At 42.0% G+C, this 144,179-nt stretch overlaps 1 long non-coding RNA gene and 1 other non-coding gene across 3 annotated transcripts; one reads left to right on the forward strand and one right to left on the reverse strand.

Moving 5' to 3' along the window:
* Positions 1 to 2,377: 2,377 nt before the first annotated feature.
* LOC115460774 lies at positions 2,378 to 2,544 on the reverse strand. The gene has a single exon (XR_003940567.1). It is a non-coding gene; the product is annotated as a U1 spliceosomal RNA (small nuclear RNA).
* A 2,417-nt stretch (positions 2,545 to 4,961) lies between these two features.
* On the forward strand, positions 4,962 to 96,641 carry LOC115477105. 2 transcript variants are annotated; one of them, XR_003943279.1, is made up of 3 exons: positions 4,962 to 5,047; positions 5,481 to 5,650; positions 96,611 to 96,641. It is a non-coding gene; the product is annotated as an uncharacterized LOC115477105 (long non-coding RNA). The 2 variants fall into 2 exon arrangements; XR_003943278.1 differs by lacking the exon at positions 96,611 to 96,641 and adding an exon at positions 16,794 to 16,857.
* Positions 96,642 to 144,179: the final 47,538 nt, after the last annotated feature.

Below are 144,179 nucleotides of genomic sequence, written 5' to 3' on the forward strand. Positions count from 1 at the left end.
TTAAACCCTACTAAGCTAACTGCTTTTACTACATTCTCTGGCAACGAATTTCAGAGTTTTATTACATGCTAAGTGAAGAGAAATTTTCTCTGATTCATTTTAAATGTACTACTTTGTAGCTTCATTGCTTGCCCCCTAGTCCTAGTATTTTTGGAAAGAGGAAACAATCAATTCATATCTACCTTTTCCATTCCACTCATTATTTTATAGACCTCTATCATATCTCCCCTCAACTGTCTTTTCTCCAAGCTAAAGAGCCCTAGCCTCTTCAGTTTTTCCTCATAGGGAAGTTGTCCCATCCCCTTTGTCATTTTCGTCCCCCTCCTCTGTACCTTTTCTAATTCTACTATATCTTTTTTGAGATGCGGTTACCAGAATTGAACACAATATTTGAGGTGCAGTTGCACCATGGAGCGAAAAGGCATTATAACATCCTCATTTTTGTTTTCCATTCCTTTCCTAATAATACCTAACATTCTATTTGCTTTCTTAGCTTACTCTGCACACTGAGCAGAGGGTTTCAACATATCATCAACGATGAGGCCTAGATCCCTTTCCTGGTTGGTGACTCCTAATGTGGAACCTTGCATTAAGTAGCTATAATTCGGTTTCCTCTTTCCCACATGCATCACTTTGCACTTACTGATATTAAACGTCACCTGCCATTTAGATGCCCAGTTTCGTAAGATCCTCTTGTAATTTTTCACTTTGTGTCATCAGCAAATATAATTACCTCACTAGTTACTCCCATCTGTAGATCATTTATAAATATGTTAAAAAGCAGCACAGATCCCTGGGGAACCCAACTAACTACCCTTCTCCATTGAGGATACTGACCATTTAACCCCACTCTCTGTTTTCTATCTTTTAACCAGTTTTTAATCCACAATAGGACACTACCTCCTATCCCATGACTATCCAATTTCCTCTGGAGTTTTTCATGAGGTACTTTGTCAAACGCCTTTTGAAAATTCAGCTACACAATCAGACATTTTCAAAAGAGAAGGGCGCCCATCTTTTGACACAAATCACAAGATGGGCGTCCTTCTCATAGAGTCGCCCAAATCAGCATAATCGAAAGCCAATTTTGGGCGTCCTCAACTGCTTTCCATCGCGGGGACGACCAAATATCATGGGGGTGTGACGGAAGCATAGTGAAGACGGGACTGGGGCGTGCCTAACACATGGGCATCCTCGGCCGATAATGGAAAAAAGAAGGGCGTCCCTGACGAACACTTGAACAACTTTACCTGGTCCTTTTTGTCTTACGACCAAGCCACAAAAATGTGTCCTAAATGACCAGATGACCAACAGAGGGAATCGGGGATGACCTCCCCTTACTCCCCCAGTTGTCTCTAACTCCCTCCCACCCTCAAAAGGTTTTTTTTGAAATATTTTTTCCAACCCCTATGCCAGCCTCAAATATCATACCCAGCTCCATGACAGCAATATGCAGGTCCCTGGAGCAGTTTTAGTGGGTACAGTGCACTTCAGGCAGGCGGACCCAGGCCCACCCCCTCTACCTGTTACAGTTGTGGTGGTAAATGTGAGCCCTTCAAAATCCACCACAAACCCATTGTATCCACATGTGGGTGCCCCCCTTCACCCATAAGGGCTATGGTAGTGATATACAGTTGTGGGTAGTGGGTTTTGGGGGGTTTGGGGGCTCAACAGACAAGGTAAAGGAGCTATGCACCTGGGAGCAATTTCTGAAGTCCACTGCAGTGCCCCCTAGGATGCCTGGTTGGTGTCTTGGCATGTCAGGGGGACCAGTGCACTACGAATGCTGGCTCTTCCCATGACCAAAGGGCTTGGATTTGGTCATTTCTAAGATGGGTGTCCTCGGTTTCCATTATCGCCGAAAATCGGGGACAACCATCTCTAAGGTTGACCTAAATTTCGTGATTTGGGTGTCCCCGACCATATTATCGAAACGAAAGATGGCCGCCCATCTTGTTTTGATAATACGGGTTTCCCCTCCTCTTCGCCGGGACGTCCTGTGAGGACGTCCTCAGGAAAACTTGGGCGCCCCTTTCGATTATGCCCCTCTATGTCAACTGTCTCACCTTTATCAATGTTTGTTCACCCTTTCAAAGAAATGTAATAGATTGGTGAGGCAAGATTTCCCTTCACTAAATCCATCCTGGCTTTGTCTCATTAATCCATGCTTTTGGATATGCTCTGTAATTTTGTTTCTTATAATAGTCTGTATAATTTTTCCCGACACTGACATCAGGCTCACCAGTCTATATTTTCCCGGATCTCCTCTGGAACCTTTTTTTAAAAATCGGCATTACACTGGCCACCCTCCAATCTTCCAGTACCATGCTTGATTTTAAAGATAAATTACATATTATCTTTACTTTTTTTTTTCATACAGGGGAAAACATGAATGCAGTCCCCCACTACCAGAAATTATGCAGTCGAGTTTCCCGCATGTGGGAAAATTGCAAGGGTCAGCACAGCCTGAGTGCAATAGCCGTGCCTCACTCTGGGAGCGCCACCTTCTGGATCATGGACCAATCTCCCCTGCAAGGTATCTATCTTTAATTTTTTTTTTAATTCTATCAGTTCTTAGGGATGAATACCATCTATTCAATGGGATTTGCTACTCTTCAGTTTGTCAAATTGAGCCATTACATCCTCCAAGTTTATAGAGATTCCATTCAGTTTCTCCGACTCATCAGTTTTGCACCGGTATCTCTCCCAAATCTTCCTCGTTGAGGACCGAAACAAAGAATTAATTTAATCTCTCCGCTATGGCTTTATCTTCCCTGATTGCACTTTTTTTAAGCCCCTCACACTTTGTCCCCAGAACATAATCCAGCTCCTCCCTTTTTCCGTGGGGCCATGCTCAGCACCTGAACCCTGAATAGACAACCTAATACCAATAAATCCTCCTTTCATTGCTAACACACAAACCAGCCTACCCCACTCTCCTCGTCCTGTTTCTCACTCACCCACTGGTCCCCGATGTGCTGACTGCTGTCTGCACAGCTGCACAGCACTGGCAAATGTAGGAGGCCTCTTTTCATGTGCGCAGAGTGTGAGAACCCAGGATGCCCCCCACCGGTATGCGGCATGGCTCAGACACTGCCTTCTTGTTTACAGCACACTGCATACCTTGTTGGGAGGCCCTTCAACTCCACTGATGTCTCTTCATACCTGGTCCATCCACAAAGATCAAACTCACTAAAAATCCCTCCTATGCTTCAGATGCAGGTGCCAGCACTTGACCTCCCCACAATGCTGATCACCCAGAACGGCCCCTAACAAAGTACGCTTACAAGATTGCTGAAAACTAGCTACAAAAACACACCACAAAAAGCACTGTTTTATGGGATATTACGCCAATATGCCCTCTATACAGAAAAAATGCTTTGCAGTTGCCTGGTTTTCACATGTTATGAGCACCCTTTAGTAAAAGCGCTCCTGCATAAACTCGTGTTCCACAAAGGAGCTTAGGTAAGTGGTGGCCTTTCTGCATTCCTTAACATGAATAATTTTGTTTGCAGCAATTAATATATATTTTTGTGCATAATTTTTTCCATGTCTGATTTTTTTTTGTTCAGAATTATGAACACTATGATCTTTGGGGTAAAATTATCTTTATCCTGCTCTTTCCCTGATGTTTGACACCCCTCCCCTTCTTTGTTTTCTAATTGCCTTCATCTTTCTGTCTTTTTTTTTTCTTTATTCCTTTCTGTTTTCTCTATTTTTCTCTCATATTTGAATGCTTGCTTTCAGTTTTTCTTGCCTGTCTCCTTCATAGATCTAATTATTAACTTCCAGCACAGATAGCTGCCTTAGACATCTTTCCTGCTCAGGACTTCAGGAAATGGTAGTTCAGAAGGCTTACGGACCAAATGACTGTGAGAATAATCATTCCTCTCACACTGTGTAAGCAATTCAGAAATATAAACCAAACCACAGTAGTGATTGATGTTTCAAATTTCCTGCATTCTATCCGCTCAGATCCTATCTGAAACTTATTAATTAGATGTCCCATGATCTGAAGGGAATCAGATCAGTCTGAAAGATTGTACCTATCTCTATTTATAATGGAAGAATCAGTATTTATTTTATTTTTTGTTTGTAATCGCAGCGATATTATAGTGCATTCTTCAGAAAAAATGTGAAATGGTGATGGAGCTAAATTATATCGGGCAGTTTTTAGCTAAGAAAAACATCATAATTACCACCTACACCATGGTTTTGTGGTTTGGCATCTGCATCTTCTTTGTGATAAGAAAAGCAAAATGAGAATGCCAAGGCCCTATATTTAGCAATGACAGCACTACAAAAACAGGTTTAAAGGTTATAAGAAAAAAGTAGCACAATCATATTTATGTTGTAACCCTATGGGTTAAAATATTTTTTTATTAAAATGTAAATACCTGGTGGGGTTGGAGGGTGCTTGGCTGACTTCTGGGTTCTGGGATGGACAGTCCAGTGGTCCAGGTCTGGCTCTGGGATCAGGGCAGGGTAGAAACTGAGCAGGAGAGAACATTAGGCTGGCTGAAAGTATGCTGCGGGAGCTGCAGGGCTAAAAAGCTGGTCACCTGGAACTCTGGGAAATGCTGGAGAGTGCTCGGGTGCTGGGGAGGCAGCAATGAAAGCTTTCTGGATTTGCGGTTGCTGGTCCTCCCCAGTGGCAGCTGCGATTGTTGTTCTGGAACATAGCTGCTGAGAGGGGGGCAGGGATGGCAAAATTCCCCTGGCCTGGGTCTCCAAGGGGGGCCCAGCAATGGTGTCTCTCTCTCTCTCTTTCCTGCTCCTGACAGGTCGGGACACGAGTGATCATGTCCCGACAGGAGCAGGAGAGAGAAAACTCTGATACTACAGCTGGGGCCCCCTTGGAGGCTGGGGAGGACCCAGAGGAGCACCTTCAGCGCTGCTCTTTTGCCCAGCTGAGCGACTGCTTTTTCTCTCAGGCGCATGCGTGTCTGAGAGGAAAAGCAGCCACAGTGGCAGGCAATTGGCGGAACAGCAGCGCTGGAGGAACATGTTTTCTGCTGGCGGAGCCTCGGGATCCCCACCAGTGAAGGTAATAGGAATGTGGGGGGGGGGGGGGGACAGCGATCCGGGGGGGGGACATCGCAGCGACGGGGTTGTGTGATGGCTCTGCTCCGGGCCTGGTTCAGTCTCTCGGCGGCCCTGTTCTGGAGGTGTTGGGGCAGTCTTGGGAATGCTACGGGTGTGTTTCATGGATACGGGCAGCTCTGGCACATGTGCAGGGAGAGTGAGTGGTGATGGAAGAGAGGCGGGCTGTGTTGGGCCTGTCTCAGGCCTCTTCTGTGCATGCGCGTTTTCCCTGTGCATGAATGGAAGCATCAGAGATTGGGCCTGCACTGGAGCTGGCCCAATTTGTGGAGCTCTGCCGGTTCCAGCTGTGGAACAAGGGTGTGGAATGCTGTGGCAGGTCGGGAAGAGCTCTGGAAAGCCTCCCTGAAGGTTTTCTTTTTTTTTTTTGTCGTCAGCGCTGTGACCTGGATTGACTGTGCGTTCATGCGCATAAATGATGCAACTTCGGGAGAAGTGGCAAGAGCACGAAAGCGGCTGGCTGGTGCTGCTGGCTCGAGAGCAGAGCCATGCAGCGGAACCTGGGATGTTGCATGGGATGACTGAAGAGGCTGCAAGTCCTGGCAAGGTAGGAGAGAGGGAGAAAATGACTTCTCTGTTGATGTGGATTTCTGCTTGGTCCCTGTCTAAAAATGGCACTTTAAAGCAGAAGTTTACATGCAGCAAGTGCTGGGCTGTGGACTTTGGAATCCTGGGCTAGAGTTCTGAACTGTTGATTTCTGGCAGTTGGGTGGGTGATTTGCAGTGTGTTTTTTCTAGTGAAAAAGGTGCTGGTACTCAAATACCAGGCCACCCTTCAGAGGTGGGGTGATCACTGAGGGACCTACCCCACAATAGCCAGGCCCCCTGCAACCAGTCACAGAATCTATGACAAGGCAGAGTTGGTGTGTAGAGCCTGAGCTCTTTCATTAAAACTTGGGGACCTTGGGTCAGTTTTAGCAGACAATGGAAAAGGTGCCAGTACTCAGTACCCCCAAGTACTCCCTCAAAAAAAGCCCTGGTGATTTGATACAGGATGAATGTATGTTATTGTGTTGTTTTGAGTAATGTGAAAATTAAATATTTTCAGAGAAAACTACTTCTGAAAGGAAATGCGAGTATTGATGAGAGAGAAATAGTTAAATTACTGGGCCCTTCAGATTTCTGGACCAAGGTTGTTTGAGTTGAGAGGGAGCGGTGATGCAGTGAAGATGTGTGTGAGTGTGTGTAATGGATTATAAGGAAAAACTGTTCATTTATAGTGTCATGAGGTTAGTTGACTTATGAAGTTAAATTTAATTAAAATTTTAAATTACATGTTTGTGAAAATTGGATGGCAATTTGGCTGGGAGAAACCGGGAACTATAACATTAACATTAGTGGTATGGAGTGAATGTGAGTGGAAATGGTAATAGGACAATGTTGTGGGTTGGGAATAGAGTACGGATCTATGCTTATTTGTTTATTTTGAAATAATAGAGAACATAAAAAAGTCACATGGTAAGGCAGGACTCATTTAGAAGGGAGCATGCATTAAGGAAGAAAGTTTTTGTTATTGAGTTATTTAAAGAGAGGACAATAGGAAGAAGATGACCTGTTGACCAGAAGTTGAAGCATGACAGAAAAGACTCCAAGGACTCCAAGATGGCTGCAACCAAAAGGTCACGGAACTAGCTGGCTCTGCTGGCCCTCAACTGGAAATCCAGCTGAAACCACCAGGTGGCCGAGACCAGCAGACCGACAGTGACTGCAACCTAACCCGAGCCTCGACCTCACTGAGAGGACCACTTGATCTCGCGGACATCCTCCATTATGGCCGCCGAGACTGGATCAGCTCAGAAAAACTTGATTTAATCTTTATCAATGAAACATGGATCCACAATCAAAAGGGCCTCATAATCCTTGAACTATGCCCTCCAGGTTATAAAATTACTCATTGGACCAGATTGGAAAAGAGAGGCGGAGGCTTAGCCCTAATCTACAGAGAACAATTCACCATCGAAACCATCGCTGAGTCCATAACACCGCAACTAGAAATTGCCTCATTCAGAATCCATAACAAATCCCTGATCAATCATCTGAATTGCGTCCTGTTTTACAGACCACCCGGCAACTGGAACAAAAGCCAGCCTATCTTCACAGACTTTATATCAAACACTTGTGTAAATAACGCCAACACACTAATACTAGGCAACATTAACCTTCACCTAGAAGACCTAAACTCCACCAACGTACGTGAATGTAAAGACTTCCTACAGTCCTGGGATCTCACATGGCCTCACATGCAAACTACCCATAACAAGGGACACACACTAGACCTTCTATCACACAAACTGTCCGCAGACCATAACCTATTAATAACAGACATCAAATGGACAGCAACACCTTGGACCGACCATTACAAACTGAACCTATCTTTAAATTTGTGGAAGAAGGGATTAAACCATACACCAGAACATACAACCTACACTACAAGAGGGCAAATAGATCCACAACTATTCTGGCAACAGATATATGATAACGGATGGATAACACAAACTGAGTCCATATGTTACCTCAATCACTGGGAGGATAGATGCAAAAGCATTCTAAACGAAATAGCACCCTTAAAAACAAGAATATCAAGAAGACAGACCATGATACCATGGTTCAATGACAAACTAAAAAAACTCAAAACACAATCCAGGAAACTTGAACGAGCATGGAAAAAAATAAAAGATGAACGTACACTCAATGCATGGAAACAAATACATAGAAAATACAAATATGCAATAAGGCAAACCAAAAAGTCCTACTACAAAACCAAACTAGGACTGGATTACAAAGATATGAAGAAACTTTTTCAACTCGTAAATAAGTTACTATACACCACCCGTATCATCACAATCAACACAGACATCCCACCCGCAGACAAACTCATTAATTACTTTAACGAAAAAATAATAAAATTACACAGCACTCTCCCTCATCACAACACAGACATCGAAAACTTCTTCAATAATCTAGACCTAACCCCTGATGGATACCCAGCCAACAGTATTTGGACAACATTTAACATCCTCAACACCGAATCAGTTACACAAGCAACTCATAGGTTCGCCAACACTCACTGCAAACTGGATACATGTCCCAGTCATCTACTTAAATCCACACCTGAACGCTTCATAACAGAACTCACATCCCACCTAAACTTCATGCTACAACAAGGTCTCTTCCCCAAGGAATATGACAACATCCTACTCACCCTAATACCAAAAGACACCAAGAAAAGCATGAGCGATCTTACCAACTACCACCCAGTTGCGTCTATCCCACTAGTAGTAAAACTGATGGAGAGTTTGGTGACCAAACAGCTTACAGAATACTTGGACAAGTTCTCAATATTACACAACTCACAATCAGGATTCCGCTCCCACCACAGTACCAAAACTGTCCTAGTCACCCTCCTGGCCAAGTTCAAACAGGAAATAGCCACAGGTAAAAGCATACTTCTCCTCCAGTTCGACATGTTGAGTGCATTCGACATGGTAAACAATATACTACTAAGACTCCTTGGCCACTTCGGAATTGATGGAAATGTACTCAATTGTATCAAAGGTTTTCTAAGCACCAGAACATATCAAGTAAAAGCAAACTCAAACATATCACCACTGTGGAAAGCAACCTGCGGAGTACCTCAAGGATCACCACTATCACCAATACTCTTCAACATGATGATGATCCCACTGGCTAAGTCCTTATCCAATCGAGGCCTCAACCCGTTCATCTACGCAGATGATGTTACAATCTACATTCCCTTCAGACATAACTTGACAGAAATAACCAATGAAATTAATGACGGCCTGAACATCATGGACTCCTTGGGAAATTCATTCCAACGGAAACTGAACACTCCTCTCCTCTCAACATAACAAGTACAAACCCACAACAATAAACACACCAGGACACACCCTCCCTATCTCAGATAGCCTAAAAATACTCGGCGCCACACTCGACCGCAACCTTACTCTCGAGAGCCAAGTAAACTCTGTAATAAAGAAAATGTTCTATTCAATGTGGAAACTCAAACAAGTAAAACCTTTCTTTCCAAGGGAAACTTTCTGAAGCCTAATACAATCAATGGTCCTAAGTCATGCAGACTATTGCAATGGAATCTACGTGGGATGCAAAGAACAACTCACAAAAAAACTACAGACCGCGCAAAACACAGCAGCCAGGCTGATATATAATAAAACCCAATTTGAAAGTGCCAAACCCCTCCGAGAAAAGCTGCATTGGCTTCCAATCAAAGAACAGATCATCTTCAAAATCTGTACTCTGGTCCACAAAATTATATATGGCGTAGTCCCAGGATACATGATAGACCTTATAGATCTACCATTAAGAAACAGTATCGGATCATCATGATCCTACTTAAACCTACATTACTAAATTGCAAAGGACTTAAATACAAAACAACCTACACATCTGGCTTCTACAGAAGCGCACAACTATGGAATGGACTCCCTAAAGCTATGAAAACAATCCATGACCACCTAAACTTCAGGAAATCTCTAAAAACCAACCTCTTCAAAAAGGCCCACAAGTTTCAACAAGCTTTCAACAAGTTTCAGTGAGTCACCAGCTGTTTCAACACCACGGCCAGGAGGAGTGGCGTCAGATCTCGGCATGGATCTATCTCTGACTTCTGATATGTGACCTCTCCATCTCAGCCCTTTATGGTGAGCCCTGTGGAACATGCTGAGGAGGCCCAGCTGAACACGCAGAACCTGACCTCAGTTGGGGGAAAGATTTCCAGAGCAGTGGAGGTGCAGACAGATTCCCCTCCAGGTCAACGAAAGTCATCAGAGGTGGGAAGTGAACTGCTCATTCCAGAGTTGAAACCCAATTCTGTGGATCAAAAAGCTGAGTCGGTGACGGCTGCAGGTGACTCTGAACTCTCCCTGGTATGGTCTTAGGTTTTTATATTAGAATCAATTTGGACCACAATCTCAAATTTAGGGAAGGGGTTATCAGGTCAGATTTCTTCTATGAACCAATTGTTATTAAGTACTGTTTCTAACGTTAAGAATTTATAATCTCAAGCTGAACATCTTAAAACATCTATTGAAGATCGTCGGGTTCAGATAAAGAGTGTTCAACAGGTTACTGCTGCAACAATGACTGAGAATAATATTCTTCATCAAAAACTTGAGAAACTGGAGAACTTGGTTAGATGTACTAATTTCCGAGTGATTAACTTTCCAAAGGCACAATATGTTACAGTGAGAGATATGTTTAAATGCTATCTAAAAGAAGTTTTGCAGATTCCAGATGACAATTTTCCATCTTTACAACGTATCCATTATTTACCTGCTGCAAAAAAGGAGCTAATCTCTTCACAAGGAGATTTGGGTGCAGATATCTTGAACGTTTCTGATATTCTTGAGATGTCAGGTTCAGAGTCCGTGACACTTGCAGCCTTAATTATTTGTTTTTGCATTATCTTCAGATGAGGATTGGTTATTATGTATATTTTTCAAGAAGTGTGATTCTCCTTTTCTGGGATCTCAGATCAAGATGTTTCCTGATCTAACTAAAAAGACCCAGAAAAAGATAAATAATTTTCTTTTGCTCAAACAAGGAGCCCCATTTTTCCTTAAATATCCATGCAAGTGTATTGTAAAGTATAGATCTGCTAAATAAATATTTTTTGAGCCTTCTCAACTTTCGTCCTTCATTAGGAGTAAGAGGATAGTTTCCAGCTCTCTGGTCCAAGTGGAAGCATAGAATGTATTTTATTTATTGGACTCTCACCATTCAACCTCCTTAATAGCTGATATGATAATGATTTGTATTATCTTTTTTCCTATGATTATCTATTGATGTTCTTCCCAATTATTTTGTGGACTTTATTAGATTTATTATTATTTCCTCTTCATACCTGTTTACTAAGGTGCGCTGGTGTTTTTAGCACATGCACAAAATTAGCATGTACTGTGTAGGCATCCATAGAAATATTTTACTAAGGTGCGCTAAAAAATGGCTTGCAGTAGTGTAGGCATGGGTTTTGGGTGTGCGCCAATCTATTTTTCAGTGTGTCTGTAAAAAAAACCCTTTTAAAAATTTTTGCTGAAAATGGACATGCGGCAAAATCAAAATTGCCGCACGTCCATTTAGGGTCTGCAACCTTACCGCTAACCATTCACCTAGCGGTAAAGTCTCATGCGGTAACCAGGCGGTAATGACCTATGCACGCCAAAAGCCACTTGGCACGCGTCCAATATGCACATCCAAAAATAAAACGTATTTGTCGTCTGCGCGCATTGGATGCGGTAGCCATGCAGTAACTCCATTTTGGTGTGCGTTGGGCACATATAGATGCTTACGTGGCTTAGTAAAAAGGCCCCCAACATAGTTAACATGTGCTAAAAATGCTAACGCACCTCTAGCATGGCTTAGTAAGCAGGGCCCTTCATTTCTTAAAATATTTTCTTTTTTTGATTTTCAATATTTCTGTACAAGTGATTATCCTTGGATTATAATGAAAAATTGCATTACAAATAAAGTAAAAAAAAAAAGTAAGAAAATCCTGAGTTATACTATGTTAATCACAAATCTTAGCACCCTTTAGTAAAATGGCCCCTACATTTTTAATATGTTGGTGACTGATGGTGATGCGGGCAGAGGGGGAGGAGGCTGTGTTTATGTTATTACTAGCTTCAAATTTAAATGCATGGGGACATATAGAAAATGATGAGTCATTCTCTATTCAGGCATAATACAATTTGTGAGCAAGGTAATGAGACCTGTTGTCCTTAGAATATGGAAAATAAGAGTCAATATTTTAAAGTGGGACCCTTACTTTAATTGCAACCAATCTAATTCCTTAAATATTGCCTCTGTCCCTTCCCCAGTAACTATTCAAACTGCATAATTTTATTTTAGTTGTGGCTTTGTCATTGTTTTAGCAGGGAGACCCATGTATATGGAGTTGTATTAATTTAATTGAAATGTTGGATTCAGGGTCATAGTTATCAACATGGGCTACCATTATGATGTGTTATTTTACCACAAACTTGTGCTATCATATCTTATTTTATGCAGTGATACCTAGTTCCTAATAACTAGGGTGAACAGTAAAATAACACATCTTAAAAGAAGCCCACATTGATATCTCCCCCGCCCTCTTCCCCAAGAAACTAAGTTTGAATCATCTAAATTTAGGCAAGGACATAGTTGCTGTATCTTTCTAAAGCTTTCTACATGCAGTTTATAGACATACTAGCTGTTAAGCCCGTAACAACGGGCTAGTTTTTTGTTTTCCTATGGCCTCCCCCCCTCCACGAACCCTGCTCTCTCCCCTGCCCTCCCCCTAGCGTCTGTTTCCCTCAGTTCCGCCCCCTCCTTCCCTCCCTGCTCCCTCCTCCTCCGATTTCCACGCCCATGTCCATGCCCTCCTCCCTATTGGGCTGTACTGCTGGTGGAGGCGAGGCTTGGACTTCTACACTCTCAGCGTTCCGACTCTACTGCGCATTTGCAGGGGAGTCGGTCACTTGCCATTTATATGTTTGATGCTAACATAACCAGGCATATATGCACCGGTATAGAGAGCTGGTTTAAGTGTTAGCGCATAAATGCTACTTATATCCATGTAGCTTAATATTCTGTAAGTTATGCATGTAAGTTTGAACCTTGCCCATTCTCTGCCCAAGCTCCACTCATGTGTTCACCCCCTCCCCCTTTGCAAATATGTGCTAAGTTAAGTGAGTATTTATTGAAAAGTACTTAGGTAGAACTTTGGCAGTTGCATGCATATGTGCACACATACAAATATAGATGAAATTATTCTAAAAATATTTACACTCACAGTGTGCTAATGCTAAAACCTATATTCTAGAATTGTCCTCATATTTGTTGCTGCATCCTTACATGGCAATCCAATTTATAACATAAGATGTGGGCCTGCTCTTTGGTGAGTAATTCCATGCCTTTCAACTAGGCAATGATGGGAATGAAGCAGTAATTGTTTTTCCTGATCCACAGAAATTCAATTTTATTTGCATTAAATTTCAATGTATTTTTTTCTTCATCCACATTCTGATTCTCTCTTTTTTTATATATAGCTACATAACTCAGCCCCAAATGAAATATTTTTGCTGACTATATCCTCAGAGTAAATCATGTAGATTATACCACGTCCCTTAATAATTTGTTCTAGCAGTGCTAACTTTACATAGCAGGTGTAGGTAACTCCAGGTCTTTAATTCAGCAAGCCAGTCAATTTTTCTGAATATCTATAATGAATATGCATGAGATGCATTTACATATGATGGAGGTAATGCTTAGAAATGAACTGTATGCCTATTCAATGCAGATATATTGAAAATCTGACTGGCTTGTATCACTTGAGGACTAGAGTCATCTACCCCTGTTAAATTGGAAAATATCAGGGAAAATCCTGAGTTCAGAAGGACCCCTGAGTTAAAGCTCCTCTTTTTTTAGGATGAAGACCTGAGAACTATTCTCTTCTTTATGTAGAGAATAGATCCAGTTCAAATGCACACAAAAGCGAGGCTAAGATCTCGAAGTTCCAGAAAAGAAAAAGCAGCAGATCACGAAACACACACATTCATGCTGTTTATGGTGATTATACATGTTTTTGGCTTATCACATTTTTTTAGTATGACATGTATGGTCTTTAAATATAATATGTATGTTTTTAGATTTGTTTTTATTGTTTTAACTTTTATATTGTTTTTTATATGGCTGTTAATGTATTTCATAGAGTTTCCCCTGAAGTAGCCTTTGATGAAATGTGGCCAAGTTGGGCTTTTTATCAGAGGTTACCCCTGTTGTGTGCATTTATAAATTATTTTGAAGACTCCTAGGGTTCTATGGTCTTCATAGATCCAATTAATGTGGATGCTCATCTCAATTAATCTAGGGGCCCTTTTACTAAGCCGCATAGGTGCCCATCCAGCTTATTTTCGAAAGAGAAAGACGCCCATATTTCGACCCAAATCGGGAGATGGGCGTCCGTTTCCCATGGGTGCCCAAATCGGAATAATCGAAGCCCGATTTTTGGCGTCCTCAACTGCAGTCCATCACGGAGACAAACAAAGATCACGGGGCGTGTCGGGTGTGGCGAAGGCGGGACTTGGGCGTGGTTATCGGCCGAGGAGAGATGGGCGACTTTAGCTGATAATCGAAACAAGAAGGGCGTTTAGGACGAGAATTTGGTCCACTTTATTTGGACCCTTTTTTTTCAGGTCCAAGTCCCAAAAAAGTGCCCCAACTGACCAGATGACCACCAGAGGGAATCGGGGATGACCTCCCCTGACTCCCCCAGTGGTCACTAATCCCATTCCACCAAAAAAAACCCACTTTACAAACTTTTTTTCCCCAGCCTGTATGCCAGCCTCAAATGCCGTACCCACCTCCATGACAGCAGAATGTGTTCTATCCTCTGACAGCCTTTCCCTTTTTCTGATGTGGGTTTCGGGTGAGTGTGACACCTTTTCTGTTAAGGGCACTGCAGAGTCACATCAGCAATGCATTGTGGTGGGTGTAGGGTATTGGGTTCTGTGATTCCACTTGTGTTAAATGCTCACAATGTTGGTAGTTGGTAGGCTCTACTCCCATGGTGCTTTTCCCTCTGCTTACTGGGCCAGAGTGTGCCCTGTTTTGTTTCCGGTAGTCCATGAGGTAGTGGCCATTTGTGTAAGACACTTTTAGATCCCTTTCATGTGTTAGCCACGTTACAGCACTTAGTTCTTACCTTGAATGTTGCTGAAAGAGGGCATTGTACATCATTCTGCCAGCTCGGACCTACTGCTAATCTCAGTACCAGCGAGACTCGTTGCCAGTGGGGCACAACCTCTGATCTGCAGTTAACTGTGAGTAAAGGTGCTTATTCAAATAAAGGACGTTTTCAGCGAGATTAGTCTTCAGGTGTGAACTGCTGTGCCAAGGTTATACACCAGCAACAAGTCCTGTCCCTGGACCACTTTTAGTGGGTACTGCAGTGTACTTCAGGCAGGCAGACCCAGGCCCACCTCCCCCCCCACCCGTAACACTTGTGGTGGTAAATGGGAGGCCTCTAAAACCCACTGTACCCACATGTAGTTGCCCCCTTCACCCCTAAGAGCTATGGTAGTGTTGTACATTTGTCCCTCCCACGACCAAATGGCTTGGATTAGGACGTTTCTGAGCTGGACATTTTTAGTTTCCATCATCGCAAAAAAAAAAAAAAAAAACGTCCATCGCAGAAAGGACCAAATCCATGGTATTTGGTCCGTCCAAACCGTACTTTCGAAACGAAAGATGGACGCCCATTTTTTTCGATAATACAGTCTGTCCCACCTCTTCACATACCCATTTTCGGACATAGACGCCCATGGAGATGGGCATTTGCGTTCGATTATGCCCCTCCACGTACACCCAACGCGTGCTACTTTGGAACTTCCGCCTGGCCCAGGTGGTAATATCATTTTTTATGCGCATCCACTACACGTGCCAGAAAACTTCTGGCGCGCGGCACTGACGATTACTGCCCAGAAATGGACACACATAGATTTAGTCACATAAACTACGCCTAAGTGTATTCTAAATACCACGCATAGATTTACACATGGCATTCAGAATATGCTTAGGCGTGATTTCCTAACGTGCATTAATTGTAGGTGCCATATATAGAATCGTGCCCTATATGGTCTCCCTATCTACTTCTATATTCGTTTCAAATTTCTGCTTTCCAGCTGTAAGCACATTCACTGTACAGCTTCATGCTACCCTCCTCTTTTTTCCTTCATGTTTCTTCAGCTGACCTCCATTTGTTGGGCAAGCTGCTCCTAACTTAGGGCAATTAAAACTACAAATCCAATAAAATAAGGACTGGGATCAGCCTATTCAGGTGAAAATCCTTTCCCTGAAACAAAACTGCATGTCGGAATGAAGCAGTTCCAGTTTAGAATTCTTCTGTTACATCATAGCACTACTGTCAATACCACATGTGTAGGCTTATATTGCAGTCAGTAATCTGATTTCCGATATGATTGATTCAGAATGACAAGTATAGGAAAGGTATGAGGTAAAGCAATTTATGTTGGGGGATAGTTGGGGGATAAGAAATGCATCATGAAAGACTTTCATATTCAAGAGTTTCAGGGTAAATCAGGGAATTCACTTTCATCCTTTGAAAGTTTGATTTTCAGAGTACTTGCAATGAGTATTCATCGTATATTTATCAATTGCTTCTACTTTACTCCTACATATTTATGCCAGAAACATTTGTAGGGTGAAAAGTAGTTTGCTGCACAGGGACTATGAAAACTGGCCTCTGAATGACCTGAATGTGTGATGCCTTTTGATTAGTTTAGACCAGGTTTAAATCATCAGCTTGATAATTACATTTCCCGATTAGTTATCATACTGGGAAAGAGTGAATGTTCATCAAGCTCAGTTTCCTGTTTGCAGTGGTGACCAATCCGACATATTTTATGGTATTTATCCCAGGAATAAAGAGTAGATTTTCCCAAGTCCACCTTCTTAATGGGTTATGGACTTTTCAGAACTTGTCCAAACCTTTTTTAAACCTTGCTAGACTAACTATTTTTACCACATTCTTTGGCAATGAATTTCAGTGCTTAATTACACATTGAGTAAAGAGATATTTTCTCTGATATGCTTTATATGTACTTTTTAATAGCTTCACTATATGTCCCCTCTACCCATTCTACTCCACTCCACAGAGCTGCATAAGAGCAAAAGCACATAAAGCAACATGGTATCTGTACCATGGAGGTGGTGGAGGAGGCAAAGAAAGCTTGGGACAAGCACATAGGATCTCTAAAGGAGAGGAAAGGATAGTAGACAGCATGGATGGACAGACTAGATAGGTCACATGGTCTTTGCCTTCATTTTTTTGTTTCTATGTAAGTGGGAGTCCTGCAATGTCCCACCCATGCACTACCCCTGCTATTGGTCTCTTGCAAGAATGTTTAAATTTAGTTTCCAATTGGCATGTTGAATATAAATTGGTTCTATACAAACAGAAAATGCTGTCTTGTGGTTTACAGATAGTCTTCACAGTCCGAATCTCGCTCTGAACCTTTTTGGGGCTGTTATTCAGCCAGCTGAATCTTTTCAAATCCTCGGTTCTCACCTCTCTTTTTCTGCCTAAATATCAAATGTGTGCAAATCCCTTTTGTTTTGAACTTTGCCCCTGAAAATATTCCTCCATTAAATAATATTTATTATGTATATACCAAATGATTCAAGTTCTCCAGGGGGTAAACCATGGGCTCAAGTCCAGGAAGGTGCTATTAACATCAACAATCAGTCAGAAATTCTGGAGGAATCTTTATCTGAAACCACTGAGAGAGCCACATTGTTGGTCTCATTTGTTTTCAAACAAGATGTAAATGCAGTGATGAGACTCTATTTTCATAATTCACAGACCTTGTGCCATGGCCAAAAGATTTGGATTTATCCAGATGTGACTAAGATTAAGAAAGAAGGAAAGCTTTCTTGGCCATGAAGCAAAAAGTATTGGAGTGCCATTTTTGTTATCACATCTGTGTAAATGTTTTGTTAAACATGGTGAACTAAAATATATATTTTTTTATTTGTTCCTGAACAGCTGAGGTCCTTTCTGAATATGAAGTTTGCAGAGAATTAGATCTGTTTGGGATTTTGTCATTTGAGGGCGCTTCTCATGCTAATGTCTTCTCTACTGTCATGTTTTATTGATCTCCTTGTCTTTTTCTTTTTCACTCTCCTCTGGCATCTGTGGTCTAAGTAGGGTTTATTTTACCTTATATTAATATTTGCTTTCTTAATCCTTCTTATACTTCATTTTTGCTGATTAAGGAGCATTATTTATATTTTTCTTTTTTTTTTTAAATACGAAGGATATAATTTTATTGTTATCTACCGATTTTCTTAAGTAAGTGGATACTTGTGTATTATGATCTAAAATGATATAAATAATTTTTTTTAATGTGTGTAAATCTGATTGGAAAGAGCCTATCTTTCCCCACTCTTCCCTTTTTCTCCCTATATTGTTTTGTGGGGATTAAGTGCACCTCCACACTTCATGTGGCTTCCTTTTTTAGACTAAATCTGTTTTTTTACATCCTCTGTCAACAGTGTTCTATCAGACAATACTTTGTTCATGACACTTTTCACTCACTCTTTCCCAACTGATTAGTAGATTGTATTACTGCAACATAATTTATTTACGCTCATACCAATCCCTCTTGAAAAAATTGCAGTCTCTTCAAAATACTGCCATCAGACTTCTCTGCCATGCTCAACGATTTGATCATGACTTTCCTTTGCTTCAGGATCATCACTGGCTTCCAATCAAACACCATATCATATTTAAGACTCTCATGCTCACTTTCAAGTCACTCAAGATTGGCCTTCCTCTTTACCTATCTTCTCTTACAATTCTATTTTCACTAGCCCGTTTGCTCTGCTCTTTCAAGGACCATTGTCTTGTGTTACCAGATCATAAAACAGGCCCATCTGGAGTCCACCAGGTATCAGACTTTTTATTTTGCAGCTCTATTTCTTGGGAATTCATTGTTTCTTTCTATTGACGCTAAACCGTCTTTTAAAAAAATTAAAGCTGCTGTGAAAATGTGGCTTTTCCGTAAAGCATATATCTCTTCATAGGCCGATTACGATCCTGCACTGGTGTGCTCCATCTTTTACTTCTAATCTATTTTGTCTCTTTCTTGTCTTGTCTCTACCCTCTTTCTGGATGTTATAATTTTATTTTGCTACCTGGTTATACCTTGTGTTGTAAGACTGGAATTTCTTTCCTTTCCTGTCACATTTTATAGTTCCTTTCATTGTTTACATTTTAGATTGTAAACCACTTTGATCTGCTAGCTAGTAAAGGCAGTATAGCAAGTGTGAATAAACTATAAATTATAACCCACGTGTATGTCCCTTGAAATATTTGCTATGGAAGATGGGTGCTATTCTTTAAATATGTCCCTAGGAAGGATATCTCCAAGTGAAAATGCCCAGCTCCAGACCATTTACAAATTCATCTTACAAAATACACTTATGTCTAGTAGCACTACTGGATCTATCAGATGCGCATGACACCACTACTATGGCTCAATTTATCAAGCCAAGCATTGCTTAGAGTAGGCATGTATTCGTTATTGATCCAAAATTTTATTACTTTTTTTTTCCTTTTAATTTATCTTTTAAATCTTAACCCTTCTGAAGATGCAGTCTTTTGTATAGTGAAGACAGTCCTTGATACAGCAGTTTTGCAAAACATGGGTTCATGTTAGTACGAGAAGTTTCCTCCAATTTAATATGTGGAAAACTGAGAATTGTGAAAATAAAAAAGAAGAAGCTCTAAGTTCTTGAAGTTTGAAAAGGTACGTTTTTTGATAAAAGATAAACTATAAGGAAAAAGTAAAAAAAAAAAAAGTTAAACGTAATACAATTTTGGATCAATGACGAATACATGTCCACTCTAAGCAATGCTTGGCTTGATAAATTGAGCCATAGTAGTGGTGTCATGTGCATCCGATAGATCAGTAATGCTACTAGACTTAAGTGTATTTTGTAAGATGAATTTATAAATGGTCTGGAGCTGGGCATTTTCACTTGGAGATATAGGAGCCCACTCCATTGAGAGAAGCCACTGATACTGTTAGTTTTGAGCCTAGGTAGGATATTGGCATATAACCATGTAACGCACACACCTATGTGTGTATATACTATTATTCAACAAAGAGAGGGGTCAAAGCACAACATGAAGTCCAGAACGCAACAAAAAGTACTAGGAGCCTTCACAAGCAGGCCAAATCATTTAATCACAAAACATGTGTCTTGTACATCAAATTTATAGCATTGACCTGACAACATTTATTCACATAACATGCATGCAAATGTTAGTTTACAGAATTGCCCTTTATGTGCCCAGCTATTTATAGAAATTGTTTATAGGTTAATGTCTATACTAGGAATACACAAATATTCAACCACTTATAACCAGTTCAAAGCTTTGTTTAACAATCACAGTCAAAAAGCTATTTCATATTTTCTGCAGTTTTGAATTTCAGCCTACAAGAAAAATGTAAATTCAGTTCCTATTGATACACATATCAGAGTTATGCAAATTCTGTATTGATGTTTGTGCTTTGCAGGCAAGGTTTTCAGTCTAGTAATAAATTGATTTAGCCTGACTACATTCTGGCCGCTTGGCAAATATTCCAATTTGACTGACAGCAGTTTGACTCTGGAGAACCTAGGAGCTGCGGTCTCTTACTCAACAGCTTTCCTCCCCCATCACCTCAAATGTCATTTCTGAAGCATTTATCACGAGGTACTGTCATTGGACAAATAATGGGGTAGCGTGATAGCAGCTCAGATACACACAGCCTCCCTGATTCAATGACAGGTTCTGCTGTTGGTTACTTGAGATAATAGAAGAGTTCAGATGCACTGATAGATATAGGAGGAGGAACAGCATTCCAAATGGCACTGCACATGCTCTGTGGAGCCATGACAGCTGTCAGCATGGAATAAGTGCCGATCACAGCAGAGATAAAGTTCCTTGGGAAATGGTAACATTTGATGAAAGGGCAAGAACAGTGAAGCCAGATGAATCGTAGGCAGTGGCATGCATGAAGCAGTTGTTTCAAGATGAAGCAAGACCCTTTCTTTTTATTCAGTCACACATGCAAAAAGGTCAAGTTCTTCAAAGATATTGACATGGGTTCCTGTCCCCCCTCCCCCCCATGATGTTTCTTGTGCACATGTGAATCCTTGGGTGATCAAACAGTCAAGGATGTTGAAGCTAATTTCCCATCATCAATAATTACACTATACTAGCTATAGAGGTCAATACAGGTTTGACCTTAATAAAGCTCATGCTTTGGCACACTTAAAAATGCATCTGCATTTCAGTGGAAATAAAGCTGCGACTGATAGTTTAATGACATAAGCACTGCGTTATCTCTCAATAAGGTGGGCAGTGTTGTGCTACATCTGTAGCAGAAGAGAAAATGCTGAAGAATGTTAAGAAAAATGCCATGTTACAAAGTAAAACAAGACATTTATAGAAAATTAGTAAGAGACCTAACCAGACACAGCCACATTTAGATTTTCTGCTACATAAGCAAATTATCAGAGTTAAACCTTTGGCACTTCTAAAGATTTTCGCTTTACACTTGTGACTGATAAATGCTTGCATTCAACATTCACGTATTGATGCAGTGATCACACACCACATAACTGGAGTAAGCTGAAGGTGAATAAATAATTCACTGATGTGTTTAATCAGTTTCATGATTATCCTCTCCTACCTTTCTCTTGACTTTACTGCATCATTGACCTGCTTGATTGTATTGACTTAATACTGCTGCAATACACTTTACGTCCAGAGCCAGATCTTGCTCTAGCTTTCAGATTACCAAATACATAAATAAAGATGGCAATCTTGTAACATGATACATACACCGGGAAGGCACATTATGTAGGAGTATCTATTGTACCTATTTTATAAGGACAGGATATATACCTGCATGTATGTACCTTTATAAAATAACATACCTGAATGTTCCTGCAAAATGTTATACCTGCTCCAAGGCAAGTATAATTTTAGGCATTTATGTACCATTAATAAATGTTACTTAAGTGTGTAGGAGGTCAATATTCAGAGGCAAAGTAATACAGATACCGTGAGCAAAAATCACTAATATTACCACAAATTTGAATAAGTCAATTTATTAAAACACCAGCATGGCCATGTTTTATCCTTAGGCTACATCCAGGGTACAATTAGATTATAGATTCCAAATAAAATAATGTTATTCAGCAAATATTGGATTACCAGTTTTGTATTCATCCACTGTTTAGCAGCATTTGGAATCTATGGTCTAATTGTACTCCTGACACAATCTGAGGGCAAAATGTGACCATGGTGGGTTCAAATTCAGGGTCAATATCCAGCCAACACAGTTAGTGGGGTTTTTTTTTTCATTTTAAAAGCCAGTCACAGTGGCTAAAAAACCCACCAGTCTTCAACATTGGTAAAATCCCATGACAACTTCTTCCACCCTGTGGGATTCTTGCAGGTTCCATTGGATACCCATGATCCTCATTTCCATACAGTAGATAAGTACATAAGTACTGCCACATTGGGACAGACCAAAGGTACAGCAAGCCCAGTATTCTGGTTCCAACAGTGGCCAATCCAGGTCACAAATACCTGGTAATATCCCCAAAAAGTTCAATACATTTTCTGCTGCTTATCTCAGAAATAAGCAGTGGATTTTCCCCAAGTCATTTTGATTAAGGTCTATGGACTTTTCCTTTAGGAAGTCGTCCAACTCCAAACCTTTTTTAAACCCCGCTAAGCTAACCACCTTTACCACATTCTCTGACAACAAATTCCAGAGTTTAATTACACGTTGAGTGAAGAAATATTTTCTTTGATTTGTTTTAAATGTACTACTTTGTAGCTTCATCGCATGCCCCCTAGTCCTAGTTTTTTGTGAAAGAGTAAACAAATGATTCACGTCTACTTGTTCCACTCCACTCATTATTTTATAGACCTCTATCATATCTCCCCTCAGCCATAACCAAGCTGAAGAACCCTAGCCACTTCAGCCTTTCCTCATAGGGAAGTCATCCCATCCCCTTTATCATTTTTGTTGCCCTTCTCTGTATCTATTGTAATTTCACTATATCTCAAAAAAGAAACAGCAGAATTAGAAAAGGTTCAAAGAAGAGTGACCAAAATGATAAAGGGGATGGAACTCCTCTCATATGAGCAAAGGCTAAAGAAGTTAGGACTCTTCAGCATGGAAAAGAGAAAGCTGGAGTGGGGAGGGTATATGATTGAGGTCCACAAAATCCTGAGAGTTAAGCCCACCCTAATCCTACCTTCAAAATGCCCCTGACATGCCCCTTGTGAGTTAGACACACTGCAGACAAAATACATAGATAGATTTCTGCAAAACAGGTTTCAAAAATACTTATTTGGTTGTTTTGAGAAAAAAAAATCCATCCAAATGGTGCATTATAACACTGGATGTTTTTCTCTTTTGAAAATGAGTGTAAGTGCTCATGCCTAAGCACATATACATGTACTGTCCTCTATATACCTGGTTACACTAATATTTTATAAATGAAAGTAGGTGCCTGCTTTCCTTTTTAGAATAGGCTCCTACCATGTGTCCTAAAGGTGTCTAATTGTAGTCTCCATGTTATAAAATTACCCTTAAAATATCTTCATTTATTGTAATGTTTCTAGTTCATATGTCTACTACTTGAAGGCAATGCAGAATGCAGTATTCATCAGGATAGTGTTATTAAAAAGTATGTAAGACTAGCCTAAAATAACCTATCACTCTAAGTACTGAGGCACTTCTTATTTCTGTATACTGCAAGGCCAAGTATCAGACATAGAAGAAACAAAATGAAACAGCTAGTAACATCAAAACACCATTATGAAACACACAAAAACAGTTTTAGTTTTGACCACAGTGCAGTCAGCAATGGACATGATCTGAGAGGTCCTTCAAGGAATTTCTATTAGTTATATTTTTCACAGATGCTGCTAAAAACTGCAAGATACTGTGGCCAACTTGACCTTACCATGTTTAGTTTTATGTACTACTACTACTTAACATTTCTAAAGCGCTACCAGGGTTACGCAGCGCTGTACAATTTCAAACGAGGAAGGACAGTCCCTGCTCAAAAGAGCTTACAATCTAAAGGACAAGTATGCAGTCAATCAAATGGGGCAGTGTGGGTTTCCTGAATAGAGGTAAGTGGTTATGTGCCGAAAGCTACAGTGAAGAGATGGGCTTCAAGTAAGGATGTAGAGATATACCATTACTTTTTCAGTATTTTCAGTGAGAAAGGTTGAAATGCCAGTGTTCTTGCAGTATACAAACATATTTTTATTTGCAAAGAACAAAATTAGTGCAATTCCATCTATGCTGGCTATAAGGAGGGTGTCCTAAAATGACTACAAATGGCCCAAAATACTGCTATAGACTTGTGCTCAGGGTATCATGGTTTGATAGAACCACTCCATTATTATGCAAACTGCACTGGTTGCCCATTAAAGCCAAGATTATTTTTAAATTATGTGTTTTTCAGGCTTATTTTCGAAAGAGAAGGGCGCCTATCTTCCAACACAAATCGGGAGATGGACGTCCTTCTCTCAGGGTCGCCCAAATTGGCATTTCGAAACGAAAGATGGACGCCCATCTTGTTTCAAGAATATGGGTTTCCCTGCCCCTTCACGGAGCCGTCCTGCGAGGACGGCCACAGGAAAACTTGGGTGCCCTGTTCGATTATGCCCCTCCATGTCTTTCAAATATTATATGGCATAGCACTGGATTACATGCAGCCCTTAACAATTATTCCTCTATGTAATATAACCTCTGGTTCTAGGGACTACTTAGACTTCATCTTCCAGATTGCAAGAGAGTGTGTTATAAGTCTGTTCATTCTAAAGACTTTAGATACCAGGGTGCTAAGTGGTGGAACTCATTGCCAATGGTAATCAAGGGTCAGACTGAATACTTGGTATTTTGCAAAAGATTGAAATCTTCCCTTTTTGAGAGGTTTCTACCCATCGTTGGAGTGTGTTAGATTGTATTTTATTTGTGCTACTCTGCTCTTACTTGATATATTGTTTGTGGCGTTGTAAACCTTGCCTGTCATTTTATTTAATGTAAACCACATTGAACTCAAGTATGTTTGGGATAATGTGGGTATAAATGTCAAAATAAATAAATAAAATGTTCTTTCACTCTTTTTTTTTTTTTACTCAGTATCAAAGTGTATCAAGATGAAACAATCATTCTGCTACAGGATTCCATGGAACTTCTTTTTATAGAGCGCTTAGGGATCCTTTACTAAGCTAAGGTAGAAAGAGGCTTGGAGCACCCTTATGTGGGTTTTTCCAGCCATGTGCTAAGACCATTTTTACCTGCAGTCGAGCTTGAGAGTGGAATTTCTGCAAACCGACAGTTAAACACTTCAGAACTCTTTATATGCACTGTTCAAGCTTTATCATTTGAGTTGACCTTAGGCTCTCTTCTTCATTCTTTAGATGCTCCAATACTGTGCATATGTACACAAACTCCTGTCCTTTACCCATCCTGTTGTGCTAGCAATAACTCCAAAGCTGCTTCTCCTGTACTTGATATCAATCCAACTCCTTCAGGCACAGACCCTTTACACTGTCCTCCTTCCAGCAGTGCACCTCACTGGGTTGCACTCCAGCCTTGGATAGGCTCCCCCCTGTCCTGGTCCCGCTTCCAGGCTGGACTCCCCTATTCACCTGACTCCTTTCCAATTGCCTGTAAAGGGGCTACAACTACCCCTTTACTTAGCCTGATTATCTCTTACACTCCAAGATCCCCCAATGCTCCCAAGGGTCCTGGCAGGGGTACAGGCAACCAAAGATCTCATGTACCTCACTCTGATCTCTTTTATTATTTTCAAAGCCCACCCCTGCTGTCATTCACCACAGGGAACCACTTTATCACTGCAACTTCTCTGCCAACCCCTCTCCTGGGCAGGCCTCCCAAACTCACTCTCCAGCCCACTGACAAAGATCTCCCTCCCCCTATGGCCTCTGGAAAAATCTATCACAACTTCTAGTAATACCCATATCATGGGATATTACACTAGCATTAACCTTGGAATTTCTTTTTCTTTTTAACCTGGCTGACAATAATACTTACAACAAAAAAGCAGCACCAGGAGACTTAAAAATAGGGACACAGCTCTTTAATCGTACACCTTTCTAAAACAGTCTTCAAAAGGACCTGACATGGGCCGTGTTTCGGAGCACAGCGCCTGCGTCAGGGGTCACAATGGTAGCAAGAAGAATGTGCAGATAAACTCAGCAGAAATATTGGATGCTACGTGTGGCAACGATGTATATTCCTCCACACACGTAATAAAATAGTAACGCTCTCCTTCGATATTGGAGTCCAAAAGATTAAACGGGCAAATATCGAAGGACAGCGTTAGTATTTTTAAGGCTCCTGGTGCTGCTTTTTTGTTGTTTGGACCCCTGTTTGTACTTTGCTCCCTCTCTCTGCTGTACTACTGACAATAATACTTAGACATTAGGAGTGTGCTGCATTCATGTTAAAACTAAAAATAAAACATGACAACTTATAACATTTTCAGTCTGAGTACCGTCACATTAACTGAACATCGACAGCCCTGGAATGAGTCAAATTCTCATTTGTGCCATTCATTTTTCATAACAGTATGGCCTATAGGGCCAGAAACAGAAGAACCAGTTTGGAAGGGAGTAAGGAAGCAGCATAAGGCACCTCACCAGTCATGTTGAAACATTTTGTCAATTAGCCAAGCAAGCCTGTCCTTGCCTTATGTCTCACAAAAGTCATGGCTGAATGATACCAGTAGCTCAGGCAGAGACTGAAAATAAACACCAGCAATCCAGCGCGATTCCCCTTGTTCATTCAGAGAGTAGCTGGCTAAGAAACTGTAGTATCACAGTGTTACTTGATGATGTCCGAGAGATCTATAATAGAGAAATCATCCAAAATCAAGACAGAGCTCAGAAAGAAGCAGGACTGTTTTGGTCCCAGGAACAGAGGAAAGTTTTTTTTTTTAAATCTCTCTGACAGACTGACCATATAGCCAGAGAGAAACTAGCAGAGCTAGAATTCTGATAAATATATAGAGAGAATACTGTTTATTTTTCAGAGAAAAGGGAGTTTTAAAACTTTCTCACCCTCTGTAATCAGAGTGAGAGATATAGCTTAGGAGCCAAAAAAGAAAAAAACAAAACAAAAACAGAGCACAAACAGGACAAATAAACCAATATAATTAAAATTGTACATACAAGCAACTTAAGTATAAATCAAATTTAAAACATAAGATTACAATTAAAGTCAAATACAAATAATGAAAAGCATACAAAACACCAACAAATATCCAAAACACATAACACAGTAGTCATCATACAGACAGCGCTACAAAGTGCATATCAATAACATTATAAAATAATAATGACGTGGAGAGTGGAGAGTGAACTGTGAAAATCATAAATTGAACCTGTGCTTCATTGTATTCATTTATGAGACAGGCATCAAATAAGACCAGACATATCAGTGAAAGTGCACATCTTCTGCAAACAGGACAACAAACTAAGGACTCTGTTTACTAAGCTGCGCTATAGGCTCGCTAGCGTAATGCTAGAGACACTCATATAGCATACAGATGCTTTCCTGGAAGGTTTGGAAACTGAAGGACACGCTGAAGGACTGAGGAAAGTGGCTTACATAAGCTGGAGTTTATTTAAAATTGAGAAAAACTATCCAGCGCATAAGTTAGAGTTTCTGGCTCTTAAGTGAGCGGTGGTAGATAAATTTAGAGACTACCTGTAGAGTGGAATTCACAGTGAAAACTGACAATAACTCTTTAAAGTATGTCTTAACCACTGCCAAACTGGACACAACTGGGCATAGGTGGTTGGCTGCTTTAACTCTCTACAATTTTAGTCTATAATATCGGTCAGGAAATGCCAATGGGGATGCAGATGCTTTATCTAGACATCCTCACAGGAGTGACCCTACTAAAGAGAATTGTTATAGACTGTCAGAACCTGGTGTGGCAGCTATATTTGGGAAAATGGGGGATCAAATAGATCTGGACATTGGGTATGTGCATCAGGCTGCTGATAGCCTGGGGGTTCCGCCTGAGGTGTTACCCCCCCCCCCCCCCCCCCGCCCGCCTACTGCAATGTTGTATCTTTAACCTCCACTCATCTAACCAGTTTGACTTTTCAGGACATTTGGCAGACCCAACAGATTGATCAAGAAATGGGTGCTGTGTTCAATGCCAAAGAGAAAGGTATGGGACCTCAAACTGTGCCTATGAGTCACCCAGATACTAAGATAATATTAAGCGAGTGGGATCAGTTGTTTGTAAGAAAGCAGGTACTTTATGCTCACTCGGATCACTTTGAACAACTGTATTTGCCCAGAGTGTTTCACAATATGGTTTTACAATGTTTACATGATGACATGGGCCACCTAGGAACTGAAAGAGTGAAGCTAGTACGAGACCAATTTTACTGGCCCAAACAGTCACAGGACATTGAAAACTACTGCAGGCAGTGCACCGCTTGTATAAAGTGAAAGACCTTGCCTCACGGGGCAGCTGGACTGGTAAAGGACAAGTCAGGGTCCTATTGATTTGGTGTGCATAGACATTTTGACATTGGAAATGGACTCCCACTGTAAAGAAAATATTTTGGTAGTAACTGACCATTTTACAAGGTATGCCCAGGCATATCCAACTAAGGACCAGAATGCCCATAGAGTTGCAAAGGTACTGTGGGAAAAGTTTTTTGTAAACTATGGTCTCCCCACTTGTATCCATTCTGACCAGGGGAGAGATTTTGAAAGCAGGTTCATAAAAGAGATGCTTTAGATGGCTGGGATAAGGAAATCACACACCACTTCTTATCACCCTCAGGGAGATTCCCAACCTGAGAGGTTTAACAGGGTACACTACAGTCAATACAGAAACGAGATTGGGGTCAATATGTGTGTTAGCTGGTGCATGTATATAATTGTAGATGTAATGATGCCACAGGGTACTCACCATACTTTCTAATGCTTGGGAGGGAAGCCAAGTTGCTATTGACTTGTGCTTTGTTATTGGAGCCAGTGGTTCCTTGGCCCAAACATTTAAAGGGTATGTGCACAAGTTGCAAGAACAGCTAGGAGAGGCTTACCGGTTAGCTGCAGAGTCGGTATACAAGTTATGAAATAGGAATAAACATAGGTATGACTTATGGGTGAGAGAAACTAATCTAGACAAAGGTTACAGAGTGTTACTTGAGAAATGGGGAATATCTGGGAAGCATAAACTTGCCAACAGATGAAGATCTATCCCATATATCATTGAAGGAAAGCTAAGAGTTTAAGGCTTTCTTAGCCCCCTTGCTTTTCAATATCTTCATCAGCCCACTCACCACCTTAATTCAAGAGCATGCTATCTCATCATACTTTTACGCTGATGATATCCTTCTAGGATCAACTTAAGATCCAAATAAGCTTGACCTGCCACAATTCAATTTTGCCTTACCTCTGTTTCGACCTGGTAAAATTCTTACCATCTTGTCTTGAATCCTAATAAATCACTTGCATCATGGATTATAGGATGACCACTTTACCTATCATTGACCACCTCCATTAACTTACTTCTTCTGGACTCCTTCCATTACCTTGGGATCTACTTAGATTATCAAGTCTCCACAGTCCCTAAATCATGCTTTAATGTCCTCCAGCTCATGCATTCAATCCTTAGGTACCTAGAAGATTCAGAATGTGTGATTCTACTTTATGCACTTGTGGCTAGTCATTTATGCTGGACTGAGTTCTTTACTCTTAAAACATTTTCAAACTATCCAAAATACCAAATACTTTGATTGACTGCTTTTTTTTTTTCATAAATATCACTTGTTGCCCCTCTCTTATACAATTCAACATGAGATTGTAATTTTGGACTCTCAAATTCCTTGGATTGCCTCCCTATCTTGCTTCACCAGTATCACCTTATGTTTCTTTAAGGCCACTCTGTTCAGCAACAGCACATCATCTCAGTTCCCTTGTTTTTTTGCTCCCAGTTTGCATCATCTTGACATATCACTTTCTTCTTCTTCTCTCTCTCTCTCCCAGCTTATGGAAGGCACTCCTTTTTTTTCTTCAAGCTGAATCATCATACCCAAACTTAAAAACCTGCACTGAAGACACATCTTTTCTCCCTAACCTTCCCAGGCCTAAAGGCTCCCTCCAGTTGTGGACTTATTAGGATTCAAGACAAGATAGCAGTTGCCCTAGCTTTTCCCCTACTCTGATTTATTCCCTTCTTTCTCTCTACCTCTTTTTGTTACTGTTATTCTATCCTAATTGAGTATTGTAGTTCCTTTTTGCTTTGATTGAATCTATTATTGTAAACCATTCTGCTAATTAGATTGAAAAGTGGTATTTCACGAAACAAATTAAACATAAACATAAATATGTGCAAATTTATAGCATAGCTCATAGGCAAGCACATGCATAAGTAATACATTCTTCTGCAGTTATGCGCAAAAAATACAAGTAAATTCAGGCGTGCCTTTTACAAAATTGCTGCAAATGGTTGTAGCTCATGTCGCATTCTAGCATTACTGGAGTTCCTGACATAACACTTCTGCTAAAACCATCTTCATTGTCTGACATAGCTACTTCTTCCTAATGTTGCTTACACATGACCCAAGTGATCTGCTATTCAGATCCCATCAACCCTGCCATCCTTTTCCACCCTCTGCAATCCATGTCTTTGTATGGAGATTCTACATTTATACTCCAGAACACAAATTTTAACTGTATGAAAATATTTATTACAATCTCTAATCAAATATAACAAATAAACAACTTCACTCATACTTCACTCATACCAATCACCCATCACATTCATTCAATCAATCAATTTATGGACATTCTTATCTAATCAAAGGGGTCCAATCCAGATCCAAAGTTGTTGCTATAGCGCAGGTCATTTTAAGGAGAGGTGGTGATGTTATCGAGGCTTTGCTTACTCAGGAGCAAAAGTTTATTTTTTATTGGCAAACGGTGGCGCCTGGGGGTTTAAATTTAGAGGTAGAATGATAATCATCAAGATCCCAATTGCGTTCACATGCTGGGGTATTATGGCTTTCTATATAACCCCGGAAGTAGTTTATCAGTGTATTCCAGCCGTGGATTGGCGCTTGTTGTGGGCGAGATTTGGATGCTCTCCCTCCGGTAAACACCTTTAAAATTAGTATTGAGTGTTATTGAGTTTGAGTTTATATCCTTTACTTATATTTGGGTATATGGGAGTGTTATATATGTAATTCTTTTTTCGTAAGGATTTTATTGTTCCTCCTGAAGAAGATATCGAAATGTGGTCCCGCATAGGGGAACAGTTGAGCGATCATTTTGCTGGCTTGTCTAATTGAAGGACTTCACACACCATGAGCCCAAAACAACCGTCGTGGTTATGAAAATGTGATTTGAATTGATATTTCCATAAAGATATTTTCCAGTACAGCATTGTGAAAGGGATCTTCAGTGTTACACCCCATGGTTTACAGGAAGCATTTGGTATTGGAAGTTTCAACTGACTGAAATCCTTGATTGAGTATCTTGACCTAGTGTGGGGATTTTCATATAGACATGGGGTTCTGCTTCAATTAATTCACAAGCGTTTTTTGCTGACTTATGATATGTCGACTTTGGATCTGGATTGGACCCATTTGATTAGATAAGAATGTCCAGTAAGTTGACTGAATGAATGTGATGGGTGATTGGTATGAATTAAGTAAGAGTGAAGTTATTTATTTATTATATTTGATTAGAGATTGTAATAAATATTTTCATACAGTTAAGATTTGTGTTCTGGAGCATAAATGTAGCATACTGTTTATGAGTCATTAGCACCGTTTTTTTCTTTAAATTTCCCCAATTGAAATAATTTATATTTGTATGGAGATACCAGTTTTTCTCTTCTAATTGTTTTGCACCTTTCTTCATGCTTTCAATCTTTATTCATCTGTGGTTGCCAATCCTTTACCTGTTACTACTACTACTACTTAACATTTCTAGAGCGCTACTAGGGTTATGCAGCGCTGTACAAATCTGTACCTTGTCCTTTTCTTTCCATGATTTATACAAGGAATTATTGCTGTAATTCTAAGATAATATTTTATGATGAGTTTTATGCACACAGATACTTCAGAAAACCTCAAGCATTAATGGCACCTAGAATGCTAACCTTACCACTGAACTCCAATGGGTTTTATTCTTTGCCATCCCCAAGCACTGCTCCTTCGAAGCAGAGTGGGTGTCCTCCAACTGCATTGCTGTCAGTGGGAGGTGGTGCTTCAATATTATATTTTCAATCACTAGGGCAGGTATCACTGGAGTCCTGCAGAGCTTGCATGTCTCTCACTATTGAAAGTGTGATAGTGAAACAGCACCCCCTACTGGCAGGACTAGGGGTGGAGGACTCCCGCTCAGCTTAGAGGGAACAGTATCCCTAAGTGTATGTATGTTCTTCATCCATGCAAATTGCAAACTATTGAAAATTTTTTGCTTGTCTTTTCACAGCTCTCAGTTTGCATAGGTTTATAACACTAAGAATTACCACAGGATCTGTCTAGGATAGAGGAAGTATTTTTTTTTGTTTGTTTAAATCCATGATCCTAGCCCTTAAGGTCCTCTTATCACCTCCCCTCAAATCAAACACAACCCCTCTACCTTCCTAATCAATGCACTATCATCACATCTGTTAGCTTTGTGCATATCATGACAGAAGCATCTGACTCCTATGCCAGGATACATTGAAGATGATCTCAGTTTCTCAGATTTACTGCTAGTACCATGGCCCTGCGGGTTCTCGGCCTCCTGATGAAACTAGTGCTGTTCTCCACACTGCCATTTTTCAAATCCACATGTGCAGAAAGTATTGAAATATGAAAGTATATGTCCAGAATCCATCTCCATTATTAAACTTGGACAAGCATTCTGACAAGTAGAAGGAATAAGTGAGAATCAACCAGTATCTAAAAAAAAAAGAAGAAGCAACAGAATTTGCAAAGAAAAAGAAAAAAAAAAAAACAACTCTTCAAGGAATTAGATCAATAAACTAAGAAAAACAAGTGACAAATAAATAAGTACAGCAAGAAATACAAAGTGTTACTCCGGGAAGCATTCATTGATCAAATATGGACACATGAATGTTTAAGCAGAGGTGAATTGAAACCTAAAGATGAGCAACTGATAGTTGCAGTCCAGGACAGCAGAATAAGGAGATGGTTTGCAGCAAGCATAGAAAAAAACGGATACAACAGACATCTGTAGGTTCTGTAAGAAAGAGCTGGATATGGTCACACATCTCATAGCTGAATGTAAAATTCTGATAGTAGAAAATGTCTATACAGGAAGGCACAACAAGGAGGTATGTCTCATCAATTGGAAACTTTCCAGACTTTATAATATTGCTTTACCAGAAAAGCATTTGAATCATGACACCATGGGCATAATTTGGGAGGGGTGAATGGGGCATTACCCCCCACCCAAATGACTTGCCATCTCTTTTTTTCTTGCGGCACCTTTCTCTCTTCCATTCCCCCATGGGTTCTGGATCACTCTCCCTCCTCTCCCTCCCCCACCCCCCCACAGGGTCCAAATCACTCTCCACCCCCTCCCCCCCATGCTACAATCCTCCAAACTAGCAAGTTGCTGGCAGCGTTAGTGATGTAAATGTTGCCTTCGTCCTGCCCCAGAAGCAATCTTTGTACAGCGGTCCACCTATACTGGAACAGGAAGTGGCTATACAGAGAAGGTTTCTGGAGCAGGCCAAAGGCAGCGCTTACATTGACTGATAGGTGGTCCCCATGGGAGGTATAGAAGCAGAGAGAGAGAGAGGTGTACATGCAGATGAGGAATGTGTAGCAGTCCAGCTTGTTTCAGTTTCTCAGTAGTAGGGTATATTGGCGCTCTAGGGCTCAATGTAATATTTATAGCACTGTCTTTCATAGGTTTTAGGGCTGTTATGGTGTGTTAATTTTTCTGTATATTGTCATGTAATACCTAAGTGCTACCCCTAGCTCCCTCATAGGGTTAACCCTGTGCCCAGACCCGCTCGCACCGTCACATGTGCTCCTACACTGGCATACCCTCCACCCACTGACTGGGTTCTGCATGCCTCTGGGCATGTCTCCCACCCACAGGTTATTTCCCCAGTGGTTTCTAAGGACAGTAGGGCCACAATCCCAGGGGTCCCACAGTTCCTTCAAAACACCCAAAGACTGAGAACACAAACCACCAGGATTCTTAGTATAGGACAACAGAGCTAACAAAACTATTAGGTTTATTAGCATAAAAAGGTAGAACAGTGAATGGTGAAAAGATGTAAATAGCAAACAATAACAGGTAAAATATCAGGAATCAAAATTAAAACTAAAGGTGTCTTTTATAAAGGCGCACTAGTGTTTTTAGTGCAAGCTAAGTTTTAGCACACGATAAACACTAGAGACACCCATATATTCCTATGGGTGTCTCTAGTATTTAGCGCGTACTTATTTTTAGCGTGTGCTAAAAATGCTAGCACACCTTTGTAAAAGGACCCCTAACTAAACACTGTCTTACTACCTAAGTAGTACCTGGGGAGTTCAGGAAAAATAATTGTTCATAGGAATTGAACAAGGTCTCTACTCTCCACACGCCCACTCTGAGACATGAGAAATAAATTCCAGCACATTCTAGCTAGATCTTAGGCTTCAGAGCCAATCAGGGCCCAGAGCACTAACACTAAGGGCTTTTGGCCAATGACACTGCAGGTTACTCTCCCCCAGGGGTTTTCTTCTCTCTGTGGGGGAAGATAAGCTGAAAGGAAAAAAAAAACTTCTGCTATAGATATAAAGCAGAGGACATACACCACCTGCTGGCCAAACTATAGAAATGCATTGAAACAATACAAATCACAAACATGAAGTCCACTGTCTTTACTACATATAGGTTTTGTGTTATTTCATAAAGTGTCTGGTCCTATTTGAAAGCAGGTTTTGGATTTGGGCATGCTAGTTCTCACCCAAAATAAAGATGCTCAACACCAGTGGTTGTAATACCTTGTATGTTACAGAATCATGATGCAAAGAAAACCCCATCTACTTTAAACAACTGTCTAGTAGTGGAAATAACGTATGCTGTTCCTGAGGTGAAGATCACAACTGGAATATTTTTATATGGGAAGTTGTAAGGGGGATAAAATGGCCCAACTTTGAATATCCAGGGTCAGCGCTGGTGGCAGCGGCTAACCATGCTGGCTGCCACCATCTGAAAATCGGGAGGAATATTATTAGTTTAAGTTTACTCTGCTCACTTTTGATATTCTCCTTCAAGCATACAATTAATCAAACTGCAGCTGTAAAATTAACCCATTTGGAAACATTGCGCCCAAGAGAAACCTTTTTCTTATTCTGTGGTTGTAGTGGATAGCCCTGCTATTCTTTGGACCTTCTAGCCATGATACTGACAGCAAGGTTGGCAGTCCACCACATGTCTTCCTGCCCCCTGAAATCAGCCCACACACCTACAGCTGCAAGAACCAAATTGGAATGCTCTCATTGGGTTAACACATAGACCCAGTTTCCTATATCCTATACCAAAGCTACACCCAAATGATAGCAAAATTAATCTTGTATTCTTTTGTCCACCCATAACACAATATTTAATATTTCCTTTCACATTGCCAAGTAAACTATCCTTGTAAGTAACCATAGTTGATACTTCTCTTTGAGATATGGGAATCCTTACTGTACATACCTGGTTTTGGTCTTGAAAACAGGACTAGGCCAAATTTGAGCTTTTCCACTATCAAAATCTACTTTCAGAATCACTGGTGTGGAGATTTTCTATTTTTCCCTTGAGAAATCAGTAATTCTTACAGGCTCAGGTTTTTGCTAGTGTATTTTGAAATAAATGTGTTCTTGTGCATCACAATGAATAAAAGATGAAGAACAAAGGGCATATCTTTAATTTTTTGCAACGCGAGACTGTTCACATTATCATCTCTAGCAAATAGTTTCACAGCATGCTTCTAGAGGGAAAAACTGTATGGAGTGAGGATGCTTGTACTGTCGTGGCATTTGAACTGGCACATAAGAACCTATAATGACACAGTAGAAGCAGTTACCAGCTGTGTTGGCAAATAATCTAGTTCTATGTTTTATAACAAAATTATGGGTTAGTGGGTACAATAGGCATTTCCTGGCCACTGACACCGCATTTTCTCAGATATGTGGACGTGTGTGGTTCATGTTCCAGCATTTTAAGCATGCCTCCATAGGTTTACAATAACTGTTATTTACAAACCGTGAATAGTTTTAAAGCACGTCTTAGAGCTAAATCAGAATTCTCTCCATTGTTCTGTCAAAGGATAACATCAATTTGATTGATTGTGATTATTTCAGTATTTGGATAGAATCTAAAGAGTAAAGAAAGATGTACAATAATTTGAGAGTTAATTGGGAAGATCCTTTGACAAATGTCATAGGAAATTTAATGACAGGTTTTATGTCTACACCTAGCACATTGTTTCTACCCTTACAGAATACGTCCAGCATCTGGGGGCTAGCTTAACAGACAAAGGAGTTGAAGCAAAGAGGTCTTATGAGAAATACCATAATAGAGTGACCCCACTTCCAGTCTAGCAGCCCATGTGGTGCCTTATAGAAGCAAAGCTGAAAGGAAGATAGATAGCTGGGGTCTGGTATACATAAGGATTGTTTGGTAACGTGCCTGCTTGGTGAAAAGATGGCAGACCTCATCTATCACTTTCTTAGAGACTGCTGTGGAAAATTTGCTGTTGTATTAAATTGTGTATCAACAACATGGTAAACCACAGTACGAAGGTTTGGAAAGTCAGATTTAGGCTTTTATAAAGTTGAGAAAAGTTTATAAACGCAAGTAATGGGAATTACAGGTTTTTATCATGATACTATAAGAACATAAGAATAGCCATACGGGATCAGATTTTTCTTACCCAGTATCTTGCTTCCAACAGTGGCCAATCCAGGTCATAAATATGTGGCAGAAACCCAAATAGTAGCAACATTCCATGCTACCAATCCCAGAACAAACATGGCTTCTCCTATGTCTGTCTCAATAGCAGACTATGAACTTTGCCTCCAGGAACTTGTCTAAAATCTTTTAAACCCAAAGGGAACCTTGTAATGCTGTAATGCAAGCAATGCAAACAAGCTGAAGTGGACTTAACACAGCTTGAAACAACCAATGGGTGAAACTTTGGCCACAGTTGGTGGTGGAGTCCATAGCTAATCACAGTTAAATGAAAACACATTTTGATTTAAAGATAAGTGTTTTTCTTATGAATCACTTTGTTAAGCTTCACCAGTGTAACAGCAGAGCACAGTTTTAATGATTCTAGGTCAGTGATGGGCAACCTTTTGAGCTTGGTGTGTCAAAATTCGCCAAAAAACCGAGCATAACTCGGGTGGTGTGTCACTTCGAGAAAAAAACCATAATTTCGCGATATTTATAGTTTAAATAACAAAAATGTATAATTGTAATATATAACTGTATTTAATAAACCAAAACCTATTTATTTAACTTACCTGCTTAGTGACTTCTTTGTTCATCTGTCAGTCGGTTTCTTTTGTTGGTCTTGATATTATTTAACTTGTGTGGGGTGCCGTGAACTAAGATAAGTGAGGGGGAGGGAGAATTCTTTAACTAATCTGCCTATTAGTGACTTTTTTGTTGCTGAATTTCATTGGCTAAATCTTCAATTGAAGGTTGGTATTTTGTACACTTCAAGCCCAAGCAAGCACTACTAACTTCATCTTTCAATCTGTTTCTTTTGTTGGTTTTGATATTATTTAACGCTGAGAATAAGGTTTCACAAAACTACGTAGAGGGAAAAATTGTGAGTAAAGCCATTGCTATATTTTTCAGGGTGCTAAAAGTGTCTGGTAATCGGATCCAGGCACTCCAAATTTCCTGGTAACTCAGATATTCTCTTAATAATTGCATCTTTATTCTGCATATCGTGAAATAGAACTGGTGCACATCTTAGGAGAGTTTCTTTAATAAATTCTCCCTCACTGAGTGCTTTTCCATGCTGAGCTATGGAGTGAGCAATGCTCAAACTTGCAGATGTTAAATTTGTAGAACCTTTTACAAATTTAAGGATGGACTTAGATTGGCTCTTATAAAAGTGTAGCTGCCTGGAAATGTATTCCTTCCTTTCATCCTCACTTTTTTTCAAGAGCTGGGAATGATTAGTTTCAAAATGTCTATTTATATTCCACGTTCTGCTTACTACCGTTTCAGTACATAGAACGCAAAATGATCTGCCATTTTTTTCTATAATGCCATACATCTCGGTCCATGTCTCTTGAAAGGGTCGGCTACTGCTACTACCACTTCCTTTACTTAACCTTGGTTTTTTATTTTTTGGGTTCTCCATCAGGGGGGCAGTGACAGAAGATAGAATTATAGATAGCCTGTTAGCCCTGCAGGCAATTAGGGGTTAACTAGCCTAACTGACCACCTTATGTAAATTAAGATGGCTGCTGCTATTTCTAATGGCGGGAAACAGCACCCATAGCACATGCCCTCGCCTCTCCCAGCCTCCCCCTCACCTATCTCAGCAATGATGGTCAATTAGAAATCCACGACACCCCAGAACAGTAGATTGGATGATGGTTGCTGTGGTTATGTGGTAATGGCGATCACAGGGCCCCCAGAGATGCGTCCCCCATGGCATTATGCTGCTCTCTGCTCCGCCGGCCGGAAGTGAGGTCAAAGATCCCCTAACGGCCGTGCAGGAGCTGGGGCAGAGGGAGCAGCAGGGAGGGAACAAGCGGAGGACTCGGAGGGAGCCAATAGGAGCGCACATGGCACCCCCCCAGCGGGTAAACATGCACCGGGGGGGGGGTGATTTCGCCGGGGGAGGGGAGGTCGCGCTGCACCTGGGGGGGGACGCATCGGCGATCCGCCCCGGGGAACGCCGCTGCTTCTCTGTATGCGGCCACATGCGGCCGCGTGTCACCGAAAATGGCTAAGCGTGTCAGTACTGACACGCGTGTCATAGGTTCGCCATCATGGTTCTAGGTGGAGTTCTTTTTTTATGCCAATTTGGGTGACCCTGAGAGAAGGACACCCATCTCCCGATTTGTGTTGAAAGATAGGTGCCCTTCTCTTTCTAAAATAAGCCTGCTAGTAGTTTGATAGTTGAAGGAAGGGTAAAGTCGACTTGGTTGATGGTAATCGTCTTAGGGATTTGTTCTGGTTTTGAGTTAAAGAGAGAATTTTTTTCTGTATTTAGTTTTAACTTGTGGGCATGCATCCATTTTTCTAATAGGTTGATACATTGTTGGACCCTGCGTACATCAATTTTGGTGACTGATTGGGTGAGGATTAGCACTGAGATGTTGTTGGTGTATATGTAGTGGAGAAAGCCGTTTCTATCCAGCTGTGAACTTAGAGATCATAGGAAGACATTAAACAGTACCGGGGAAAGAGAGGAGATGACCCTTTGCGATCTGCTTTCCAAGAAGCCTCTCAACCACTTTAGATCATTTCCTATGATTCCCATTTTCTCAAGGTTCCATAACAGTAGAGTATGGTGTACTATGTCGAATGCTGAGAATAGGTTGATTTGGAGTAGCAATGCGCTTTTTCCTTCACTTAGCAGTAGTTGCAAGTGGTCCAGCAGGGAACACAGAACTGTTCTGTACTAAACAGCATACGGAATCCAGATCAGGGTGCTAGAAGGATATCGTGCGAGTCCAGGTAGTGGTTGAACTGTAGGGTCACCATTCCCTCCATTAGTTTAGTAAAGAATGGAATGGAGGCCACTGGTCTGTAGTTAGAGACAATTTGTCTAGATTGGTTGGTATCTTTAGATATTGGTGTGATGATGATTTCTGACAAGCTTTGAGGAAAGATTCCTTCTGACAGTTTCAATTCGATCCATGAATGAACAGTAACTTGGAATGATGGTGGGGCCATAATCATACAGGAAAAAGTAGGGGCTGCTCAAAGAACGAATTCACCACCGGAGATGTTATGGAGAAATATTTTATTGATGCAGATATTAAGGGACCTGACACGATCCGTGCTTTGGTGTATCGCCTACATCAGGGGTCAAATGGATGGAACAAAAAATATTTCACAAATATATAAAAACAAATACAAAATCTAAAATATATAAAATATATATGATACCAATGGTAAAACTAAACGATGTAAAATGTATAAATAATGAATAAAAACTAACTAAAACTGAAGACATATGTCAATGATAATCATGAGTAAGTGCTCTAACATGGAAACATAAAGGAATAAGCATATGGTTAATGTAGATGTTGTAAGTGGTAAAGAGTATAAATATATTTAATATATTTAAGGTATATGTGAAAGGCCATTGAGTACTGTGTGGAGCTAGTGCTGAGACAGACCAAAACTTAAAATAAACCAAATAACAAAAAGAACCTTATTGTCAAGATAAACTGTAATGTGTATATGATGATGAATGCCATAGGAATAAAAACTGAATGTATGGGGTGTATGTAAAAAAAGTGCTCCTTAAAATTGTCAAGTTTTTGAGGAAATTTTTTTTATATTGAAAGCAAATAAAACCAAAATATAAAAAGGTGTTGCAAAGTGTGGCACAGCTGTTCAACCAATGGGAGCATGAGTCATAATAATACCATGGGAGACGTAAGCCATAAAAATACAATAAACCACCGCTCAGAATATAAAGATATCGAGAGGTATTTGCAAGAGAGTGAGCCATTACAATACAATGGAAGACATAAACCATGTAAATACAAATAAATGAATAAACCACCGCTCAAAATGAGCCACAATCATTAAATAGGGAGGACAGATATTTAGTGTACAATGAGAGGGGACATACTTTTAGAATAGTTTGGTGAAGTCTGACCACTGTGTGCTGTCAAATTCTTTCCAGGATCTATTTGCAGGGGTACCTTCTTTGGATGGCAAGGTCATTGGTACATGGTCTTTGTTAGTGGCAGGGGGGCGATTGACTCTGAGTTTATTAACCTTGTTTTGGAAATGTTTGGCTAATTGGTTTGCTGTGGGAAGTTTCTCTATCGCAACATCTTCAGATATTGAGGGTGTAGTGAGCGATTTGACAATGGAGAATAGTTGCTTTATATTACATCCCCCTTTTTGGATTAGCTCCTAGTAGTTTTTTTTTTTTTGGGCTAGGGTTATAGTTTTCTTGTAAGTGTGGACTGCTGCCCACCTGTTGGCCTTGCATAGATCAGATTTGTCTTTGTTCCATTTGCATTTTAGTTTTCTGCATTCTTGTTTTAGTTTCAGTAGATCTGGAGTGAACCATCTGTCACTCTTCCGTATCAGTTTAGCTTTAGTCTGGAGAGGTGCAATTTCATTCAGAATCTTGAGGTCAGCTGTAGACCAGTCAGTTTCCAGGTTGATTATTCCTTTTTCAGGCAATCTTGGTTATACAGACTCCCAGAAAGTATTGGGTTCTCTTCTGGATGTAACATGTTGTTGTTGTAGGTTGGAGACTTTCTTGAAGTAGTTCCAATTAATTGTGAAGGAGCATCTATAGTGATCAGAGCATAATGATTCTTCCCAGCGGATATCTGATAATGGGGTTCATTTGTTCATTGTCACTGAAGGTTACTTTCTAATTTGTGGCCTTTGCTGTGGGTTGGTGATGGGGGAGGAATCAAAATGTTCAAGGAAGGTAGGTGAGATCAGAGGTTGATCCTGTTAGTGTCTGATAAGTTTTCTAAGTGGACATTAGTGTCTCCCGGTAGTAGATGGTATGGGTTGTCAACTGAGTTTTTTTTTAATGAATTTGCAGAATTGAGGATAGGCTTTAGATCATTTATTGGGAGGGCTGTAGCATAGAATGCATGTTAAGTGTTTTTATTATGAAGAGAAACAAAACATTTAAAAAAAAAAAAAGAATGCATGTTAAGTAGTCTTGTGATGAAGAGTCTTTGAGGTGGCAGGTGAGGATCTCTAAATCTGGAGTTAGGAGTAAGTCAGTAAGAGAGACGTTAAAGATGTCCTTGTATATGAGGATGATGCCCCTCCCATTTTCCCGTCCCAGGATAGTATGATAGATTTGTATCCCACAGGAGTTAGTTCTTTAATTCAGGGGTCTTCCTTGGAGAGTAGCCAGGTTTCCCTCAGAAAGAGGCAGCACAGCTGATGTTCCTCTAGCCAGTCTCTAAGTAGTGGTGTTTTGTTGCCCACTGATCTGATATTAAGATAAAAAACAAGGAATGGGAATAGAGGAGGATTTGTAAGTTTTTTGGCATTATATCTGATGGCTCAGTCTTGGTTTTTTGATCATTGAGAAGGTTTGTTCTTGGGGGGGGGTTTTTAGGCATTTTTGGTTGGGAGTACATTGTAGGACTGCAGTAGGGTGAGGTATAGCTTGCATACAGTCAATTAAGTTAGTGCTGGGCAGTCCTCAATTAGGAGAGTTAGAATGAGCTGAAAGTGGGTTGTATTTGTATACTGAGTTGAGGGGATGGGTAAGGTGCCCTAGACCATAGCTAGTAAGGATTAGGAGTAGCTAGAGCCAATGATTTGACATTGTTATTGTAGTAAGTTGTCTCTGGGGTTAGTTGCTGTAGTAAAGACTTGTATTGTAACAGATGTTTTGGTATGGGAATGGTTCATGGAGGTGAGTGGCTTCCAAGTCTTGTGGGTGGCTTCTCACTTGTGATCAGTTTGATCCCAGGTAGTGCCACATGCAGTGTTCTATATGGAAGGCTGTGGGGGGCTGCCGTTCTTTTACAGGGGACCAAACAAAAAAAACAGCACAAAGGGCCTTTAAAAACAAAAGGGAACACAGTTTTTTCATTTAAAAAATCCTTTAATAGTGAACTTTGATTGAAGAGAGACCCGACACGGGCCGTGTTTCGGTGCTACCGCACCTGCGTCAGGGGTCACACCAATGACGAAGGAGGCTTCAATAGACTAATTTCAAAAGGCTGATGCTTTCCAAAATTTTGTGTGATATATTCCTCCGGATAAGATGTAATACGAAACTCACACAGCAGCAGCGTAAGTCGACTTACGCTGCTGCTGTGTGAGTTTCGCATTATATCTTATCTGGAGAAATATATCACACAAAAGTTTGGAAAGCATCAGCCTTTTGAAATTAGTCTAGTGAAGCCTCCTTCGTCATTGGTGTGACCCCTGACACAGGTGCGGTAGCACCGAAACACGGCCCGTGTCGGGTCTCTCTTCATCAAAGTTCACTATTAAAGGATTTTTAAATGAAAAAACTGTGTTCCTTTTGTTTTTAAAGGCCCTTTGTGCTGTTTTTTTTTTTTTGCTTGGTCTTCTTTTTTTGTACTTGGTTCCCTCTCTTTGTTGCATTATTGTTCTTTTACAGGGGGTTATGCAGCTCTTGTTGGGGCACTGTCCATACCAGTCAAGGGGTCAGGATAAAGCTAGTTGCATCCAAGGTGCACAATGAGTCACAGTGCTTTCGAGTTGATGTGGCTTCAGTTGTCCTCACTTTGGTGGCTGGTCAGGATGTAATGGGGGTGCAGGGGCTGGAGCTTTGAGTACAGCTATGGTTAGTAGGATTGGAGGATGTGAGTCAGCAGCAGTAGCTCTACTTTAAGTTAAGCTGGCTTCTGGGTATGCAGCATCTCACTGAAGTGGAAGGGCTGCCCGATCTGGATAACGATATATCCAGGATTCGAGGAGGTGAGTCTTCATGAGGATAACTTCTTTAAATTGAACGTGTTCGTGGGTTTTCGGCTTCTCAACACATGGGTGGCCTGCCTATCCTGGGTAAGAAAACTTCCAGGGAGCAAGAGGACAGGAAGGATTCATGAACGAGATAGACGAAAATCAGTCAGGGATGATTGGCCGGGTTACCTTGCTGATTGCATCCTCTGACCTTCCAGGAAGTCATATGACGATCCTTGTTCAGCATCAGCTGGAGGTCAGGCTGGTGAGTAGGAGCTCTGGGTGTGGCAGTTTACAGCATACTGGGAGATCCTGACCATGTGGGGCTCTCCCTTGGACAGGTCTCTGTTCCTACTCGGTGTGTAGTATGATGGGTGAGCTCTGGAGTCGCTCAGCTCTGGGTACTGTGAAGTATTGGGCCAAAGGGGTTATCTCTCACTATGGGCACAGTTCCAGTTCCAGTGTCTTAGCTTTGTTTGATCCGCCTCTGGCCTGATGTGACGTTCCTTCTGTTTGATTGGGACAGTAGATTGTCTCGTTGTTTGGTCCCGGTTGGTGGGGTGCGGTAGTCACATCTCCTGCTTGCTATGATGATGTGTCAATCGCTGGGCCCGTTACTGCTGAACGGCGGCACTGTAGCTCGGGGAGTGAGATAGGTAAGAGGAGTGACTTCACGAGTGTCCTTTTAAGTCGGCCATCTTGTAACTGCTTTGGATGTTGCTTTAATATTATCTTTAGCCTTTTATATTATATAAGGAAGAAAAAAAAGACCTCATCAGGCAAAGTTCATTGGCTTTCAGACTAACATATTGTGCTACTTAAACTGGCCCCAGTATAATCATAGGCCAAAAACTCCCAAAATTTCACACAATATAGAAGTCTTTGCACTTCACTTGTGAAATCCAAACATGAAATATCAATGTGTAATACTTGCTGAAACCGCATATCCAGAGCTTCATAGCAATATTGAAACAGATGAACTGCAGCACTTATTTTTAAAGAAAACTCCCAATGGGGATCTTCATTTCACCAATGGCATCTTCAGGGGATATTGAAGTGCTGCTGCAAAATCACTGTGCATTGTAAACTGCTTCTAGGAGCTTATATTCTAAACATAAAATAATACCTTGTAAGGAGTGTGAAAATCATAACATAGGTCCCTCTCCTCCCCTCTGAGTTCCATGCCCCCCCTCTGTTCTCCGGGTTCCAGACCCCACGCCTCCCTCTCTCTCTCTCCACTCCGAGTGGCAGCCCAACCTGCGTTGCCCGCCCTCTTCTCCCAGTCCTCCGTTTGCCCATCGCCTTCCTGCATGCCGGCCTGAATTTAAAAGTTCTTACCTCGGGGTCCAGCAGCAGCAGTGAAAGTCGAGCAGGCATGGCGCTTCAGGTTGCCTTCCCTTCTGTCTCAGCTCTGCCTCAGGTCCCGCCCTCATTTCCTGTTGTCCAATTCCTCATAAATCTAAATTCCTTTTCCCTGCAGTATTGTCTCATCCATGCATTGAGATTTCGGAGCTCTGCCTGCCTCTTGGGTCCTCTTCTGAAATGCTACCCTGGAGGTTCTAGATGTTGGCTTTCTACATGAGCCTAAATTTGGCTTCCAGAACCTCCCTCCTTCATTTTCCTATGTCACTGCTACCCATACGTCTCAAGACAGCAGGCTTCTCCCCAGCACCAGGCAGACAAGTAACCAAGCGATCCTCATGCTCAACACCCACCCAGCTATCTACATGCATAATGATTGAATCTCCAACTAATACAGTCGTCCTAACCCTTCCCTCCTCAGTATGAGAAGATATTGCATCCCCTAGGGAACTACAGGATCATTTCTTGCCTCTTCAAGGTGATGCTCTCCCTTTAGGTGACCTTTCTCCTCCGTGGCAGCACATAGGTTGCCATACTGGAGGTGGGACTTCTTTACTATGTCCATGTTAGCCACCTCTATATACCTCTCTGTCTCAGCTCCTCCAATTCTGCTACTCCATCCTCCAGGGATTGGACCCATTCTTTGAGTGCTAGGAGCTCTTTGCACTGAGTACACAAATACAACCTCTCACCAACTGGTAAATAATCAAACATGTGACATTCAGTGCAAAAGACTTGATAGATTCTGAAAGACCACTGCAACACAACTCTATGCCCTCCCTACCCTTGGAACAAAGAAGACCCACCTTCTAGGGTGAGAGGAAGGGTTGAGAACCTCCCATGACTGGATCTGAGAAAAAATCAACTGAATCCACTAACATGCCAAACTTCATTAAAAGGCTCCCCTCTTATTGACTTGCTGCTAATGCAGGTGAGCCAATCAGAGCCACGTCCCTGTTGTTCCCATCAAGTCTGCTTAATGTGCCCAGCCCCCCACCCCATTACCCTTCTCTAAAAAGGCAACACCAGAAGGTGGGTGGGGGCAGAAGTCAGCGCAGCCATATGTTATGGGCACCCACTCATTAAATGAGTAGATGCCTTTCAGATAAATGACTTAGTCATCAATTTTTTAGCAACATTATCTGGATAGTGCCACCAAATATCTTTACAGTCCAGCACTATCCAGACAGTATTGGAGTGGTACATGGGTAGAACAGCAGGAATGTATCTAGAGAGCAACAACCCATGTCACTCTAATTGGATATTGGATAGCAGAACTGAATATCCAGAATATTTTTAAATACCGCAACTACTATTTAAATAAAGTGACCATGGAGTTTAATTATTAAGCCATAAGAAAATATGTTGTAGTAAAAAGAAGTACTATTGTTTTAATAGCAGAATCCCTAAGATTATTGCTTTGACACAGATTAAGCTGATAAGCTCTAAAGGGGTAAATTATCAATGTGGTAAAACAGCCACAAGGCAGGTTATTTTAGCACAAGATCCCATTCTATGCAATGAGACCCTGGGTAAAAAAACAAACAAATAAACAAAACAATTTGTGCTAAAATAACCCAACTTGAAGTAAAATAACTAGACTTAACAGCAGCCCACATTGATAACTTACCCCCTTAATAATCTATGAGGTCAATATTCAGCCAGAGATAGTCAGTTTTCTTTTTGGCCACTGCTGGCTTTTTCCCCAGGTATTCAATTCCAGACGATGTCTGGGCACCAGCATTGAATATCTGAGTACACACAACCAATTCAAACTTAAGCTAAGTTCAATATTCAGCACTTAGGGGTCCTTTACCAGGCTGCAGTAAAAGGACCCCTGCGGTGGCATTGACCCGAGGGTTTGCCGCAGTGAGTAAAAGGCTTTTCTTTTAAAAAGGAAAAATACTTGTTTTGCAGCTATTTTCTGGGGGAGCCCTTACAGTGTCATTTTTGGCCCCAAGGCATTTTTTGTACACATTTTTGCATCTGAGTATTCAACACTTTTCCTTTTGGGCACCATTGATTTCTAATTCATTCAACAACAGATATTGTATTGACCCCTGAGGCAGGCAGTTCTTATCACCGAAACATAGCCATGTGTCAGCTCTCTGTTTGGTGAAATAAGGGAATTGTGACAGATACTCCCTATGTTGAAGCTTGTGTCACACTCTCCTTTCTTGGAATTCATGTAGAGGTGTTTTCCTGTTTTGCTGTGTATTCACATATTATATAGCACATATTTGACAGATGAGTCTACACGTAGGCAGAGTCTAGGTGGAGCACAGGTGGGGCTTCACATATATACACATAACCTATACAACATTATGTTACCCCCGGATGCTATATATTACACCCAAATTTCTGCGCCCAACTTTTTGCGTGTATCGGAGATGTATGCGCAAATTAATTGACTAATGAGCTTGGAAACATCAATGATTGAGTGCTAACAACCAATTATTGTGTTGTCAGTCTTAAAATTTTGCACACACACTTCACTGCGCGCTGTTCTATAAAGCACGGAGCCTAACTTCAATAACACATATTTTTCAAAAAGCTGCATGTGGATTAACAGAATTCACCTGAAGTACGCCTGTTGGGTGCTGGCATTTATACCTGCTTTAACAGGCATTCTCTTTTATAGAATAGCATTTAGTGCTCAAGTTTTTTTGCACCAAATTGTTGGGACCCTTTATTGAATTCCCAACTCTAGGTGTATTTCTGGCATTTAGACACAATCACACCAGCTTTGTGGCATGAATTTCTCTTGGTATGTTAGTATTCTATAAAGGAAAGTAGGCACCTATCTTGCTTTATCAAATAGGTGCCACATTGGTGCTTTCTGGGTGCCTATATATGGATGCACTGTTATAGAATTACCCCCTTGTAAGTCTTTGTATCAATAAGCCTCTTATGAGCCTTAATTACACACAGCATATCTTTACTAGCCTTTAATGTGCCACCCTTAATGTTAAGATGGCGCTCTAACCAAAGAACATATCAAAATCAATAATAAACATGAACTAAATACCAATTTACGGGGCCCTTTTACAAAGGCACATAAGGGCCTACGCACGTGCAGCACGTGTCAAATCGGCATTACCACCCGGCTAGCACATGCGCCTATTGGTAATTCCGAGTTTAGCACGCGCCAAAAACTGACGGTAAAAAATAATTTTCTGTTTTCTACCTTGGGGGCATTCCCGGCTGTAATCAGCAGTTGGCACAAGTTGAATGGTTACTGTGCAGGTAACACGTGAGCCCTTACCGCTAAGTCAATGGACGATGTTAAGGGTTAAGGCAGTAAATAGATGCATGCTGGTTTTAATTTTGTTACATGTCCATTTCCCGCCCCCCCCCCCCCCCAAATCCCTTTTTTCCAGATGTGGTGGAGAAATGGTCCAGTGCGTGTCCCATACACATGCTCACACTACCACAGGACACTTTTTGGGATGCCTTTGTAAATGGACCCCTTTGGGTGTACTCTGAAGTGTGGGTGGTCTACACATTCTATAGCTCACAAGAATGGATCTGTATGATGCTGAGATATAACATGTGCTCAAATATTAAAATCTCCAAGTATAAATGTAAAAAAAAACATACAAATTTTCCTCAGAGTCATTGGACCAACAGCCGAAGGCTCTTAGGGTCAGTCATCTAAGGAAACTGAGTGGATGGGTGAACCAAAACAATAAAAAGTAGAAATTTAGGGGGGGGGGGGGGGGGCAAATTTTCCAAAAATGTGCTGGACATTTTGGGGCCCTTATACTGAGGCGTGTAGGCGCCTACGTGCATCCAACAATTGTCATATTGGCACTACCACCCGACTACCATGTGTCCCAGGTGGGCAACTGCATGCTTCGGGTGGTAATTCCATTTTTGGCGCACGCCCAAAACACACGGTAGAAAATATTTTCTATTTTCTACTGCATGGTGCTTACGTAGCGGTAAATGGCAGTTTTTGCGTGTTGAATGCTTACCGCCCAGTTAGCGCATGACACCTTACCGCTAAGTCAACGGGTGCCGGTAAGGTCTCAGGTCGAAAATGGACATGCACTTGTTTTAATTTTGCCACATGTCCATTTTCCAGCACACAAAAAAGTCTATTTCTCCAGGCGCGCTAAGGAAATGGACCAGCGCACATCCAAAACATGTGCCTACACCAGCGCAGGTCACTTTTAGGCATGCCTTAGGCAAAGGGCCCCCTTGTTCTGAACATATGCCTGTCAGTCAAGTATTCTTACAAGCAATTTGAAAGAAGCCTAAATATGTGTTGTGGTGGAAAATTCATCTTTCCATTTGTTGCTATATTTTTCATTGAAACTTTTTAATAGGTTGTGATTCTTCATGTATCTGCTACTACTACTACTACTACTACTATTTAGCATTTCTATAGCGCTACAAGGCGTACGCAGCGCTGCACAAACATAGAAGAAAGACAGTCCCTGCTCAAAGAGCTTACAATCTAATAGAATCTGTTTTCAAAAGTGTGCTACCTTTATAACATAGTTACATAGTAACATAGTAGATGATGGCAGAAAAAGACCTGCACGGTCCACCCAGTCTGCCCAACAAGATAATCTCACATGTGCCGTTTTTTGTGTATACCTTACCTTGATTTGTACCTGTCTTTTTCAGGGCACAGACCATATAAGTCTGCCCAGCACTATCCCCACCTCCCAACCACCAGCCCTGCCTCCCACCACCGGCTAAGCTTCTTTATATTTAGTAGATCCATTTACTACTTTTGTATTCTATTCTGACATGTCAACCTGAGAGTCCTGCAATTTAATTTTCAAATGTGTACATTATCACTTTTCTCAGTAGGGTGATATTTGCTTTCATCCCTACCTTGTTACCTTTCAGTGCTGCAAAGCATATATGAAAATCTCTCCCTTTAACACTGTGGTGCACATGAAAATATTTGCATGAGCATTAAGAAATTTCCATCCCAGGTTTTTAATTTCATCACAGCAGTTATTCCACTTAACAAGTGGATTACATCAACAGTCAATTTGTGTAATTTTTCAACATCAAAGCTATCAGCTAGGAGCTTTACATTTCACTTCAGTCCGGTTGAAAAAGAGGAGGTTCAGATGAAAAGAAATAAGCTGATTAAAAATATGCCTTGCTTCAAACTCATCATATTTGAAATATTTTTCAGAGTATCTGTCCTTGCCATTCTTTCAGACCAAGCAAAGGGATAATAGACAAAGAAAAAGTAACCAATAACAAAACTGAGAAAAGTTAATGTGAGTCAGTGCCCCCTCCCCATCCCCAGTTTAAATATCTAACTAGAGACACTTCTTTATTTAAGAACAGCTTGCATTTATTACAGTTTATTCAGCAAGGAGTTTCAGACTGCATTCATAATGCAAGAATGTATTGAATTCTAAGAGCAAGGATGAAGATAAATTGGAACGTGTCTAAGTGAAATGAAAAATTATTGCTTGTACAAAATTTAGACTCTGTCTCACCGCAGCACCAAATTTGCAGTTAAGTAGGTTAGGAATTAAAGGTATGTGACTGATAAAGATGGATGTCTTACTTTCCTGGACTCCACCTAAATAGTTTCAGATAACTATTGTAATAATTGATCTGTTTCAAAATGATGTGCATGTACTAATTGATGTTTGATGAATGGCAATGGCTTTCTGGCTGTATCATTGATGAATAGTCTTGCATTCCTGTAATGAAAAGATGGCCAAGCCCTAAATTAATCATATAACAGAACTTTTGATAATTCTTAGTGAAAATGTATGCTCCTGTGTACCACCAAACCTTTCTAATATTTACATTGGCTTTAAAATGCCTATCTAAGCGCCCCTGTTTACTATGTCACGCTAGCAGCTGCCATGCGCTAATGCTGACACAGCCCTACTATGGGCTGTGATGGCATTGCTGTGCAGCTTAGTAAACAGGGGGGGTACATTTGGCCATGATAAAACATTATTATCAACTATTAGTATGTCCTTATATTACTCTTGTGCGTGCCTTTATCTTTTGGAGCAATTTGTCTCATTACATGAAAATGATATACAGCTTTTGTGGGATATTTAATTACTTCATTGAAATGGTGAGATATTAGAACCATAAATGCCTAAAATATCAACGCTGTGAAAATTGACCTATAAACATTTCTGAACTGTCACATATACATGTATACTCTGAAATAGCAACATACACATATATGTGGCAGAACATGCATATTTATGTCTGCCATTTTAGAAATGTACACCTCCAATTTTCCCATTGTTGTCACAGAGCCGGTATCCTTTACCAGTTTCATGTTTGGTGGGACATCAACCCCTGAGGGATGAACATAAGAATAGCCATACTGGGTTAGACCAATGGTCCATCTAGCCCAGTATGCTGCTTCCAAAAGTGCCAATCTAGGTCACAAGTACTTGGCAGAAACCCAATTAGTAGCAACATTCCATGCTACCAATCCCAGGGCAAGCAATGGCTTCCCCATGTCCATCTCAATAACAGACTATGGACATTTTCTCCTGGAACTTGTCCAAACCTATTTTAAACCCAGTTACACTAACTGCTGTTACCACATCCTCTGGCAGCATGTTCCAGAGCTTAACTATTCTTTGAGTGAAAAAATATTTCATTATATTTGTTTAAAAGTATTTCCATGTAATTTCATTGCGTGTCCCCTGGTCTTTGTACTTTTTTCTAAGCTGAAGAGCCCAAACCTTTTTTAGCCTTTCCTCATATATGAGTTCCATCCTCTTTATCATTTTGGTTGCTCTTCTTTAATCCTTTTCTATTTCCGCTATATCTTTTTTTTTACGGCGAACAGAATTGAACGCAATACTCAAGATGAGGTTGCACCATGGAGCGATACAGAGGCATTTATAATATGTTTGATCTTATTTTACATCCCTTTCCTAATAATTCTTAACATCCTGTTTGCTTTTTTGGCTTCTGTCACACATAGGGCAGAAAAACGCGAATAGTGTTTCTAAAACAAGCATTGTAATAAACTGACTGCTGCTAGTGGGTCAGAAATTTTTTTTGTACCCCGTGCTTTCCCACTCATGGCAGGCTCAATGTGGCTTACATATACAGGTACTTATTTGTACCTGGGGCAATGGAGGATTAAGTGATTTGCCCAGAGTCACAAGGAGCTGTGCCTGAAGTGGGAATTGAACTCAATTCCTCAAGGCCAGAATCCACCACCCTAACCACTAGGCCACTCTTCCATTTTGAGTCCCGCCAAAAGATAGCATGGGGGTGATTGAGATTCATTCCTGTCCCATACTAGACAACAGGGAGACCTCTGGTTAGAGCTGAGGTATCCAATGACTATATAGGAGAAAAGGTTTTATGATGTTGTAGGTCAAGAGGAGTTAGGGTTGGGGATATTATTGACATTTGCATCTAACACTTGATGAGGTAATTGATTTCAACTAGAACCTGACACTTGTTGTGTGCCTTGGTGAAACTGCAAGAGCCAATGTTGAGCTATTCTGCATTTAATTCTAGGTATCATTTGTCCAATGTACCACAAACCACAGAGACAGCAGATCCCATAAACACATTGCGCAGTGTTACAATCCGTATAAGAGTGCAAAGTAAACACTTGCCCTGCTGAATGTGGCACAATGATTTGTGACACCTGTAGCACATATTTGCAATATATACAAGTTCCACACACATTATGGTCCACCATTCTACTGCTACTCTGCTTATCAATATTGTCATCATGCCGAGATAATAACTAACCCAGATTCCTAACCTGAGTGTAAGAGAACTGGGCTTGTTGCTGAAACTGGACATGCACCGATAAACCCATGTGTTTATGGGATCTGCTGTCCCTGCGGTTTGTGGTACATTGGACAAACGATATGTAAAATTAAATGCAGGATAGCTCAACATTTGAGCAATCTTCACGTGAAAAGACAAGAAGCATCCCTGTTGTCACATTGGGTGGCGATGTGGCATGGTGTTCAAAATTTAAGGTTTGTTGTGTTATATCAATACAATAGCGTTAGGGGAGGGAATATACTCACATTGTTATTGCATAAGGAACAAAGATTGATATTTACATAGAATATGCTTATCCCTAATGGCCTAAACAGAGAGATGGAATGATTGAATGCTTGAGGGGCAGTGCCTTTGAATATTTGAACCAATGAAAACCAAGTAGCCCCATATACATGCACCGGCGTCTTTTGGAATCTGTTATGCGTTGGTAGGCGTATATGGGAGTTCCCTACCTCCTTGTGTCTATGAATTAATTTGAGATACAGATTGTGAATAATTTTGATTATGTCTTGTATATGTATGTTTGAGTGGAACAATATTGTATCTTCCAGAAAGGTAACGTGGAGGGGCATAATCAACCTGGGTGCCTATCTTTGAGGGCGCCCCGGCGAAGGGGCGGGCATCCCGTATTATCGAAACAATATGGGCATCCATCTTTCGTTTCGATAATACGGTCGGGACGCCCACAATCTCAACATTAGGTCGGCCATCTTGACATTTCATAGTACATAAGTAATGCCATACTGGGAAAAGACCAAGGGTCCATCGAGCCCAGCATCTTTGTCCACGACAGCGGCCAATCCAGGCCAAGGCACCTGGCAAGCTTCCCAAACGTACAAACATTCTATACATGTTATTCCTGGAATTTGGATTTTTCCAAGTCCGTTTAGTAGCGGTTTATGGACTTGTCCTTTAGGAAACCGTCCAACCCCTTTTTAAACTCTGCTAAGCTAACCGCCTTCACCACATTTTCCGGCAATGAATCCAGAGTTTAATTACACGTTGGGGTGAAGAAAAGTTTCTCCGATTTGTTTTCAATTTACTACACTGTAGTTTCATCGCATGCCCCCTAGTCCCTAGTATTTTTGGAAAGCGTGAAACAGACGCTTCACATCCACCTGTTCCACTCCACTCATTATTTTATATACCTCTATCATGTCCTCCCCTCAGCCGTCTCTCTTCTCCAAGCTGAATAGCCCTAGCCTCCTTAGTCTTTCTTCATAGAGAAGTCGTCCCATCCCCCGCAATCATTTAGTCGCCCCTTCGCTGCACCTTTTTCAATTCTACTATATCTTTCTTGAGATGCGGCGACCAGAATTGAACACAATACTCAAGGTGCGATACAACGGCATTATAACATCCTCACACCTGTTTTCCATACCTTTCCTAATAATACCCAACATTCTATTCGCTTTCCTAGCCGCAGCAGCACACTGAGCAGAAAGTTTCAGTGTGTTATCGACGACGACACCCAGATCCCTTTCTTGGTCCGTAACTCCTAACGTGGAACCTTGCATGACGTAGCTATAATTCGGGTTCTTTTTTCCCACATACATCACCTTGCACTTGCTCACATTAAACGTCATCTGCCATTTAGCCGCCCAGTCTCCCAGTCTCGTAAGGTCCTCTTGTAATTTTTCACAATCCTGTCGCGAGTTAACGACTTTGAATAACTTTGTGTCATCAGCAAATTTAAATACCTCGCTAGTTACTCCCATCTCTAAATCATTTATAAATATATTAAAAAGCAGCGGTCCTAGCACAGACCCCTGAGGAACCCCACTAACTACCCTTCTCCATGTGAATACTGCCCATTTAACCCCACTCTCTGTTCCTATTCTTCAACCAGTTTTTAATCCACAATAGGACATTTCCTCCTATCCCATGACCCTCCAATTTCCTCTGTAGCCTTTCATGAGGTACCTTGTCAAATGCCTTAGAGATGGCCGACTTCGGTTTTCGCCAATAATGGAAACCGAGGACTGCCATCTCAAAAACGTACAAGTCCAAGCCATTTGGTCATGGGAGGAGCCAGCATTCGTAGTGCACTGGTCCCCTCTCACATGCCAGGACACCAACCAGACACCATAGGGGGCACTGCAGTGGACTTCACAAATTGATCCCAGGTGCATAGCTCCCTTACTTTGGGTGCTGAGCCTCCCAACCCCCCCCCCCCCCAAAAAAAAATCCACTACCCACAACTGTACAACACTACCATAGCCCTTAAAGGGTAATGGGGGGGGCACCTAGATGTGGGTACAGTGGGTTTCTGGTGGGTTTTGGAGGGCTCCCACTTACTACCACAAGTGTAACAGGTTGGGGGGGATGGGCCTGGGTCCGCCTGCCTGAAGTGCACTGCAAAACCCACTAAAAACTGCTCCAGGAACCTGCATACTGCTGTGATGGAGCTGGGTATGACATTTGAGGCTGGCATAGAGGCTGAAAAAATGTTTTTTAATTAGATTTTGGGTGCAAGTAAGGAGAGGTCATCCCCGATTCCCTCCGGTGGTCATCTGGTCAGTTCAGGCATCTTTCCGAGGCTTGGTCGTGAACAAAAAAGGACCAAGTAAAGTCAGCCAAATGCTCATCAGGGACGCCCTTCTTTTTTCCATTATCAGCCGAGGTCCTCCATCTCTTAACCATGCCCCCGTCCCACCTTTGGTACACTGCCAACATGCCCCCTTGAATATAGTAATTGTCTAATTGTCTAATTATAGGGCAGTTGTTTATTTAAACTTTCAGGGAAAAAAGTATGTATACAGTTCCATAGTTAGTAAAGAGGCTGGTCAGACTTTTTTCATGCAAAGATCTTTATATTAGGTAGAGATTAATAAGGCTGGTTACTCACTGGCACAGTATATGAAAGTGGTGTACGAGCAGAGAGAGGTTCGTATAATTGTAGATCATTTAGGCAACACCCATGTTAAGGACTCTGCTTTTGCTTCACAATTTCAGACTTTTTAACAGTCATTATACTCTTCAGAGGTAAATTTTTCGGAGCCACAGCTTGATAACTTTGTGGTCACCTTTCCCCATCCAATGCTTATTTCATAGCAGTATGCAGATTTGCATAAAGATATTAGGATGAATGAGATTTATAAGGCTATTAAGGCTCTTTCTTTAGGTAAGACACCAGGCCTAGACAGGCTTCCAGTAGAATTTTATAAAGTGTTTCAAGAATTATTAGTGCCTTAGATGCCCTTTTATCAAGCAATGATTGCTCAAGGGGGAGCAGGTGGCTTTTCTATGGATTCTCAGATAATAGTTATTCCAAAAGCCTGAGGGACCACGTTAAGAAGGAGAATTACAGGCCAATCTCCCTTATTAATGTTGATTGTAAGGTTTATGCAAAAATAATGTCAATGAGACTTTGCATTCTTACTATGTTTAGGAATCAAAGTGGTTTTACACTGGGAGGTTGGTCTCAGATAATTCTCACACCTTTTGGAACATTTCGACAGTGGCCTCTGCTTCATCTTATCCTTATGTTGCTTTGGCAATGGATGCAGAAAAAGCATTTTATAGGATTGATTTGAGCTGTATAATTAGAGTTCTGTGGTGGTTTGGGATGGACTTACAGTATATTAATGTGATTAATTTTTTCTATTGTGCACCCTGCACAAGAGTGTTAGTTAATATTTCCTTATCTCGAATGGGGCCCTTCACTAAGCTATGGTAGGGCTAAATTGACACTACCACCAGGGGAGTGCAGGCTTCCTGCAATAGTTTCAAAGTTAGCACATGCTGTTTCCCATGGTAGAAAATAATTTTCTGTTTTCTACCATGGGAGGCATTCCCAGTGGTAATTGGCAGCATGGCCATACTGCCACACACTTTCTAATTACCACAGGAGTAGCGCGTGAGCCGTTACAGCCAAGTAAATAGGTGGTGTTAAGGGCTCAGGCAGTAAATAACTGGGTGCTACTTTTAATATTAGCATTTGGCCATTTACTGCCCCAAGAAAAAAAAAAAGGCCTTTTTACCTGCCACAGTAAAAAATGGCCCAGTGCACACTAATTTCACATGGACAAACTAGCGTAGGCCACTTTTTATCACAGCTTAGTAAAGGGGCCCATTTGTTTCCCTTGTTTTGGGGGGATTAAACAGGGTTGGCCACTTTCTCCCATGTTGTTTAATCTGGCTTTAGTGCCTCTTGTTTTAGCTGTTAGAGCATCAGGTTGATAATATTATACGTATGAAAAATTACAAACCATCTGCCTATGCAGATGACTTGCTGCTTTATATATGTATGTAATCCTTGATGACTCTGCTTACCTTGATTGACAAATTTTCTGGAATATCTGGTTATAAGATTAACTGAAAAAAGAAAAAAAAACGTGTCTATGTCCCTTAATGTGCATGCCCTACCTCTTGTGTAGGTTCCTGATTAGTTGAAATGTTGGAGGGTACAGTATGGTAATTCTGTGGTGCATTCTTTAGAATTTAAAAAGAGGTGATGCTGTGGTTAATTGATGGCATAAAAAAGCTCACCCTAGTAGTGTGTGCACAAAATCAAAGTAATAATGATGACAGTAATATGAAAGTGACAGGTGTCAGATATTCAGATTTAAGAACCAACATCGATGGTGAATAGAGCATTAATATCTAAAATAGCCACCACATAGGCAAATCATATTAACTCTTATCACATCAGACATCTGCTCCCCTGGTATGTGTAAATCACTTCAAAATATAACTCAACAAAAATTACTCTCAAGTGATGTATACGTGATATTGAATCAAATGGAAATAAAGTCCTTTGCCTCTGAAATATAGAAAATGCTTCCATCTCAATTTGATATATTGAAAGTTCAAATTCAGTAATACCAATAAGGTATAAATGAAGCCACACTTATCTCATGTGTGTAGTTTTCCTCTTCAGCTTTGACCAACAGTGCACCCAGTTTTGATTGTTCTTCCTCGGGGACAATATGAGCTCTCTTTCACAGTGGCAGTGATTAGGACAGGCTGCTTCCAGCCAGCATCAAAGATTTCTCTCTACAGGGTCCCACTCTGATGCTAAAGATTGAAGATTGAAATTTAGTCTTTGTTGAAAGGGACTATGGGGCTCATTTTCGAAAGAGAAAACATCTAACAAGTGGCATAAAGCAGCATTTGGACATTTTGATTGCCAGAACATTCAAATAATTATTTTCAAAACTTATTTTGCAGACATTTATCTATGCAGTTTATATGCAGTGCATACAAATCACAAGGAGGCTTGTTGAGGGTGGGATTAGGGATTTTTTAACTTTAGCATTTCTTTCCCATAATGGAACAAAACAAAAACATACAGGACTAAAACTAAGACTTTTTGAGGTAGACATGTTTTAATAATGACTAAGCCACAAAAAAGTGCCCTAAGTGACCAACCTGCTTATTTTTGAAAGAGAAGGGCGACCATCTTCTGACACAAATCGGGAGATGGCCGGTCTTCTCCTAAACCCGGCCAAATCGGTATAATCGAAAGCCGATTTTGGCTGGCTTCAACTGCTTTCCGTCGCAGGGCCGGCCAAAGTTCAAGGGGGCATGTCGGTAGTGTACTGAAGGCGGGACGGGGGCATGGTTAAGAGATGGCCGTCTCTGACGAGCATTTGGCCGACATTACTTGGTCCTTTTTTGTTCACGACCAAGCCTTGGAAAGGTGCCCGAACTGACCAGATGACCACCGGAGGGAATCGGGGATCACCTCCCCTTACTCCCCCATGGTCACCAACGCCCTCTCACCCTAAAAAAAATGTTAAAACATTTTTTTGCCAGCCTCTATGCCAGCCTCAAATGTCATACCCAGCTCCATCACAGCAGTATGCAGGTCCCTGGAGCAGTTTTAGTGGGTACTGCAGTGCACTTCAGACAGGCGGACCCAGGCCCATCCTCCCCCCTACCTGTTACACTTGTGGTGGTAAATGTGAGCCATCCAAAACCCACCCGAAACCCACTGTACCCACATCTAGATGTCCCCCTTCATCCCTAAGGGCTATGGTAGTGGTGTACAGTTGTGGGGAGTGGGGGTTGGGGGGCTCAGCACCCAAGGTAAGGGAGCTATGCACCTGGGATCAATTTGTGAAGTCCACTACAGTGCCCCCTAGGGTGCCCAGTTGGTATCCTGGCATGTGAGGGGGACCAGTGCACTACAAATTCTGGCTCCTCCCATGACCAAACGGCTTGGAATTGGCCGGGTTTGAGATGGCAGCCATTAGTTTCCATTATTGGCAAAAAACAATGGTGGTGATCTCTAACGCCGGCGATCTCTAAGGCCGGCACAAATGTTGAGATTTGGCCGGCCCCGACCATATTATTTGAAACAGGATAGCCGGCCATCTTGTTTCGATAATACGGTCGAGTATGCCGCTTTATGGGGCCGGCATTAGAGATGGCCGCCCTTATAGATGGCCGGCCCTGTTTGATTATGCCTTTCCACATGACCTCTGGAGTAATAAAGGAATCACTCCTTAATCCCCCAGTGGTCACTGATTACCTACCCCCCCCCCCCCCAAGATGTGAAAGAAACAGTATAGACCAGCATCTATGACAGTCTCAGATGTTATAGCCAGTCCTATTGGAGCAGCAAGCAGGTCCCTGGAGTAGCCTAGTGGTTAGTGCAGTGCACTATGGAGAAGGGAACCCAGGCTCATATCCCACTTCAATTGTTACACTTGTGGTGGAAAGTGTGATCCTTCCAAAATTGACCGAAACCTACTGTACCCACATATAGGTGACACCTACAGCTATAAGGGCTATCGTAGTGGAGTACAGTTGGGTATAGTAAGGTTTTGGAGGGCTTTCCAAACAATATACAGGAGTAACTGTGAGATGTGCACCTGGGAGCTTTTATGTGAAATCCATTGCAAGCTGATTTGGTCGATGGACACTTAGTTCTACATCTACACGGATGGTGTGCAACTAACCTGAGCTACCCACAGCCCTGAATAAACTGCCTGTCTGACATCAGCCCAAGAATGGGCTAAATACAATAAACTTTGCCTGAACCCAAGTAAAACTGAGCTTCTATGAGTCCCTAACACAAGTGGGCACACACCTGACATCAAAATCTCTTTTGGGAAATACGAACTACCCCTCAAATCACAAGTCAGGAACCTTGGATACAGCTAGATTCAATACTTATCTGATCTCCCAAATCCAAGCAACCTTCAAGAACTGCTTCTATCATTTGCAACAACTACTCTGCCTCTCTCCTTACATTGAGAAGGCAAGTCTTGTCTCAGTTGTGCGTACCATGATACCATCAAGATTAACAACCAATTATTGATGTTAATTGGCAGTCTTAAAAATTTACGTGTGAATCTCGCTGAGCACTATTCTATAAAGCACAGCACCTAACTTCAATCGTGTGTATCTGAAAAGGGTGTGTGGCCAGGAACTTGTTGGGGCATTCCAAAATGTTGTTTGCAGATTTATAGAATTTGCCCGAAGCATACCCCTAAGTTGGGTGCCAGCATTTACACTTGCTTTTAGCAGGTATAAGTACTGAACCCAAAAGTTAGGTCCAGGATCAGTGTTGAAACGCTGTTCTATAAAGGGTGTTCTCCCTTTATAGAATAGCACATAGTGTTCAAGTTTTTTGGCATAGATGTTTGGCACTACTTACTGAATTCCCTCCTAAGTGAAAAATATTTTCTCCTATATGGTTTAAATGTGCTATTATGTAACTTCATGAAGTTACCTTGTATTTGTAATTACTGAAAGAGTAAACCACTGATCTCTATTTACCTGTTCCATTCCATTCAGACTTTTATAAAATATCAGCCATCTTTTCTCCAAGCTAAAGAGCCTTAACCTTGAGAGTTATTCCATCCCCTTAATCATTCTGGTCACCCTTCTCTGTACCTTTTCCAGACCCACTCTGTGCTTTTTTTTTTTTTTTTTAAATATGCGGTGACTAGATTTGCACTCAATACTCGATGCAGTCCACCGTGGAGCAACACAGAGGCATTATGATATTCTCTGTTTTATTCTCTATTCCTTTCTGAATAATTACTGATATTCTGTTTGCATTTTTGGCTGCTGGTCTGTGGGAAGAGACAGCTATTTTGACATCTACTTCTTTATGTCCGTTACTACAGTAAGTGTGGCAACCTTTCTCTATTAACAGCACCATATCTCTGCAATAGAGTTTGCTTTCAGTTGGTGTTTTATTTAACTCACATAACAGATTGCTGAATCACTGCAAATATAATTTTAATACAGCTGTATGACATTTTAAATTAAAAAGTCATTTCTGAATGTTATAAAGAAGCAACAACCCATTTAATGATCTGAAAATTAATACTTCTTCAGTGTCTTTGGTATAGTGAAGACAATGCTTAAATGATTTTTAAAATATAATGATTTTTCTGATGAGTAGAACAGTGAGATGAGATGTAGAGTATTGATTATAGTTTAATCATCCATATAATTTAAACAGTGTAGATGGAAGTGGCAATAGTTATTTGGTCTTGTGATCAGCTATCATTTTAAACTATTGCATTAATCTTACTTGGTCTGATCTACTTTCTTTAATACTGATAAATAATCAAACAAGAATAGATAAAAAAAAGGTGGGGGAGAAGAAAGGGATTTGGGATTGTAGCTGAAGGTCTGTTACATTCAGATACAGTAGGTATTTTTCTGTCCCCATAAGGCTTAAAGGCTTATAGTTTTAGTTTCTACCTGAGGCAATAGAGGATTAGGTGACTTCCCAAAATCACAAAAAGCAGCAGTGAAATTTGAAATGATGTAGCCATTAGGTAAATCATAATGATGACTATTTTCAAGGATTTATGTGGGTATAGTACTAAATTCTATAAATGGCACCTAAAAATTGGTGCCAAAAAAAGCACTTAGCACTGTTCTTTAAATAGTGCTTAAAGTTCGGCACTGTTTATAGAATACCATTTAATGCCGTGAACCACAACTACATTTAGGTGTGACCATTTACACCAATGAAGCCTTGGTGTAAATGACCAAGCCTAAATTAGGTACAGATCATAGGCGGTTGGTGGCCCAACTGTTTGGGGAGGCTGAAGGGGCGGGGTTAGGGGTGGGGTGAGGGGTGGAGCTTAAATCCATAATTGTCTGATAACACACAGAAAAAATAAAATAAAAATAATAGTCACAATTAATACCTTTTATTAAATTTAGATATTAGATATGTATCATATGTCAAAGAATAAAGTGGTTGCTCAAAGCATATACTAACCACAATCGCTCAATTGCAAAACACTATGCACAACTTTGTGCAAAAACACACTCAGAACCTTACTGCAGTGGCGTAGCTAGGGTAGTTGACACCCGGGGCCAGGGGCGTAGCCAGACACCCAATTTTGGGTGGGCCTTGGCCTAAGATGGGTGGGCAGAAGAACTCTGCCTTGTCCCACAAGTGATTTGGTCTCTCCCTCTCTCGCCTGCATGCCATATGGTCTATCAAACATCCCCCTTCTCCTGTATACCTTTTTAAATAACAGATTTTCACCAGCAGCGAGCAGCAACTAATACACATTGCTCATGTTGACCCCAAAGCCTTCCCTCTGATGCATCTACCTGTTTCCGCATAGGCGGGAATACATCAGAGGGAAGGCTGTGGGGCCAAAGCAAGCAGTATGTATCAGTTGCGTCTCACTGCAGGTGAAGATCTGCTATTTAAAGATATGCAGGAGGAACAGTTGTTGGGAGTTTTCAGCTGGTGGGGCTTGGGGATCCCTGCCAGTCACATCATAGGTGTGCTGCTACTGGGTGGGCCTGAGCCCAAAGTGGGTGGGCCTGGGCCCACCCGAGCCCACCCTTGGCTACGCCACTGCCCGGGGCCAGTCATTTTTTTAACACCCCCCCCCCCCCAATCCAGTACTAGGCATACCGAGAATACAAAACACTCAGGACCTATAGAGCAATTCTACCATACCATAAACAGTAATTTGTACGAGTCACACAAGGAAAAGGAAAGCATCTTAAACACTACAGTGAGCACTAGAACAGCAATTCACCTATTGTAAAACAAAAACAGACAGATTAGTACAGATCATCAATCCTGCACAGTCAATGCCAACCTAATCCACTATAGAATAAGTAATCATAAACTTTCTATTTAGACAAAAATTAAACTGAACCCCCAAGATGCCAGACTCTGCATACAATGCAACACCACAGAAACAGAAAATGGCCCCTAGTACTGTGCAAAATATAAAGACAGCAGATGTAAATTTGAAAAAACTAACAAATACCAATCACCACTTTACAAATTAACAAATAGAAATAAAACAAATACAGATAATAAATAACACCACTTTATTGGACTAATACATTTGGCTTCCAGAGGCCAAAATCTCCTTCCTCAGGTCAATACAGTATAGTACTGTTACAGTATCCTATCCTGATCTGAGGAAGGGGGTTTTCTTCTCTGAAAGTTAAGTCGAAATGTATTAAAATTAGTCCAATAAAAAGATTACCTTATTTACATGTTCTATTTATAAACATTTAACACAGCTACAATACTATATCCTAAAGCAAACAAATAAAAATATATATTTTATTTACAGTTTGTTGTCTCTTGTTTCTGCTTTCCTCATCTTCTTTTCACTGTCTTCCTTCCATCCAGCATCTGTCTTCGCTCTCTGCCATCCAGTGTTTGCCCTCTCTAATGTCCCTTCCATCCACTGTCTGCCCTCTCTCTCTGCCCTTTCCATCCACTGTCTGCCCTCTCTTTCTGCCCCTTCCATCCACCATCTGCCCCAGTCTGCCATCTCCCTCCCATCAACATCTGCCCTCTATCTCTGCCCCTTCCATCCACCATTTGCCCCAGTCTGCCCTCTTTCTCTCTTCCCCTTCAACCCACCATCTGCCCTTTCTCTCTGCCCCTTCAATCCGTCTGCCCTCCCTCTCCCATCCATCCAGGGTCTGCCCTCCCTCACACTCCCCACTTCCATCCAGGGTCTGTCCCCTCTCTCTCTGCCCGCTCTTTTCAGCCCCCTTCATCCACCACATGCCTTGCATCCCCCTTTTTCAGCCCCAGACCCATTCTCCCACCTGTCCCAGGCATGGATCCATTTTCCCTCCTGCCCCCTTGTCAGACCCCCAGTTACAGCTTCAGACCCCTTCTCCCTCTGAGCACTCCCCTGCCCAGTCCCCTTCTCCCCTCTAAGCTCCCGCACCCTCCCCAGTCCCCTGCTCCCCTGAGCACCCCTCTAGGCTCACCCACCCTCCCCAATCCCCTGCTCCCCTGAGCACCCCTCTAGGCTCACTCACCCTCCCCAATCCCCTTCTCCCCTCTGAGCTTCCCCCTCCCCCGAGCCGGTCCCATCCTGTGCCCCCTCCATTGAGAGCCGACAGCTCTCGTCTCCTGCTGCTACCCTGCTTTTTTTTTTTAATCCATTGCAGCGACGCAGGCAGCGCTTCCCATCTGCCCTGTGAAGGAGAAAATTGCGTCGCTGGCGTCGGGCCTTCCCTCATTGTGTCCCGCCCTCGAGGAAATAGGAAATTACCTCAGAAGAGGGCGGGACACAACGAGGGAAGGCCCAACGCCAGTGACGCAATTTTCTCCTTCACAGGGCAGACGGGAAGCGTTGCCTGCATCGCTGCAATGGATTAAAAAAAAAGCAGGGTAGCGGCAGTAGACGAGAGCTGTCGGCTCTCGATGGAGCACCCCCCACCCGACGACACCCGGGGCGGACCGCCCCCACCGCCCCGCCCTTGCTACACCACTGCCTTACTGTACCATAAATATTACACTGGGCAGAACCTAATACACTAATATACCACCCATACGGAAAATGCAGACCATCAACAATATGAAATAAGGGATCATAATATCACAATTCTCATGTAGAGCCACAAAACATCCTAATTCATGTTTAATGTTGGATAAAATGCCATACATAAGTAAATAAATATAAACATTTAATGTTGAGCACCTGATTCTCAAAGTGGACATATTCCAAACACTATAATGAAAATAAAATGATCTTTTCTACCTTTGTTGTCTGGTGACTTTGTTTTTCTGATCATGCTGGCCCAGTATCCGATTCTGCTGCTATCTGTCCTCTTAACTCCGTTTCCAGGGCTTCCTTTCCATTTATTTCTTTACTTTCTGCCTTTCCTCTTCATTTCTTGTCCTTGCTCCCCTGCCCCCCCCCCTCTAGCCATCCATACCCACCCATTGATTCTTTCCTCTCCCCTGCCCCTCCTCCAGCCACCCACCCATTGATTCTCTCCTCTCCTCTCTGTTCCCGGGCAGATTTTCTAACAGGAGCTGCTCATCCAACTAGAGAGCTCTATTTGAATGCAGATTAACATACAGACACTCTAATGGGAATTTTTAGTCAAAAACACTAGCTAAACCCTTCATTTTTGGATCAAAGCACATTTTTGATCAGAGCCATGCCCTAACATTAAGGCTGTAAACATTTCCAACAATTTTTACCCATAAATATGCAAATGAGAACCTCCCAAAAACGGACTAATTTGCATATGGCTTGAGCAAATTTGAGTACATAGCAAACCAATCCCACTTCCTAGCTCCTAAATTCTGCAATTAGATTTAATGCAAATACTTTTAAAACTTATTTTTAGTACTTTTAAAATTTCAGGGGTCAGTGCAAGTCTCTTTGGTATGATGTGCTCATGTGCAGGAATTCATGCTAGTTAAATATCTCCCTGGCAACCAAGGACACCTCCCATCCAACCCCCCTGCTCTGCTCTCCCAGCACAGTAAGGTAATCAAATGACAACTGGTTATACACAAGGCTACAGACGGTTTTCACTGCAGCTGCTGCTAGGACTCGCTGGAAACCTACTACTACTACTATTTAGCATTTCTATAGAAACAGCTGATCCATCCTGCTGTGGCCTCTTATACCGGGCGCCTATGGCAGATCCCTTTTACACTATGGCGTGGAGGAGTAGCCTAGTGGTTAGTGCAGCAGACTTTGATCCTGCAGAACTGGGTTCAATTCCCACTGTAGTTCCTTGTGACTCTGGGCAAGTCACTTAACTCTCCATTGTCCCAGGTACAAATAAGTACCTGTATATAATATGTAAAACCACTTTGAATGTAGTTGGGAAATCCACAGAAAGGCAGTATATTAAGTCCCATTCCCTCCCCCCCTCTTTCCCTAATAAACAATACTATAACTACATACATAAATTGTGGGTATGCCCCAGTCTGCCCATGGCCACACCCTCTTTTTGGACCCACACATAAAATTTATGTGTGGATTCCACGTCTAAATTTACGCACACAAATTTTAATTCAACCCAGTTAGCACCGGTACTTGCTTGTTAAAATCTCAACTGTCAGTGCTAATTGGCTCATTATCTAATTAAATTCATGCACAAATTGGGCACGCACCCAAATTTGCATGCACAGTTTTTAGCAACTTTTATAGAATTTGAGGGATAATGTACTTTACTCACTTTAACTTGCTTTTGAAAATTGCCTGCCTGCTTAATATGACTAAAAGACTCCTAGTTCTGGAATAGCCCATATTCTTTTAATTGCTTTGAGAGGATGCAGTCCTGACAGTGTGATTAGCATGGGAGAAAAACAATGCATGTAGACAGCATTTTCAAATCTATCCATGCTATTTTCAATGAAAAAATTACCAGCAGAAAATCAGGTGCAAATCATCATAAGTTCTTAGCGCCCAAGAAATTGTGAAAAGTTACAACCTGTACATTATGATGTAGCTGCATTAATATAGTAACATAATGCAGCATTTTAGAAAAGATGCAGAAGCCTGCCTAAGGACATCCAAGTCGGGACATCTAAACTTTGGCAAGCATATTAGAAACCACCTAGATCCTCTTCTAAAATACATTCCTGCATAGATTTCCTAGTGGTGGGACAACCAGCAGGAGCACTCATGTTTGAAAAACAGATAGTGATAATAAAAATGCCAATTCCCCCCCCCCCCCCCCCCGCTAGACAGATATAACAGGTTCACCACAGACATGGCAGTGCTGAACACCACACACCCACAGCAGCATCACAGCCACACATACACACACCCCGTCACCAACAAGACATCCCAAGAAAGTACACAGAACTCTCTGGAAGCAAGAAGATCCCCCTGCCAATACAATATGCCCCCAGAAGCAAGAAGACCTCTATAGCATTGCAAGTACACAGAACCTGCTGGCAGCGAGACCTCCCCCAGAGCCCCTACCTCTAATACATGAGCCATACACATAGGTCTAAAGTGTAACGAAGATGGCACTGAATTTGCAAATCCCTTTTCCCCACCCCAAATCTCATAGTCCTCAGACTTTCAAGGAACCTCTGGTGTATAGAGGGCGAGAGCAATTACCCCACTCAATCATAAATAATCCAAATAATCCTATGGACTGAAGACAATTCAAAATCTTAATAGTCTTTAGAAGAATGGATATAGCCATTGAATATTTGGTGCGAGAAGATTATGCTGCTTTTATCAATTGAAGAACTGACCTGAAGCAACTAGGTGGTATTTGCATCTTGGATAAGTGAAGGACTAAAGCCTATGTGTTTACTAAGCAGCACTATGGGCGTGTTAGCATTTTTATGTCAATATATTTTTATTTTACATTTATATAGTTAACATAAATGTTTAGGTAATTCCCAATGATGATTAACAGGAAAAAAATATTTACTAAAGAAAACAATTACCATCACTCTGTCTACATATTTTGGATCCAAGTACTAGGAAATGAATAAAAATACAAAGAAAAAATAATTATCAATAGAGCAGTAGAGAGCCTGAGATTCGCAACCGATATACAGCGATTTCAATTACTAGATGTCACCAAGGTAACCCTAACACCTTCTTTAGATTTTACATATTCCAGCAGCTTCTTCGTGTCAAAAAACACATAATTGTTTAAATTTAACGTTACTAAACACCTGCAAGGGAATTTCAACACAAACATACCACCTAAATTAAGAATTCTAGATTTTAAAGCTAAGAATTCTGTCCTTCTTTTCTGTGTTTCCCTTGCTAAGTCAGGAACAATTTTTATTTTTGCTCCCAAAAAGTCTGCATTCATATGCAGAAAATAAGTTCAAAAAATATTATTTTTGTCTGGCTCTAAAGCAAAAGTCACAAGGAGGGTTGTCTGTTCCGTTGTTACATCCAAATAACTTTCCAGAAATTGAGTCAAGTTTAAATCAGATTGAGGTCGTACTGTAGATCTAGAAGTTCCTGTGATATATTGGGCTCTGACTATGGGTGGGTAGCCCTCAGTCGGTATTCCCAATATTTCACCAAAATATTTTCTTAGCATATCAAGAGCTGAGATGAGTGGTGACTTAGGAAAATTTAAGATCCTCAAGTTATTTTTCCTTCCTTGGCTCTCCAAGTACTGCAGCTTACGAGCTTGTACATCTCTGTCCTTGATAGCCATAGAGGCAAAACTTTGTAAACACTCTATCTCCCCTTCTAATCATTCAGTTTTATGCTTGTGATTTTCAAAATTGTCAGACAAAACTTGAACTGATTGTTTCAAATCCACACTCTCTCCTTTAAAAGAGTTAGAAACCTGAAGGAGGGAGGAATTTAAACCCTGAATCGCATCCCATAATAGTTCTAATGTTACCACAGCAGGTCTCACCAATACTCCATTACTTCTGGAAGTAGGGCCTCGGGTAGGTGGGGAGGTAAGCTGACAAGCCTGACTCTCCTCTGAAGGTTCTCTTCCCGAAGTTAACACAGCCTCGAGTCCTCCTCTCGCAACAAGAGAAGCCTGTTCCCTCTCGGGCGCTTCCACTCATTATGTCCCCGTCTGTGCGTATCTACTGCCTGGTATTGGAGGCACTGTGCAAGAGGGAGGGCTTAGTGAGACTCCCTCGACGCTACGGTCTGCTTCCAAAGTTGCGAATTCCGTTGAAGTGATCGCCAACTCTCCTAGCCTCCGGACTCCAAAACTTTCCAGGGTAGTCTGGCGGGCGGGTGGGGCTTCCAAAGGACTTGAGGAGGTAAGTAGCTTTGGTTTCCCTTTCCTTTTCCCCATTCTAACACTGGGGAAAGTTCCCAACCTTGGCCACCTCACTGGTGTTCAGGAGCTCCATGTAGCCTCGTCTGTTCTAGTCGCAATCTTGGATCCCGCATTAGTGTTTTTAACATGTGTAAATGGTTTACGCGTGTTAAATGCTAACACTCTCATAGAAATCTATAGGCACATTAGCATTTAATGCGCCTTAAATTTACAGGCGCATTTTAAAAAATGCTAACGCACCTTAGTAAACATACCCCTAAATTTGGAAGGACTTTTCAAGATTTAGGTATTCTGAAGTAAAGTGTGTAAGGGGGGGGGGTTATCTTACTGCATTTTTATAATTGAATGTTATTGTTTGAAGTAATAAATCCCTATTTTGAATTATGTTAATTTTGTATTGATTTTTAATGTTTGTATTGGACTTTCTATATAATTTTTTGAGTACTGTATGAGAAAGTTATTGTTATTGTTTAGAGTCCTAGTTTTGTATTTTTGTTACTTAAAATTAAACCATATTCAGATTGTGACCGTGCTACTTTTTAAAAAATTTTTTATTTATATATTAATTACTACAGTCATCAAGCTAATAACTTGTACAGAAAAGGTAAACTATATAATATCAGTTACTTTTTACAAACAAATAAGAACATAATTTTTCAATGAATAGTTACACTCAAGTCCTCAATTATTGATTCTAGATTAACATGAGTGGAATTTTTTAAATTAAAATAAAACTTCAGGAAAATATAGAAACCTGTATCAATTAAGTGTCCCATTTTATATAGAGCTTAAATTTGATGGTAATATTCCTTAGCCTTCTCTCAACTCCAAAGATCTTTTGGCTACCAGAAATTCCGTGAGTTGTAATGGCTCAAAGAAAACATATTTCATCGATTGATACCGGATTATGCATTTACTTGGGTAACGCAAATAGAAGGTCGCACCAAGCTGAAGAACTCCTGGCTTAAGCAGTAAAAACTGCTTACGTCTTTTCTGAGTGTCTTTAGAAACATCTGGGAATGTACGTGTTTTAAGACCCATACATTCTTTATCTTGATTTTTAAAAAACATTTTCATAATCCAAACTTTATCAAGAGTTAAGGCTACAGTTGCTAATAAAGTGGAAGAAGTTACCAAATCAGAATCCGATAATTCCAAAATTGCTGACACATCCAACGGAGGGTCAGATTGTTGTGCAGACAATTGGGTTCCTGTTGGCCTACTCGGCAGGTAGTACACTTGGGAGAAAGGAAGGATCACTTCTTCCTTAGCTCCAAATATGTCTTTTATATATCTGTTTAGCATTTCCCTAAGAGTAACCGATGGTACTCTAGGGAAATTCAAAAATCTCAAGTTATTAGATCTCAGGGAATTTTCCAAAAACTCTATTTTCCTTTGCATGTTTGTATTATCTTTTATTATAGTTATCTGAATTTCTTGAGTTTTGGCTAGATCTTTTTCCTGAGTGTCTACTTTCTCCGATAATTTCTTTGTCTCCAAATGTTCTTTTTCCACTTGTTTTTCTAATTTTTTAATTCGTGTCTCCAAAATTTGTGTTTGTGGACATAAAACTTTACCCAGATTCACTATTAGGGCCCACAAATTGTCCAGGGTAACTTCAGCTGGTTTCTCCTCTAAGAAATTTGGAAGATTTAAAGATTGTACCTGGTCCATTGAGATATTACCAACAATGGTCTCCCGCAGAATTATGTAATTTCTCCAAGGCTTGTTGGGAGCTAACAAAACTTGTCACTCCCTTGCTCTCCGGTGGTTGTTCTTAGGATCCCTGGCGTTCCACTTCGGCTTCACTTCCTGACTGCTGAGGGAGCAACACCAACACTGGGAAGCTGGCACTCTGGGGCTGCGGGGGAGGAGCTCTGTGATTGGGGCTTAAGGTAACGTCAAGCACTAGTGGAGTCTCCAGGTTTCCACTCGTCCTTGGTGTCGCAAGTGTGCTTCCCTCCGATCGTATTGACACTTCAGATATATGCAAAAATGGTTCAATTGAACCCACAGTTGGTATGGGAGGCCGACTAGGGGGTCCCCGTGGTTGTCGACCTTCCCCTACACTTCGGCATAACAGCAGTAAGAAAGAGACGCGGAGATCTACAACAAGTTTCACTCTGCCATCTTGAATCTCTCTCCAGTTAGGACAGCTTTTATTCTGTGACCTTGCTACTTAATTGGCTGCACTTACACATGTACCGCCTTGGCTGAATCTCTTTTTAAAGGCAGTTAATAAATCCTAATAAGTAAATGAATGTATGTTTGTTTAATGGGACAGCTATGCATGAAAGTGATCCCACTTACACATAGAAGCTGTAAAATCGTCACTTCCATATGTATGTCCTACCACTTCCATGTGGAAGTAGCCAGATCTGTACTGTTCATATTTTCTTTTCCTTTTTTTTTGGTACTATATTAATTTTTCAAGAAATAACATACATTGACAACGTAGTAGGGAACATAGAACAAAGATTGACTAAAGAGCAAGGGAAAATGCTATGACACACGGGAAACAGTGCGTGCCAACTTTGAAATTTCTTCCGGGCTCCTGCTGTACCCCAGCAGTAGTGTCAATTTAGCGTGCACTACCCGCGTATTAGCCCTTCCATTGCTTAGTTAAAAGACCCCTATGTTGGCATATCCTATTTTAAAATGCCACCAGAACTGACCACATCCCAGGCTAAATGTCTCAATTCCAATCCTCTATCTTCTATGTAAAATTGTGCTATGTATAAGTACAGCCAATTAAGAATTGAAGCCCTAATAATCACATTTTTAGTGTGTGCACACCAATACCAGAATTACCACAGGATACCTGAGGGTGCCCCACAGTAAGGCATGTTAAGCTGCGGTAAGCACACATTAGTGCTTCCTCATCTTAGTAAAAGGTACTAGCTACATGTAACTTGTACAGAATGCATCATGCATCATGATTACAACTTGCTCTGTAGATTGAAAACTTTTCATGGAAGACTTTAAGGGGCCCTTTTACAAAGCCTTGGAGGCACCTACACGCGTCCAACACACATCACTTTTGAACTACCCGCCTGGCTACCATGTGGCCCGGATGGTAATTTCATTTTTTAAGTGCACTAGAAAATATATTTTATTTTCCGGCACGCGGCTTTAACCGGGCAGTAATCGGCATTGTACGCGTGTTGATGATTACCGACGTGTGAGACCTTACCACTAAGTGAATAGGTGATGGTAAGATCTCAGACCCAAAATGGATGCGCACCAATTTTCATTTTGCCGCACGTCCATTTCCAGCCAAATAAAAAAGGCATTTTTTACAGGTCGCTGAAAAATGGATCTGCGCGCATCCAAAACACATAACTACACTAGTGTAGGCCATTTTTCAGCGCACCTTAGTAAAAGGACCCATAATTGCTTTAGTTCCATATTATGCTGAGTTACCTTGTTCTCCAATGTCTTAATCTCTGGGGAGATTTTTTCACTATGGAGAGAAATGTCTTGGCTAAATCTGATATTTATAGCCAGATAGTCTCTAAGGTCAATTTGTCTGGTTTGTTCAGCAAAGTTAATGGTAGAATCTCAGTAGTCTCCTTCAATTTCACTCTTTTCCATCAACATACCTTCAGCTCCAGGAGGAATTTTAGGCAGAGATCTCCTCCATCAGGGGTTATAACTCATTCGCTGTTTCTGATGTTATCAATGATTTTCTAGTGCCTTCCTTATGAGGAACACTATCCTCTACTTTTCCTCTACCCTGTTTGTCAGCAGCCGCGACTCCCTCCAAATGCATAGGCAGATCAAGTTGAATAAGAGAGCTAAACACACATGGTTAAAGTGTGAGGGAATGGGAGTCCTAACAGCATGACTTCTGGTCCCTGAGATCAATCAGAGCCACCTCCCTTGGCTGCCGACCTTGCTGACCCTGCTCCGGATTACTTCTCTGCCCTCCAGTGTAGACCAGAAAGCCCATTATTTCACTAGCGATACGCACAGCAGCCGGCGGATTCAAGATGATGGCTGCATGTTAGAAGGTTGAACAATGTACAAAAAGTGGGAGTACGACCAAGGAGACCAGACACTGGAAGACGTACTTAAATAAAAATTTTAGAAGGTGGCAGCACAACTCATAACTTGGGTTCATAATTTTCCTTTATATGGGCAAGGGAAAGGGCTAACAGATAAATAAACCCAGTGGTTTACATTTTATCTAACAAACAAAAAACAGCAAGTGAATTACCATGTCCTTAAGGGAGGGGGGTTTCCATTATCATTTAACATTTGTTTGTGCCCATTATGTGATGTAATATGTGCCTACAATGTGCAGTTTCATTTTTATGCTGATGCTGTAATGATCTATTACTATTACTATACAATATTTACATGGGAAAGAGGGAGTCCAGGCTGCCAGGATATTCTCATGTTTTTGTGATGTGGTAGGCTGGCTAGATAGACATGGTTTGTCATTGAACCAGTAGTATAGCCATGGATGGGCCCAGTTCGGCAGAGACCCAACCACATGTGCTCAGGCCCTCCCAGCTGCTGTATACTTTTACTATAGCTGGTGGGAATCCTCTAGTCTTGCCAGCTGAAGACCTCCAACTCTCTGAAGGTGACACCTAGAGCATACTCACTTCTCACGCATGCGAGTAAAACTGAGCACGTGCTAGGTGCCAGCTCAGGAACACTGCTGCCCCCTTAGAATGACTGGAAGATGTCTTCAGCTGGTGGGGCTAGAGAATCTCCACTAGCTCAGATATTTATATTGTGAGTTGGGGGGTACACCCTGAGGTGGAGAGTACAGAGCGAAGAGTACGGGGAGGAGGGCAGAGAGGATATTTGTGCCACCCATTCTGTCCTTAAGGTCACCCAAAATTAGGTATATGGCTATGTTACTGCATTGAATTATTTATTTATTAATAAAAACTGAAGCCTTATTCATTCTTCATGATACTTCTTTTGTAGCTCCTTCAGTACTGCAAATAAATAATGTGGCATTTCAGTTCGGAAAAAGAGAGTTTATTTGATTATAACATTGAAACAGCATCTGACTGTGCATCCACACATCAGTAAGGCTGTGTGTAATACATTTTATAAAATATATGTAATGTGCCATTTTATAGCCATTACTGGAAAAAATATTTCCATACAGTCTTCCAGGCAGTAATAATGCTTTGTATTGAATATTGTAACATAATATTTTATAGTCTACTTGCATCAACTTTAAAATCATTACACATCTTGGGAACAAGGCAGCGCCTCAGGAACAGAACAATGTCTCAGGAACAAGTCAGCACCTCAGAAACAGGACAGCATCTCAGGAACAAGCTACTGTTTTAATTGTGTCCTATATATAAATAACACAATTTAGAAAATGTAATGTTATTATTGATCAACCAGTATCCAAATGCAGTGGGTGTAGACAACAACAGTTTACTAAACTTAATGGCGTATGAAAAGGGGCCCTTTTACTAAAGAGTGTTAAGCCCTAACATGCAGTTAGTGTGCGAGAAAAAACGTACCTGAAAATGCATTAAAACATTTTTCAGTAACTTCTCTGTTTTGCACACTAAGGGCTAGATTCTATATATAGCACCTGAAAAATCCACGTGGAACACCTAAGCATATTCTATAAGCAGTGCCTGGATTTAGGCATGGTATATAGAATACGCTTAATTGATATCCCAGTATATCCATTTATACCAAGGAAACAGTGGTGTAAATACTGGCGCATAGATTTAGGTGCAGAGGGGCATATTCTATAACAATGTGTGTACATTTTAGAACATCCACAAAACACCCACATAGCCACGTCCCTTTTGGCTAGAATTAGGCACTCTGCATTACAGAATACACTTGTGTGCATAAATTCTAATTATTGCCAATTAGTGCTCATTATTGCTTGTTAAGTGCTGTTATCAATGCTGATCAGCTTGTTAAGTCAATTAAATTACATGTATTGTTATAGAATACTAGTAAAAAAGGCCCGTTTCTCAAAAAAATGAAGCAGGCGCTAGCAAGGCTATCTTGTAATGGTGATTATGTTTTTAAGGCTCTCATCAAAGTACTTTTTCATCTCTCCCCTGCCCTCCCCTCCATGTCCAGCGATTCTTCCCTCTCCTCCTATCCCCTCCGTATCCCGCGATTCTGACCTCCCCTCCATGTGCAGCAATTCTCCTGTGCCCTGCCGTCCCCTTGGTGTCCCGTGATTCTGGCCTTCCCTCCATGTCCAGCAATTCTCCTCTGCTCTGCCCTCCTCTCCATGTCCCGCGATTCTGGCCTCCCCTCCATGTCCAGTGATTCTCCACTGCCCTGCCCTCCCTTCCATGTCCCACAATTCTGGCCTCCCCTCCTTGTCCAGCGATTCACCTCTGCCCTGCCCTCCCCTCTGTGTCCCGTGATTCTGGCCACCCCTCCATGTCCAGCGATTGTCCTCTACCCTGCCCTCCCATTCGTGTCCCGCGATTCTCTCCTCGCCTCCCTTCCCTTCCATGTCCATCGATTCTCCTCTGCCCTGGCCTGCCCTCCATGTCCAGTGATTGTCCTCTGCCCTTGCCTCCCCTCCATGTCCAGCGATTCTCCGCTGCCCAGCCCTCCCTTCTGTGTCCCGCTGTTATGATCGTGGTCAGGACCCCTCTCAAACTTACCTTTTTCCTGGTGGTCAGCTTCTTAGCTGGCTTCCGTTTCTTCTGTCTGTCCTGTCTGAGCTAGCTCTCTTTCTCTGTGCTGGCTGCTGCCAGCATGGGGTTAATTGTTTCTCTATTCTGTAGCTGTGGGTGTGGACTGAGTTAGCTCTACCTCTCTCTGGTTGTACTGGCTTCAAGTGCTTCACGGTGCTGCATTGGTGTGGGTTGGGCCTCTCTGGGTTTCAGTGTGCTGTATGCCTGGGTCTAGGAAGTGTGACATCATCTGGGAGGGCCTTGATAAGGAAGTGGTGTTCTTTCCTTCAGGGCCTTTGCAACATTTGCTTTAGGTAGGGTGGTGCAGTGTGCACTTCTGACTTTGTGTCTAGTTTCCCTGCTTGCTTTTGCTAAAGGTCCAGGTTAGTGTTAGTGCAGTGTGCACTTTGATTCATGTTAGCTTCCCTGCTTGTTTCCTTGTGGCTCCCCTGCTTCCCCTTCTGTGACTTTAGAAGCTATTCTGGGCTTGGGGCTTTAGTAGCCTGCAGTGTTTGGGGCTTTAGAAGCCTTCGATGTTTGGTGCTTTGGAAGCACTTCTGGTTCTGCTGTGTTTAAGCACTTCTGCTTTGCTTGGGTTTAGTTTCCCTGTTTTTCCCTTGTGGCTCCCCTGTGTCCCTTTTAGTGCTAGGAGCACTTCTGGTTGTTTGGTGCCTAGGAGCACCTTAGTTAGTTTAGAGTTGTAGAGCACTGCTTGTAGCTTGGTGCTTAGTAGCACGTGTGTTAGCTTTGTGTTTAGTTCCCAGCTCTGTTAGTTTAGGGCTTAGGAAGTCCCTTTGTTGTGCAGGGCTTAGGAGCACCCCTGGTAGGATAGGGCTTAGGTTTGTCAGTTTAAGATTTAGGAGCACTTCAGTTAGTTGAGTACCTGGAGCACTCCTGCTTCAGCTTGTTCTAATCCTGGTCCCTGTGTCATCCAACCACTCGAACCCAGGGGCTCAACCCTTGGGGGGCAGTGGCTAAGTGCAGGTGAAGCTGTACGGACCAGTCCAGTGTGCTCCAGTCCAGTGTGCTCCAGTCCAGTGTTCCAGTCCTGTGTTCTCCAGTCCGGGGGATTCCAATCCAGTGTGCTCCAGTCCAGTGTTCCAGTCCTGTGTCCTCCAGTCCGGGGGATTCCAATCCGTGTGTTCTGGCTCGCTGGGCAGTGCCTGCAGTCCCTGCTGGTGCCGGTGTGCTTGCCCAGCGTTGGTTGGTGGGTTTTGCCTGCTGCTGTCGCTCCTCGTCAGCAGCCCAAGGGCTCATGTTTGCTCCAGAGCCCGGCCCCGCGGGCTCTGAACCTAAGAACCTGACACCCGCGATTCTCCCCTCGCCTCCAATCCCCTCCATGTCCAGCGATTCTCCTCTGCCCTGGCCTCCCCTCCATGTCCAGTGATTGTCCTCTGTCCTTGCCTCCCCTCCATGTCCAGCAATTCTCCTCTGCCCAGCCCTCCCTTCTGTGTCCCGCGATTCTCCCCTCTCCTCCAATCCCCTCCATATCCAGCGATTCTCCTCTGCCCTGCCCTCCCATCTGTGTCCCGTGATTCTCTCCTCTCCTCCCATCCCATCCATGTCGATTCTCCTCTGCCCTGCCCTCCCCTCCCCTCGATGTCCCTCGATTCTGTCCTCCCCTCCATGTCCAGTGTTCCGTTGCCTTCACTTGTGTTGCTTGCGTTCATAACATCCTGACATCAGCTCGCCTCCATCGTTCCCTTCCCTCTCACTGATCCGCCCTCAGACATCATTTCGTCTTTACGCGAGGGTGAGACAGTGAGAGGGAATGGAACGCTGGAGGCTTGCTGATGTCAGGATGTTACGAACCCAGCCAGCCAGCCAGCCATGGAACGTTGATGGTACAAATTATTATATTAGATGCTTGGATTTTGGCATGGAACACTAGGCACTATATATAAAACCCCTGGATAAGCGTGTGCTACCTATTTTTAAAACACTTTTTTTGAGGGGGTACATCATGGGCAGAGTGTGGGTATTCCCTCATTATCCAGCTAACATGCTAGGATTACCACTTGCTTACTGGATAACACTGAGTTAACAAAGGGGCACTTAGCACCTCCTAAACAAAAGGTGTAAGTGCTCCCGTATTATTTTTTGTGGGTGCCATATGCTAATGGAAACACTAGTACATGACTTGAAAAAAAAAAACCACAATGCTGGACTTTAATGCACAGTAAATTTGTGCTTAAGGCATAGGAAAGTCCAGCATTAGAATGCATTATGCCCAGATTTCACCGCACCTTAGTAAAAAGGCCCCATATTTAAGTGCCTGTGTACTAAACGTGCTCTCACATTCTAAGCGTGAGTCACTAAAGTGTTTTTCCATTTTTTGCCTATAGGAAAACACTTAGAACATAGGACCCTTAATCATATTAACATAGGACTCAATATTCAAAATGATTTAAATCAGTGTTTCCCAAGTCCGGTCCTAGAGTACCCCTTGCCAGTCAGGTTTTCAGGACATCCAGAATGAATATGCATGAAAAAGATTTGCATATAATGGAGGCAGTGTATGCAAATCAACCTTATGCATATTCATTGTGGATATCCTGAAAACCTGACTGGCAAAGGGTACTCCAGGACCAGACTTGGGAAACACTGATTTAAATGACCAGGAGAGGGTCTTGGCCATTTGGCCATTTAAATCACCTGTCCTGAGAAAACTGGGCATTTTCAGCAGCACTTTACCAAGCTGAAACCAACATTTTTGGGGATGTTCCAGTGCAGAGTCGGATATTCGGCACTTAAGATAACCACATAAATAGGACTGTATAAAATGCAGTTGACATAGTTCTTCATAGTTGATTAAGTGCCGAATATCGTACTTAACTAGCTGTGTTTTAGCTGGCTCTCTATACCGGTCATTCAATGCTGGAGCCTGGACATAGCCTGGCATTGAATTTCCAGGTTTAACGCAGGCAGCGGTCAGCAAAATGTTGATCACCTATGGCTGAATATTAGGCCCATAGATTTTCAGTATTTAATTTAGTCTCCAATCTCAGTATTGCTTTTAACAAAGGATACTGTTGAATATTTGCTGTTGCCATAGTATTAGATGCATAGGCAATTATCTTATGATTGCAGGTCCCATTATACATCGTGATAGGCTTGTCAACAAGCTAGGACTGCCCTTAAATCTCCCTCTTGGAAATGGGTAATTTGGCAGCTCTGCTTAAGCTACTGTGGATAATGTAGTGTGGCTGTCATGATAGTCCACTTTAAAGTAATAAATACAAATAAATTAAAATATAATATAAGCACTCGCAGAATTGCACTTTCCACGCTCTTACATTCCCATAAATAATCAAAATCACAGTTGGCGAGAACTAGTTGCAGCTTTATTCATATTAAATTTAACTATAACAATTTAATTCATTACACAAAGTAATACATGTATTGTAAATGGGGTATTAAATAATATTTCCCCTTTACAAGGGCTTACCTGGGCTCTGGGGTGGTTCTGGTGGCCATGTCACCATCCTGGGCTGCTCCAGGTCCATTTGGCTCCCTGCGGCTCCTTTTGTTGTGCCCCGCTGTTTTTCTTTGACCTCTTGTGTGTCCGGATGTCTTCGGGCTGTTTTTAGCACATTTGACTGGCTTAATCATTGGTGGCCAGTGTTTTGAGCTGCCCCAGGCTTGCTCCGGCGTTTCTGGGTCCCGTTTTGGGACCGGAGCAGGTCCTGGGGCTGAAAGGAGCAGGAGCAGCCGAAAACGCGGCTGGTGCGAGTGGCGCGCCGCCACGAATGCGAGAGAAGGGGAGAAAGGAAACTGGCCACAGGCCTGTCTCGCACATGCGCGCTGGATCTGGCGCATGAGCGATAAGATTCGGGAGCTCCGGTAGGCCGCAAAACGAAGCATGGGCCATAATTTTTGAGATGCCCAGACTGAGTTCCAGGCCTTCGCGTATTTTTCAGGCTAAAAACGGAAGAAGCGTCGGGGGGCTAAAGAAGTTAATGGACCCCAGGATGGATGTCAGTGGGTCAAGGTAAGAGGCCCTAGGGCCTTACTGTAATTTAGTTTTATTTTGAGCTTTTGGGGGTGTTATTTGTCGGGCCTTCCTTAAATATTTAAAATTTTTTATTTTTATGATTGTGGGGTCTGGGGGGGAGTCTCTTTAGGTGGACTGAGTCCTTAAAAAAATGTTAATATTAATTTTGAATAGTTTATTTTGGGTATTTTAGGTGTGGAGCGTCCTGCGCTGCTTTGGTCGTGTATTTTGGAATTCTGACAACGGCGTTTGTGAATGTACATGTTACTTAACATATGTGGAAAATTTGTTTAAATTCTGTTGAACTTTAGTAGTTTTTTAGGTGAAAATAGTGTAAAATGGTGCCTATAAGCGGTTTAAAAAAAAATAAAACATGGTCTGAATTCAGAATAATGTGACCTGGGTGTTGGCACAATTTTTATTTAAGTATGGTGTAATTTAAATTGTATTTTGTGTTGAAATCCATTTACCCCATTGACATTAATGGGAAATATGGATTTCAAGATGGAGCTTGATCATAAATTCCAAACTGTAAAAGTTAGCTAACATTCTAAAAGCTAGTGCCTGATTGGTGGCGACAGGTCAGATGACCAAGCTGAAGTTTTGTTGCGAGGGGAAACAAAGCTGGTTACAGTGGGCAGAGGAACTGAAGACACTGGAGTGAGCAGACCTGAGTGGCAGCCTGTATGTGAGAAAAACTGAGTTGAGAATAAGTCAGAGAGCCTGCATAAGGTATAGTTTGGCTGAATCAGAGAAGCTGGTGACAGAGAGAGAGAGAGCAGTCCTGCAAGGCAGATGCTCTGAGAGTGTGTGCATGTATATTGGTGTACCAGGTAGTAATTCAGAAAGCTATAGTTCAATATTAAAACACCATCTTAAATGTTGCTGTGAACTTAAGCTGAGCTGGAATTAAAATTCCCTTGATAAAGGCTCTGAAAGAGTGATAGTGTGGGTACAGCAGGGCCTGCCTGAGTTTTTAAATAAGCCACAAGCTGTATAAAAGCCTGTTGGTGACTAGTGATTGTGGCTAGTAACAGTGACTGTGCAAGAAATCTGGTGTGTTTTCACTGGCCTGCTATGGAACAGGGTTATTATCCTCAGTATACCTGATTGCAGCGAAAGTCTACTCTAATTTGGGCTTAAATAAAGCTGTTGTCCTTTGCTGAGTTGCTGCTTATAAAGGTATTGGTGACAGTGGTGTATGGTAAGAGCCTGACAGCAGTGAGTGTTAAAACGTGAATTTAAGAAAGGTTGTTGACGTCTCTTGCTAGACTGTTGATATCAGTGATATATATATTGAATGGCTGATTATAAGGTGTGACAAAGTCATATAAAAATGTTCCTCATTAGCTAGGGAAAAAGTATTAAGAAAGGTCTCACTAAAGGGAGATTTAATTATTTATTTATTTGATTTAACTATTTTTCTGGCCACAGTATTAAAATTGAAATCTATATAAAATTCCCATTGGATAGGGAAATAGGGTATTATTTCCTTTGAGTTAATTAAAGTACAGGTTACCGGAGCTGTTAAATGAGCAACGCTGGAAGAACAAGTGCACCATCATTCAAGAAAGACCAAAGTTTCCCTTATTCAAGAAAGGTCTACATAACTAACTAAGTGTACAAACCTCATATCATACAGTGTTTAAGAGCAGGGCCGACGAGAGGGGGGGGCAGGGGGGACAAAATTCCCTGGACCTGGCCTCCGGGGGGGGGCCTGGCGCTGCCGCCGCAATCCGGCCCGCCCGTCCGCCCTCAGTCGCTCCATGGCATTGAACTTAAGCGCCTCACCTTCGAAAGCGCAGCAAGCAGCAGCAGCAGACCACTCCTTCCTTCCGTGTCCCGCCCTCGCCTGACGTAACTTCCACGAGGGTGGGACACGGAAGGAAGGAGTGGTCTGCCGCTGCTTGCTGTGCTTTCGAAGGTGAAGCACTTAAGGTCAGTGCAGAGGGCCTGGGGGTGGAGAGAGGGCCCGGGGGCGGCCTTTTCCCAGTCTCTCAGCGGCCCTGTTTAAGAGACTCTATATTTACAATTAAATACTTACCTGGAGGTGGATGTTTAGGTTCATTCCTAAGTGAAGAAGGTCTGATTCTGTAAGACAAAACATTGACACAAAGAATCAATTTCTTAAAGTCTTTCATAGTTAAAGTTATTTTTTTGCTTGTAACACTCCATAGGAGGAGCCAGCATTTGTAGTGCACTGGTCCCCCTGACATGCCAGGACACAAACCGGGCACCCTAGAGGGCACTGCAGTGGACTTCATAAAATGCTCTAAGGTACATAGCTCCCTTCCCTTGGGTGCTGAGCCCCCCAAACCCCCCCAACCCCCACTACTCACAACTGTACACCACTACCATAGCCCTTACAGGTGAAGGGGGCACCTATATGTGGGTACAGAAGGTTTGTGGTTGGTTTTGGAGGGCTCGCTGTTTCCTCCACAAATGTAACTGGTAGGGGTTTATGGGCCTGGGTCCACCTGTCTGAAGTGCACTGCAGTACCCACTAAAACTACTCCAGGGACCTGAGTATGACATCTGATGCTGGCATAGAGGCTGGCACAAAATATTTTTAAAGATGTTTTTTGAGGGTGGGAGGGAGTTAGTGACCACTGGGGGAGTAACGGGAAGTCATCCCCGATTCCCTCCGGTGGTCATCTGGTCATTTTGGGCACCTTTTTGTGCCTTATTCATAAACAAAAACACGTCCGGGTGAAAACGTCCAAGTTTTACTTTTGGACATCCTTGCTTTTTTCGATTATGGCTCATCCTTGCGACGGACTGCATTTGGAGATGTCTAAAATCAGGTTTCAATTATACCGATTTGGACGTCCCTGGGAGATGGAAGTCCATACTCCGATTTATGTCGAAAGATGGACGTCCATCTCTTTCGAAAATGAGCCTGATAGTGGATTTAGAAAAGGTTAAAAGAAGAGCAACCAAAATGATAAAGAGAATGAACATAAGAACATAAGAGTAGAAATACCGGGTCAGACCAATGGTCCATCTGTCCCAGTATCCTGTTTACCAAACAGCCAAGCCAGGTCACAAGTACCTGACAGAAGTCCAATTAGCAGCAACATTCCATTCTACCAAACCCAGGGCAAGCAGTTGCTTCCCCATGTCTGTCTCAATAGCAGACTATAGACTTTTCCTCCAGAAATTTGTCCAAATGTTTTTTAAACACAGATACGCTAACCACTGTTACCACATCCTCCAGCAAAGAGTTCCAGAGATCAACTATTTGTTGAGTGAAAAAATATTTCCTATTTTTTTAAGTATTGCCATGTAACTTCCTCGAGTGTCCCCTAGTCTTTGTACTTTTGGAATGAGTAAAAAATCGATTTTCTTCTATTCGTTGTAGACCACTCAGGATTTTGTAGATGCCAATCATATCTCCCCTCATCCGTCTCTTTTCCAAGCTGAAGAGCCCTAACCTTTTGCTGTTTCGTGATCTAACGGTCCCACGGATTCCCTTGCAGGCTTTCTGCATTCTGATAAACCTGAAAAGGTTGTTATTGTGAGTTTTAGCCTCTGCGGCAAGTTTCTCTTCATATTCTATTTTAGCCTTCTTTATTAATGCTTTTCATCTGACTTGCCAGTGCTTTTGTTGCTTCTTATTTTCTTCATTTGGATCCTTTCCCCATTCTTTGAAGGACAATTTTTTGCCTGTAATAGCCTCTTTTACTTCACATTTTAACCATGCTGGTTGTCGTTTTCTATTTTTTCCAGCTTTGCAACTATTTGGAATCCATCTGGGCTGGGCTTCCAAGATGGTATTTTTTAATAATGTTCATGCCTGATTTAGTGCCATAACCTTAGCAGCTGATCCTTTAGTTTCTTTTTAACCATTTTCCTCATTTTATTATAGTTGCCCTTTTGAAAATTAAATGCAGCTACAGTAGATTTCCTTTGCAGGTTCATCCCAGATAATAGCTTAAACTTGATCATGTTATGATCACTGTTTCCCAGGGACCCAACACCGCCACCTCTTGCACTTTGCCCTGCTTGCCACCAAGCACCAGATCTAAAATGGCTCCTCCTCTCATCAGTTCCTGGACCAGTTGCTTCAATAAACAGTTGTTTATTACATCTGGGCCCCCACCCCAGTGGGACAGCACTTCACAGAACCAGGACACTGTACCAGTGATTTCACAGTGAGAATACTGAAAGGTAACTTTAAAACTATACAAGAACGTAAGACCTTTGAAGTCAGAATGATTGAATATTTTAACACCCAACAGAAAGGACTTAACAAGGATCTGGGGTTCCTAACCCATTATAAACCATAAAGCTGTATGTCTCTGTTGATCACTCCACCCCTCACCTATCCACACCCATCCTGTTAGAATATCAATGATATGTTTTGATGTCCCCATGCATACCTCCTACCCACCCCCATCCTCCCACCCTGTCAGACTGTCATAGTAATGCTTGAATGTTTTCACTTATATACACTGTCAGCTAGCACATTTGCTTATTTCCGATCTGACGAAGAAGGGCAACCTTTGAAAGCTAATCAAGAAATGTATTAAGTTATGTCCCATTAAAAAGGTATCATCTTATTTTTTTTTCCATGTTTTATTTTGTTTGATTTCTATTGATAACCTTAAGAGTGGACTAACACGGCTACCACACTCCTCTACGTATTACATCTAGAAATTGTATTCCCCTGGCAGTCCCTGATGTAACAATTATCCAGTCAATATCAGGATAATTGAAATCACCCATTATTATTGTGTTGCCCAATTTGCCAGCTTTCCTAATCTCTGTAAACATTTCTTCATCTGTCTGTTCGTTCTGTCCTGGCGGACAGTAGTACAGCACTACAAGAGCACTCCTTCCATTCACAGATGGAATTTCTGTCCATAATGATTCCATGCTGCTATCTGTTTCATGTGGAATGTTTATTTTATTTGACTCAATTCTCTCTTTAACATATAGCACAATCCCCCCCCCCTTTCCAATTTGATCCTCTCTATCATTGCCATACAATTTGTACCTTGTTAACACAGTGTCCCATTGATTGTCCTCATTTACTAGGTCTCTGATATGCGTATTATATCTACCTCATCATTTAGTGCTATGTGCTCTAACTCTCCCTTCTTATTTTTTAGGCTTCTAGCATGATGTCTGTTTCAGTGGCCCATTACCAGGAGAAAAAAAATCTCTGCATGAATATAACACATGCTAGGATGTCCCTGTAACCAGCCCCCCCCCCCCCCCCCCCACAACTGATCACTGATTAAGATTTATAACAAATTACTCTATGAAAGGTTAACCCATTTTTATGCTTCCTCTGTGTACATCCGTATACTACACAAGCTGGCATGTTTGAAAATATAAGTGAGATTAAATAAAAATGTTACCAACAATAAAGAACGATAACGTAGATGCAGCAGCTCATAGGTTTGCTTGCTTTGTTTTGAGTATACGGGGATGATGGCTGCATGGGGAAAGGAAAACTCAGACTGACGTAATTGGTTTCAGCGTTTTGATGTCACTTCATCTCCTGTCTATTAAACCTCCTTGCTTGAAACCTACCTTCTGCAGTTGCCTGTTTGGCTGAAACATCTCTTGCTGACAAAAACAGGAAATGGATTTGTATTTCTTAAAGATATTTTGGAGGAGGTGAGTTACACAGCAGCAGTCACATAGAAGATGACAACAAATACATACCTGTTAAGTTATCGAAATTGTCCAAATTATCCAGAATTGCAGAGTTTATATCATATTTGTCACTAAGAAGTTCTATAGTTTGAAAGGTGATATATGGGAATGAATGACAAACTGTTTTGATACCTTTACTAGTGTGTTTAGAACCATTTTATAAAAATGTTAAAGTTTATTTATTTATTTATTTATTTATTTATTGCATTTGTATCCCACATTTTCCCACCTATTTGCAGGCTCAATGTGTCTTACAATTTCTGTCATGACATATGCCATTTCAGAGTACAGATACAATTAGTAATATATATAGAAACATATGGTGGAGAATTACAATTATGAATCATTATGGTATGTCATGTTAAAGAGATGTGTCTTCAGTGCTTTACGGATGTTAATTAGGTTTTGAATAATGTTCAGGTCAAGAGGTAAAGCATTACACATTTGCAAACTCAAGTATGAAAAGTTGGCTTGAAGACCCACTGCTTAAATCCTTTGGCCCCCCTAACTGATGCTAACTGTGCAAAACCCAAGTATGCACGGGATGCCAGCATCAGTGGCTCAGGAGCACTGCCTCTAATTGTCAAGCTTGGTTGCAGGGAGTTCTGAGAACCTTTAGAGGAGGATTTCAGCTGGCAGAGCTGGGGAATCCTCACTAGATCAGGTATTTATATTTTAGGTTGAGTTGGGGAGTGGGGTACTAAGGCAGGGGGCAGGGAGGTATAATGAGACCTTTTCATGCCCATCCATTTTGCTTATAAATCAACCCCAAATTTGTCATCTGACTACTCTGCTGCTACTGTCAGTCTGAGAATCAGGGATGACAGGATCCAAATTCCTCTGACACTTCTTGTGATCCTGAGCAAGTCACTTAACCCCCCCCCCCCCCCCCCCCCCCCACACACACACACACACATTGTTTCAGGTACAAAGTGGTTCTTTTACTAAGCTGCAGTAATTGTTTTTTTCACAACAGCTTGAGAGAGATGGTCTTTTGATATATCATTATATTTGAATGCATGAAAAATTCTGTATGTCCCTATTGATCTTGGCTATAGATACTTGCCTAAAATATGTGACTTCCATAGTAGAAGTTAGTTATAGACACTGTCCCTATGCATGTACTGGATCCTTGAGCACCCCCTAGCATCAAATCTGCATAGCACTGCATCCCATTTGGTTAGAAAAGATCAGTTAGGGAAATGAGATTTAGGATGGATTCCCTGCTAGTTGTGTCAGGTTAATATATTTCCTCATCCTAATAGCTACCAGTTTTGTAGGTGCTGTGGTCTTTGAGTTTCCTCAGGATCAGACTTCCTTCTCTATCATGTCTTCAGTCTTGCTTCTCCTCTCAGCTACTGAAGATCTGGGGAAACCTAAAAGAAGTTATAGGCAGCAGCTTGAACACTGAGGTTAATTGAGCATTGAAAGCACCCATGGAGCTTTTCCATATGAAGTTAACTGTTAAGCTACATACAAGTTATCATATTTCTGTATGTCATAGTCTGTTTAATACAGTAGGTGTGTACTTCAATAATTCATATTCCAAACACCTAGTTATAGACCTAATTCTAAAAAAAACCCTAAAAAAAAACAGTACAACCAATGCAAGGACTGTAGCAGCTCTGTTTTGTTTTCTGAGTATATTTGGAAAGGAGCCATGAAATCTGCCTTTGGAGCCAGCTGTGAAGCTTCCAGAGATTCCCTCTGCCATGAGTGCTAGGCTGAGATTAAACTAGGCAAAATGCCTGAAGAGATACTGAATAGGTTTGATACAAATTACACTGTCCTGCTGGTTTGAAAGTGCACATTATTAGAGTCATTAACCATAATCATCTTCAATTATAAGTGCTATAAGCATGCATACAGCAACCCAATAAATGCAGCTATTGTTTGTAGATGAGCATCATAATGTATTAAAAAAAAATCCAGCCATTCCATCCAACACTTAAAACCAAGCTCTGATTCTTGGAATCATTATGAATTATTTTTAACACCTCAAATTGATGCATTCAATGTTTGTTTGCATTTCTAAGTAATAAGTGATTAAAAACAACCAGCAGTTTCATGTTAAAGAATTCGACCAAAGATAAAGAATGAACTCGTTTCTGGAAGCTATCAGCTTTTCTACACTGCCAGTACTACAAAGAGTTGTCTCATTAGTTAAAAAAAACAACAACAAATATATATATATATATATATATATATATATATATATATATATATATATATAAACCATGTCATTAGGTGATAAAACCAAATAGAGTTGTCCTTTTGTCCTGCTCATACATTGCAGGGTTCAGAAATGTCTAAAATTTGACTCTGGTCCAGTGAATAAATTACAGTATTGAATATCCAGGCCAGGCCAAGCAGGGATTTAGAATGTTTTTCATTTCATGTTCTGTAATCTGTTACACAGTGACAGTGATTTTTTAATAGTCATCTTTGCATTAGTTTCAACTGCTCTCCCTAATCAAATACCAGCTTGAAAATCAATCATAGAATGCTAATATGAGTAGAAAACATGTCTAGGACAGCGGCTGCTCTTATAACATTCCATGCTTTGTCTACACTTCAAAATATTATTTGCCTGAAATCTGAAGAGATAAATTTTAGTACTAAACAGCTTTCTAAGCTATTCCCAGAAATATGGATAGGTTAAGTGTCAGTCACAAGTGGAAAAGGATAACTCACACTCTAGCAGGAGATTCTGATATGACAACTGCTTACAGGAAACTAATCTGCAAATTTTCCATGAAAATTTCCATATTTGCAGTGATTTAAAATATGAAGCTTGTATGTGAATTCAATATTAAATAGTACAAGCTGCCGACATATGATTAAAGCCAAGGAAATCTAAAAACAGCAGTGTTAAAGGCAGTGGTTTTATATAACTGAAATCTTTGTAAACTTTTCTAAAAATATACCTTCCAGTATTCAGCTGGGGTGATCAGAATTTTTTAAAATGCCAGCTACTATGGACAAATTAAATCTGGATAGTGGTCAGAGATGAATAGATGGAATCAGTGCTGACCAATAATATTATCTGGATATCAGTGATATGGAGCCCTTATTGCTGTCCTATCTGTATTTGGAGAGTTATCCAGTTCGACGAATGAATATCAATCACCACTCACTGGATAACTGGAAGGACCACCCTTGGTTTGCCCATGGATCTCCTTTCACTATCCAGATAGCATTGGAGTGACAATTAGTTTTTGCAGGATTATTCATAACAATGTCACTAAAAGTTTGGGGGTCCTTTTACAAAGGCACACTGGAAAGTGGCTTGCGGTAGTGTAAGCGTGGGTTTTTGGTGTGTGCAGAATCATTTTTCATCACGCCTGTAAACAAAGCCTCTTTTTTTCCCCGAAAACGGACGTGCGGCAAAATCAAAGTTATCTCACGTCCATTTTTGGCCTCTGACCTGACCGCAAGCCATAGACCTAGCGGTAAGGAATTTGGGCGGTAAGGACCTGTAGGGTGATAATAAGTAATTAGGGCAATTGCTACATGTGTCCGAAAATAAAAATTATGTTTCAGACGCGTGTAGTGGTCACACGCCAAAAATGAAATTGCTGCAAGAGCCATATGGTAGTCGGGCGGTAAGTCCATTTTGGTGCATGTTGGGTGCATGTAGGTGCCTATAATGTGTGGCTTAGTAAAAGGGGCCCTTGGTTTGGCGCTGGACAGTGCTGCTTATACAGGTAGCAGCACCTGCTACCTAGATAAATAGCTTTGAATATCATCTATATAGTGCCAGACATAATGAATTGTACACTTTCAGGTGAAATAAACATTTTAAAGAGGTAAAAGTGAAAAATCCTATATTGTTTGACAGTTAAATGAAGAGTCAGAGTATGATACTGCTTAAACTTTTAAGGATCTATGCAGTAAAGGCCAGAATGCACACTAATCCTCTCATTCTATAATCTTGTGTGCATATTTTAATGCTTAGGACTAGATTCTATAAATGGCACCTAAAAATAATTGGCATAAAAAAAGTGCTTACAAACCTCAAAAAAATTAGCGCTTATAAACAGCACTTAAAGTTAGGTACGGTTTATAGAATAGCGCTTAACCTCGGGACCCGTGACTATATTTAGATGTGATCATTACACCAGCGCAAACCTGGTAGAAATCCCCATGAGTTGATTTGGATCCCCTAATTCTATGAGAATGTGCATAAATTGCAGGAATGCCACAACCTGCCCATGTGCCTCCCTTTTTGGGTCCATGTTCTAGAATTTACATGCACCTCTTTATAGAAGACGCTTAAAAGGTTGCATGCATATTAGCCTTTTCAATTGCAGATACCTTCGCCTGGCCAGTTACGTATAGGTCCTGGTCTCCAGCAATTTAAGAAAATGTTGAAAACACAGCTTTTTGTACAAGCTTTTTTCTGATGGCAATGTAGGGTTCCAAAATCTGTGACAGCAGCTCTTTATGTTGTATGTTAATAAAGATTTATTTATATTATCGTTATTTTGCATTTTGATATGTGTGTTTTTATGGAAACTACTTAGTGTATAGGTGGGTTAGAAGTATTCAAAATAAATAAATGCATAAAGTGCCAATTAGTGCTGATAATTGCTTGTTATTGCCCAATTATCGGTACTGATTGCCCAAATTTACGCACACAACTCAAAGCACCATATATAGAATCTGAGGATTAGTGCACAAAATGGTATGTGCAGCTCATAGAATAGTGCCAGTTACATGCTTAAGTTAATTGCCTCAGGTGCGAATTGACACTCACAAGCAATAATTGGAGATTATTGGAGACTAATTGGCACTAATTTGGAGTTATGTGCATAATTGCACTTACTTAGATGCTATTCCATAATTAGTGCCAAAATGTTATAGTGCACAACTGAGAGGTACATAGGAGAGGAATGGGCAGGGCAAGGGCAAACCAAGCAGTTACATGCTAAGTTTTTAGAATACTGTCAATTGTACTCATAACTGCTTGTGAGGGAGTTTTTGGAATGTTGCCACCTCCCCTTAAAAACACTCCCTCACAGAGTTAGGTCTACTTAGAAGCCTAGTCCTGCCCAAGGGGGAAGTGAGATAGGAGGGTGGAGCAAGGAGGGCATGGAGTGGAGGAGTGGCCTAGTGGTTAGGGTGATGGACTTTGGTGGGGAACTGAGGAACTGAGTTCAATTCCCAGCACAGGCAGCTCCCTGTGACTCTGGGCAAGTCACTTAACCCTCCATCGCCTGCCGCATTGAGCCTGCCATGAGTGGGAAAGCGCAGGGTACAAATGTAACAAAAATAAATGACCCAGGAAGAATAAAAGGCCAGGTCAAAGCCCGGTTAAGGAGGACCAGAGGGAAGCAGCAACATTCACTGCAGATGCCTTTACCCCGAAGCTAGAAACTGCAATCACTATGTACAGGTAGGCCAAGTTCAGCTTGGAAGCTTGAAGAGTTTGAGCTTTGACCTGACTGGCTGCAGGCCAGCCTTGTGTGCCTGCTAGCGACTGTGCTGGTAACTCTGAATTCAGAGACCAGTGAGAATTGCCACTGAGAGAAAGACATTCATATATACCATGTCCCTGCAGGAACAGGTCACCCAAAGACATTGTTGCATTTACAGACTTAGTTTTCAATATTGCTTTCTCCCCTCCTGTAAAGTGAACAGGAGCACTTCCTGGTTACCTTTAATAAAATACTATTTCTTTTCACCATAACTTATTGAGTGTATGTGGCATATATTACCTGGTCCCTCGGCCTGCCCTTGCTCATGGTATCACATATTGTAGTAGTGGTGGAATCTGAGCATGACCTGCCAGAAGACACCAGAATCTTTAGCTTCTGGGGCTCTGGGCCTTGTTGGACTACCATGCAGGACCAATGAACTAAAGAGGTTAGCTCTGTCCTAAGAGAAAAAGAACCTTTAAAGAGTCTAGTAAGAGGTAGAGAGACAGATTTTATTTTGTTTTGATCCTGAAGCAGTGCGCACCGCAGGTGTACGGAAAACATGAAGAAACAGAACCAGACCCTATTGGAAAGGCAACAGCAGCAGCAGCAACAACAACAGCAGCAGCAGCAGCAGCAGCAGCAGCAGTTCATGCAAGCTCAGTGTGAGCAACAATAGCAGCAGCAGCAGCAGCAATTTATGCAAATTTACTTTGAACAACAGCAGAAAGAGCAGCAGCAGCAGTTGCAGCAACAAATCTTGCAGAAGTTTGTAAAGTTGCAACAGTGCTCTCTGGGCCAGGTGGCCCTAGCCTTGTAGGCACCAAAGCTACAAGCCACTTCCCCGGTTCTGGTACTAAAAAAAATGGTACTGGAAAATGACCCAGACTATTTTATGTCATACTTTGAGGACTGCTTGCTTATTGGGTTGGCCAGAAGTGTCATGGACTGCTTGTTTAGGGAACCTTTAACTGGTAGCAGCCAGACTACCTTTCAGGATGTCAACTCAACAGTGATAGCCACTTATGCAAAAGTGAAGGCTGTCATTCTGGAGAGAGCAGGCTGCACACCCAAAGTCTCTCGGCAATGATTTTGAAAGGGCTCTCTACAAGTAAAAGAGAATCCCTGAAGTTTATTTTACCTACTCAAAGAAGTGGCCTGGAGGTGGCTGCAATCAGAGGGAAAGACTGGCCTGGAGATAACAAGAGTCTACTTGAACAGTTCCTGGAGGGGCTACCTCAATCCATGAAATAGTGAGAGAAGTGGCACCCTAAATTCATGCCAGAAAGTGCTGTGGAAGCAGCTGAAGCAGGAGGAGGAACTGTGTGATGGAAGTTGAACTGAATGGGAACCCCTACCAGATACTAATAGACTCTGGCAGTGTCAAGACCCTCATTCAGAGAGAAATAGTTATTCAACTGCAAGTGAACTATGAGTGGACTGTAACATTATTATGTGTGCATGGGGAACAAAGACAGTATCCTACAGCTCAGGTATGCCTCAAGACCTCAGTCAGGCAAGCTCAACTGGAAGTGGCTGGCTTACCGTGGCTTCCCTACCCAGTTGTCTTGGGCCAGAATTTCCCAAAATTTGGAACTGTCTGAGCTCAGCTAGCTGCTGGCCCAAAGAAGAAGGAGGAGTATTTCCCCAAGATTTTCCCATTAGAGGACCCCCAAATTCTCTACAGAGAACCCGAAGTTGCCTAAACCCAACTGACAGTGGTGGTTGGAAACTCTGTGATGCCCACTGAACTTAGGGGCTGCAGTTGGGGAGGACTCATGGTCAGGAGAAGATGGACTGGACACCCCAGACCCTTTGGATAATCTGCCTGAGTGAAGTGAGAAAGGGACCCTGGGAGATTTTAAGAGGGTTCAGGTCAAGGACAAATCCTTTAGACAAGCCTGGACCAAAGTTATAATGTTAGATGGAAACTCTGTGGGCAGTCAGGACCTCTCTAAGGTAGCACCCCCATATTTCATAGTAAAGAATGATTTATTATATAGGATGACCAAGGGAACCCTGGAGGGGAAGAAAATAGACTAGTTGCGAGTCTCATTCTTATCACAGGCAGGTCATGCAATTAGCCTATAGTCACCTATTAGGGGGTCATTTGGGGGAGGAGAAAACCCAGGAATGTATCTTGGCCCGGTTTTTCTGGCCCAGTGTGTTTAAACAAATAGTCCTTTTCTGTCAGTCCTGCCCAATCTGCCAGATAAATAGCCCTGCAAGGGTTACACCTGCCCCTCTTGTGCTCATGTTTATCATCGATACCCAATTTGACCAGGTGTTGTGGACTTCATGGGGCCACTGAAATGAGCAACACATGATAACAAGTACATTTTAGTCATTTTGGATTATGTCATGTGCTATTCAGAGGTCATCGTACTATGAAGAGCACCACTGAGACCAATGCTCTACAGGGAGTCTTCTCTCATTTGGGGATCCCTGCTGAGATACTGACTGACCAGGGCACCACTTTTATGTTGTGAATCATGAAGCAAGTGTATTTCCTGCTAAAAGTAAAGACCTTGCAGACGTCGGTGAATCATCCACAGACAAATGGTCTGGAGAAAATCTTTAATATGACTCTCAAGCAAATGCTGAGGAAGTTTGTGGCTGAGGATGGGAAGAACTGGGACACCCTACTCCGGTACATACTGTTTGCCTTCATGGAGCTCCAGCTACCTTCAACACCTTGTTGACCATGGCTGGCTAACTGGACAACATCCTTATCTATAGTAAAGACTAGAGGACCTATCTTATAGAAACATAGAAATATTATGGCAGATAAGGGCCCATCCAGTCTGCCCATCCTCAGTAACTACTATCTCTTCCTTTTCCCTAAGAGACCTCCCTTTCCTGTCCAATGTTTTCTTTAATTCAGACATAGTCCTTGTATTGACAACCTCCACTGGGAGGCTATTCCATGCGTCAAGCACCCTTTCTGAGAAAAAGTATTTTCTCAGATTACTCCCGAGCCTATAACCTTTTAACATCATCCTATGCCCTCTCATACTAGAGTTTTCCTTCAGTTGAAAAATACTCACCTCCTGTAAATTAATGCCATGGAGGTATTTAAACATTTTTTTCATATCCCCTCTCTCCCTCCTTTCTTCCAGAATTATACATATTGAGGTCCATAAGTCTGTCCCCATACGCTTTTGATAAAAAAACTAAAGTAACCCTTTTCCAAAACCAAATGAGGAAAACCAAAATGAAAAGGGGAATGACCAAAAAAGTGTCAACCAAGGGATATTTATTATAAATATCACATACAAAGACCAACTAAGAAGATATACAGTCCATAGGGATATATAAAAATGATATTGAGTCTTGATATCATTTTATAGATCCCTATAGACTGTATATCTTCTTAGTTGATCTATGTGACATTTTTGATAAATATCTCTTGGTTAGCACTCCTTTGGTCATTTCCCTTTTCATTTTGTTTTTCCTCACACTCTTTATGACAGAGTCCACTAATCAATTTTGTAACTGCCCACTGGACCGAATCCATCCTGTTTATATCTTTTTGTAAGTGTGGTGTCCAGAATTGCACACAGTCAGTCATTTTAGGCCCCTTACCGAAAACACTCAGTTTATTTATCAGTTGCCTGTGCAGAATTGTTTCAAAAGCTTTGCTAAAATCCAAGTACACCACATCTAGTGCCCCTCCCATGCCCAACTGTTTGGTCACCCAGTCAAAGACATCAATCAGATTTTTCTGACAAAACCTGTCTCTAGTGAAACCATGCTGCTTTGGGTCTTGCAGCCCAGTTGATTTGAGGAACCTCACAATCCTCTACTTTAGAAGGGATTCCATTTGTTTACTCATCAGTACTGGATAATTTATAGACCGGTGGGTTGACTACAAATCCTAAAAAGTGCTTCCTAGGAGGACCAAGAGGTCCAATACCTAGGGTGCTTAGTTGAGCAGGGACAAGTGAGGCCCCCAGGTCTGGAAGGTAGAGGAGGGACAAGTGAGGCTCCCAGGTCTGGAAGGTAGAAGTGATTACATAGGTGCTGGTGCCCCAGACCAAGAAGCAGGTGCATGCCTTCCTGAGGCTCATTGAGTTTTACTGAAGATTTATCCCAGGATTTGCTGAGAAGGCAGAACCCCTGACCCACCTCCTGCAGAAGAAAGCCCCTGAGAAGGTGCAATGGACGTCAGAACTAGATACTGCTTTCCATCTGTTTGGAGCAGGTGCTGTTCAGCCCAGACTTCAACCGGCCCTTCATGGTGTAGATGGGTGCATCAAATGTCAGATTTGGGGCATTCCTAGTCCAAGAAGTGGAGGGCAAAGAACGTCCTGTGGCTTACATTAGCCATAAGCTGTTTCCTAGGAGAAAAACTATGCCATGATTGAAAAGGAAGCCCTATCTGTCAAATGAGCATTGGAGAAATTCCAGTATTATTTACTGAGATGCCACTTCTTACTCATCATGAACCATGAACCCCTAAGTAGATGCATTGCCACAAGGAGACGGATGCCCGCAACATGTGGTGGTTCCTCTGCCTTCAGCCTTTCAGTCTTGAAGTTTGATAATAAGAATTACTAGAAACAAGAAATTATAGATAAAGAGAAAAAAATCAAGCAAAACATTTAAGGTGTTGGTTAATCCAGACTAACCAACACCTAAAAAAAATAACACCTCAGTTTTACTGTCATTGAAGAATATCATGTTTAGTTTATTGATATAGCCATTCCAAGAGACAGTAATATGGAAGATAAAGAATTTTAAATGGTCACAAAGCACCCAGATTTGTAACAGTAGTTATGAAAATTTGGAAAAAGAAATCAATAGTGGTATCAATTTTCATTCAGGCACTAGTTGGAAAAGGATAAAGACTCAGAAAAATTTGGACTATCTAAAACTGAAACAAATTGCAATAGCTAAATTTCAGACAGCAACGCTGTTGAACACTTCCTATATTATTAGGCGCTACCTTCATGACACCTGAGCCTTTGGGTAGGGCCTGAGTCATGTTGAAGGGAAATAAACAACATTGGCTGTGACACACTATTTGTAAATTGTGGGTAATTATAATCATAATACTTAAGGATTCCTAAGGTTTCTCTCCTTCCCCTCCATTTCATGAGGCAATAATGAAGGTGTAGGGTAAGGACTTTGGGATGGTGAGGACCATATCTTAGTTTGTGGTGATAACATTAGATACATTCTGGTTAATGATCAAGGTATGAGAGGTAAAATCAAAGTGTGATGTGGCATCATATATATCCTTTATATATCTCTGTTCTTTTTACTTTTGCAGATGGCTTATTTGACTAGAGTTTGTGGGCTTGGTCCTTCCTACTCATTGTGAGTGGTTGATTCAGGTGTCCTGGTAATAGGGGGTAATGATGTGCTTTTCTTTTAATGTGAGCTACACTAAAATAGATTATGTGGTGGAAATGACTGACAAGAGAACTTTTTATATTGAGAGCAAACTTCTGTTGATGGTTGTGTAAGTCACTGAGAAATTCAGAGCTTGAGGACAACACTTTGCAGTCTTCTTCCCCTTCAATTTGCCTCTATTCTCTGTGGGCTTCGTCAGGCATGTGTGGCTCTCTGTCTGCATAAGTAAACAGTAAAAGTGAGACTATCGCTAGAGGTCATTGCGGCCTTATCAGGAGCCATGAGGAATAGGAATGAGTAGGGTATCTCAAAAAAGATATAGTGAAATTAGAAAAGGTTCAAAGAAAAATGACCAAAATGATAGAGAGGATGGAACTGCTTTCATATGAGAAAAGGCTAAAGATGTTAGGATAAGAGATGGCTGAAGGGGATATGATTGAGATCTACAAAATCCTGAGTGGTGTGGAATGGGTGGAGGTTAATCAATTTTTCACTCGTTCAATATAGTACAAAGACCATGGGACACTCAATGAAATTGAATGAAAATACTTTTAAAACAAATAGAAGGAAATATTATTTCACTCAAAGAATAGTTAAGCTCTGGAACTCATTGCCGAACGATGTGTTAATGGTGGTTAGCATATCTAGGTTTAAAAAACATTTAGGGGGTCTACTACTAAAGCTTGAATTATCTACAGCAGGGCCCATTTTATTCCTATGGGCCCTGCTGCAGATAACGAGCTAAGCTTTAGTAAAACACCCCCTTAGACAACGTAAGCCCCTTGGTGGCAGATCAAGGTATTACAATGATGGTTTCCCCAAAATGACACCAACCAGAGAGTTTAACAATAATAAATATAAATTTTAATTATAAGCATTTAAACAACTTAACAGCAGCTTTTCCCCTTTTACAGAGCTCTCTTAACACAAACAACATATCATGCTCGGATTATACCAATATATCAGATAAATACCTATTTTTCTTATCTATCAGGTTAGAACCATATAGAATAACTTTTATGTTTAATTTTCCCCATAACTGATTCTTTGTGTAACAATGTTGTTTTCCAGGACCACCCTCAGGGTCAAGCCCAGAAACAGGTAAGTATATATCATATTCCTTCCAATCTTTATACCATTCTTTTCTTCATATGTCTCAGTCTCTGATGTAGGAATCACAGTCTGTAGAACAGTTTCCTGGATCTTTTTTTTTACTTTTGTAGGCCGACTTCAACTTCTGGACAATGGGTTGTCTTCTCCTTTACTGTTCATTCTTTAAATAACTCAACAACAAAAACTCTCTTCCTGAATGCATGCACCCTTCTAAAAGAGTTCTGCCTTAACATGTGACCTTTTTGTGTTCTCTATTATTTCAAAATAAACAAATAAGCACAGATCCCTACTCTATTCCCAACCTACAACAATTGTCCTATTACTATCTCCACTTGCATTTTTTTGCCAACATGTACATTAAAATTTGTATTAACTTTAGCTTCACCAGTCATCCAAACTCATGACACTATAAATTAGCAGCTTTTCTTTATAAACCATTGCACACATTTGCATATATCTTCACTCCATCACCACTCCCTCCCCATAAACCATTGCACACATTTGCATATATCTTCACTCCATCACCACTCCCTCCCCACTTAAACAACCTTAGGCCAGAAATCCACAGGGCCCAGTAATTTAACTATACCCCTCTCATCCACACTCACATATCCATTCAGAACTAGTTTCCTCTAAAAGTACTTAATTTTCACTTTACACACAATAACACACATCTGTCCTGTATCAAAGCACCTACCTAACTACTAGATACAGCAACAGCAGCTTTTAGAATGTTAACCTTGGTAACCAGGGCAACCAGCAGGCATATGCTTGCTTGTCTCAGCAGTGCTCCACAATCAAAACTTTTCCAAAGTTTAGTAAATTTAAACATTTTTTAAAATAGTTTTAACCCAAGGGGTTACAACAAGTTCCTGGAGTAAAAGTCCATAGTCTGTGATTGAGATGGACATGGGGTAAGCCACTGCTTGCCATGGGATTGGTAGCATGAAATGATGCTACTAATTGGGTTTCTGTCAGGCACTTTTGACCTGGATTGGCCACTGCTGAAGGCAGGATGCAGGACTAGATGGACCATTGGTCTGACCCAGTATGGCTATTGATATGTTCTTATGCTCCTGCCCCAACAACCAGAGGATCCTGCTTTGATATTGGGCAAATGGGTGAGAGAGGAATCAGAGTTGGGGGGGACAGGAGAGGGATTAGATTGTTGTCAGGGGAGGGGTGAGAGATCAGCTTCAGGCCGCTACCTGGTAGTTATGTGGGTGTCGGCCAATATTCACAGTTTGTTATTCTCATAGCTAACCAGGCAAAGTTAGGACAGCTATGTTACTTCGTGTAGATATGCCAGTAAATATTGTCAGCTCCTAACCAACTCCATTCTCAGAATGCCCCATTCTTGCCCACTTTTAAAATGGCTGGTTAATGCTGATATTCAGCAGTACTGCCCTGTTAAATGCCACTGAATATTGGTAGCTGGCCTACTGAGCCTCTCCTGCCCATTTAAACAATTTTCAATATTGGGCTCACTGATTTATTTTCCTTATTAACTACAGAACAATAATCAGGAGATAAGAAGGATGACAACAGAAAGGATGAAAGGAAGAAAAAGGAAATTAGGGTTTCCAAAATAATTAATAATAAGAGTTTGGATTTCATAATTTTTTGCAAGCACTTTAGCTGAGATGAGCCAAATTTATACTTTGTGTTGTTGTTCTGCTCACACTTGATAATTTCAGCCCATAAGAGATGTGGTAGATGTTCAGGGCTTAGTAATTATGATGAGCAATTCCCTAGGGGTTTGGTTAAGGAGAAATTAGATGCTTGACCTTTGAGGTGTAGATGCCAGGTTGTCATTCTGGCCCAATGTGCCAGACCTTTGATCCTTTCATAACGTCATGGCACCCTACTAGATAGATTAACTTTTTAATTGCAGTATCCTAGCATTAAGGGTGTTATTTATAGGTCTTTGTTTTATGGATTGTTTTCTTTTCAGTCTGTGAAATATGGAACTCCTTAACTATGAATATTAGAACATTAGATCAGATTAAATGGTTTATGAAAGCTCTTAAAACATATCTTTTCCAATTAGTTAATAAGTATTATAATGCATTTTCAAACTATGTAGCTTGCAAGGAATGCCTTGTACTTTTGGCTTATTGTAAACCGTAGAGAGCTCTTTTTGGGATCTTGCAGGGTATAAGTGCCTATGTAAATGTAAATAGACAAAGGGGTGACTGGGAAAAAGCCAAGATGGTGACAGCTTAAAGTGCAGAGCTCCATGTTGATTTTTTTCCTCTTACCTCTGATGAGCAAATGGAAGGGAAAGACAAGGTTCTGTCACTTGGAGACCCATAAAACTCTGGTTTCTGGACCTATTATTAAATTTGTTATCCACAGAGGTCTTCATGTGAAGGAAATGGTTGGATTTTGGCTGTTTGGTGTGGCAGCAGTTGAAGGATCCCTGCTCTATGCCTTGGCCTTGGAGACATCATTAAGCCTGGTTTATCGAATGCCAATGCATCAACCAGGACCTTCTTCTGTACTGGGTGCAAGTCCATAGCAATTGCATACCAAGGAGTTGCCAGTTGCACTGTGCTGAGGAGAAGAGGCTAGAGCCAGCAACATGGAGTCATGGATTCCTCTTGCTGTGCCAGCGATGGAAGAAGTCATGTCAGGCGTGCTGCTTGCTGTGTCCTCTTCACTCCATAGAATCCCTTAGTTGGTGCAGTCAGAATTGGATAGTCAGGAGCCAGGTTGGTCCATCATTATTCCTCAATTTTTATTTCAACCTCAGTACCATGAACAGTTTACTTTAGAAGCCATATAGAATGTTATGATACAAAGGACAGGCTCTATTGGGCCCAATTAATGATCTGGAAAGAAATTTGTATGAACAAGAAACTAAAATTATGAGGGTAGAAGAAAGGTTTTCTACTTTGCAAAGTACTGTGAATGATGCTAAGAAGAAAATATTGGCTATTCAGGAATTGAATTTAACTATCATTAAGGAAAATACTAACCTGTGATTTAAAGTTGAGATGTTGGGAAATCAGGCAAATTGAATATCATGCTAATTAACATCAATAATTGGATTTTTAATATGCAATAATTGGCACTAATTAGAGTTAATTGTCATTTACGTGTGTAAATTTAGACATGAGATCCATGCCTAAAATTGTGCAATCTGAAAAAGGGGTGTGGAAATGGGACAGTCACAGGCATAATGGGGGCATTCCTAAAATTAACGTGTTATTATAGAGTAATGGGGATATGTGCCTAATGTAGGTGCGTACATTTGCACCACATTTTAGTTGGTGCAAATTGCCACACCTAGATGTGATTCCTGGGTATAAGCGCTATTCTATTACTTCATGCAAATTAAAACCATGTCTAACTTTAAGTGTGGCTTATAGAATTGCACTTTTTTCAGTGCCGAATTTTTAGGCGCCATATATAGAATCTAGCCCTTATTGATTACCGATATGCCCCCCTTACATAGCCGTGTAAGTGGCTGTAGCATGGCAATGCCGACACAGCCCATTCATGTTTTACTTTGTAAAGGGGGGGGGGGGGGAGGTGTAAGTATGTGAAAAAAGAATTCAGAGAGAGAGAGAGAGAGAATGGAGGCAGCACAAGAATTTGAAGCTAGGAGCTTCTGTTTATTAGGCAGGTGTGGAGGAGTGGCCTAGTGGTTAGGGTGGTGGACTTTGGTCCTGAGGAACTGAGTTCAATTCCCACTTCAGGCACAGGCAGCTCCTTGTGACTCTGGGCAAGTCACTTAACCCTCCATTGCCCCATGTAAACCGCATTGAGCCTGCCATGAGTGGGAAAGCGCGGGGTACAAATGTAACAAAAAAAAAACCCATTAACCCTGCCCTGCCTATGGTTTCACGAGATGATGTTACCAATTAAATAATCTAATCTGGAAACCTGGTTGATGGATTATCACACTAAGGAAACAGTTAATTTGTTGTGTGTGTGGGGGGGGGGGGGGGGGGAGGTTACCTTGGTTTCAACATTCCTAATTGAGGGTCCTCATCATCTATCCAAGAGGGCTAAAAAATACCATGTTTTCTTGCAACATTTATTGAACAGGGCAAATCAAATAAGTATGGATTTGGGTAGAAAACTGATAATATCTTTGCATTTGGTACCTAGGCAAGAGCTTGGGAAGTTCCATGTTATTGATAGGTTGTCATACCTGTTGGGCAAAAGCATTAATGATTTTATTGTTGAAGCTTTTTGCTCTGAACAGTGTTGCATCTTTGAACCAAGCTGTGGTGCTGCATAGTGATTTTCATCTGGATATTTTATTGAGTATAGAAGCTGCCTTTCAGTTATTACTAATTAACCCTCTTTTCCTTTATGGGGACTTAAATTTGATGGTCAGTTTTATTTTTATAATTGCATGTCAATAGACTGCACAGTGGGATGCGATTATTTCAAAGCATTCTTCACATTTTTTTCACTTGATGGAGGAGCACTTCCTTTCTGTGACAGCACAATTCATTATCTTGATAATTTTCTTTTAATGGGACCAGCAGGTGCATGTTCAGACCTGATAGTTATCTTTGATCACATAGCCCCTGATTTGGATATCCTGTTATTTCTGACAAGTCAGCTGGGCCTTGCACTTTTCTTAGATTTTTAGATACTGAGTTGAATTTTGTGTATGTGGGGTCCAGATTGCCAGTTGAGAAAATTAGTAAGCTTTGAAAGATAATTGATGAAATACTTTTATATCATAAATTGACTTTGCATCAGAATCAATTTTTGATCAGTCTTTTTAATTTGGCTAGAAAATTACATGTAATCCCTATGGAGAGAGGTTTTACTAGACACTTGACTGATTTAACTAGAGGTATTACTAGGAAACATCATGTTTTTAGATTATTGCATCAAGAGATGTTGAATCTGTATTATGGACATCTTTCTTACAGAATTTCCCAATGGCAAACTCTGACAGCCTCCAGCTGGGGCTTGCAATTATTTTTGGATGCTTCTAGTGGAATAGATTTTGGGATGTATTTTAAGAACACATGGAGTGCTCTTGTGTGAACTCAGAGCTGGCATTTCCAAGGCTGGACCAAGAATATTGCATTTTTCTAATTAATCCATTTTGGTCATTTTAATGTTTTGCAGAGAGAGACTGGTAAATAGGAAGATATGTTCTCTAAAAATATTGTAATTGTAGAGCCAATTAATTGCCAATCTTCTAAGTGCCCATTAGTGACTGAGTTGTTAAGGGTTATAGTTTTGTGTTGTGTGCATTTAAATGTATCATAGAGGGGCATTTTTGGTCTTTGGATGTTTTGCACTAAACGTATCAAATCCAAATAGCAAATATACCCATTTTTGAAAAAAGAAAAATGTCTATTTTTTTTTCAAAAATAACATTTCGAACAAGGTTTTGGCTTTGTGCGTTTATCTTTTTAGGCCATTAAAAAAATGCACAGCTATTGAGATGTAGGAGGGGCCAGAAGTTTTAGCAGACTGGTCCCCCAGACATCCCAGGAGAGCAAGGGGGCACCCTAGGGGGCACTGCTGTGGACTTCATATAATAGCTCCCAGGTACACATCTCACAATGTGAGGCTGTTTTAGAGGCTGGTGAGTACTATTTTTATTCACATTTTTAGGGGGTGGGAGGGAGTCAGTGACCACTGGAGGAGTAAGGAGGGTTCATCCCTGATTTCTAGTGGTCATCTGGTCATTTAGGGCATCTTTTGTGTCTTATTTGTTAGATAAACATATCTAGACCAAAACATTGAAGATTTCACCCTAAACATTTTGGTTTGGTTCCATTATGTCCGCAAAATGTCCAAGTGTTAGGCATGCCATAATCCCACCTTTGGAATGCCCCCGACACACCCCTTTGTGATTTGGATGCACTGCAGACAAAATGCGTAGATAGATATCTGCAAAACAGGTTTCAAAAATACCAATTTGGACATTTTGTTTTATGACACTTTTTGGACGTTTTTCTCTTTTGAAAATGAGCCCCATTGTCTACTAACATATACCTAACATATGTCTTGTATCATTTATATTAGCCCTACCTCAGTTATTGGTCCCAGAAAAAAAGAGATTCTTAACATAGAACTGAATTGGTCTTGGAAAATGATTCTGAAGTGATTAGAAATTTGCTGACTGTCAGACCTGTGAGTTCTTGTACCAAGTAGAGCGCTGTCGAACCTGGTACTCAGACCAGGTTCTACTTGGCGGCCGGACAACCCCGTGTTTCACCTGTGCTGACCGCAATTCCCCAGAGGTTGAGCCCCTAGGTGTGGGCGGCTTGCAGGGCTTACGAAATGGAGCAGGAAGCGGGGTAATGAATGTGAAGGCCAGATAGGGAGCAGGCAAGAGAGTGATCCAGGTACAGGCAGAGTCAGTAGGCAGGCAGCAGGTCAAGAGAGTAATCCAGGTACAGGCAGAGTCAGTAGGCAGGCAGCAGACATGAGAGTAATCCAGGTACAGGCAGAGTCAGTAGGCAGGCAGCAGACACGAGAGTAATCCAGGTACAGGCTAAGTCAGCAACGAGGAACAAAGTAGAGGAGAAGAACACTACTCTGACACATTCTCTTCTGCCAAATACTTGGAAGGCCTACAACATAGGATGGAAAATATTTGTGATATTTTGGCCATGTAGGAGGTGTTGGTTCATAGTCTGTTGAACCAAGTTTATTTACTTTTTTTTTTTTTATCCTGGAAAGTAGATTCCCATGTGGAACCTTGCATCATGTAGCTATAGTTTGGGTTCCTTTTTCCCCACATACATCACTTTGCACTTGCTCACATTAATTGTCATCTGCCATTTGGATGCCCAGTCTTGTAAGATCCTCTTGCAATTTTTCACAATCCTCTTGCGATTTAACAACTTTGAATAACTTGAATACTGTCAGCAATACTTGGGGATGACATATGGTTATAGCCAAGACTCCATCATATTTGGCTGCCTATATTGTTGGCATGGTGGAGAACTGACAACCAGTATTTAAACATGGGTGACTGGGACCCACACAGAGTTGTGGATGCAGCTCTGGAGACCTTGTTGGGCAGACTAGATAGATCATGTGGCTTTTTATCTGCTGTCATTTACTGTGTTACTATTGGGCTCATTTTTGAAAGAGAAGGACGTCCATCTTTCGACATCAATCGGATGATGGGCATCCTTCTCCCAGGGATGTCCAAATCGGTATAATCGAAACCCGATTTAGGACGTCCCCAACTGCAGTCCGTCGCAAGGAAGGCCAAATTTCAAGGGGGCGTATTGGAGGCATAGGAAAGGCGGGACTTGAGCGTGCTTAACACTTGGACGTCCTTGACCCATAATCAAAAAAAACAAGGACATCCCTGACGAACACTTGGACGTTTTCACCCGGACATGTTTTTTATTACGACTAAGGCACATAAAGGTGCCCGAAATGACCAGATGACCACCAGAAAGAATCAGGGATGACCTCCTGTTATTCCCCCAGTGGTCACTAACCCCCTCCCACCTTAAAAAAACATCTTTCAAAATATATAGTGCCAGCCTCTATGCCAGCCTCAGATGTCATACTCAGGTCCATCACAGCGCATGCAGGTCCCTGGAGCAGTTTTAGTGGGTACTGCAGTGCACTTCAGACAGGCAGATCAGGCCCATACCCTCCCCCTACCTGTTACATTTGTGGAGGATACAGTCACAAAACAGAGGGAAAGCAGCATACAAAAGCAACCAAACAAACAGAAAAAGTAAACACTGGGCCTTCAGGAATGAGAAAAATGCAATCCTTTATTAATGATGAATACCCGACACGGGCCGTGTTTCGGCGTACAAACGCCTGCATCAGGGGTCAAAAAGCTCTTCTAGGTCAGCTAGTTAGCTAGTAGATAAAGATGATTAACAAACAGCTTATATTCCCATCTTTATCTACTAGCTAACTAGCTGACCTAGAAGAGCTTTTTGACCCCTGATGCAGGCGTTTGTACGCCAAAACACGGCCCATGTCGGGTATTCATCATTAATAAAGGATTGCATTTTTCTCATTCCTGAAGGCCCAGTGTTTACTTTTTCTGTTTGTACATTTGTGGAGGAAACACCAAGCTCTCCAAAACCCACCACAAACCCACTGTACCCGTATATAGGTGCCCCCTTCACCCGTAAGGGCTATGGTAGTGCTGTACAGTTGTGGGTAGTGGGGTTTTTTTTTGGGGGGGGGGTTGGGGGGCTCAGCACACAAGGTAAGGGAGCTATGTTCCTGGGAGCAATTTATGAAGTCCACTGCAGTGCCCCCTAGGGTGCCTGGTTGGTGTCCTGGCATGTCATGCATACCAGTGCACTACAAATGCTGGCTCCTCCCATGACCGAATGGCTTGCATTTAGCCATTTCTGACATGGACGACTTTGGTTTCGAAAATCGCCGAAAGCCAGAAATGTCCATGTCTAAGAACATCCAAATTTAAGGATTTGGACGTCTCTGATGGTATTTTCGAAACGAAAGATGGACGTCCATCTTGTTTTGAAAATATGGGTTTCCCCGCCCCTGGATTTCACCATTTTGCAAGGACATCCAAATCGCAACTTGGGCGTCCCTTTTGAAAATGCCCCTCCACATTACTGTGTAATTACTAAGGACCCCTTTTACTAAGCCACATAGGTGCCTATGCACGCCCAACGTGCGCCAATGGCTCTTGTGGTAATTTCATTTTTGGCACGCATCCGATACGTGTGTCTTCTGATGCACATAGGTCATTACCATCCAAATTCTTTACCTCTAGGTTTATGGCTGGTGGTAAGGTCTCTGACTCAAAATGGACACACAGCAATTTTGATTTTGCCGCACGTCCATTTTCAGCAAAAAAAGAGAGGCATTTTTTGTAGGTGCACTAAACAATACTGCACGCGCCCAAAATATGCATCTACACTACCACAGGCCATTTTTCAGCGCACTTTTGAGGACCCCTAAGTCACTTGTTACCATCCAAAGTGGGGAAAGACTAAAGCAAAGTATGATTTTCTATCTGGAGAAGACGACAAAGCAGATGAGCTGGTTTTGAAGCTCAAGCAAGATTTGGAGCATATGACGTTGAATGAACTTTTTGAGCAGATGTTCACATCATACATGCTAAGCCTTACTGCAAGTGAAACAGAGAGATATGCTGGGGGCTGTAGAAATGATGCTGATTTCACTACAAATGCCGATGAGATTCGAGCCTTTATAGGCATTTTGTTTCTGTCTGGCTATAACATTCAGTCAAGTGAAAAAGACTACTGGAGTGAGGCTGATGATCTAAAAACCAAATGTGTTCAGAAGCTGATGCCCATGAATTGCTGCATGAAATTGAATTCATTATTGCATTTTGCTGACAACAGCACTGAACATGCTAATGACCGAGCATTCAAAATCCATCCAATTTTGAATTTTTTTGAACACAAACTTTTCTAAATTTGGAATTTTTTTTCAAAGAACCTTTCAATTGATTAAATGATTGTTACTATGATCATCATAGCCTAAAACAATTTGTGAGGAAAACCAATATGATTAGGCTACACATATTGGGCTTTGTGCTTGAGTGATGGCTACTGCTTCAAGTAAAGAAGAAGGTCTTCCTCAACAGTTAGCACTGTCTCTTGGAACCCTTGTGGTCATTTCTCTTCTGGATATCATCCCAACTTCAGGCAGAAGGAACTACACAGTATATTTTGCCAAATTTTTCACAAGTTACAATCTGCTGGCCACACTCTGCGATGTCAATTTGTGCACAGGAACAATATGAAAGAATTGCATACGAGGACAGTTTATAGTTTTATTTAAAAGATTTTCTATACCACTCAAACTGACTCGCATAGCTGAGTAGTGTGCAGACTAAAATGAGAAAACAGGAACTCCATCAAATAAAACAGGAAAAAAAAATCAATCACACTAGCAATGCTGAAAGAAAGAGAATAGAGGAAAAGGAAAAAATAATAAACAATCATGAAATAACGCCAAACACTTTAAACACTTTACTGTGACCATTGAGTGAGACCCCATACCTACATCTCACTGAAATCTTGGTGAAATAGCCATATCATTATTGCTGTTTGGAATTTTCGTAAAGGCAAGCTCACAATGGATGAATAGTGAAAGGTTGTTCCAGGTAAAAGGTTGTTCCAGGTAAAATTTGCCCATTCCTCTCTGAACAGACCACCCGAACCCTCGTCCACTCGCTCATTACCTCTATTGCAGCCTTGTCCTCGCTGGCCTCCCGCTTAGCCACCTATCCCCCCTTCAATCTGTCCAAAATTCCGCCGCACGTCTTATCTACTGCGTGAACCGATACTCTCATATCACCCCTCTCCTCAAGTCGCTTCACTGGCTCCCGATCCGCTACCGTATACAGTTCAAGCTTCTCCTGTTGACCTTCAAGTGCACTCAATCTGCAGCCCCCCCATTACCTCTCTACCCTCCTCTCCCCGTATGTTCCCACCCGTAACCTCCGCTCTCAGAACAAATCACTCCTATCTGTACCCTTCTCCACCACCGCTAACTCCAGACTCCGCCCCTTCTGCCTCGCATCACCTTATGCCTGGAACAGACTTCCCGAGCCCATACGCCATGCGCCCTCCCTAACCATTTTCAAGTCCTTACTCAAAGCCCATCTCTTCTCCCTTGCTTTTGGCACCTAACCACCTTCCCCATTCATGATACCTACACTTACTACATAGTTTGTTACCTTTAGATTGTAAGCTCTCTTGAGCAGGGACTGTCCTTCCCCATGTTTAAACTTGTACAGCACTGCGTAACCCTGGCAGCGGTATAGAAATGCTAAGTAGTAGTAGTAGTAGTAAAAGGGGGCAGGAAATAAAAGATGCTGTGGGGCCCTTTTACAGAGCAGCAGTAAGCCCACCGAGGGCTTATCGCTCATTCTTTCAGGACTACCGCTGGCCCAACGTGGCTGCCGGTGTAGTCCTGCCCCGAGAGTGATCCATTTCTGGGAGAAAAAAGAAAACCCCCAGAAATGGCTTGCACAGCGGTAACCTGGTGGTAATCGGGCAATGCCACACGCTGCCCGGTTGCTGCCATGTTAGTGCTGGAGCCCTTATCGCCATCTCAGTGGGTGGCAGTAAGTGTTTCCCACCGCATGGCTAAGCAGTGAGAGTTATCTCACTGCGTGGCTATTTTGTTTGGTGGGGGGGGGGGGGGGGGTACTGACTGTGGGAAAAAGGGCCCTGGTGCGTGGGAAAAAGGGCCTCGGCCACTAGCGCAGGGCCCTTTTTCCTGCAGCTTAGTAAAAGGACCCCTGAGCCTGGTGATTTCCTTTTGTGCTGTCTTGGGTAAAGGAAGAACCAGGTGAAAATCATTAAGGGAATGTAATAGTAAAAGAGGCCCTAAAATAGGTGATTATTGGATAAACATCAGAACCCCACCCCCCAGTACTTTTTCATCCCTCCCCTGACTTGTCTTGTATCCTCCACCTAGCTTTTGTGCCTTTTCTGCACCAATAACTCTGCCATGATCTGAATGTACACATTTGATTTCACTGGCAAAGATACTCATCAATACTTTCTATGGCACAAAAACACCAATGAACAGTGATTTGTTTGTGCCCTCAAAGAACATCCAATTTGCTGGAAAATAAACACCTAAATATAGAAGCCTTGTATCTAATACCTCTGCAAATTTTCCTTCAAACCATTCATGTAATTTGGTATTTATTGTACAGCCTACTCTATGAACTGGAAAGAAGTCTACTAATGTTTTAATTATTTCCTAGGACAAACTGATTGTTGGTTCTAGGTGGCATTATTAATTTAATCAAATCAGTGCCATGCTGTACAATAAGCTGCATGAAGAAAAAGAATAATAAAAGAAACTCTACTAAATGACCTGAGGTAACCCTTTCAGAATTCAGAATGAATTAAGATATGTTTTAAGGGCAAAGTGATGTTTTAGTGTCTTTACAATGTATAATTAATCTAGAAATATGGTGGCAGCACATGAAGACACATGTAAAACATTGGCTGAGATATTTCACTTATAGCCAGAATACATTGAAAAATCCTACAACCTTTTCCTGGAGGATCACCTGGCCATTTGAGTTTTCAGGATTGCCACAATGAATAGGCATGTCATACATTTGCATATATTGGAGATCAATTGCATGCAAATATATCTCATATAGATTCATTCTGATAATCCTGAAAAAACAACTAACTAGGTGGGTCTTTTACGAAGTGGCAGTAAGGCCAATGCGGGTTTACTGCTCACTAATCCAGAACTACCGCTGTGCCAGCCCGGTGACAGTTCCCACCCCCAGTGCATGCCATTTTTGTAGTGCCGGTGTTTACCCGGCGGTAATCGGGCAGTGTGCAGGAGCCCTTACCACCACCTCAATGAGTGGCGGTGAATGCTGCTCCCGAAATGGCAGCATGGCAAGTGGTTCACTTACTGCACAGCCATTTCTTTTCACACTCCAGCACACTGACGTCCATCTCATATTTGTTTCAAACAGGAAATATCTATGTAATTCTTATTCAAAAATACATGTGAGGTGGATGTCCATTTGGGATGGTCTGACATAGGCACCCCTATTCTGACTTGAATGTCCTTTCAAAAATACCCCTCCATATCTTAGGAAGGTACAGACTGAGCTCTAATTATCTAGTATTGTTCTCTGAGGTATTGAGGAACCCTTGACAGAAAAGAGTCATACAGCACCTTGTTTAATGATATTGTTGAGCATATTAACTTTTCTACTCCAGTACCTTTCAAACTTCTCCTGGAGATAAACCTACGGGCCCTTTAACCAAGCTGTGGTAAAACTGGCATCAGTGTGTGTTTTTGACATACACTGAGGCCTTCTTTTAATGCAGCAGGTAAAAGGCTTTCTTTAAAAAAAAAAAAAAAAAGACAGCCTTTTACCTGCTGCATTAAAAGAAGGCCTCAGTGTATGTATGTCAAAAACACACACTGATGCCAGTTTTACCACAGCTTGGTTAAAGGGCCCGTAGGTTTATCTACAGGAGAAGTTTGAAAGGTACTGGAGTAGAAAAGTTAATATGCTCAACAATATCATTAAACAAGGTGCTGTATGACTCTTTTCTGTCAAGGGTTTCTCAATACCTCAGAGAACAATACTAGATAATTAGAGCTCAGTCTGTACCTTCCTAAGATATGGAGGGGTATTTTTGAAAGGACATTCAAGTCAGAATAGGGGTGCCTATGTCAGACCATCCCAAACGGACATCCACCTCACATGTATTTTTGAATAAGAATTACATAGATATTTCCTGTTTGAAACAAATATGAGATGGACGTCAGTGTGCTGGAGATGACCAGCATAAATAGCCATTTCACAAACTGGAACATCCAACATATGAATGGAAAAAACAAGGGACATAGACATCTGTATGGCAGCATTCTTTGACAATGGCCATAGACATCCACGCAGAGCAGAGGGGAAACCTAGTGGTTAGTGCAGTGGACTGTACACCAATTTGTTCCACGGTTCAAATCCCACTTTAACTCTTTTATTTTGTAATTGTGAACCCTCCAGAAACAGAAAAAAAACCCAACTGTACCTGAATTTACACCACTTCAATAGCCTTCAGGCTTGCATGTGGTTTACATATTTAGGTCCAGAATGGAAAAATTAGTTGTATTATCTGATCATTTTCTCTCCTTTAGTCTCAAAGGGTCAGTCCACACTAATGGATTATGCCAATCCACCAGCAGGTGGAGATAGAGAACACTATTGAGCTGTGCATTCTAGGGACCTGTGCAGAGTAGCTCAGGCAGTATTTGATAGCCTAGCAGTAGAACGAGAGTGATATATAGCTAAAAAAAAAAAAAAAAAAAACTTCCATCCTCTACAAGAACAGTAGAAGCAATCGAAAAGAGGGCTGAATATGTGACTCAGAAATAAAGAAACAATAGAATTATGTACACTATCAAACCACCAGGAATGACAGAAGGGCAGGTTGTGGACTGATCATTTGGGACTAAAGGAAAGAATATTATCAGGTAAGAACTCATTTTTCCTTCCATTATGTCATCAAAGGATCGGTCCAGAATAATGGGATGTAGAAAATCAGTCCTTAAGTATGGAGGAAATTAGATAAACCTGTAGAACGTACCTCAGCTCCAAAGGAACTATCCAAGATTGCTGCAATATCCAAATAGTAATATTTGATTTAAAAAATGTGAAGAAAACCAAGTCACTGATCTATAAATTTCTTCCAACAAAATAACTCCTGATTCAGCTAAAAAAAAAGGTAGAAAGAGATCTGGTAGAGTGAGCTTTAATCTGCAATGGAGCAAGTTTGAGAGGACAAGCTGAAGGTATAGCCTCACTCTTTTAACTATCTAGTTACCGTTGCTTTAGAGGCAGTAAGACCTCTCTTGGGCCTGGAAAAGAGAACAAAAAGATGATCTGAGCACCTGAAATCATTGGTAGCCTTGAGGTAACACAATACGCAAGAGGCAAAGAGAAGAGTATTGAGAATTATAGGCCTGGAAAAAGAAGGAAGGAATACAGTTTGGTTAATATCAAATGAAAAGACATTTTTTGGAAGGAAAGAGGGAATTGTTTGAATAAAAACTCCATCATCCAAAAAACGAAGAAAGGGATCTCTGCAAGACAGTGCTTCAAGTTCCGAAACTCTCCGTGCCAAAGATAAAGCAACAAGAAAAACAGATTTTAGAGTGGCTTGTTGAAGCACTCTGAGAACTAAAGGAAAACTCCACTCTGGACAAACAACCTTCCAAAGAGGAGGATGCAAATGATTAGCTCCTTTCAAAAAGCACACAATATCTGGACGTCCAAAATCAGGTAGGTATAATCACAAAATAGTACGGACATCCTTAGACATTCCAAAATCGCAGTGCAAAATGTCCAAATCAGGGACGTCCAAAGTGTAGTAAAAAGGGCGTGTTTCTCGCATAACTGTAGAAGGACGTCCATCTTACAGAACCACCGTCCTTCAGCAGTTCTGCAAGAATCACGTCCTTTTTACTGTACTTTGCACTATGAATGTTATTTATATTTCCCGTACCTTGATGTTCCGCAACTACATTCACTATACTTGCAGAACATCCAGGTACTAGAAATATAAGGAACATTCATATTTTATTGTATATATGAAGAGGTTCGCACACTTGATAATGATCCATATAACGAAGGCTCCGCATGTATGAACACATACTCATCCATATAAGGCCCCGTACGTGTGACGACGGTCCATGTACATAATGGATGTCCATGCCTGATGGTCGTCCACATGCGGACCCATCATATATGGGCCAGGACATCCACGTGCTAACCTGTCCATATATGGGATGGTCATCCATATATGGAACTGTGCATGTAAGGACGTCCATCACGCATGGACGTCCATATAAGGCGATGCACATTTTCCAACAGTTATTCACTGAGAAACATGGCTCTCCGACAAGAACCCAACTTCAGCCTCGCTGAAAGCCTGGTTCTGGTGCAGCTGTGCTTGAGGCACTGTTGCTGTCTATTTATGCACCACCACCATCTGCCCCCCAGGTCTGTGTATATTAGAGCATGGACTCTAATAAAAGAGAGGTTGGAAAGGTAACTGTTTGTCCCCCCCCCCCCCCCCCCCCCCCACTAGTCCTGAGCTATCAGGTCCCCCTCCTGTATCTACACATAAAAGAGCTCCCTCAGCAATGTAAGCACTAACTGTAGTCTGCATTCAAGGGTAATCAGCAATATGTGCACATACACATTCATTAATAGAATCAATGTACTAGAAAGAAAAAACATTCCCACATCACTACAATACTGCACACAAACGGTACTCTCTGTCCTCATGTCCACCTCAATGACATCACCTGTACCAATGTAATGTTCCCCCCCCTCCCCATCATCAGTGTTGTATGTCTCTACAATTTGGCTGCCAAAAGAATTTGTGTTGTGAAGACAAGAAAGGCCATCCCCTGACTCCTGGTGTACAGACATGTATCTTGCAGACATTTTGTCATACATCGGGACCTTGAGTCCCGCATATGGCGGGACAACCCTGACATCATTCGCAGGGTGCGACAGCACCTCAGGGCTCGACGTAAGTATTATAAACAGGGCACCTGTAGTCCTTTGTAAATGTATTTATTGATTAATGCAAATTTCATGTACAATATCAATTTCCATGTGGCTAATAGGCAAATAGTAAGTCATAACACCTCTGTCCCAGATCAAGGCCTGAGATTGCAGCTACCCTCCCATGAGTGTGGCTGCAACTTCCAACTAACCTCCTCTGAGATGTATAAGATGACATGCCTCACTTCTGTATCCCCCTTTCTGAGGTGGATACTGTTTCATGGTATTCCTGTCTGAGGTCCTGCTCTTAGTGGATGTCATAGCATCATATTAAAGTAATGTAAACAAATAGTGCTTCCCCCCCTCCCCCCAAAAAAACCTGGTCACCCCACCATAATCAAAACTCAAAATACAAACCTGTTGCTGAGGAATGAGTGTGCCCTGTCAACACATGCTCTGTACTCTGTGTCAGACCAGCTTCCAGGGTTCCCTGTCATGTCATCTCATGCATCTCACACCCCATGTGTATAGCCCAGGGCTCACAACTGACCCCACCTTTCCCCATCCAGGCCTCATGCCAGCCAGCCAGCCAGCTCCTGCACTATGCAAACCATGTTGAATGTTCTGATCTCAAGGACAATCCTTTTACATACACAGGGCAGCAACAGCAGCAGTAGCAGGAGCAGGAATAGGAGGAGGAGGTGGCAGTGGCGAAGGAAGGACCACAGTGTATGCTGGTGATGGACCAAGGGGAATGGGACGTTCCCCCTGTACCAGACCCCTGGCAAGATATGCCTCCCCTTGAGGGAGATGAGGAGGAGGAGGAGGGTGAGATAGAGGCCCCAACACCACCAACCCTCTCCACACCATCACCACCACCACCAGCACCAGCAGAGCAAAATGCTGCTGAACTGTACCTCCTGCAGCAACTGGTGCATACCCAAAACCAGTTGCTACAGGAGGTGGCAGCGATGCGGCAGGCTAATGAGCAGCACTTTGGGGCACAGAGGCAGCTCCTGGTGCTGCTCGTTAGCCTGCTGCAAAGGGCCATGGAGGGAGGAGGAGAAAGGCCTCATTGAGAAAATGTTTACAAAATGTATATATTTTTTCTATAGTTCTGTTTTGTTTGGTTAAATACACGTTTGATATTTTTGAGATAACAGGGTGGGTGTCTCTACTCTATGCACTACATATTATCAAATGCTGGGGTTGATGTGAGAGGCGGCAGCAATCTGGGTTGCATGACAGGTGAACTGTTGCACAGAAACGTTGGTACATATGTGTCGTAAGTGTGGTCATACAGAAGGCCACCTGTTCCTTCCAAACTGCATGGCTGTTTGATAAGGGAGGGGGAGACTGGGTGGGCATTTCTGTTGAGGAACAGAAATGCCCCTCCAGCCTCTTCCCCCTTACCATAGAACCCCACAGCACAGAGTTGTGTAAATGGTAGTAGTAGTAGTAGTAGTAGTAGTAATAGGTATGTTGTCTAGCACTAGTGATCTGCGAAGTACAAACTTGCAGATAACCATAGGTAGTGCCTAGACTATGTTTGCTCTCTGATCAGCAGACACCCTTACCCACAACCAAACCACATTGGTGAGGGCCAGGAAGGAGCTACAAACAGCTGGGTCATCTTTTTCACATTGAATGTATCAGCAATAGTATATAGTGCTGAGGAGAAAAGGCAAAACAATAGTAAAAGCATTAGATGGATGTTTACTTCATCACAATTGCAATATAATACATCAGATACAGAAGGGCACAGGCTAGGGGGAATTATAAAGGCACCAGGCTGTAGCCACCTGCAGGTAATTTAGAATAGGAACTGTAACCAGAACCCCTGTCCCTCACCATGACTTAAGGGCTCAAGGCCATGGTAGGCATGCACCTGTGGCCACCTAGAAAATGGTTTGCAGGATAGAATTTAGAAATGTTGTTGTTCCATAACTATAAAGGATTGTAGGACTGTGTTCAATAATGGAGTGGAGGAGTGGCCTAGTGGTTAGGGTGGTGGACTTTGGTCCTGGGGAACTGAGGAACTGAGTTTGATTCCCACTTCAGGCACAGGCAGCTCCTTGTGACTCTGGGCAAGTCACTTAACCCTCCATTGCCCCATGTAAGCTGCATTGAGCCTGCCATGAGTGGGAAAGCGTGGGGTACAAATGTAACAACAAAATGTGGAAAAGACATTCAGTGCATATATGCTTCCCCCCCTCCCCACCCCCAGCAACCTTGAGAATGGGTGGGCACTTCATAAAAGGGGACTGGGGTTCACCACATAAAGAAGGATGGAACCTACTGGGGAGACACATGAGGTGCAAAGCAGGAGAAAAACTACCAGATGTGGATACCCGTGAACCTGGTGAAAATAGAGGTAAGATTTGAATCCAGAGAACATAAACAGAATGGAGAGTCCTTGACCATGAGGGATGCACACATCCATTCCAGTGGCTTACCAAGGGGGGGGCAGTGGGGGCAGTCCGCCCTGGGTGCACGCCACTGGGGGGTGCCGCGGCGCGCGCCTGCTCTGAGTTCGCTGACTTCGCATGTTCGCTGCAGCTCCCTCTGCTCTGCCCTGGAACAGGTTACTTCCTGTTCCGGGTCAGAGGGAGCTGCAGCGAACGCGCAAAGTCAGGGAACTCTGAGCAGGCGCGCGCTGCGGCACCCCCCCCCAGCGGTGTGCACCCGGGGGGGGGGGGGGTCCGCACTGCATCGGGGGGAGGGGTGCTGCACCCCTAGGAACGCCACTGATCCATTCTCAGGGCCTCTTCCCCTCCTGCACCCCCACCCCACAGGCAGCCACAACTGAGTGTGTCCAATAGAGAACAAGACATCTGTACAATGAATTGGGTAGAAACAATCATCACTATCAGAGTCCAGTATATTAGAGTCCACTGCTGTCCCTTGCAATCCTGTTGACCAGCTGCAGTGCAAGATGCAAGAAGTGATTGTTTAGCTCTTACATAGCAGAAGGAGAAGAGGTGGCTGAGAGGTATGAGCTTACCTTGAACTTGTGGTGCCAGAAATTGCCAAAAGGAACACCAATCTGTTTGCTCCAAGGGGCCAGAGGCTGGCTGCTTCAAGTAAGGAGAGAGAATGGGGGGTCAGTGAGGGACCGCATCAAACACAGCAAGCAGCTCCTGGAGGGTTGGTTAGATGCATAAAATGCAGAGTATATGCTAAGCTGCCAGCTAATACCCAGTCAGAAACTTTTTGAAAGGAAAGGTACATAGCCCACACACCAGTTATCTTTCAAGAATTAGCCAAAAGGTGCCCCCCCCCAGTGGTGTGCTGGAGCCGGCTCGCACCGGCTCTGCAGAGCCTGTTGTTAATTTTTTAACAATTTAGCGAGCCGGTTGTTCTGCTCTCAGCTGTGACTTGAATGGGGTTTTTTTTCCACAAATTGCAGCAGGAGGCTAGAGGCACGCATGCCGAAACACACCAGCTGTCATCTGATATTGGTGCATGCGTGGTGTGTGGCAACCCTGCCTCCTCATGCTGCACTGTAGGCAAGAGGTTCGTCGGAGTTCCTGATTCTCTCTTCCCTGGTGCTGCCCTTCCCACTGCCCCATGCATTGAACTTTGTTTCTTCCCTCCCGTATCCGCTCCCTCTCCCTGCCTCCCTCCTTCAACCTCTTCCCCTCCCCCCCCCCCCCCCCCCCCCCCCGCCGCAGTTCGGACCAGATCCTTACTTACTTCCAGGCAGTAGGCAGGACACTGGTGGCAAAGGACACTGTCGGGACCAAGGAGGTTTGATGTGATGAACTGCAGGCAGCCTATCTACTCCACAAGTAAGCAAGGAAACCAATTTGTTTAATCTTTGTTTTCACTCCCCCCTCCTCAGCTAGAACACTCAAACCAAACAAAGCAATCAAACCTATGAGCTGCTGCATCCACATTCTCATTTTTTTAAATTTTTTATTCTTGGGCCATCTGTAACAAGTCTAAAGCTGTTAGGCAGTGCCTTAAAAGGTGGAGGACAAAAGCTTTTGTTTCGTTTTTTTTTTTTTTTACTTATTGGACAGATTTTTTATTTATTTGAAAGCTTCCCATATAATATAAATATCATGAAGTAACAATTGAATATCACTAAAACATCTTTAAAAATTATTATAGCTGGTAGAAACAGCAATCTTAAACTCTGTATTTTGTGCTCATTTTTCTACACTAAAATAAATAAATAAATACACTGTCTGTATACAATACAGATGGCCAAATTTCAGTGAGGATATCCTGTTTCCTGATGAGTTCACCTTAACTGTTGTTGTAGTCTACCTTGGGAAGCCTTGTGTTATAAAGATGATGATGGAATATATTGAAATTAAATGGAAGTAGAATTAAACTCTCCTTTCATTGGGGCACATGGAATCAGATCTTAATCTGTTTTGTAGAAGTTTACCTTTTAGATACACAAATGGATTATTCTGTTTTGAACATGTTTCAGGGACAAGTGGTTTTATTAGTCAAAATAAAAATATTTTGTTTCTTGCAGATTTCTTTTGTTGAAACATAAATGGGCCATAAACCCCTAATGCAGCCCATTGGTTTTCTTATATTTTGTTCTTGTGATAAATTATACTGTGTCAAAACTGAAAACTCTTGTCTCTATCTGGTCGATAATAAAAGGACCTCATTGTGAACACTATCCACCCTAAAAGGTTGTTTTGTGGCTGTACATGAAGAATTATGATATTGACTAAATACGTGTATGTGTGTGTCCTTAGTCCTGCATCCTAAGTTTATATAATCCTTTCAAGAAATCCAGTTAATCTTTTAACTTATTAGTGGAGCATAACCGCAGAGTCATCGTATGGTCGCATCTTCAATATCGTAATACTAGTACCCATCTAAGGAACAGCCAGGTTATTTTGAGTTAGTCTTCACTTGCTTTCCTTGTGCCATCACTATCCAGCAGGTAGGCAGTGTCTTAAAAGATGGAGGATAAAGGATTTTTTTTTTTTACATTAAAAGAAGGTAAATTTGGATGTAAGGATTGTTTGAAAGCACACTCCCTCCCCGGGTATAGCCAGCTCTGGAAATGTTGTTTTGTTTTTTTTTGCGGGGGCACAGAGGTGGACCAGGGAGAGAGCCTGTTGTTAAAAATTTACCAGCACACCACTGCCCCCCCCCCCAAAAAAAACATAAACCCCAAAAAACAAACAGGTGTTCAAAAGCATACAGTGGCAAAAACAAGGTTTACTATAACTGACGCTAAAACACTTAGAAATACCACCTCATAATCTAAAGAAAAACTTCTAAAGTGCAAGCACAGAGAAAGACATTATAAAGAGGCGCCAATAAAAGGAATGCAAACGACCAAACCGGAAGACCAGCTGGGAATGTTTATCATTCCCACCCATAATCAAAATTAGGGCATCCAAAACACAGAGCAGCTGGGGATGTCCATAGTTCCCACCCATAAGCAAAATGAGGACACCCAAATCAGAAGAGCAGCTGGGGATGTTTAGGGATTTTGCCCATAATCAGAATTAGGACTTACATCTTTGGGACACCCATCTCGCTCTTACATGGGCGTCCTTGGGACGTCCTTCTCAGTATTTTTGAAATTTTGCATCCCGTTGTCAGAATGGCACCAAAACAGTCACCCACCCGCAAAGGTAATTTCACTGTGTCCTCTGCACTCTTTCCACAGTTCTATGTCAACCCACCTGCCTGTGTGGCTCCCTTGCACATCAGTCTCTAATGTGCACTGTACTCCTCGTCTCCAGCTCTGTACCATCTACAATAAGATCTGTGATTGCCTGCTAATGCCATTCTTCACCATCTGTTTCCTGGGTCTTCACATGTGGGCCTATGTATATGAGTTCTGCAAAACAAAACTGGGTTATTTTGACCAACACACTTCCTCCGCTTTTGCTATTCAGGTGATGACACCAGTCAGACACAGAAGCTGGTCTTAGTGGCCACCAGCCCCAGCATACTGAAGTGCATATAGAGCAGCAAACCAGGCACACAGACAAAGGTAATAGGGCACTGAACAACTGTCAACTTTCTCTCCCAACAACGATCTTGCCATTCTCCAACTCCACAAATCGCTAATGGGTCTAAAAACGACTTCCCCCTTATCCTGGATGCTTTTAATTCAGGTCTAACTAAGGGCGCCCATATTCAAGCCCGTGCAAAACCATTTCACTATCCGTTATATGTTGGAGGCGCCCATCTTGTAATGCTGTCCAGAACATGCATCTAACACACCCCCTGCGGGGACGGCCCTGTTTCGATTATTGGATTTGGACGACCTTCTTTCACAGGGACGTCCATGTGCCTTTTGTGTCGCTTTTTGGACGTCCTTCTCTTTCGAAAATGAGCCCAATAATGAAACTATTTTTCTGTTCCTTGAGGGCACACAATTAAAAAAATAATAATAATAAGTGGGATTTGAACCTGGGGCCTTAGGTTTACATCTGTTACACTGACTACTAGGCTACTCTTCAGATCTGAATGTTACTCTGTTCAGATTGCCCATAATACCTGAAAATGTCACTGACCCTGGTATTCCTTTCCAGTTTCACTTTCACTGGGGGGGGGGGGGGGGGGTTAAGGAGGTGTCTTGCCTTAATTTCTTCAGGGCCAGCTGTTCAAAGTACCGTATCCTAGATGTGATTGAAACTGGTCTAACTAAGGGCAACTTTCTTTTTAGATTTGGATGTTGCTCTGCCCCCATATTCATGAAGGCAGGTTATATTGTTAAGCATATTTAATATGAGTATTTTGTGTATGTAATTTAATTGTCTGTGTAATAGCACTGTATACTGGGGCTCCCCCCCATATCATTTGCAGTTTCCTGTGATTGACTCCTTCTGAGAAGGTATCCTTGCTCACAGTGTGCATTGTGAGTTTTCCTTATTGGCAGTGAGCTAGGCCCAGTCCTCTCTCTCTGCCCCTGGGGACTGTGTGAGAGTGCCCCAATCTTTCTAGCATGCCTTTGTGATCAGCTGCAGTTCTAGGGGTTGATCCCTCCCGAATCTACTGTGATTCCATCAAAATTCTTTTTCACCATTTCCCCGGGTCATTTTCCCCTTTGAGTATTACAGCTTTACCCCTCAGCTGGGCTGAGGTTCTGGCCATCTCCTTGCCTCTGAAGTGGCAAGATACAGACTCTAGGCTTTATTCTATAAAGGTTATGCTCCTAAATTTATGCTCTTAAATTTGGTTTCGTAAATTTACGCTCCTTAATTATGAGTATAATCTATGCTCCTAAATGTATGCTCCTAATTTAGGCCCTAGTACATTCATAGATTTAGCATACATTTAGGAGCTTAAATTACATCTTAAATTTATGAGCATAAATTTATGAACATAAGTTATGCTCATAAATTTAGAAGTGTAAATTTAAGAGCATAACCTTTATAGAATAAGGTCCTCTATGTGCAGAAGGCAACAATTATGTTCAAGCAACTGAACTGTAAATTGATTTTCTTTATTTTCTATGATTGCTGCATAAAAGAAGAGTTGGATTAGGAATTGAGAGTCTATTGGTAATGTTTTTACTTGGGAATGGTTAGCTGGCTGTTAAAGTGTGTCAGCTCACTTAGCCTAGAACAGCACAGATGGTTTCCTCCCTTCAGTAATTTATTTATTACATTTGTACCCCGCACTTTCCCACAAGTTGCAGGCTCAATGCGGCTTACATAGTAAATACTTCACAGAGTTTGGAAACGAGTATAACAAATTGTAGTCAACAAGTAGTTGTAAGGTTTGAGAAAATATGTGTAGCTATAAATGCAAGCAAAGAAGTGATAACAAAAGGAAAAGAGATAGGAAGGTTAAGGAGTAGGAAGGATGGTAAGGAAAGTAATTGTTGTTGGACATTTTGGGCCTTCCATAGTCCTGCCCAAAACACACCCACTACAACCCCCCCTTGCTATTTGGATGTACAGCAGTGTTAGACATCTAAATCCTGCCTTTGCAAAATCGGGATTTAGATATTTCAAGCACATAAACATCCAATTCGACCTTTTGAGATGTCTATATGAGTCAAAAATAAGCACCTTATAGTTCAGAAAATCCTAGCAGGAAATTTCTACACCTAAAATCTATTGATCTTGGCCCGTTCTTTCTCTTCTTGTCTCTCACCTCCTGTTTATATATTTATTGTTTAGCTTTTAGCATCTGCCATTAGAAATTGCAGCACAATTTTAATTCCATTTATTGTTTATCAACTGATGTTCCAACTCAGAAATTAAAATAACAGCATAAAGTAATACAATAAATTAAGATCATAAAGACTGTCATTTTAAAACCCTATTCATATTTTGGATGTGCATATTTTGGATATTGCATGTGTGTTTAAATTCCAAGTGAAACACAAAGGGAGAGGAAGCAAATTATTCTATTGAGACCTGCAGTTTTACAATTGGAAGTGTTGTTCTTCCTTACATTTCCCTGCAAATGTGTGATTAAGTACAGATCACACAAATACGTTTTTTTTTAATTCTATTCGGCTCTCTATTTTAGTTTCATCTAGAAGAATAATGGAGAGTAGTGCTAGGACCTCTTCGCCCATACATGGGGGTAGAAGATCCCTCATAACTGAAATTTTCTTCTGTATTAGAGCTTGATGTTGTTAGTAAGTTTTTCTTCTATTCTCTTTTGAGTTTACCCTTGTACTTTATAGGCTTGACGTGCCCATTTTATGGAGGACTGGAGTTAAAAGATGTTTATTTCTTATATATTGGATTTTATTCTTTTTTCTTTTTGAAGATGTATTCTTTTTCTGTACAAGTGGATGCTTGGTTCATAATGTAAATTTTCAATAAAAACTAATAAAATTATAATTTTAGAGAGCTAGAATGTACACATCCAAATGTTAACACATGCAAGAGGGTGTGGCCTGGGTGTATATTGAGCAAGACTAGGTTGAATCAAAATATATATGTATATTACCCATTTCAGAAAAAAGAATGAATATTTATGACTGCTGACATAAACATCAGGATTTACACCTGTTCTGGAGGACATCTAGGTTTTAGAAAGTTGCTCATTTTGTGCAATGGTCCATTGGAGGGATTAGGGGTGGTCTCCACCTTAATCCCGCAGTGTTTCCCCCTCCCCCCAGTGGCATTGGCAAAGGATACTGGGCTCTATGACAGTTTTGGAAAACACAGAAATGTATGTTTCTGAAATAACTGACACATACATGTATGTACCAGTACATACATGTGAATGTTCCAAAATACCAACAAAGGTCAGATAGCGGGCAACAAACAATAATGGTGTGTAGTTCAAATAAAATCTTTATTAAAAGATTATAAACTTGTCACTGAAAGGACATGACATGGGCTGTAAGGCCTGCATCAGGAGTACGAATGTCAAATCTGAAAGAAGGCAGTCAGAGAGTAGTGTAGACCAAGAATGTTGTGTACAGGATTTATTCATAAACAGACACTAATAGACTTGACACGGAGCCATGTTTCTGCGCTGGAAAACGCCTGCCTCAGGGGTCTGTATTGGTGTTGTGATATGAATAAATAAAATATGTGGACACACAGATAAAAACTACGTGTATTTTCAAAGAGAGGCAAAAGCTGTCACAAAGTGATCATGAGAAGGCCAATTCAGCATATGAAAAATATATGCACAAAATAAAACATAATCATATAAAAAACATACATTATACATTTAGATGCCAGTTTCAAAAAAGTCTTGAAAATAAATAGATAGATAGATAAATTGTCAGAACTATTACAAATAATATATACGTAAAAAAAGAATCTTGACTAATATAGCATATATTGAATTAATGGCCAGAGCAGCAATGGATGTATCAACAATGTGTTTGAACAAAACATACTCATGTATGAAATAAATGTAACAGAGAGCAAAATAGCCTTGTATATCAATTGATTGTAACATGCATTGAATTTTGACTAGAAAACGTACCAGAAATTAAAGTGACATATGATTGTTTTAAAACCAAACACATTTAGGGCCGGATTCTATATAAGGCACCTAAAAAATCCACATGGTAAACATTTCTGAATAAGTGTATTCTATACGCGGTGCCTAGATTTAGGTGCAGTATATAGAATACGCTTAGTTTATATTGCGGTGCCTAAAACTACGCACCTCCATTTACAGCAACAAAAATGTGGCGTAAATCCCTGCACATAGATTTACGCGCACTGGGCCATATTCTATAACTATGCATGTAAATTTTGGAATGTCCAGGAAATGTCCATTTCCCCGCCCATAGCCATGCCCCTTTTTGAACTGCATGCATTAGAATTTATGTATTTATTTGTTACATTTGTATCCCACCTTTTCCCACATGTTAGTAGGTTTAAAGAGGCTTACATAGTTCCGGAGAGGTGGTTACGGAGTGTGAACAAATACAGTGTTGGGGTACTGTCACAGTGACAAATACAGAAAAGAAATATCAGTGAATAGGTTGGGGTGGTTTATCTCAATCAAAATGCTAGGGAGTGATCATGTGTCCATTTCCTGATTAAATTGCCATATTACATTATTCGGTATTTATGTCAGATCTGTGAGGTATGCCTTCTTGAAAAGTTGAGTCTTTAGTTTTTTTTCGGAATTCAAGATGATTATTCGTGGATTTCAGGCGTTTTGGTAGTGTATTCCAGAGCTGTGTGCATATGAACTTTTCTGTTCATGATATTAGCTGGCTGGAAACGGCTTGGTCGGATCACTTTAAATTACAGTTCACACTACGCTGGCAAACCTCAGGCCCCCTCCGGCCTCGTCATTCTCACCAACATTACACCAGAGGGGTCATTGACCCCAGCTTGTTCTGGAGGTCTCTTTATAGTCATGGCTCGGATCTGCAACCATCCTCGCCCACTTATCTCACTGACTGGGACCACACTTGTAACGCAGTGCTGAATACAATTGCACCCCTGTGTCACAAATCCTCGCACATTCGTAGATTATCACCCTGGTTCTCAATAGACCTGAGAGCTTTGAAACGTGAGGTACGACGTATGGAAAGAACCTGGCGAAAAGGTAAATCTGATCAGGCTCGGGAGGCCTGGAAAAGTAGTCACCGCAAATATAAACATGCCATCCGATTTGCAAAGCGCACCTACTTTTCATCTAAGATGCAGGTGGCTGGCCGGGACATCCGACAGATATATCAACTACTAAACACCTTTCTAGATACTCGCAAGCTAGAACGCTCCAGTGTTGATCCTCCCTCAGCTACACAACTTGGATCTTACTTCAAGGAAAAATTCTTACCCTGCGGTCTTCAACCGTCAGCTGTCTCTCTGACGTGGATGACTTTCTGGCATCCTTGGACGTGCCTTCGGGTGCTTGCCCCGCTGACCGCTTTTGGACCAAATTCAATCGTCTGTTACCCGATAACGTGACTGCTGCTCTACGTAAATTCATAAATAAATGCTGCAAATTAGATGTATGTCCGACTCATCTCCTAAAAGTCGCACCAAATTGTTACATTGAAGAACTGACTTGTTACCTTAACAATATGTTAAGCGCAGGATTTTTCCCGCCAGGTCATGGAAACATCCTTCTCACTCCAATCCCCAAAAATTCAAAGATCAAGCCAGATGTCATCTCTAACTATCGCCCAGTGGCTTCGATACCTCTAGTTATCAAGCTGATGGAGAGCCTGGTCAATGTTCAGCTCAACGAATTTCTAACTAATTTTGATATCCTCCATCATTCGCAATCAGGTTTTCGAGCTCATTACAGCACGGAGACTGTCCTGGTTACCCTCTTATCCAACTTTCGACAAGAACTATCTGTTGGATGAAAGATTCTCCTGCTACAATTTGACATGTCTAGTGCTTTTGACATGGTGGATCATGAACTCCTGCTCCATCTACTGAATACTTTTGGTATAGGAGGACCAGTTTTGCATTGGTTCAAGGGTTTCTTGACCTCAAGGTCCTATCAGGTCATGGTGAATTCCCACACCTCTGAACCGTGGAATGCTTCTTGTGGGGTCCCTCAGGGCTCTCCCCTCTCACCTACCCTATTCAATATAATGATGATGCCTCTAGCCACAGCACTTGCAAATCTGGACCTCAACCCTTTCATCTATGCGGATGATATTACAGTCTACATCCCTTTTCAATCCACAGTATCAGAAGTTGCTAACCTCATAGATGCCTGCTTCTCCACTTTAGAACAATGGGCCAGGGTGTTTCGCTTCAGGCTAAACAGGGAAAAAACTCATTGTCTCATCCTCTCGTCCAAGCACGCACATGTAACAGACACAATGCTTCCAGTTCTGGGCTCTGCCCTCCCGATTGACAACAGCCTGAGACTTTTGGGAGTGCACCTGGATTCACATCTCCAGCTGGTTGATCATGTACACTTGGTCTCCAAAAAAATGTTCCAGGCCATGTGGAGGCTTCGACGTATCAGATACCTCCTTCCCAGAGACTTGTTCCGTACCCTTGTCCACTGGCTTGTCCTATCCCACCTGGACTATTGTAGTGGTATTTATGTGGGTTGCCAGGCCTCCTTACTGAAAACTTTCCAAACGGCTCAGAACACCGCGGCGAGGCTCATCCTAAACGAGCGGCGTTTTACACACGCTGACCCCCTACGCTTTAAACTTCATTGGCTACCTGTACAGGAGCGCATTGCTTTTAAGATCTGCTCCCTAACACATAAAATCATCTATGGGGATGCCCCGGAATACATGTTCCCCTTGATTGACCTTCCGCCTAGAAATGCCAACCCTGCTGCTCGGTCCTATCTTCACCTCCATTTCCCGAATTGTAAGGGAGTCAAGTATAAGAAAATCTTCGCCTCGTCTTTCCGTTACTGGAGTCCCAAATACTGGAACACGTTACCTCGCCACCTTAAAACTCAAGTGGACCATGCCCTTTTTAAGAAGTTGTTAAAGACATTCCTCTTTGCTAAGACTTATCCCTCAATTTACCATGTTGATTAAAACATCCCTTGTCCCTTACCCTACTTAGTTCACTTTGTTAGTTTCTTCCCCCATGTTTACTTCTTTATGCTTGCCTAAGCTGTTAAGTTTGTACTCTTATGTAATTCTCTGTAAGCCACATTGCGCCTGCATGTGTGGGAAAATGTGGGATATAAGTAACAAATAAATACATAAATAAATAAATATGTAGGAGAAACTTGATGCATATGTTGATTTATACTTCAGGTTTTTACAGCTTGGGAAGTGAAGAGTTAAGTACGTTCTGGCTGATTCATTGTGTTTCTAATTGGTAAGTCAATTAGTTCAGTCATATAGTTTGGAGCTAGACCATGTATTATTCTTTGAACAAAGGTACAAATCTTGAAAGCGATATGTTCCTTGATTGGTAGGCAGTGTAGTTTTTCCCGGAGGGGTTTTGCGCTTTCAAATTTAGATTTTCCATAGATAAGCCTGGCTGCCATATACTGAGCAGTCTGTAGTTTCCTTAGGATTTGTTCTTTACAACCCGCATATATTCCATTGTAATAATTGACGTGTTATTACCATTGTTTGAATCATGTTGCGAAAAGTTTCCCTCAGGAAGAATTGTTTCACCCGTTTGAGTTTCCACATTGTGTGGAACATTTTCTTTGTAATGGAAGTTGCTTGGTTCTCTAGCGTTAGTTTGCTGTCAATAATAATGCTGAGGATTTTCAGATTATCTTATAATTGGAAGAGTGTGTTCCGGGGTGTGTATGGCTGTGGGGTGGTTTGTGAAATGTTGGGATGAAAGAATGAGGCAGTGTGTTTTTTCTTAGGCACAGTTCATTACAGAATATGCTTTGCAAGTTGTGCTCATAAATCCTAATTATTGACAATTAGAGCTTATTATTGCTTATTAAGTGCTGTTATCAACGCTAATTAGCTTGTTAAGCCAATTAAGTTACGCACATTGTTATAGAATATGATTGGCTTTCAACATAGAATGCTAGGTGCAATATATAGAATCCAGGTGATAATGCCTGCCTTCAAAGAAAAATATGGGAACCAACAGTCTATTGCACAAAATGACGAACATACAATTTGGAAGATTGTATAAGGACACCTGAACCATACTACAATTTCAAATATCAAAACTAGCAAAGATAAATATGGCAAAACAAATCTTTAAATCAAGAGATTAAAAAAAGATTATATATTTGTGTCAATGGGGCTCATTTTCAAACGAGAAAAATGTCCAAAAAGTGGTATAAACTGGCAGTTGGACATTTTTCTCACAAATACATCAAAATCACTATTTTTGAAACCAATTTTTTAGATGTTTTTCGCCTGCAGTGCATCCAAACCACAAGGGGGCGAGTTGGTGGTGTGTTAAGGGTAGACTTGGGCATTCCTAATGTAACACTACCTTGGTTTCTGTGCTTCTCTGTCTCAGTTTCTACAGCTGATGATACTGGCAGTCATAGGAGCCAACTTTTCAAAATTATTGGGGGTGCTAAGCCCAATGAAAATAACCCCTCCCTGGACACATACAAGGAATTTTCTCAATATTGGGAATGCTCAAGCACCCACAGCACCCACAGAGTCGGCTCCAATGCTGGCAGTTATAGTAGTCAAGGTAAGGTGGTTTTCCCCTGAATCACAGTACACTTCCACCTAAAGGTATTACAGATGTGTTTAAAAAAATAAAATGTTTAAATGCCCTGAATGTGTGCTCCAGCAGCTACAGAGCAAGAAGAGACTCTCACACTAGATTTTCTCAAGTAAACAGTTTTTTTTTAAATTGCACAGAAAGGTAATAAGTTGGATTTATTAAAACCGGGCTGACAGCTTGACTGCAGGTGTAAAGTGCTTTGATACTGAAATGTTTAAAATCAGTTAAAATATTTAAATATGGCTAAAACCAGTGAAGAATTAAAAACAATTAAAATATTTAGATTCTTAGCTATATCTTAGTGCCTAATCACTTTTCCTTTCTTTTCCCAGCTCCCAAAACAGATCCCAGCGCTAAAAAGTTGAACTTTGTCACAACTAATACATCAGAAAAGTGCACTTAATATTCTTTTCCAACCCTTTGCAAACTTTTACTCTAAGAATTTTTATTTTATTTATTTATTTGTACCCCACGTTTTTCCCACAGTTTTGCAGGCTCAAAGTGGCTTACAATGCACTGGTAGGCTATTGCCAGATCTGAGGTGATACAGTTACAATTAAATTAGAATGTGTTCCTTTCTGTAAAATAATTTATCTATATGTCTCTGCAGCCTTGCTACGGAAGAACACCACACTGTCCTCTGATGTAATTTCCTCTTTCCGCGAGGGTGGGACACTGAGAGGGAAGGGAAGGCAGGAGGCAAGCCTGCTGCTTTCACTGCCACCATGACTTGAGGTAAAATAAAAGTTTTAAATGCAGGGCGGCAGGAAGGAAAAGAGGGCTGTTGTGGGAGAAGAGAGCAGGCAGGTGGGGCTGGGGTTGGAACTGTAACTCGGGAGCTGAAAAGGGGGACAAGTGAGAGTTGGGGTGAGTCACTGGATATGGATGGGAGGGGAGAGCAGAGGAGCATTGCTCAACATGGATGGGAGGGGATGGCAGGGGAGAGAGGAGAAATTGTTGGACATGGATGGGAGGGGAGGGCATAGGAGAATCGCTGGACATCGATGGGAGGGTAGGGGAGAGAGAAGAAATCGCTGGACATGGAGGGGAGGGGAGGTAGGGGGAGAGAGGAGAATTGCTGGATATGGATGGAGGAGAGGGCAGGGGAGAGAGAAGAGTTGCTGAACATAGATGGAGGGGAGGGCAGGATAAATGCTGGATATGGATGAAGGCAAGAGAAGACAGGAAGGAGATGCACATGGATGGAGGGGAGAGGAGAGAGGAGAAATGCTAGACATGGATGGAGGGAAGGAAAGACAGAGTACATAAGTACATAAGTATTGCCACACTGGGACAGATCAAAGGTCCATCAAGCCCAGCATCTTGTTTCCAACAGTGGCCAATCCCAGAAATAAGCAATGTATTTTCCCCAAGTCAATGTAATAATGGTCTATGGACTTTTCCTTTAGGAAGCCATCCAGACCCTTTTTAAACCCCACTAAGCTAACCACCTTTACCACATTCTCTGACAACGAATTCCAGAGTTTAATTACATGTTGAGTGAAGAAAACGTTTCTCTGATTCGTATTAAATTTACTACCTTGTAGCTTCATCGCATGCCCCCTAGTCCTAGTATTTTTTGAAAGCATAAACAGACGCTTCATGTCTACCCGTTCCACTCCACTCATTATTTTATAGACCTCTATCATATCTCCCCTCACCCATCTCTTCTCCAAGCTGAAGAGCCATAGACGCTTCAGCCTTTCCTCATAGGGAAGTCGTGCAATCCCCTTTATCATTTTTGTCGCCCTGCTGTGTACCTTTTCCAATTCCACAATATCTTTTTTGAGATGCGGCGACCAGAATTGAACACAATATATTTGAGGAAGGAGATGCACATGAATGGAGGGGAAGGGAGAGAGGAGAAATGCTGGACATGGATGGAGGGGAAGGAAGACAGGAGGAGATGCACATGGATGGAGGGGAGAGGGGAGAAATTCTGGACATGGGTTGAAGGGAGAGAAGACAGAGGAAGGAGATGCACATAGATGGAGGGCAGAGAGGAAAAATCCTGGACATGGATGGAGGGGGGGGGGGAGGAAAAATGCTGAACATGGATGGAGGAGAGGGAAGAGAGACGAAGGAGATGCATATGGATGAAGGGGAGGGAAAAAAGAGGAAGGAGGTGCATACTGACGGAGATGAGGGAAAGGGAAAAGAGGAGAAAAACTACACATGGATGGAAAAAATAGGCAAAAGCTGGATCCACTCTATACCTCCTCCAGTCAAGTCTGCGGAGGACCCCGCTTTTACCTATGGATGTAGGGCAAGAAATGAAGAAGAAAGGAGAAAAGTAAAGAAATAAATGGAAAGGAAGCCCTGGAAATGGAGTTAAGAGAACAGATAGAGAGCAGCAGAATCAGAGACTGGGACCAACATGATCAGAAAACAAAGTCACCAGACAACAAAAGTAGAAAAAAATCATTTTATTTTCATTTAAGTGTTTGGAATATGTCCAATTTGAGAATTTATATCTGCTGTCTTATTTTGCAATGTATAGCAATGTGTTTCTTTCTATTTTCCAGGTATTGTTCTGCATGCAGAGTCTAGCTTCTTAGGATTTCCGGTTAATTTTTGAAGAATTTGAAGAGGGGCTATCTCTTTTCTGCATGTGTGACTGCAAGGCCAACCAGCTTATTTTCGAAAGAGAAAAACGCCCATATTTCGACCCAAATCGGGAGATGGGCGTCTTTCTCCGTGGGCGAACAAATCGGTATAATCAAAAGCCGATTTTGGTCGTCATCAACTGCACTCTGTCGCAGGAACAAACAAAGTGGATGGGGGCGTGTCGAAGGCGTGGTGAAGGTGGGGCTGGGGCGTGGTTATCGGCTGAGGAGAGATGGGCGTCTTTAGCTGATAATCGAAACAAGAAGGGCATTTTGGACGAGAATTTGGTCCGCTTTATTTGGACCCTTTTTTTCAGGTCCAAGTCCCAAAAAAGTGCCCCAACTAACCAGATGACCACTGGAGGGAATCGGGGATGACCTCCCCTGATTCCCCCAGTGGTCACTAATCCTCTCCCACCAAAAGAAAAACACTTTACAAACTTTTTTTGCCAGCCTGTATGCCAGCCTCAAATGCCGTACCCACCTCCATGACAGCAGAATGTGTTCTATCCTCTGACAGCCTTTCCCTGGTTCTGATGTGGCTCTCGGGTGAGTGTGACACCTTTTCTGTTATGCGCACTGCAGAGTCACATCAGCAATGCATTGTGGTGGGTGTAGGGTATTGGGCTCCGTGATTCCACTAGCTTGTGTTAAATGTTCACGATGTTGGTAGTTGGTAGGCTCTACTCCCATGGTGCTTTTCCCTCTGCTTACTGGGTCAGAGTGTGCCCTGTTTTGTTTCCGGTAGTCCATGAGGTAGTGGCCATTTTTGTAAGCCAGTTTTAGCTCCCTTTCTTGTGTTACCCATGTTACTGAAAGTGGGCATTGTACAGCATTCTGCCACCTCTGACCTACTTCTAATCTCAGTACCAGGGAGACTCGTTGCCAATGGGGCACAACCTCTGATCTGCAGTTAACTGTGAGTAAACGTGCTTATTCCAATAAAGGACATTTTCGGAGACATTAGTCTTCAGGTGTCAACTGGTGTGCCAAGGTTCTACAGCAGCAACAAGTCCTAGAGGCCTGGAGCGCTTTTAGTGGGTACCACAGTGCACTTCAGGCAGGCGGACCCAGGCCCATCCCCCCTACCTGTAACACGTGCTGGTAAATGGGAGCCCTCCAAAACCCACTTTACCCACATGTAGGTGCCCCCTTCACCCCTAAGAGCTATGGTAGTGTTGTACATTTGTGGGTAGTGGGTTTTGGGGGAGGGGGTTCAGGGCTCTGCACCCATGGTAAGGGAGCTATGCATGTGGGAGCTGTTTCGGAAGTCCACCGCACTGACCTCTAGGGTGTCCAGTTGGTGTCCTGGCATTTCAGGGGGGCCAGTGTACTATGAATCCTGGCCCCTCCCACGACCAAATGGCTCGGATTAGGACATTTCTGAGCTGACCGGTTTTAGTTTCCATTATCAGAAAAAAAAATGCCCAGCTCAGAAACGAACAAATCCATGGCATTTGGTCCGTCCAAACCGTATTTTTGAAACAAAACAAAGACGTCCATTTTTTTCGAAAATACGGTCTGTCCCTCCTCTTCACGTACCCGTTTTCGGACATAGATGCCCATGGAGATAGGCGTTCGCGTTCGATTATGCCCCTCCAAGTGTATGAATAGGGATCTGTTTGTTAGGTTCTGAGATTTTGATAACAAATTGTTTCAGGCTTGGCAAGACTGTTCTAATTCCTGATCTGTATGCTAATTTTGTTTATGTCATTTTGGGTATACTGGAGCTATTTTTCTTCTCCTTTACCTTAGTGTGGTGCCCTAGTTGTCTAGTGACCTCTTCGGGGCAGGAAAGAGCCCCCCCTTTCCTCCAGGCACGTCTGCAGACTGTATTGCTCCCGACGCCATTTCAAAATGGCTGCTAAGAGTTCAAGTGGTGGTCTCACAAGACTTCCGTAGAAATCTTGCACAGGAGGTGGGGCAAGGTGTGAGGTTGGGATGTGATGGGGTGGGGTAGGGGCGTGACAGGGGCAGGGTATGTGTCTTCTTTTTTTCTTAGGGCAAATATGGTAACCCTACTCTATACTAGCACCCTCCACTCACCTACTGGGTCCCGCTTGCCTCTGGGCTAGTCTCAGGTTATTCCCTGGTGATTTCTAGGACTCTGGGACCACACTCCAGGGATCCCACAGTTCCCAGAAAGCACCCACAGACCCAAAAACATGAACCAGGATTCTTAGTCCAGGATAGCAGAGTCAATAAACAATGTTTATTGTCACAGAACTTGAACAGTGAATAGAAAAAAGTGAAATCAGCAAGCAATAACAGGTAAGTGAATATGGATCAATTATAAACCCATCTAAACATTTGTTTACTACCTGGGTAGTACTTGGAGAGGTCAGAAAATATAACTGCTCACAGGGTCTCAGTAAAGAGATCTTTCTTTCTCCGCTCCCTGACTGAGACGGGGGAAAATCCAGTACCTTCAGGCTAGATTTGAAATCCAGGGCCAATCAGAGCCCAGGGCATCAATTTTGAAAGTAGCTGGCCAGTGGTTCTGCAGATTGCCTTTCCATAAGCCTAAACTGGAAGAGAGAAAGTCTTTTTTGCAACAGCTTTAAAACTCAAAACAAGCACCATCTGCTGGCCAATTAGGAGAAATACACTTCATGAAATAATACAATTTTCAGGTTCAGAAATCCACTGTTTTGTCACAGGAAGGAAACAAAAATGTCCAGGGCTAAAAGTTGGGACTTTTGGGTCTAGACCTGTTTTAAATAACAACTAGTTGTTAAATGCCCTAAATGACAAGATGACACTCCCTTTGTCCTCCACTGGTCACTGACCCCCTCCCATCCCCCACCCAAAGATGTGAATGAAACAGTGCATACCAGCCTCTATGACAGCTTCAGATGTCCTATTAGAGCAGCAATCAGGTCTCTGGAGTAGTCTAGTGTTTGGTGCAGTGCACTGTGGAGAAGGGGACCTGCCCATTTTCCTACCATGGTCACCACCCCTTTTTAGATTTGTGCAGTAGAATTTAAGCGCACCACCTAGAAGATGCTCACGTAAATTTCAATTATTGCCAATCTATCTCACACTCCACTTCCCCAACAGCCAGGCTGTACAATACAAGACAGTTTATTCATCAGGCTCACCTACCTATGCATTAAGAGCTGGAATGCACTTCCTAAAGCATTGAGGACCCTAGATACTTACCTGATCTTTCGTAAATGACTCAAAGCCCACTTCTTCAAAAAATCCTTCCACGAAGCTCCACTGTGAATCAGTAGTGAATAGTCATCACTCTTACTCAGCAACGTCCCCTCCATCCCTTGCCTGGTCACGACCCACATTAGCTTCTGCTAATAGAGCTAACTCCCCAACCTGTCACTCTTCCCCTGTCCTTCATATTTCCTCCTGCCTCACTTCTCCCTCTTTCCCTCTTCAAGCCACTTTGATTCTATGTAATTCAGATCCTCTATCTTATTGTATTTCTTAGTTCTTTTTATGCCACATTGAAACAACACTAGTTGGAAACTGTGGGCTAGAAATACTGTAAATAATAAATAAATAAATAATTTCTGATAATTGCTATCTAACATCCAATTATTGGCGCTGATTAGCTCATTAATCAGTTATGTTACATGTGCAAATCGGCCACATGTGCTGATTTGCATATGTAACTTTAGTTGCCGTCTATAGAATCTGGGGGGATTGTGACAATGGTTCCAAAACTGACCCACAGCCAGAGACAATAGGATGACCTGGGAGACAGATTGCAGATTTGTGTATTTTCTGAATAAAATATGGATACTGATTACACAAAAACTTGTATTCCTTTTGGAAATTATTTCAGATTGGTTGATGTGCACCAAAATTTAGCAACCTGAGATTGTAATGATGCTATCAGGTCCTCTAGCAACTAACAATAGAATTGGATATCATATAGCTGCCTGTAAACCAGATAGGATAAAAGAAATGCCATAATGTAAAATAGACAATTCCACTGTAGATAATGCCAGTGAAGAAATTTCAAATACACCCCTTGCACTTGTCTCTTGGGCTTTCTAGTCTTCAACAAACCTGGAGCTACCACAGTTGGAATGATCGAGGGGTAAAAGGGGCGATCAAGGAAGACAAAGACGTAGCGGAGAGACTGAATGAATTCTTTGCTTCGGTCTTCACCGAGGAAGATTTGGGTGGGATACCGGTGTCGGAAATGGTATTTCAAGCGGACGAGTCGGAGAAACTTACTGACTTCACGGTAAACCTGGAGGACATAATGGGGCAGTTCGGCAAACTGAAGAGTAGCAAATCTCCTGGACCGGATGGTATTCATCCTAGAGTACTGATAGAACTGAAAAATGAGCTTGCGGAGGAGCTACTGCTAGTGATATGCAACTTATCCTTAAAATCGAGCGTGGTACCGGAAGATTGGAGGGTGGCCAATGTAACGCCCATTTTTTAAAAAGGCTCCAGGGGAGATCTGGGAAATTATACACCGGTGAGTCTGACGTCGGTGCCGGGGAAAATGGTAGAGGCTATTATTAAAAACAAAATTACAGAGCACATCCGAGGACATGGATTACTGAGACCGAGTCAGCACGGCTTTTGTGTGGGGAAATCTTGCCTTACCAATTTACTTCAATTCTTTGAAGGAGTAAACAAACATGTGGACAAAGGGGAGCCGGTTGATATTGTGTATCTGGATTTTCAAAAGGCGTTTGACAAGGTACCTCATGAAAGGCTACAGAGGAAATTGGAGGGTCATGGGATAGGAGGAAATGTCCTATTGTGGATTAAAAACTGGTTGAAGGATAGGAAACAGAGAGTGGGGTTAAATGGGCAGTATTCACAATGGAGAAGGGTAGTTAGTGGGGTTCCTCAGGGGTCTGTGCTAGGACCGCTACTTTTTAATATATTTATAAATGATTTAGAGATGGGAGTAACTAGCGAGGTAATTAAATTTGCTGATGACACAAAGTTATTCAAAGTCGTTAACTCGCGACAGGATTGTGAAAAATTACAAGAGGACCTTACGAGACTGGGAGACTGGGCGGCTAAATGGCAGATGACGTTTAATGTGAGCAAGTGCAAGGTGATGCATGTGGGAAAAAAGAACCCGAATTATAGCTACGTCATGCAAGGTTCCACGTTAGGAGTTACGGACCAAGAAAGGGATCTGGGTGTCGTCGTCGATAACACGCTGAAACCTTCTGCTCAGTGTGCTGCTGCGGCTAGGAAAGCGAATAGAATGTTGGGTATTATTAGGAAAGGTATGGAAAACAGGTGTGAGGATGTTATAATGCCGTTGTATCGCTCCATGGTGCGACCGCACCTTGAGTATTGTGTTCAATTCTGGTTGCCGCATCTCAAGAAAGATATAGTAGAATTGGAAAAGGTGCAGCGAAGGGCGACTAAATGATAGCGGGGATGGGACAACTTCCCTATGAAGAAAGACTAAGGAGGCTAGGGCTATTCAGCTTGGAGAAGAGACGGCTGAGGGGAGACATGATAGAGGTATATAAAATAATGAGTGGAGTGGAACAGGTGGATGTGAAGCGTCTGTTCACGCTTTCCAAAAATACTAGGACTAGGGGGCATGCGATTAAACTACAGTGTAGTAAATGTAAAACAAATCGGAGAAAATTTTTCTTCACCTAACGTGTAATTAAACTCTGGAATTCATTGCCGGAAAATGTGGTGAAGGCGGTTAGCTTAGCAGAGTTTAAAAAGGGGTTGGACGGTTTCCTAAAGGACAAGTCCATAAACCGCTACTAAACGGACTTGGAAAAATCCAAAATCCCAGGAATACATGTATAGAATGTTTGTACGTTTGGGAAGCTTGCCAGGTGCCCTTGGCCTGGATTGGCCGCTGTCGTGGACAAGATGCTGGGCTCGATGGACCCTTGGTCTTTTCCCAGTATGGCATTACTTATGTACTTATGTACTTATGATCACAGCAGGCTGAGGCCAAAAAGTAACTAGATAACAAGGAGGCATGATCAGAACCATCTTAAGGAAGTAGCTTAGCATTAACCAGATAGTACTGATATTCAGCATGATATGGTTACATTCCACCAGTTACAGTAAGCAGACTAAATTAAAATCATGTCTAAGTAAACCAGATAAAGAGATAATCTGCAATATTCAGCAGTGCTAACTTAACTTTGGAAAATCCTGCTGAAGATAACTTTTCAAAGCTGCATTACAGAAGAAGTCTTAGCTGACTTCATAGTTCACCAAGGATTTGAGCAGCTGAAAACAGAGAAAGCAGGAGGTTTTTTTCATCTAAGATTAGATCCACATAAAATTCTACTAAAACGTTATTTGGGATTATTTCCAACCCCATCACTCTCTCAGATGCTGCCTTTTTGTTAAACAATCCATAAATGAATATGAGAGGTCTGCATCATATTTTAAGAACAACATCGTTGTTAATTAGGAAGAAAATTGAACAGGCATGCATAATGGTCTGCTGGGATGTGGCCAAATTGGCAGGGAAGTCCAGCAGAAACAGTTATTAAATCATTTCATTCCTTCAGTTTAGATGCTGTGGTACAGCCTGTTGGAAATACTAGTTTAGTATCCTGTGTTATGAATCTATGTCCAGTAGAATGTATTAAGCTCTGTTAGCATGCTGTGACAGGTAACAGACGGTTATGTTAACCTGCCTTTGTGATAAAACTCTATTAACACACGTTAAGTTGCACATTAATGGAGTTTTTAGTTAGGAGGCATTAATGGGTAGAGCATGGGTAGAGAATGGGTGTGGAGTACACCCTGCAGTTAATGGTTCGATTTACTGTGCCGCTGTTAACATGGACATTCATACTTCTTCGTTAAGTGCCTCTGTGGAAACAGCATACTGTTTCTGTGATTACCAGTAACTTTAACGCATGGCCAAAATATGAAAATGCAGAGACTGTTCTTTCTTACTGTCATATCAATTTTTGGGTTTGCTACGCATGAAAATAATGTGTTCCAGTTCATCAAACTCCAAATTTTATGCACTTAGTAGAAAAGCTCCTAAGGGGGTCATTTTCGAAAGAGAAAAACATCCAAAAAGGGTCATAAAGCAGCACTTGGGCAAGTTTTTTTCTCAAAACGTCCAAATTGGTATTTTTGAAACCTATTTTGCAGATCTTTATGTATGCAATTAATCTGCAGTGCATCCAAATCACAAAGAGGTGTGTTAGGGCATTTTGGGGGCGGGCTTAGGGCGTTCCTGACACTTGGACGTTTTATAGCCATAATGGGACAATACGAAAACGTCTAGGATGAAACTTTGTTTTGGTCTAGACCTGTTTTTGGAATAAATAAGGCACAAAAAACTGCCCTAAATGACCAGATGACCACGTTGGTACTGTAAAAGGGTCTCAAATATAATTAACTAACAGTTATTATGCAACAAAATGCTTAATGTTTTCTTTTTCTTTGTTTGTTTGCTTTCTGTGTCATTTCTGAGGTTTGCCATTTGTATTGTTTTTAAATCATTTTAGATTTAAAATGCCTTTTTACGCATGTACATCAAGTAGTTAAACTGTTACCACATGGCTGTGGTAACCTTTACCCCACTGGCATGACATTTAGCATGTGCTAATTTATGCACTAAGGCGCCATATATAGAATCCTGGAGTAAAAGGATAAACCTATAACAGGGCTCCAGTAAAAGCCTATTCTATAAAGGAACTCAAGTGCCTAGTTTCCTTTATAGAATACAAGTCTCTATGGGTATATATGTGTTTAAAAGTTAGTCATGAGCACTGCCACCAGTCATATAAGTATTAGCATCTAAATAATACAGATATATGCATAACTTATAGCATTCTATAACTTACGTGCATGAGTGTGAGTCTCACCTGTGATCCTCTTATGTGTACAGCCCATAGTTGCCCACATTGATAACTATGGCCCTAAAGTACCCTATGCAGATTTGCCTTCCTACTGTAAAAAGGGAAGTTGGGGTCTATTTTAAGAAAAGCCTAAACCATACTCAATCCATAACCCTTTAATTTATGCTTCCCAAGTTGTTCTACACAAGCAAATAGTAGATTTAAAAAATCATTAAGTACTCAATTTTGTAAATGCGCCCAAATTTGGGCACCAAGAAATGCACGTTTGAGGGTGAATTCTATATATGGTGATACTTAGGGCAGCATAGGTTACATAATAATGAGATGCAAAGCATGCAAATACATGTAAAAATGTAATTACTCCATCAAACATATAAATGGCAAGTGACCGACTCACCTGCAAATGCGCAGTAGAGACATCCTTCTCTGTCCCGCCCCCACGTCAAGACGTGATGACGGAACAGAGAGGGAAACTGCGCTGAGGAGTGCACCACATGGAAGGAGAGGGAGGGAACCGCCGAGGTCACTACCGCTCCCCTCCCCCCAGGTCGCCACCGGCCCCTCTCCACCCGGGCTGGGCCCTCTCTTCTCCATTGAACTTACAGCGCCAAAACTGCAGCAGGCAGATCAGCTCCCATCGGCCTTCCTTCCCTGCCTGTGTCCCGCCCTCGCCGACGTTACGTCACACGAGGGCGGGACACAGGCAGGGAAGGAAGGCCAACGGGAGGCGATCTGCCTGCTGCGGTTTCGGAGGTGAGGCGCTATACGTTTAATGGAGAGGAGAGGGCCCGACCCGGGTGGAGGGGGGGCGGCGGCGACCTTGGGGGGAGGGAGGGGAGGGCCTTGGAGCTTGGAGGGATGGACGGAGGGGAGCCTTGGAGCTGGCTGGGAGGGAGGGATGGGGGGGGCCTTGGAGCTGGGAGGGAGGAGGGGCCTTGGAACTGGGAGGGAGGGCGGGGGAGAGGGCCTTGGAGCTGGCAGGGAAGGAGGGAGGATTCTGGATATGGGAGGTCAGAAGGAGGGGAGACTTGGAGCTGGGAGGGATGGACAGAGGGGGGCCTTTTTAACTGGGAGGGAATGGGGCCTTGGAACTGGGAGGGAGGGTGGGGGGCCTTGGAGCTGGGAGGGGAGGGGGCCTTGGAGCTGGGAGGGAGGGACAGAGGGACTTGGAGCTGGCAGGGAAGGAGGGAGGGCGGGGGGCCTTGCAGCTGGGAGGGGAGGGGGAGGGAATGGGGCCTTGGAGCTGGGAGGGAGAGAGTTAGACATCAAAATAGAATATACCAATACTCGCCCGTTTTAACGGGCTTAACGGCTAGTACATACTATAAAGCAAATTGCAGTGAACACCAGGTTATAAAATACCACAAGTTCATTACTTCCACAGTATGATACAGCTATTCCCATTGTAAGACGGTGAATACATGTGTAATATTTTAACCACACCAAACCATGATCATTTAAGTATGTGTACTCTATGTCATTTAAAAAAATATCTATCTATCTATCTATCTATCTATCTATCTATATTAGATGTGTCAGAAATTAAAAATTGTTTATTTTCCCATGTAATTTATTTATTTATTTATTTATTTATTTATTTATTTATGTTTTAATTCTTTTCAGGGGCAATGTTGTCAATAGTTCAGACCATTGCTCAATAGTGTCATTACTGCTCAATAATGTAGGCCTATTGAATCATTCCTTTAAACAAATAACTGTAGATTATAATATATATATATTGCTAATGGGTCCACTTGCAATATAAAAATGCAAAAAAGAAGGAAAAGACCTCAAAAGACTCGGGTGTTCAAGTGAACTATGCCACTTCCATCTTCACAGCACTCACTGGGCCATTACATTATCATTGGCCAATAATGAACAATAATTGAACAATAATGCATATTATTGATTATGCAGGGGAAAATCATTTTGGGGTTAAAATGATATGAAACAAATGGTAAATATGAGCAAGTGCAAAGTGATGCATGTGGGAAAGAGGAACCCGAATTATAGGTGGCAGAGCTGGTGGCGGGAGGCGGGACTGGTGGTTGGGAGGTGGGGATGGTGCTGGGCAGACTTATACGGTCTGTGCCAGAACCGGTGGTGGGGAGGCGGGGCTGGTGGTTGGGAGGCAGGGATAGTGCTGGGCAGACTTATACGGACTGTGCCCTGAAAAGGACAGGTACAAATCAAGGTAAGGTATACACAAAAAGTAGCACATATGAGTTTATCTTGTTGGGCAGACTGGATGGACCATGCAGGTCTTTTTCTGCCGTCATCTACTATGTTACTATAGCTACGTCATGCAAGGTTCCATGTTAGGAGTCACAGACCAAGAAAGGGATCTAGGTGTCGTCGTTGATGATATGTTGAAACTTTCTGCTCAGTGTGCTGCTGTGGTTAAGAAAACAAATAGAATGTTAGATATTATTAGAAAAGAAATGGAAAACAAAAATGAGGATGTTATAATGGCTTTGTATCGCTCCATGGTGCAACCGCACTTCAAATATTTTGTTCAATTCTGGTCGCCAAGTCTCAAAAAAAGATATAGAGGAGCATAATCAAATGGGGTGCCCAAGTTTTCCTGAGGACGTCCTCACAGGGCCGTATTATCGAAACAAGATGGGCGGCCTTCTTTCGTTTCGATAATATGGCCCAAATCTCAACATTTAGGTCAACCTTAGATATGGTCGTCCCTAGAGATGGTTGTCCCTGATTTTCGGCGATAATGGAAACCGAGGACGCCCATCTCAGAAATAACCAAATCCAAGCCATTTGGTAATGGGAGGAGCCAGCATTCGTAGTGCACTGGTCCCCATCACATGCCAGGACACCAACCAGGCACCCTAGGGGGCACTGCAGTGGACGTCAGAAAAAGCTCCCAGGTGCATAGCACCCTTACCTTGGTTGCTGAGCTCCCCCCCAATCCCCCCCAAATCCCACTCCCCACAACTGTACACCACTACCATAGCCCTTAGGGATGAAGGGGGGCACCTAGATGTGGGATGCAGTGGGTTTGTGGTGGGTTTTGGAGGGCTCACATTTCCCACCACAAGTTTAACAGGTAGGGGGGAGGGGCCTGGGTCTGCCTGCCTGAAGTGCACTGTGGTACCCACTAAAACTGCTCCAGGGACCTGCATACTGCTGTCATGGAGCTGGGTATGATATTTGAGGCTGGCATAGAGGCTGGAAAAATATTTTTAGGGTGGGAGGGGGTTAGTGACCACTGGGGGAGTGGGGGAGGTCATCCCCAATTCCTTCCGGTAATCATCTGGTCATTTAAGGCACATTTTTGTGGCTTGGTCGTAAAAAAAAGGACCAAGTAAAGTCGTCCAAGTGTTCATCAGGGATGCCCTTCTTTTTTCCATTATCAGCTGAGGACGCCCATGTGTTAGGCACGCTCCAGTCCCAACTTTGCTATGCTTCTGACACGCCCCTGTGAAATTCGGTCGTCCCCACGATGGAAAGCAGTTGAGAACACCCAAAATTGGCTTTCAATTATGCCAATTTGGGCGACCCTGGGAGAAGGACGCCCATCTCCCAATTTGTGTCGAAAGATGGATGCCCTTCTCTTTCGAAAATAAGCCTGATAGTGGAATTAGAAAAGGTACAGAGAAGGGTGACGAAAATGATAAAGGGGATGGGATGACTTCCATATGAGGAAAGGCTAAAGCAGCTAGGGCTCTTCAGCTGGAGAAAAGGCAGCTGAGGGGAGATATGATAGAGGTCTATAAAATAATGAGTGGAGTTGAACTGGTAGATGTGAAGCGTCTGTTTACGCTTTCCAAAAATACTAGGACTAGGGGACATACGATGAAGCTACAATGTAGTAAATTTAAAACAAATCTGAGAAAATTTTCTTCACTCAACGTGTAATTAAACTTTGGAATTCTTTGCCAGAGAATGTGGTAAAGGTGGTTAGCGTAGCAGAGTTTAAAAAAGTTTTGGACAGCTTCCTAAAGAAAAAGTCCATAGACCGTTATTAAATGGACTTGGGGAAAATTCACTGTTTCTGGGATAGGCAGTATAGAATGTTTTGTACTTTTTTGGGATCTTGCCAGGTATTTGTGACCTGGATTAGCCACTGTTGGAAACAGGATGTTGGCTTGATGAACTTCTGGTCTTTCCCAGTATGGCAATACTTATGTACTTATGTGGCTGATATTTCCCTTGTTACTTCAAATGAATAAACATGACAAGTAAATATCCATTTACACATGTATGCAATCTACATATGTGTAATCCCCCATTATAATGGGGATTACTGACTTGATGAGAGACCCCTCCCTAGAGTCACTGGGGGGGGGGGGGGGGATTGTGTTGGAAAGGGGAAGTGAGAAGCCCAGCCCCAAGGGAGTGTTCATGGGAAACTGCTGAAGAAAATGTTTCTGGTTGTTGAATGACAGTAGGGGTGGAGTTTGAAGTTAATAAAAAGTTATTGCTATGCAAAGCACATGGTCTTTGGTTGCTTCTACTCCTGCTGGGACCCTTGTAGATAGAAGATGTCCTGGAAGAGATCAATAATCAAAGGCTGAACTAAGTGAAAGTTTCTGCCAGTTTAAGTATTAACCATGCAGGGGAACCCAGCCTGGGATCAACAATAGGAAAGAGCCAATTTGAAGCCAGAGGCAGTAGCCTGGAATAGTACACCTTTGGAAGACAGTGGACAGAAAGGGAGGACTGATCCATGGTGGAGATCACTTGCTGCACCAGTGGTACAGGCACAGCCTTAGGTTGTTCACCCAAAAAGGATGGTTAATTGACAGGATGATTTGTAAATATGTATATACTGTAGGATTTACAACAATGGACTAGAGAATTTACACTGTATCCCTAAGTTTCATCTTTGGCTTATTTGTACAAGATACCTTTTTGGATTTAATTGATTTGTTTACCTCTGAAACAGTGGTGTTCCTAGGGGGGCTGCCACCCGGGGCGGATCGCCGATGCGCCCCGCCCCCAGATGCAGCACCCTTCCGGAACAGCGCGACACCCTCCCCCCACCAGCGAACCCCCCCGATCCCCCGGTGAAATAACCCCCCCCCCGGGTGCACGCCGCTGGGGGGGGGGTGCCGCGCGCCTGTCGGCTCTTCGTTTTCATGCTCCCTCTGCCCCAGAACAGGAAGTAACCTGTTCCGGGGCAAAGGGAGCATGAAAATGAAGAGCCGACAGGCGCGCGGCACCCCCCCAGTGGCATGCACCCGGGGCAGACCGCCCCCCCTTGGTACGCCACTGCTCTGAAAGGATTTGTTGATTCCAGAATATAACAACAGTCTGGATGAAGTGCTCATTGCAAAATATTCCAGTATAGTTCTTGTTGGTTTCTGGAACCTGTATTGGAGTGGTTTATTTGCATGAGAGTGAAAGTTATTTACTCTTGGACTAACAAAGAAAAGTCATTAAAGTGAATAAAGAGTAAAAACCTGGCTTAACACCTTATCACCTTCTGGAGTCTGGCCCCAGCCTACACCCTGCTCAGTGAGTAAAGAAACTTTAACTGTGTTTTATGACCCTAGCCTTGGGTGCTGACCCAGGAAGATCTAGCTGGTGCCCAGACTGTGTATGGCGAGACCAGGGTTACAGGTGCTAATGATAGTGCTTGCAGCTTCTAAAATTATTTCTTTATTGGTTGAGAAGAGAAAAAAATCAAAGAAGAATACAAATCCAAATAATAATATAAATAATAAACATGAGAAAAAAGCAATGGGAAAGACAAAAAGAAGAGGACTAGAGAAAAAAGCAAGAGGAAAATATTAAGAAAAAACTTGTCTAAATAAAAGAGCCTTAAGTTGCTTCCAGAAGGTAAGTGTATTTGTTATAAGTCTCAACTAAATAGGCAAGGAATTGCATAAAATAGGTGTAGCAACTAAAAAGACCTGTGTATAAATCTTAGTCAATCAAATATAGGGATGTGAGAGAACATTTAGTAGACATTTTGCATTTCTACAGCTGGTTACATTGCAGGCTCCTGGCTGCAGCACTATAAAGACAGCACTCCTAAGATTGAACCTGTGATCTTAAAGGAGCTGGTCGTATAGGCAACAACCCTCCCACCCCCCAACAAGACCCCTCACCTGAGAAGACCTTCAGCACAACATGTTCCCTCACCCAACAAAACCGGTGACAAGACCCCCTTCACTCCTGATCCCCCCAATACTTACTATGGAGCCTTCTGGAGGAGAGGCTGGAGTTATCTTCTTCTTATGAGCTTTAGGTTCAAAATGTTGACACTTAAGTCCTAGTGGAAGCCTTACTACACTGTCACTAGGGGTCAAGATGCCAAATATTGGTATGCTAGTGTTTAAAATAGGCTTAAAATAAGTGTGTGTACCTTTATTTAGTACTTTGACACCTATTAGTAGTACCAAAAAACTACCAAAAGGGTAAGTGATGCCATTTTGAACCCAGGCACTGAGAGGGTAGGAGTGACTAGAGATAAGCACAGGGGTGACTAGGGATAGTTCATCCTTCCCTCCCCTCAACTAGATACCAATGAGACTCTCAGTAGGTACCAGGATATTGGGGCTTTGGACCTTCTCAAATGTTGTTGTTGGTGGTTGGCGGGGGCCTTGTTGGATGGGTGATAGGGGT

The sequence above is a fragment of the Microcaecilia unicolor genome, chromosome 1, assembly GCF_901765095.1.
Source record: "Microcaecilia unicolor chromosome 1, aMicUni1.1, whole genome shotgun sequence".
Classification (NCBI taxonomy): domain Eukaryota; kingdom Metazoa; phylum Chordata; class Amphibia; order Gymnophiona; family Siphonopidae; genus Microcaecilia; species Microcaecilia unicolor.